Below are 128,577 nucleotides of genomic sequence, written 5' to 3' on the forward strand. Positions count from 1 at the left end.
CAAATAACTAATTTATTACAAAAATCAGCAACCAGCTTCCCGGAACTGGCTTCAAACACTTTGAACCATCTGGAACCGCTCAGAAACCACTTGAACTGGCCCAAAAACCAAGTTGAACTAGTCAAACCGACTGAACCAGGTCAAACGGACTGGTCCAAACCGTCTGGACCGACTGGTCAATGAAGGCGTGGGCACGCGGGTCGTCGGATGGGTGCGCGGGTCGCGGGTGAACGATGCACGCGAGGCAGCTTTGAAGCGAGTCGTGGAGCGCGAGAAGGCAGACGGGCATGCGGGTCGCGCGAAGCGGAGCGGGTAGGCACTAATCGGATTTGGACGGGGCAAACGTGCGAGAAACTGGGCGACGAACTGGGTTAGGTCTAGTCTGGGAGCCTTCTCTCGGGTCTGTAAGGAAAAAACCTCCAATTTTGCTGCTATCTTCTCTCCCTGAATAAAGAAATTACAACTAATTTCAACTCTAATGACTCTAACAAATTTACAGACCCTTTTTCACACATTAATGCTCATAAACATGTGAACAATTACAAATTTCCACAAGAAATTTAAAGAAAAACAATGCCAAAATCATAATAAGTCCACTTTAGTCCATATTTCATTCAACACTTGAATAGAAAGGAAAAAACACCCACCAAAAGCAATTGAGCGTAATTAAAGCATTCTCTGATACCACATGATGGAGCACGAGACATACGCAGCGGAATAAGGATCTAATTACACTCTAATTGCTTTTAATTAAAAGGAAAATAGCATGCAAAAAGAAGGAAAAAGCAGTGAATTAAAAGGATAGGATACAACCTTTGAAGCTCCCGAAAACTGGTTTTCCTCGCTGAATCTCGATCTGAAATCTTCCGGACTACTACTAGAGTTGACCTACTATCCTCTGGATTCAGAACCGGGTTGTGGGACCTGATGGATGAAGAAACCCAAGAAAGAGAAAAGAGATGGAAAATAAGATGGAATCTTGGGTTAGGTTTGGGTTTTTTTTTCATTTTTCACAAAGTTGGGATTTTTCCAGCCCAAATTTAGAAAATAATTTTGGAAAAATGCCCAGAAGTCTTTAATCCAAATTCAAAGCCCAATTTATAGAAAAAAACCATGCAACATTTGCATGAAACAAATCCATAAAAATCCAAAACCTAGAATCCACTATCTAAGTGGACTTAATGTCTCCACTATAAGCCAACACCTAGCCCACTATTTTGTTAGTGGAATTATCCAATAAAAGTTTGGATTTTCCCACTAACTTTAGTCAAAGGGCAAAATAATCATTTGGTCAAAGTCAAACTTTGACCAAAAAGTCAACATTTTGACTTTTTATGATTTTTTTCCGTGCTGACTAATTTTGACCTCCCGAGCATGAATCCACATTCATTTTCTTGAAATTCAAATCACATTTGAATATAAGGTCGGTCAAAGTTTGACTTTTCAAAGTCAAAAGTCAACTCTTTGACTTTTTACATATTTGACCATTTCCATTATGTCCGAGCTTTCGAATATCAACGTATTGATATTCTTGATATTTAAATCACCATTTTAATATTTAAAGTTGTATCTCTAAAACTGAAAATTCGACCACTATATCACATATACTTGTCGGTTTCTCTCTCTTCACCTAATTCAAACAATTCGAATTATTCTATCATACTGTTCTAAGTTTATTCCATATAAGTCAGTAGAGGAACCTAACGATCCGAGATTAGCTGGCTAAACTCTTTAGACGGAGTTAATCAACATTCGTTAACTAACGGGTTATTTCCACTATAGTCTCGTAGTTGCATTCCCCTCACTATAGATATATTTATGTCCATTTGATATAACCATGATTAGTAAGTTAATTCCTTCACAGGTTGTTCGTAATCTCGGTTGGGTCATAAAAACTGTTTTACCCCCAAGACTTACATCTTGTTCCTTAAGTTCCACTGATCCTCTAATGAACAATTGGTTTAAGGTCCAACCTATAAACCGAACCCTTCTTGGGCCAAGGAGAGGGTGGGGCCCCTTGTTCAAGACCTGGATTCAGTACTAAAGGGAACAACCTATCTACTATCCCTATAACGGGTAGGAGTGAATTCCATCTTTCACCCTATGTTCCCTGTTATCCACCTGATCTTACCCCTGAAATAGGAGGCTTATTGGGCCAGTGATGATGAGCTGCCATCACCTATGCAAATCTAAGGATAATTCCGAGTGGACAGGAGTTCATAGTTAGCTCAGGATTAAGATTAAGTTACCTCGGTCATCAATTTAGAAAATAGTCAGTTTTATACATAAAAACGGTATTTAGAACGTAAAAAGTGAATATTTCATGGTTTAGTCTTATGCAAACTCATTGCATAGGATGCCCCCATTCACATTTCTCTATATGAACGATTCAGGATCACATCGTTTGTACTAACTACAAAGTGGGTCGCATCCATAGTGTCCCCAGAATAAGGCGTCTAACCTTATTCATATACTATAGACCATTTTGACTATATATTTGAACTTGATCCACATTTATGTCACTACATAAAGTTCAAACTACAATAAATAGCCTCAGGACCTTAGTTTATTGGATTCAAGATTATAGTTTCAATAATAACTTTATCGAAAAACAAAACAGAATATGTTTATTAATTTACAAACTACGAGTTTTAGGACATAAAATCCAACAGTACATTGACAGTGGGGCTACCAACCATGTCACTCCAGACTACAACAACATTAATAATCCAACCGAATATGGAGGTAATGAACTAATCACTGTAGGTAATGGTGAACAATTACACATATCTCACACTGGTCAATCTTGCTTATCTGATGGAAGGAATGAATTTATCTTGAATGATGTCCTTTGTGTGTGTCTAACATAGCAAAGAATCTGATTAGTATATCAAAGTTAACTCATGATAATGCTGTGATTGTTGAATTTAGGGGTGTTCAAAAAACCCGGTAACCCGACCAACCTGGACTACCCAACCCAAACCGCAAGGGTTGGGTTGGGTTAAAAATGTTAAAAAATATTAAATTCGGATTGGGTCAAGGGTTACCCCATTTCAGGGTTGGGTTGACCGGACCCAACACTAATATATATATAAAATAAATAAAGTAACGGAAAAAACAATCAAATTAAAAAAAAAACCGATGACCCAACCCGGCCCAATCCAAAAATTTTGGGTTGGGTTGGGTTGACCCTCCAAAAAAGAACTAATAAGGTTCATTATTAGCCAACCCGAATTTTTGGGTTGGTCCACAAAAATCTTCCAACCTGGCCCAACATGGACTATGTACACCCTAGTTGAATTTCACACTGACTGTTGTGTCATTAAGGAAAAGGATACGAGCAGAACATTGCTGAAGGGGGAGCTTGACAGAGGGTTATATAGACTTCAAGGGGCTGAAGTGATACAAGAAAATACCAAGGGCCAAGGATCTGCTCTGTACAAAGATAACAAGTCAACTGCCTTAATTCTATCAGGAGTTAGGATCAATGTAGTTGAATCAAGAGTTGTTTGGCATAAGAGACTAGGACATCCATCAATAAAAACTTTAGATTATGTGATTAGAGAATGTAAACTGCCAGTTAAATCAAATAAAGAAAATGAATTTTGTCATTCATGTCAATTGGGAAAGTTATCTGCCTTACCATTCCCTAACTCTCAATCTCGTGCTTCTAATACGTTTGAATTAATACATACTGATGTATGGAGACCTGCTCTTGTTGAATGTACTGATGGATACAGATATTACATATCATTCTTGGATGATCAAAGAAGATATGTATGGCTATACCCTCTGAAATAGAAACCCAATTCAACTCTTGAATAAAGAAACTACAATCAGATAATGGGAGAGAGTATGACAAAATACACCATCTCTGTGAATCAAAAGGCATTTTAGTCCGAAAGTCCTATCCCTATACCTAAGCACAAAATGACAGGGCCGAGCGCAAGCATCGACATATCATAGAAACAGGGCTTACGCTTCTTGCACAGGCATCCATGCCCTTGAGCTTTTGGTGGGATGTGTTCTCCACTGCTTCCTATCTCATTAATGGCATGCCTACCACAGTTTTGCAAGGTAAATCACCCGTTACCATATTGTTTGGTTCTAACCTTGATTTTCTTAATCTTAGGACATTCGGGTGTGCCTGCTACCATACGTACGACCATATCATAGCCAAAAATTCCAATTACACTCGGAGAAATGTGTGTATATTAGTCCCAGCTCAGACCACAGAGGGTACAGATGCCTCAATCCATCGGGTCGGATTTATACAAGCAAACATGTTAAGTTTGATGAAAGAGAATTTTCGTTTGCAAATCAATCGTGCACCATGATCGTCCAAACGACAGGGCCAACGATCGCTAAACAACCATCGTTTAGTATGATTGCCCAGACGTAGACCATGTAAAAGACACCACGATCGCTGAGAACAATCACACAGACGACAAACAATGCGATCGCTCAGCCTCCACACGATCGTCCAGACGAGACAGTGCGATCATTCAATCCCCATCGTTCATAACGATCACCCAGATGTTAGACGATACGATCGCTCAGTACCCATCATTCAGAACGATCGCTCAGACGACAGAAAAATACGATCATTCAGTCTCCATCTTTTAGAACGATCGTCCAACCAAAAGACAACACGATCGTTTAGAAATCATCGTATAAAATGATCAAACAGAAAAAATACAAAGCGATCGTCCAGTCCTCATCGTGTAGATCGATTGTGTAGGCCAAAGTAAAGACGATCGCAGTGAGTCCATCGATCGTGGACATTCCATCGTCCAACCCGATCGTCTAGGCGAAAACCACATGTGAAACCCAGATTTCCATTTTTCCTACTTAAGCAGGTGACTAAGGGATTAACTAGGAGAAAGTTAAATCCTATGTTGAAGTGAAGAAAAATTTCTAGGTGTTGAATAGATTTTCCTTGAGTAGTTTTGAGTTAAGCTTAAAGTGATGAAAAATTGACTAAATCTTGGACTAGACATTGCTATGCATTGGCCATAAGATCTTGGAGAGATTATTTGGGCCAAGGGAGAAGTTGAAGTGGGAGTGACGCATGCCTTGGAGGTTAGACCAACGCATTAAGTTGGATGGATGTGTTAGATGCGTTGGATGCATTGGATGATGGATGCGTTGGATTCCTTGGATGCCTTGGATGCCTTGGATGCGTTGGTGAATGAAGGAAAATGGAAGTGATGCATTGAACATCCAAAAGTTTATGGACGCATATGAAGGATGAACTCATGGAGGATGTCATCCGGACATGTGGCTTATTAGGAAGAATTCTTAAGACTTAAGTAAAAAAGGTGGTAGCATAAGAAGACATACAAAGGTAAGGGCCATACATTGGTGAAAGGAGAAAAAGACACATTGGGTTGTGCTGATGCAAGATTGCATTGATGGTGTAAGGAAGAGACACATGGTCATGCGGCCAAGTAGGAGGTGTCGACCATGGAGCAATCTTGGACGCCTATAAATAAGACCAAAGACTTCATTCTTCAGATCACAACTCAAAATACATTTAAGAAGAGTGGGAAAGTTAAGGAAACCTTGCGTTGGAGCCAAATCCATGCGTTAGTCATAGAGGACGCATTGGACAGTGAGGTTTAAAGAGGACGCATTAACTTGGGACAAGAAGTTCTCCCAATTTACTCGTGCGTTTGGAGTGATTCCAAAGATAGCTGAAAGCTCTGAAAGTCTAGTTTTCAGGGTAGGGATGTCAGAGGAAAAGCTCAAAGGAATCGGGCTGGAAACTGAGAAGAAGACAAAAGGGTCAGGCTGTCGGATCAAACCACGAAGAGTTCTGAGCTTAATTTTAGGGGGTGAAAAGGAAGCCCGAGGGAGCTACTAGAAAAGCTCCTAAGCAATCAAGGTGAGTGTTTACTTAGCTTTATGCTTTGATATGTGAATAAATGCATATGTAAGTGGAAAATACATGCTTATGATGTTATGATGATTGCCATGATATTGTTTGTGAAATTGTTGTGGAAACTGAGATTATACCCAGATTACATAGTTAGCATGCTTAACAAAAGGTGCTTGGCGGGAAAATATAGTCGGCCTCGGTCGGCGAGAAATAATAGTCGGTGACGACCTACAGGGAATATAGTCAAGTACCTAAGCATGACTAGCGGGATAAAGAATTGTCAGTGTGCACATTGGCGGGAGAAGTGGGTTATAGGAAAGTTTCCATAAAACGTTGTTGTGATTGATAATGTGTCCATGATATGAGCATGCCACGTTTAGCATGGAACTGGAGGTTGATAATTGAATGAATGTACATATGATCATGCATAAGTAATACTGGAATTATGATTATGTGATTGATTTCTAAAAAATATGATTTACAAAGTGATTATTATTCTAAAAGAACCACTCACTAGGCTTAGTAGCTCACACTTTTCCAATGATTTTCTTATACTCCCCCCCCAGGTAGCGGAAGGTTAGGAGTTCCAGGGTGCTGTTAAGGTCAAGGTCTGCACGTGCCACAGTTACACTTCCGGAGGGTTTTACAGTTGGTTGTTGTTGTAAACTTGTATTTAAGTCCTGGAGTTATAAGAACATCACATTGTTGTAATGAAATGGGCCTACTTCATCAATTGATTATTCAATTTGTACATTGGTATCAGAGTTATTTCCGCAAGAGTTATTAGGCAGTAAGTGTCAACTAAAGGGTTGATAACTGCTGCCAGTCACACCCTTCCTCAGGCTCGGAGGGTGGTCTGGGGCGAGGTGTGACACCCCACCTATACCTACTCCCTTCAATGAGTCATTAGTCCTGAGCCTTCAACCAATACTCAATACCCTGCCTCAATCGCCGTCTCTCCCTCAAGCAAAGTCAGCCTATCAACCAGACCACACCTTACGCACCACAAACCAGACATCTTAACAACAATATGCATCATACCAACACCCATCGAAGACCCTGCCTCAAACCTTCTCTGAAGAACATATCAGTCGAACTCTGCTTCACATATCACATCATGCCACTACCTCAACCTCTACAAGCTCATCACAGCCCACCATCACCACTCGCCCCCCACCTACTCTGACTCATCCAATTATCACCCGAGCAAAAGCTGGCATTTTTAAACCAAAAGCCTTGATAACGAGCAAAGCCACCGATTGGTCTCAAATAGAGCCCACCATAATTACAGTAGCACTTGCGACCCCTCAATGCAAAAAGGCAATGGATGAAGAATATATGGCGCTAATGATAAACAAGACCTGGACACTAGTTCCTCCATTTCCATCTCAGAATGTTGTTGGGAACAAATGGATATTTCGTCTCAAGCGAAACATGGATGGCACGATATAGAGGAATAAGGCCCGACTGGTAGCAAAGGGCTTCCATCAGCATCATGGAGTCGACTTCTTTCAAACATTCAGCTCAGTGGTGAAGTCATCAACGATCCGAGTAGTCATCAGTGCTACTATGTCACACGATTGGATGCTGAGGCAGCTTGATTTCAACAATGCATTCTTAAATGGAAGACTAACTGAGGAAGTGTATATGAGCTAACCACCAGGGTATGTCCAGCACTCAACATCCAAATCACGTTTGCAAGCTGGACAAAGCAATCTATGGTCTGAAACAAGCACCATAAGCCTGGAATACTACCCTCAGCTCAGTTCTCAAGCAGTGAGGATTCTATCAGTCAAGATCAGACACCTCTCTATTCATCTATTGCAAGGAAGGCTCGATCATATATCTCCTTGTCTATGTTGACGAGTCATTGTCATAGGTAATAACACTAAACTCACAGAACAACTCATACAGACACTGGACATACATTTTGCACTAAAAGACCTCGACCAACTTCGATACTTTCTGGGAATTCAAGTACACTCTCTTGACTCTGGTATTCTGATATATCAGTCAAAATATGTAGATGATTTACTACATAAGCTTAATATGTCTGATGTGAAACCGATGCTCTCGCCAACAGTCTAAGGAAGCAAACTGTCCAAGGCTGGTGGACAACCTCTCTCTGAACCGTTCATATATCGGAGTACTATAGGAGCCCTTCAGTACTTAATGCCTACACGGCCGAACATCACGTATGCTGTCAACCAACTAAGTCAGTTCCTTCAAACCCCAACTAATATCCATTGGCAAGCAGCAAAAAGGGTACTTCGATATATCAGTGGAACAAAGCACTATGGAATCTACTTTCAACCAAGCCCGAATCTACATATATTTGCCTACTCGAATGCTGACTGGGCCTACAATCTTGATGACAGGAAATCAGTGGCAGCCTATTGTACATTTGTGGGAAATAACATCGTCTCCTGGTCCTCAAGGAAGCAAGAAGTGGTAGCAAGTTCGAGCATCGAATCCGAATATAGAGCACTTGCTCATGCCACCTCTGAAGTCCTCTGGCTCCAACAACTACTAGGTGAGATAGGATTACAGTAAAACACAAAACCCACCATATGGTGCGACAATCTAGGAACAGAAACCTTATCTGCAAATCCGGTGTTTCATTCTCAAACCAAACATATTAAAATTGATCTTCACTTCATCCGAGACCATGTTCTAAAAGGATACATCAATATTCGCTATGTACCATCAACCGACCAACTTGCTGACTGTCTCATAAAGCCACTCAACAACACAAACTTCTATACATTACGAGCCAAACTAGAAGTACTTGAAGTACCCTCCAGTTTGAGGGGGGATGTTAAGAAGAAATTAGAAATGGGAAAGGTAAAGCAAGGGTGGAAGAAGAAGGAGGTGACTCACCAATTAGTTAAGAATTTGTTTTACCATTCACCTATCATGAAGTGCCACATGTATTATTCTTATTCTTTTGTATTATTACTATTGTAACAAACTAGGGCAAGCTTGTATAAAGGAAATAAGGCTATAGCATTAATCATTCATTGGAAATACAATACACAAGAGAAAAGGGAAGTCCAAAGGACAACGAAAATTCCCAACAATCCTTTATTTTCAACTCATCGTTCTACCCTTTAGGTGCTTGAAACCTATAAAATAATCAATGAAACACATAAAATATAGGAACAATCTCGAGTTAAGTGGAATATGATAGCACATTTTAAATGCTATCACTCATATTTTTCTGCTTTTCACATTTATGGAAGAATCCTATCTTTCCTTTAATCTCGATTCTCTAATTTTCACATTTGTAGAATAATTTGATATTCTTCTCTTGATTTGCTTTATACAATTATCGAAAAACTTCATCTTACAACTTTACACTCCAAATACAAACTTATTGACTCAAAATTTACAATATTAGCTTTAATTTATTCTTCCCTATTACTTTGCTCTTCTCCATTTTCCTTTTCTTCTTCTTCCTTCCTCTTCCTTGTCAATCTTCTCATCCCTCTCACTTACGATTTTCCCTTCTTTTTTTCTTTTTCGTGGGTTTGATAATCTTTGTTGCAAAAATAAGAGGAAAGAGAAATATGCATGCTGACATGTTTTGTTTTAGTAATTTCACCCAAATATGGCATTAACAAAAGATAAATGATTTCAAATGGTAAAACTGTTGAAAATATTTACAAGATATAGCAAAATTTTAGAACTATCAATGATAGACGTTGATAGACACTGATAAACTTCCATCAGTGTCTAACAATATCACTCTAATGGAAGCCTATCGGTGTCTATCAGCGTCTATTATCGATAGTTATAAAATTTTGCTATATTTTGTAAATATTTTGGTTTATTTTTCTATATTTAAAAACAACCCTTAACAAAATGTAAAATCCTCAATTTTAAGAAGTAAAACAAATTTCCTTTTTGCCCCCTAAATTTTGAGGTAGAAATTGTTAGAAATAGCCACAAAATAATTCTCATATTTCACAATTAGGACACTTTTCAAAACTTGTTCAAATAGTTTTTCTCAATGCTTCCTGACCGAGATCGAGACCGAGATTGAGTTAAAAACATAAAAATTTGAATTTTGCCACATGTTTGAATTCATTAATAAAATGTTGATTCTATTTTCATGCCCTCAAGTATTATATTATTTTTGTTGTAAAATTGAGGAGCACAACGAAACATAGATATGGAGAAAATATAATATAATAATAATTAATAAAATAATAAAAATAAATAAATAAACAAATAACACAAGTAAATAAAATAATAAAAGAAGAATTTCTCTAATTTCTCCGCTCTTTTTGGATTAATCACCAATATATGCGTATCTACAAAATCCACAAATGACCATTAATTTATAGGGATTTTTGGCAAGTAGGAAGTGACACATTTGGACACTATGTATAGGTAGTTGAATGACACATGGGCAACATATGTGATAATGGAAAAATGACATTTGGTATTGGACGCTAAGCATGGGTATCTAACACCTATTTATAATATATATAATACTCCCCCTTATATGTTTATTATATATATGAAATATGCCTCGTTAAAACCTTATCAGGAAAAAATCCAATGGAAAATAATCCTAGTAAAGGAAAAAGAGTACATATTTCATATAATCTAATAATCCTAAAAGAATATAATATACTCGCTCCCCTTCATGGAAACTTTGAGATCTCTGAATCGTCGCATTCCAATGTTGTGCACCAGTTTCTCAAAGGTTGCGATGGGTAATGACTTTGTAAATAAGTCTGTTAGGTTATCCTTTGAACAAATGTGTTGTACCGTGATGTCACCATTTTCTTCAAGATCATGAGTGTAGAAAAGCTTTAGTGAAATATGTTTTGTTCTATCTTCTTTAATATATTCTCCTTTGATTTGGGATATGCATGTTGTGTTGTCTTCGAATAATATTGTTGGAAGATTTTTATTAGAAGATGATGTGTTGATTTATAGTGCGATGATGTGTGTATGTGATGATGTGTGGAAGCGATGATCATACAAGTTTTCCTAACAAAGCCCAAGTATAAGTCTTCTTAGCTTCCTGGTAAGTCCAGGGTCGAACACAGGGACTACTAAATAGATATGCGATGGACTCTCTGATTCTATTGCGGTGGTGAAAAATAAGTAGATGGTGTTTTGATTTAGATTTTTCTATGTGATGGAGTTAAACGTGGAGTGATGTAAGCATAGAGTTATAACAAGTATGCGATGAAGGGGTTGAAAAGAGACTGACCTAACATTTCCCAAGCTTGAGTACAAGTTATGCAATCATGCTATACACAAATATTAGTACTACATTTCTCAATGCAAAATGCCACATTTCCTATTTCTAGGACGCATGTGATGTGTATGGAAAACAACAGATAGAACTTATTTCTAAGTTTCTACTCTTGCTTATGCGATCTAATCTGACTCTCTCAAGCCTAGATTCTATCTTTAGACTACTTTCTCAAGTACTTCCAAATGATGAATGACGCACACATAAGACAAGATGATCGCATAAAATACGTAGCTTAGGTTATACTAGCTAAGTACTTCTCAACCCATTCACAAATTTAGTTACTCATGCATGGTGTGGAGAGACTGAACATAAATCGAAATGAAGTTTCCATTTTCTACAAATAAAGTATTGAGTACAAAACAACAAAAGAATTTGAGAAATAAAGAGTCAGGTAAGCAATGTCTTGCATCTCGTGGCCTTTTACACTGCTCTTTATCACTTCAACTTTGATCTAGTTGCAGATTTTTACTCTCGCAAGGGTTGGACTTCTCTCCTTTGTATTGTTTTCCGGCAGTCTCTCGATCTGTCCGGGAGATTGATTAGATGGGTTCTCCTCCTCTAGGAATTCGATATGAAAATAATTGATCGTAAAGGGATGGAGAACCAAGTTGCAGATCATTTATCCAGATTAGAAAATCCAGAGGTTGACCGCAATTAGTCAGAAGTGAGCGCAACGTTCCCAGATGAGCAGCTATTTCAGATTGAAGAATTGTCATGGTATGCAGACGTGGTAAATTATCTGGTTTGAGAGAAATTTTCTGAAGATTACACCGACCACCAAAAGAGGCGGCTCAGACATGAATGCAGATCTTATTATTGGGATGAGCCAAATCTGTATAAAAGGGGGTCAGACCAGATTCTGTAACCTGTCTCTTATACACATCTAGATGTGTATAAGAGACAGGCTCAGACATGAATGCAGATCTTATTATTGGGATGAGCCAAATCTGTATAAGAGGGGGTCAGACCAGATTCTGCGTCTGTGTGTACCGGATGCTGCTCACCAACGCATATTATCACAATGTCATGACTCGCCTTATGGAGGGCACTTTGGAGGCCAGTGCACAGCAGCAAAAGTATTTCAAAATGGGTATTATTGGCCAACACTATTCCAGGACAAAAGAAACTACGTGATGAAATGTGACCGGTGCCAACGCACGGGTAATATTTCATGGAAACATGCGATGCCCATGAACATCATTTTAGAACTAGAGTTGTTCGACGTCTAGGGCATTGATTTCATGGGACTATTCCCACCATCGAATGGTCACAAATATATTTTGTTAGCCATCGACTATGTGTCCAAGTGGGTAGAAGCAGTAGCATGCGCTGCAAGCGATGCAGTGGCAATCTCCAAATTCCTGAAGAAAAATATTTTCACTCGTTTTGGCACTCCACGTGCCATAATAAGTGATGAAGGTACCCACTTTGTCAATTACACTGTCAAAGAATTGCTGCGCAAATATAATATCCTCCATAAAGTGGCCACCGCATACCATCCATAGACGAATAGTCAGGCTGAAGTGTCCAACCGAAAAATCAAGCTGATATTGGAGAAGGTGGTAAAGCCTTCGCGAAAAGATTGGGTAACAAAGCTGGACGATGCGCTGTTTGGTAATGCATGTCATTTGCCACTTGAACTAGAGCACAAAGTGTTGTGGGCAGTGAAAAAGCTTAACTTCGACTTAAAGGCAGCAGGGGAAGCAAGAAAACTCCAATTGGTCGAGCTGGATGAATGGAGAACGCATGCTTATGAGAATGCCAAAATTTACAAAGAACGAACAAAACATTGGCATGACAAACGATTATGCGGAAAAAATCTCCAAGTGGGGCAAAAGGTCTTACTATTTAATTCATGGCTACGACTCTTCCCTGGGAAATTAAAGTCACATTGGTCCGGACCCTTCATAGTCAGAGAGGTATTCCCGCATGGTGCGGTCGAGTTATCCAATGGCGACGGAACCAACATATTCAAAGTTAATGGACAACGAGTGAAAATATATCGCGGAGAAGACTGGCATCGCAAGGTCACATCCGTGAACCTAAGAAACTCTGAATGAAAAAGAAGTGGGCGGTCGCTGCACAATCATGCGATTCAAATTCATCAGGGACGCAAGTTCTGTGAAGTATCCGTTGAAATCTTGAATTCATGAACTTATCTCTATCACTTTTTAGTATTGTCATTTCGTTATCTATTGTTTAAAAAAAATGGCGTTTTGTTAACTTTGTTTTATTGTTATTTGAACCTCTCAATATTTTTTTGTAACGATCGAGGTGAACGATTGTAGAGGCGCTACAGAAAGACGCAACTACTTCATTCCATCACCACAATCGAAGAAAGCAGTTCGCGGCAAAGTAGGATGCGTTAAAAAATAATGGGGGCGACAACGCAAATTTGGGAGTTGTATCTTTCCTTGACTTTATTTATTCCAAATTTTGCACTATCACATCACATTTTAAATCTAAAGATTTTATCATCGCATCCTCTTTGGTCGACGCAATCATTTAACATTGGTTAATTTAGTAAGTCGCCGCATTATCTCTCTTTGCCAATTATGATTTCAATGATGAAACGCATGCCTTTATTTTTTCCTATATACTAGAGTCAACTTAATTTTAGGGCAGTCACGTCATGAAATATTTCTAGAAGTTAGTGGTTTTCTAGCTTTCTTTCACACTGACTTTTTACGAAACTTCTTAAGAGCATCGCATGACTTATTTCAATCTTTTAGCAATGAGTACATTGCCGCATTTTAAATTTAGAGGTGCGGTATTCATTTTTCGACCTTGCTATTTTTAGCCTCACAAAAAAAAATTCACAACATTACGATCGGATACTACTCGTAGTTGGATGTCCACATGACACACGTAGGGGCAAGCCAAAACGAAGGTAGGAATCGTGATCAACGTATAAATAAATGATCACAACTCCGCTGCCAAATAGGCATGAGTCTGGACTGAGAAAGAGCACCTTGCTCGTAGTTAGATGTCTACATGACACACGTGGGGGCAAGCCAAAACGAAAGCTGGGCACTTGGATCAGCGCAAGGTCATAAAAAAAAAGTCTAAAATACGCAAGGATAAAAAATCATTTGAAAATACCCCAGTGAAAAAGTTTTTTTTTATGAAATAAATGATGTGATGCCCTAGAATCTAGTAAAGTCTTTTTGAAGGTTAAACTTGCGGTTCCTAAATTTTAGAAATATTTTAAGAATAGACCTAGATAAGAATTAAGGAAATTTTTGTGTATAGGATTTGAATAAGGCATCATTGAGAAATCTAGGAAAGAGAAGGCGATCGGCTTTCTAAAGAAAATCTTTAGCTTATGCTTGAGGACAAACATTAATTTGGGGGTGTGATAATGGGCAGAAATGCACGTTATTATAGCACAAAGTTATAAAACAATGCAGGATTGCGATGATAAAAATATACAATATTACGTTCAAAAGCATTAAGTTTACAACATTGCGATCGCATGCGTCCATCGCATTAAAACAGCTAACTTACGTATTATTGTGCAGAAAATGCATTGACCGCAAGGCAGAAATGCGATCTAAAGAAATTAACGTCTGAGCGCATTAAGCGATTGCGTTGACGCAACGCTATGCGATCATTTGTGCTCGTGAATATCGCTAAAGAAGGTTGTCGTATAGAGCCGGCGCATCATGGTGGGCGCATCTGGTGAAAAGCGTAATAAATCACGAGAGGATAGAAAACTAATGACGGTTGATTCCGAATTAAGTTGACAAGCTGTTAACGACCTACTGTAGCAAGTACACTCAACTTTTCGGTGACAAATATTCAGTGCATCAGACAGAGAATTAATGACATTCTATCAGTGCATTCATAAGAGAGAAGAAGCCTTTTACCTCGAATCTCTATAAATACCGAAGGCCACCTTCAATAAAGAAGTTCGTTTAGTTAGTTAGTTCGCCCACTCTTAGAGTTTTTGTTCTTATGTTTTTTTATATACTTAGAAGGCAGAAGCGAGAGAAGGGTATAGACGCCGGAAGATCGTCCTGGTCAGCTCGAGAGAGAACCCAAGGGCGTGGAAAACAGAGAGAGAGCCGACTCTTGCGAGAGTAAGATTATCTTTTGAGCAGAGTAGATTAGAACAGTGTAAAAGCCTTGGGAAGCAAAAAATTGTTACCAAGCTATTTATTCTTATTCCGCATTATCATTTTATACTTCGATTATATACTTATAAAATGGAACTTGCTTATCTACATCTGTTCGCTCTCTTTAAAACATGCATGAGTAGCTTAATCTATCGAATGGGTTGAGAAGTACTTAGCTAACATGACCTAGGATTTTCATTGCATGCGATTATTTTGTCTTATGTTATGCCCAACACCCTTTAGAGCTACTCGAGAAAGAGTCTAAAGGAAGAACCTAAGACTAGAGAGAGCTAGGTTAGAATCTATACTCGAGAGAGCAAGATTCAATCTGCATAAGCAAGAGATAGGGACTAAGAGATGAGCTCTGTTTGCCAATATGCATCGCATGCACCCTAGAGATAGGTTATGGTAATATGCGGTCGCCTTGTATGTGTGTGTCATTCGTCATCGCATAGACAAGAATAGAGGCTTATGTGCAGGTCCTATAGACATCATCACATATATCGCATGCGTTTTAAAACTAGAAGCCGTAGCATTTGCATTGAGAGATGATTTTCTATTGTATGTGTGTAGCATGATCGCATAACATGAATGCAATCCTAGGAAGTGTTAGCTAAACCCCTTCTCAACCCGTTCCCCTGCATATTCATCGCATCTTCAGTAGTATTAAATCTTTTCTCAAATCCGCCGCATACATTTTATACTTTAAACAACAAACCAACCAAACCATTAATTTATTTGTTACTGCAAAGTGATCTAAAAGTTAGCACCACATATTGTTTTCCTTAGTCCCTGAGTTCGACCCTGAGCTTACCAGACAACTCAGTAGGATTTATACTTGGATCTTACTGAGAAAATTTGCATGGTCAATGCATTTTCCACCAACGCAATCCTTACCATTATTCCATCGCATAAAAGAATGCATCAAGCATTAACGATCGCAATTCCTTTTAGTTTGGCGCTTTCAGACATGATATTGCCTATTTTACTAATTTGAGCTGTATTAACTTGTATCTTTACCAATTATTAGAAGACGAACCACATGTTTCACGAATGTGCTGAGTCACTGAATCTTAGCCATACACATTCTCAACTGGCCTCGTGAATTGCAAGAATTTCAGTATAATTTGAGGAAGTGGCCATTATGGTCTGTTTCGCCAATTGCTATGGCAGTTACTCCACATGTGAATAGATAACCTATTTGAGATTTAGTTTTATGCGGATCAGATAAATATCCAAAATTTGCATCAACTAGATCAAAATTTGATTTATTTGAATAAAACAAACCCATGTCTATTGTTCCTCAGAGATAATGGAGTATACGTTTAATTTCGTTCCAATGTCTTTTTGTTGGAGAAGAACTATATCTTGCTAATAAATTTACTGAAAATACAATATTTGGTCTTGTATTATTAGCAAGATACATAAGTGCACAATTGCACGAAGATATGGTACTTCGGACCAAGAAGTTCTTCATTACCATCTTGACGTCGAAATATATCTTTCTTCACATCTAGTGAACGAACTTCCATTGAATGTTTAATGGTTATACTTTGTCCATGCAAATTCTTTTTAAAACTTTTCCTATATAAGTTGATTGATGAACAAATATTTCATCTGTTAAATGCTCAAATTACAAGTCGAGGCAAAATTTTGTTTTTCCGAGATCTTTCATCTCAAATTCTTTCTTAAGATATTCTATTGCCTTTGAAAGCTCTTCAAAAGTCCCAATTATACCTAAATCATCAACATATACAGTTATAATAGCAAATCTTGACTGTGATTTCTTTATAAAAACACATTGACATATTAGATTGTTTTGATATATTTCTTCAACAAATATCCACTCAAGTGATTGTACCACATTCGTCTTGATTTTGAAAACTATTGTCTACCACACTTCTGGCGTATTTCAGACTTATTAGTGACAACTTGCTATGTTGGGATATCAATTTTCGATGGAACATTTGTTGTTGGTATATATGACTTAGTTATTTTCTTTGCTTCTGTAAATGCATCTGGTAACTGATTTGCTTTTGAACTTCAAGTTCACATTGATCAGTACGAGGATGTAAATGAGACAATAACAATGCATTCTATGTAATTTTTTTTCCAACTTATTAATTCCTCCCCCTAATATTGAAAAATTTGTCTTATTAAAATGACAATTACCCGTCAGAGGTTCAAGATATTTGATAATTGCTAGGAAATCATATCCAATATATATTCCTAACATCCTTTGAGGACCCATTTTAGTACGTTATGGTGGAGTAATTGGAACATATATTGCACATCTAACTCTCAGATAGGAAACATTTGGCTCATGGCCATAAGCTAATTGTAATGGTGAGTACTCATAATAAGATACTGACCTAATGTGTACAAGTGACGCCACATGCACAATAGCATGTCCTCATATAGATGTAGAAAGCTTTGCTCTCATAAGCAATGGTCTAGAAATTAACTGCAAACGTTTTATGAATGATTTTGTTATATCATTTTGTGTATGAACATGAGCTATAGAATGTTCAACACCTATCCCAATTGACATACAATAATTATCAAAAGCTTGGGATGTAAATTCACCAGCAATATCAAGACGAATGATCTTAATGGTATAATTAGGAAATCGTGCTCTTAACTTAAATATTTGAGCAAGTAATCTTGCAAATGCAAGATTTCAACTTGATAATAAGTATACTGTGACCATCTGCTGAATGCATTTATTAATATCATAAAATATCTAAATGGTCTACTTGGTGAGTTAATAGGTCTACATATATCACCATGAATTTGTTTTTAAAATGTAGGTGATTCAGTCCCCACTTTGACTGGTGATGGTTTGATGATTAATTTTCCTTGAGAGTAAGCAAATTGTAAATATGTTTGGATTCATGAACTTCAGATTCATTGTTGCTTATGTTTCAATTACTCGTATATGAGTGTAATATAATCTAGAAGATAAAGTACGCAACTCTTCCAATATATGTTTTCCATATGAAACAGTAGATATGATATAAAGATACTCCATATTATTCTTTCTATCAGTCTCAATATGATAACCATTGCAACATATATCTTTAAAACTAAGTAGATTTCTCTTTGATTGACCAGAGAACAATGCATTATCAATTGTAAATTTTGTTCCACTAGGCAAAATAGTAATTACTTTTCCAAACCCTTCAATTAGGTTTGCAAAACCTGATATTCTATTGACTTTTGCTTTGGTAGTTTGGAAAAATATTTTATACTTATAAGTATTATATGTGTAGTTACACTGTTTGCTAGACCTAAATTTTCTTTACTCATTTTTTAGTTGCTCAACATATGAAAATGATCTGGGTTTCTTCATTAAAAGAAAATAATTACAATAAGAAAAATAAATTTTGGAATATACAAAGAACATCTACTAAAAGGAAAACAACATGGAGATGAATAAAAAAAATAACATTAAGTTTAAATATTTTCAAAGTCAAATGAACCATCAATCCTGTCGGTTTTCTCTTCAAGAGATTAAAAAAAATTCGCCACATCCAAATTTGTTATATGGGATAGGTCAAATATGTCGTTATCCTAGTATGCAAAATTTGCTTCCAGGTTTTTCTCTTTTTTCTTCAGGGAGGCTTCATAAAGATCGACTATGAGTTTTGACGTATAATAGGTACGTGACCAATGCCCAGTCATTTTGCATTGGAAGCATTTATTTTCAACAATTTTTTAATTCTTATCTTGTGGAGCTTTTCTTTTGTGACCATCATTTTGCACGATTCTTTTGAAATTTGAATAATTAGAATTATCACCATAAAAATAATAATTATTTCTTCATCTGTCACGTTCACGATCTCGACCACGATTATTATCATTCACAATGTAACGACCCGACCCCCCAGGACTCAAGTTAGGCCGTTACTAAACACATGCATGCATGGAACTTAAAACGAAACCTTTTTATAGTGTAATAAATGCTAAATAAATATGGTAAATTCAAAAGACCTTCATTAAATTCAAATATTAAAAACAAACAATAGGGTACCCATAAATCATAAATGATAATAAATAGGTCTGGAAACAAATCTTAATAGTAAGTTTCAAACATCAAAACTGAAAGTTGAAAAACATGAAAAGAAATCTAAATATCATGAGCGGAAGCATAAAAACTAGTCCTAGTGGCTCGATCACAGATTTCGCTTGTCAATCGTTGGTGCATCTCTACCTCTACTAGAAAAAACATGAGAAAGGATGAGTATAAAATACTCAGTAAGTAACCCCACTGCTGGGGTCAGACTAGGCACCTATGTCCTCTAGATGCCTACCTCTGGTGGAACATATAAACTTTTCTAATTCTCATGGGACATATACATGAAGAACTGGTTTTTTATCCTACTATAGTTAAGTATGCCCACTACCTCTAATAAGTCCCGTAGGACTCACAACCTCTGGTGAATCTCGAAGGAAACACAATCTCTGGTGGATCCCGAAGGAAACACAACCTCTGGTGGATCCCGAAGGAAACCACTACCTCTGGTGGATCCCGAAGGAACCACCATCTCTGGTGGATCTCGAAGGAACCACCATCTCTGGTGGATCCCGAAGGAACCACCACCTCTGGTGAATCACGAAGGAAACACCACCTCTGGTGAATCCCGAAGGAAACATAACCTCTGGTGAATCCCGAAGGAAACACAATCTCTGGTGAATTCCGAAGGAAACACAACCTCTGGTGAATCCCGAAGGAAATACAACATTTAGTGGACATCTAACTAATCAGTGAGGACACTATCACAATCTTAACATCACAAGTATCACAACATGGTTCTATAACATACATATACATCTCAACATCATAGTTCTACGACATACATATACATCTCAACATCATGGCTCTACAACATATATATACGTCTCAACATTCTTAATTAAATACAACCTCATGGAATCAAATATCATCTCATGCTAGCATTCAAGTGTCTATGTGCACGATTAATCCTTCAGATCCTCATACAAGAACATACATCGGTTATACTATACTATCAGTCTATCATGCTATTGTTCTGTTATAAAATCCATTTATCATGCTAGCATACATCTAGTGCCTGGCCCGTGGGCAGTTTCCCGTAGTAAGATTACTTACCTCAAATTTGGTCACAAATTAATCCAAGTAATTAACCTTCTTACAACTCTTGGAAGACTTTGAATTCATCCTATAACATACATTACAAATATTAATTTAGCACCCCTAGTCCAAAAATAATAAATCCAAAGTTTTAAAGTCATCTTTGGGGTCTAAATCCAATTAACCAAATTAAACCAAATGTTCCCAAATTTAACTTACGAAGTCCTGGCTTAGTTCGAAGTCAGTTACAAAGTTCAATTTATTTGTCCAAAATGAACCTAAATCAAAACCAAAGTTTATAACTAAATTTTCAAGAATTACAAAAGAAAACCAAACCAACTACTCACCCAAAACTTACCAAAATTGACGAAACTCATAACTTTACGGTAGCACCCATAAGACTTTAAAATCCCTCCAAACTTTGTATCTAAAATCCAAAATCACAATTAATCCAGTAATTAGGCCCATAGTTGGTTGGATATTCAAAACTTGAACAACAAATCGTCAAATTCCCAACAAAACTCACCCAAACTAATAGATCCGGCGAGTGGCGATGACATTCTGCTTGGCGGCGGTGTCGAAGTGAAGTCGCACAACCTAGGTAGCAACGACTCGCAATCGAAGGCGGCAAGCTATAGATTCGTGGGTCAGTGAGAGAGAGAGGCAGGCGTTTGAAGCTCGCCGTCGAGCGGCGAGCGGCTGGTGGGAGTTGGATCCATTCGACTGAAGGAGGGGCGATGCCGGGTCGCGAACGGCGAGGCGACACTTCAGATCTGGCTTTTCCGGCGGATTCGACACAGAGGACGAGAGCGAGCGGCTGGATCTACGTCTGAGACAGTTAGGACGTGCGTCTCAGATCTGTGACTCGGCGTTGACTTCAGCGGTTGGGAGGAAGCAATGGCGCGACGAGCGGCATGAAGGAGGGCGAGCGGCGCGAAGGCTGGGTCGGTGGTGGACGACGCGGAGAAGAAAGGTTGGGTGGGTTGCTTTGCATGAGAAGAAGGGGAAAACGAAAAAAACGAAAAAAACAAGAAGAAAAAATAATAAATAAGGAAATAAACATTATATCTTATCTTACCTTATTTTATTCTCTTTCTTCCAACTTTTAAATCCCTTGTTCCCTCAAAATTTTCAATTAAAAAAGAATTTAACCAATCACTCCCAAATGAAATTAATTCTTAACATCAATTTCAAATTAAATTTGTGTATCATAAAAAGTTCAATTTCCACAATTTTTCTTTGATTAAACAATTAAGACGAATCACCTCTTTCTTTGCGATCAAATCACAATAATTACACTTAAATTTTCAAAATTCCAAAGATGCCCTTTAATATTAGAAAAATACTGAAATTTCATTTAGAACAAAAAAAATTCGAGGTGTTACACACAACATTCACTTTAAGGAATGATATTGTTTCAGTTGGTCAAGATTCGTGGTTTTTCACCAATAACCATTATTTTGTTTGGCCACGAGAAGACATGAGATTAACTGAGAATATTGTTAAAATCTTTCTATATTGCTGCTATAGGAGCATATTCGAAACATGAAATTTAGAAAATGTCTTCTCTAATATATCAACATCGTAATTTTCTCTTCGCATAACAACAATTTCGAACTGATTTTAAATAATGTGTAATTGTAATCACTTACTAATTTAAAATCTTATGGCCTTAAAGGCATCCACTCATAACAAACTTTAGAAAGAATAACTATTTTTTTATGATCATATATTTCTTTCAAATTTTTTCGTAAGATACGGTGGAGATGATGACGAAAGAAAATTATAGTTTTTGCTTTGTTCGGATTAGATGGCGTATTTCTTTTTTAATAGTCTCTCCAAGATTCATAGCATCCAAATAGATTTCGACATCAAGCATCCATGACAAATAAATGGTTAATATCAAGGACAACAAATCCTAATTTTGTGAGGATTCATCATGACAACACTATCATAAAATATTATATTTATATTAGAAATTTAATAGATATTAAATATATAAAATAACATTAAATTTATTCTCCAATTTCTCCACTCTTTTTGGATTAATCACCAATGTATGTATATCCACAAAATCCACAAATAACTACTAATTTATGGGAATTTTTGAGAAGTAGAAAGTGGCACACTTGAACATTATGCATAGGTAGTTGAATGACACATAGACAACATATGTGATAATGGAAAAATGATATTTGGCATTGGACACTAAGCATGAACATATAATACCTATTTATAATATTTATAATGATTTTAATATTATTAGATCAATGTTTTAGAAACCTACATATCGGCTTGTTCAACAAGCTTAGTCTCTCAAAATATACTGATTCTCACATTTTAGGATTCCTTCTCTTTTGAAGAAATCTATTTACACAAAATAACAAAAACAAAGGTATATATCTCGATCTTCTCTTTATTAAAAATGCTCGGCTTCTAATATGCATGTTGGCCCCAAAAAATGTGTTTCGCACCATCGTTTACGTAATCTCAGTCCAAGAAAACACAAATCACAGCTGAGACTCATTTTCCCGAAATTGTCTAAATGAATTAAATCTCGGACGAGACCTTGACATTTAAAAATAGGTACCTAACAAATATATGTTAAGGAAAGACCGGTAACTAAGATTATAATTAAAAGACAGAAAAATATAATGCTACCTATGAGATAGAGAGAGCATGTCAGGAACAGAAAGTGGGAACTTAAACATAGACTTTTCTTTTCTTAATTCACTTACAACCATTACAAGTTACAACCATTTCAGAAAGTCCAATTCAGAGAGTGAAATACAAACTTATCAAACTACTCTTAAAATATGAAAAACCAACACAACATAACCCAAACTCACTTCAGGATGAGGATTCAAATATTCAAACACTAGCAAGTCATTTAGCGGGCCAGTAGAAACTACAAAGAAAAACTAGGTACCTAAAAGCTAAATCTGTCTGATGTGGAACACAAAATTTGCATATACAGCAGGGGTTTAGTTGTACAACAGGAAATTCGACGCATAAGAGGGCGATCTACTTCTTAAGGCACAAGCTCAACTATGCTTACCGTTGCCTTTGGGTTCCATCTCTTCTGCATCCTCAAAACGCTGATCATTGATTTGAAGCTAAATATTATGTAACAAAGGCAGTCAGAAAAAGGCCAAAAACAAAAGAAATAGAATATGTGTTCATCGAGTTAGCTGATGAAATGGTTTACGAGATAAAATATGCGTTCATGATAATACCTGAAGCACTGTGCGAGCTAGCTGATCATGATCTCCATTTGAGTGGCCAATTGAGTTAACTGGAACAGCGGAGAATTGTTCTTCGTCATCTCCTGCTACCGAAAGTCCTAAATATTACAGAAGATGAATTTTGTATCATCTCTAACAAGTGGTTCTGTAAAAGAATTGCACAATCTATTTGACTCCATACCTGGCATCCCTTCCAACTGATCGGCACTAAAAAACCAGTTGTGCTCTTCTTCTTCATCTGAAGGAAGCAGGTAGTTCATACCAAAAAACCGACTACTTGTATGAAAATAGAAACTGACGTCCGTTATGGAAGTGAACTAACCTCCAGTTGGTTCAGGATTAAGCTCAGCACATTGACAGAATACCTCGAACAGAGTTTTTACTATAGCAAAAAGTAAAATAAAAAATTAAAAGTATTATTCTACATTCCAAAAACATTTCACAATCAAACAAAAAAGAGGAGAGAAATACATTCGTTAGGATTTGAAGGTACAAGCCTCATCTCTCTAACTGCAGCTAAGTCTAAATTCTCAGACTCTTCACCATGACATTCTGAATCTGAAATCTCCAACTCTTCATCATCTCCAGTATCAATCTTCAAACACAATCAACAAAAGAAACGTTGGGAGAAATAAAAGATTTTTGTAAATGTCATTTTAAAAAATACGGACCAGATAAAAGAAATCTTATCAAATGTTTCCATTGGATTTCTTGAAGTTGGCATGTATACAAGCAAATATGAGAAGCCAAATATCTGCTTTTCTCGAGGCAAATGTCAAAGCAAATGTCTGCATGATATCTGCTTTTCTCAAAGCAAATGTGTGGATGTGTGTGTGATATATGCTTTTCTCAAAGCAAGTGTGGGAGTAGAGTAGATGTGAGTGTGACTAGATATGGAGCCTATGAATTCCTTGTAATGTCATTCAGACTAATCTATACTAAGGAAGGCAGCTCTTAGTCCCTAGTCAGAGGGGCTAAGAAATGAGTTGATGCATATCTGCATGACCCTCAATGGGTCGGACACTTGAGGGTGGAATGGATGCATGCTTTGCTATTGTGTTCCACCTCGTCTCGTTTACACAAGAGAGAGTGAGTGTTTGAAGAATTGGATGCTTCCACATGTTGGAGTTCTCCCACACTTATATAGTACACGATACAACTAAAGTCTCCACTCTTCAAGGAAGACAAGTCCCACACTCCTATAATTAAGAAAGCAGCCTTCCTAAACTGCGGGACCAAGTTTTACCTGGTTAATTGTAGAAGGTTGTCCAAGTCTCCTCCCACCTTCAAGGAGATATTTTGACTTGGAACCTTGCTCCCTAATCTAAGTGTTTACACCTGTCTCCCGAGTAAACTCAATCCCAAAAAACTAAAAGATTTCTTGCGTTCACTAATATTCAAAAAATAAAAATAAAGATCTCCAAATCTATCCAATTCCAAGTTAAATCCCAACAGCACACTAAACATATTGTTCTACCCTTGCTCCCTAATCTAAGTGTTTACACCTGTCTCCCGAGTAAACTCAATCCCAAACAACTAAAAGATTGCTTGCTTTCACTAATATTCAAAAAATAAAAATAAAGATCTCTAAATCTATCCAATTCCAACTTAAATCCCAACAGCACACTAAACATATTGTTCTACCACGAAACATAAAGGCAACCTAACCCCCCAAGTCCCAAATTCATTCACCAAGAAGGCTCCCACAATCCTACCCCATTGGCTTCCATTAACACAGCAAAATGGAAAAACCCCTACCACCTTAACAACCAGATTGGAAAATCTGAATATATTGGTTCCAATTTGTACTTAGATTTTAACAGTTTGCTCTTAAAAAATCCCACAGGTGGTATTTTAACTTTTCGTTGCTATCCAACCAGCCCTTGATAATTGCTCCAGTTGAAATTGGGTATCACTGTTAGGTATCTACATTCCGTGAACTCAGTAAAAACCTAACAAGAACTAGAGAAGGGAGGCACTTCCCTGTTGAAATATATTGATAATTCTGACCAAGACAAAGAAAGGGGACAAGTCACAATGTCTCAAGAGCAATTGAACTATAGGGAAAATATGAAGTACGGAAATAAACTACTCCCCAGCACATTCAAGAGTGTCTCCAAACCCCAGCCTTCAGCCTTCAGCCTTCAGCCTTCAGCCAAACAGTTCACACCCTCCCTAGAGTCAAACCCCTACATAAACCCTTTCACTGGTCCCCACCTCCTTTGTAATGGAATGTACGATTCTCAGCTCAGGATCAAAGGTGAATTCCCTTTCCTACCCCTTCGTTCGTAGGTGTGAATAATAGGAGGCCACACAATCATAAACCTTATATTTCGCTTCAGTTATAGGCCTACACACTCACGACCCACATTTTTTCTTTGAGTTGGTCAAAGTCTCAAAATTCTTCAGTTTTGACCAACACAATAGTTTTGAAATTCCACAGCTTGAGAGGCCCTAAGTGTGTAACCTTCAAACCTGTGTGAAATTTGCACCTGAAGAAGCTTTGCCTCCACCATGTCTTTGTCTCCAACCACATAACAAGCAACTGTCAACTGTATCTCTACAAAATTCAACCCTAATAGCCTCAAACATCATCTTTACCAGAAATAAATTACTTTGTTGCAAGGTTCTCAAATAGCATACATTAATTCCCTCTCTAAGATAAACGAGCCTTCTTAATTAGTAATTTCTATTTGATCGCCCAATGACCTGATTCCTTCTCTTCAATTTTTGCATCCCACTTCCAGATCCATAGGATCTTCTTTCTTCACTCATGTGAGCTTCTACACTCATCAACTAGTAGTCTTTAAGATGGGGATTCCATCTTTCTGCCTTTGCTCTTCAATTGGTGATTCTTCTTTAGAGTTTGGTTCTTGCATCTTCTTGGCAACATCACCCTCATGAAACTAATCTCCCTAGTCCCTAATATCCATAATTGTTCCCCATCAATATATGTGCAACTCTACCTCTACTAAGTCATAATTCTTATTACACTCTACCTCTACTAAGTCATAATTCTTATTACATAAGACACCTAATAACTTGAACTCAATCCATCCTCTTTTTTGCTAATGAATCCTCCTCATTAGACCTTTCCTCTAGAAATTTGGATAAGATATTCACATTGTGCCCTCCTGTTTTTTTCTTTTTCCACTGCTAAGTTCGATGGAAATTAACCTCAAACAAATAGTGGGAACTATTTAATAGGTGTAAATTGGACAATAAAAAATGTAGGAGCTAAAATGAAATAAGGATGGAAATTTTGGGGCTAAAATAGTATTTTAATCACCAATCTAAGTATACTTCAATTGGTTAAGGAATGTGCTCTTGACCAAAAGGTCAAAGGTTCAAATCTCCACCACTAGACGTTGTTGAACTCAAAAAATACCATTCTAACCTCACATTTATTTCATTGTTGTCATAACATATAATTTATAGCAATGATCTTTCTTCAGCAGCTAAAGTTATGCTACACAGAAAATCTTATGTCTCAAAGTTAACAAAACCACCAAATAGTTTCAGTAGGCTTTGTATAAGATGACGTGAGGATACTAACCAAAAGAAAACTAGAAGTTCAAACCAAAAACAATGACATCATGAGTCTGTTTAACTATACAACATTAATGAGCAATACTGTAAAACTGCACATGTTTTTTTTATAGGAAACGAAAATATAAATATGTAAAACTGCACAATTAAATACCTGAACATACAAACAAGGAGATGGATAGGCCTCTGGGTCTGTTGAAACTGCATGCAATGACATTGATAGAAAATCAACTGCATAACCTTTTTCCATGTCCACATCACTCAACCAAACCACTTGCCTACAAACATGTTCAATTTCTCACTGAGTCAAAAAGTTAGTCCATTAGATTTTTTTTTTTGTAGTACATGTTCATTTAAATAGTAGACATTAAGACATATATATAGTTAGAAACTGAGCTTTCATATTGGAGGAAGAAGAAGAAGAAAAAAAAAAAAAAAAAAAGAAGAAGAAGAAGAAGAAAGAAACCATCATGGGTTGGTCTAGTGGTAAATAAAGGGCATGGATTTGATAAGAGACTAAGAGGGAATAGGTTCAATCTATGGTAGCCACTTACCTAGGATTTAATATTCTACGAGTTTCCTTGACACCCAAATGTTATAGGGTCAAGTGAACTGTCTTGTGAGATTAGTTGAGATGCGCATAAACTAACCTGGACACTAATGTATATTAAAACAAAAAACAAAGGTCCAAGAACACACACACACACCCCTTCCTCTAAGATCTCTTCAGCCCTCTAACAATCGAAATGTTTCTCTCTAGCCAAATACTCTAGTCCCCACAAAGCATTTAAAAAAATAATTATTATAATTATCATCTAAAAAAAATAAAAAGATAAAATTTCCCTTATCCTCCAAGGGGAAAGGGAGAGCTGAAGGAAAGTTCTCAATCATAAGTTTACTATGAAATGAACATATAAGTTGTCTACACAATATACATATGATAAAAACAACCAAGAAACTTTCATGGAACTTCCATTTGATACAATAAGCATATGCAAATGCCCACTACAGAAGGAGAGAACCAGCAAACATGCATTTTATAGTAGGCACGATCTCAAGAAATACAAATTTCCCATGGAAAGAAATGCTGGGAACAATCAGCTTATCCGTCAAAAACAAAAGTATAACAAAACAAAAATAATAAGAAAAATGGTTCTTCAAATTATCCTTTCTTAAAAGGGACATAGTACAAGAAACAAAGAATCCAAAAGAGGGTCATAAGGAATTGGCAAAAAAGCCAATGAGGGTACAAAAAGTTCATTTAATTGGCTTTAACTTAAACATGGTATATGATAACTACAAAAGAGTTTACAGAGAACTCAAAGGTTCGAACACACATTGCAAAGAAGTATGGACAAACTCACAGATATCTTGTTCCCCTCTAGGCTCTAGCTACATTTTGTAGAGGTCCTTTCTATCTAATTTCCCAATTGCAAGCCTATATAGCAGCTAACTGCAAGCTCTAACATTAAATCTAAAGAAATAACCAAAAAATCATTGAAAAAGAAGACACTGTCATGTTGACTTATGAGGGAAAGCCACGTGTTGAAAATGAAGACCTCTCACTAAGAATGGAAGCATATAATACAGGTTAGATAAGCAATCATACTTTTCTGAGCCTTAAACGATGGCATCAAGGGAATGTACCTCTTTCCCCCCCGTTTCAACTGCAATCAACAATTTCCATGGCATTTACCCTTTTGGCAATTTTTTAATATTTATTCTTAATTTCCCCTTTTGTGTCAATTTTCTTTAGCTCAGGGGTTCTCCGAATCCTCTAAACTTTCTCATACTCCCATCATCAATCAAATTCTCACAAGCAATCATTTCAAAATTCAGTACGCTATTCACTTCATCCCAAGATTCAGAAACGGCCTTCATTTACAAAAGAAAAACACAATACACCCCTCCCCTCGCTTGACAGAAAATCAACTTAAAAATAAAATAAAATAAAATACAAGCTCCCCCCACACAAAAGAAGTCCCAATTCCCAAAATTTTCTTACAATTTCCCCCACGTATCAATGGATGAAACACTAAAACAGAGAGAGAGAAAAGAGAGAAGGTACCTGGAGGAGATGTAGAGAGTGCCAGGAAACTCGGGAGGCCGATTATCGAATACGATGCCGACGGCAGGCATTATGTGCATGAGAACCTCGCCTTGATTAACGTCGAAAGCTGGTAATCCCAAGCCATGACCCGTCCTCTCGGTGTAAGGCCTTAGTCCCATTGTCATTCTCTCTAAAACCCTAATTCTTCAACTCTCTCTATCTCTTGAACACTGAAATTAGGAGTTTGCGATTCTCTAAAACCCTCTTTACCCTTTCTACCAGACGCCTTTTTTCGATTAACCTTTTCCTTCCTTTCTTTTTTTACCCTATCTCAATTTTTTTTTTTAATTTAACTTTATACTTCCGTCAAAACACAGGAATTGTTTGGGTCTAACATGGGATGGTATATCCTCATATCTTATATCATCTTAGTGTTTAGAACTCATTATCCTATCACATCAATTTTAATTATTTATGGGTCTATTTTCGGAACATGTTTTGTATCTCACAGTCATTTTCCTTTCGTGTATCGTCATCTTAGTGTTTGAACATATTCAATCAGAACTCCTCAGACATCAAAACTCTCTGCATCCTATATCAGCACCCCAAATAGCTCCTAACGTTTTTAGTAACATCCCGTTAAAGGTACTTGTGAAAGGGTCATCAATAAAAAAATAATAATAAAAAAAAAAAAAAAAAAACTCCCATTTTCATGATATAAGATAAAATCTTAAAACTACATATAAATTTGTATGTACGATCCATTTTCAAGGGTCCAACTAAATCTGGCCCACTATTTGAAATCAAATGAAAAATAATCATTTCAGAAGTATATGAAATTACCAATTAGATCCAAAAACACGGTTGATGGCCTATCACTCGACAATTGGTCTTGTTCCTTCTTCTCGCCTCATGTTTCTTCCTCCGGTTCCTTGTCTAATACAACCCTTCCGACCAATTCTTTGCTAATTGATGTGTGTTGTACAAAATTTTAATCTAATGGAAACAAAAAAACAAAAACACAAAGTATACCATTCTTTCAAAATCAATTTAAAGAAAAGTGTTTTGCAAGCTAAGTCTCCTTAAGATGAAGAACACAATGTAAAATGGAAAATGAAAGATAAACACCTCATGTTCACCGTAAGTTATTTAAAAAAAAAAAATCATAACTAGTGAGTTGCAAAGTATCCAAAAAAATAAATAAATAAACAATGTAACGTTACAAAGGTTTTTGAATTATCATATACAAGCAGTTTCACACGTCAAGTAGGTAAATGTACACCTTCATTGTGTTTATTTCTTATTGGTTTACGTTGTATGAGATGTGTATCACATAACCAATATAAAACGGTGGTTTACGTGCGATGTGCTATTATATTCATGAGTGAGTAGCTTAGAGTGGCACGAGAGAGAGGCAAGAGGAAGAAATGATAGAAACATTAATAAGATTTTTGAGTATGAGATAGGATTAAGTGGCGAAAGGAAGAAACAAGAGCGGTATTTTTAATAGAATTGAAAATTTTTAACTGTGCTTTTTTTTGTATTATTTTTTTGAACGATGGACAAAAAAAAACAACTAATCATGCGATATGATGATTTGTGGGATGATAAGGAACAATGCCATGATGGAGGTTATTTGAGGGGTATCATAGTGTCAAGCACATTAAAGTATATTGAATCAAGAGATTGATTATATGAACTTACAAAAGTGACTTATTCGGAGTTCAACGTTATAATGAGGGTAAAATATAAATTGGATTATGAATCTCCTCCAGTATGCTAATCAACGATATTGGTGTTGAATTTCTCCTTTTAGAGCTGGATCATACTAGACCTTAGATATTCATAAGTGTCCAAGAAACATTATAACGAATATACTAAAATTTTAATGTCAACAAGAATACACGAACACAGAAACAAGAGACAAGAGAGAGAAACCTGACCCAAAATATATACTTTTTTTCGGTCTGACAATTAAAATTCATTTAAAATAGTCAAGTGTTATTAGACAAACATGACATGGATGACATGGATGACATGAATGAGCAAGAAGAAGGAATGGGAGGCGAGGAATGAAGGAGACTGATTGTCGAGTAACATGCCATCGAGCGTGTTTCACATCAATTGGTAATTTCAAAAGTTGTCTACGCAAGCAAAAAACCATTTTTCATTTGATTTCAAATCTTAGGTAAAAAATTTAACTGGGCCCCTCAAAATGGGCCATCCATACAAAATTTTCAAAAGTATCCTTGAATTTGTACTTGTTTAAAAAATATTTGGAACTTTTAAATGTTTCAATGATATATTTAGAAGTATTGGCTCGCCAACTTAATAAGTTGGTGTTAAACAACTCAACCTCAATAATAATCACCATTGAAGTTGGCACATTTATCGAACTTCATCTTCCCTTCTTTCTCTATTTTACATATTTATTGAGGAACTCCATCTTACAATGTTCCACTCCAAACATACTTCCTAACTACAACATATTAACTCTAGACTTTAAAACTCAACTCAATGCCTTAAACACTCCCTTAAACTTTTAAAAAGATTGTTAAAAAATACACTTGCCTTTAATCTTAAATGAAAATTGTTCGTAATGTATTTCAAAATAGATTTGAATGTTCAAACATGTCAACAATCCCTTAAATTTAGTAAAATATTGAAAAAAGAAATACTTCTATGGTTAGTATATGAATATAAAATGTCAATACTAGTTCCAAAATGATCTCCAATTTGAAAATTTGCATTATTACCCCGAATGTTTTTTTTTAAATAAAGATTAAAAATAATATTCTATCATTAACATATGAATGAAAACTATTTATCTACACCTCATTATCACATTGTCTTCTATTTCCTTTATTTCAGGTTTAACACTACTCTATTTCTCCCTCCCCTTTCTTTTATCTTTTTCAATACACACTTACTCTCATTCTTTTATGCTCCACTCTCGAAAATTATCGAGCATAAAAATTAGCAAGAATAAGGAGAATAATGAAACCATCAAAGGACCTTATAACTTAAATGTTTTAACGAGACTATACATTAGTAGTTGAATGTATGTTAATACGTTGTTTGAGTTTAATATACAAAAGGAGAGATAAGTTATTGAGAATTTGGATCATAATGACAACCAGTGGGAGGAGAAAGAAACAAAACACATGCATGGCCAAATTTGAAGCGATGAAGATTTTGTTGATCATTTTTGCAGTTCAAACTAGTCTATCTGTTGTGATTAATTAAGAAAGGTTATCCTTGATCTAAGATGATATTCTTTGGTTAGCTCTTTTAGTATTTGGTGATTCATCATGTTGTTGAGTTTCAAAAAGGGGATATATTGATTTGTGACATTGTGGGATTTAATGGGATTTTATGCTTTAACTTGATGTTTTGGTTTCTTTTTAGTTGCTAAAAAGTTGAGTGTAAGAATTGGACCCGTGGAGGTAAAGTGAGAGTATTTATATGAGAAAAAAAGTGAAAATTTTAATTTTAATTTTTACTTTGAAGGTTAAGAATAATAACACAACTTTTGAAGGTTCAAATATTTTTTAAACCAGATACTAGCATTTTCTGTCCATATACTAATGATATAAATGATCAAATGCTTGAAAAAAAAATAAAAAAGACAAAAATTTATTTGATAAAAATAAAAAGGTAAATAATGGTCCCTGGAGTTGGTCATCTAGGGTGGTCACTGATGAAGTTAGTGGTGGTGGCCAAAGTTGGTTTCCAGTAGTGGTTGTCGCAAGTAGGCGACAACGATAGTGACCAGAGTTGACTAGCACAATGGTCAGAGTTGGTCGATTGAGAGAAATAATAGCTACATGAAGAATTGAGGTATATGATTTTTGAGGGCATTTTGGTAACTTTTCATAATTATACAAATTGAGCAAAGATTAATCATTAAACATTTGAAAATCATTTTTATAAAAGTTGATTTCAAATGTTTGTCCTAAACCAACTTATTTCATAAACTCATTTTTTCAAAAACTATTTTGAGTGGTTGCCAAACACTCCAACTTTTCGAAAAAGACATTTTTTTTTAATTAAACACTTCAAAAGTTGATATGGAACGGACCTGATTTCCATAAATTATAGTTTTTTAAGTGTTAAATTTAAGTCTCGGTAACAATGAAGGTGTATTAAAGGACGGTGGTTGGAAGAGGGAGGTTAATAGGAGACTTTAATGCTTTATTTTGACTTTTATTTATCGTATTAAATAGATTAGAATTAGGCTATATAAAGCCTTCTATCTTTCATTTGCAAGAGAAACATAATCGAATTTTTTATGAATGAAAATTTGAAATCTCAAATTGAGAATTTTTCTTAGGATTCGCAATTCTTGTGATAGAATGCATGTGACTCATTCAATCTAACCTTTATCAAGTTCGGTTATGGAGTGACTCAATTTAGAACAAGATTTTGAATCTTGCTTCTATATCTTTGATCTAAGAGGCAATCTAATTTTAACATTTTCTCTTGGTTGATCTAAATTCATATAAGGAGGTACTAATTTATTGGATTCAAAGGTTCTTGCTTCACAATAGCTTGGATCTTTAGGCTGAGGATTAGAATTGTCCTATCATTTGATATCAGAGCATAGGTTGCATTTTTTTGGCCTGCTCCAAAATTGATTCTATATTTCTTTTTTTATTTTTTTGCATTTTAATTTTAGCTTTCAATTTCGTCCATTGATTTCGTTATTGCCTTTTCATCCATCGTTCTTCATCTTTTTACCTTATTTCCATCTTATTGATCAAATTTAGATCTTAAAAAAATGTGGGAAAAAAATTAGAATTTGTCTTGCAATTATTTATACAAATTGTATGTTTGATTTTTGATATTTGAATCAGTTTGGTACAGTTGAGTTATTATATTAAGTCTATCTATTTTCTGTCAATTCTAAAATTAATTGCATGTCCAAGAGTGTATTTTCAACTTCCTATCATTAATTGCTGAAAACTATTCAAATCTGAAAATTGTTGAGCTTTCTTTTTATCATTCGTTTTCTTTCTCAATGCAAATGACTGAATTTGATTACATGTCCTTCAACAAAAATTTATATCAACCTCTTATCTTAAATTGTTAAGAAGAGCATTTAGTCAAAGATCCCTTTATTTGCAATTCTACTTTTGTATTCAGTTTTATTTGAAAATTGCTTTGTGTCTTCCCTTATTTGTTTGAGCCTTTCATTGTTTTCTTGTTCTTTTTGTGGTATTTTCATAATTATCTTATCTTGCTTGTATTAATTAACTCTCTGTTTCAAGAATTTCTTGTTCCACTAAACCTATACAATACATAATTTAGTCACTTTCTCAGATAGCCTATTTTTTGTGTGCAAATAGAAGTATTCTTGAGTGAACAGTCTAGTGAATTGAGTGTTTGGAGGTCTATTTTTTTTTCATCTTATTATCTTGTTATGAATTTTTTTCGAAGACTTTTTGCAGTAGTTTGGTCAAGTTATGTCAAGTCGTTGATTACATATCTAAATTGACTCATGAGTTGAATTTGCGAGACCAAAATTTGAAAAAGGTTTGACTATCTATTGAAAGTACGCTTATTATTGTGGTAGAGAGTGATAAAGTTCAAGATGACATACTTTGTGAAAAATTCGTTGATTGTATTATAACACCTAATATTGAAGTTCATGTTGATGTGTTTGAATTAGAGGACAAGACAAAAAAGACCAAAATAAGAACATGTAGATTGATCGAAAAAGAATCTTCTAAAAAAAGAGTGAGAAAGAAAAGCATTTAGGATTTGGCCTGGAGAATAAAATGAGAGAAAAGTCGAAAAGGTGAGTTTATGTGAGGTTAAATCTATTTTGTAACACCCCAAATTTTAATGTAATTTTCATTGATAGGTATTAAAAATAACTATATTTTTCATGTTAAATCCCTCAATTTTATACTATTAATTTGCTTAATATGTCAATTTTATAGGTAAAATAGTCCCAGTAGCACTTTCGAGCAATTAGAAGAAGTTTGGAGTTAAAAGGAGCAAAAATGAGCCGAAAATCACCTAATTAGAAGAAGTCAAGATATTTACCATTTTACCATCACTGAGCAGCGTTGCAACACTAGAAAAATACAAATGTTCGGCTTTGCCTCGATGCTGAAAGATAGGGCAGCGTTGCAACGCTCTCCTTTAGCATTACAACATTACGAACATTGATGGAAAGATAAAAATTCGTGTGCGCACCTTTGTGCAAATGAGCGTCAGGCCAGTGTCACTCCAGGGTTGCAATGCTGCATCCAACATCTATTATAAACCAAATTTTCCAGAAATTAAGGGGAGACCATGTGACGCCACAAAGATTTGTACATTTTTTTAAAAGAAAGAAAAAGAAAAAAAATAGTTGTTGGTTAATTTAGGAAAAGGAAAAGGGAATTAGGGATATAAAGGTGATTTGGGGACCTCGGGTTACATGCAAAGGAAAAAAAAAAGAAAAAGATTTCTTTTTACTTTTCCTTTCTTCTTCCTCCTCTCGTCGACCACGCGTTGCCTAGCCAAAGCCGCCATCGATCGAACACCAGAAGGCATACAGATCTATTCATCTACCACGCGTTAGACCTCCAACCAGCCACGTCGTGCGCCGAGTCGCCAGTCGCTGGCCTAACCCAAGCGTTGTTCACCAGTTCTAATGCGGGCAGTGCCGATTGTTGTCGAATCATAGTTGGTTCCGCCTTATTCTTCTGTTCGGGGTAAGTTTCGGTTCCCTTTTAGCAACCCATTGTCTTTTGGGATTCTTAGGCCTAAGCTAACCTTCACCCATGGAATTTGTGATTTCAGGAACATGTGGCAATGAAGGAAGTTTCCAAGCGGAGTAAGAGTTTGTTTTGGGATAGTTTGTTATCCCGAGGTAAGTGGTTTACTGTCGGTTTTGCCCTAAGATTTGATAAGTCTGCTGAAAAATTCTTATGTCATGTATGAGTAAACTGTGATGAAATTTGAGATGGGTAATTGTGCTGAAGTTGACGTATGAGAATACTTTGTTAAGGTTGGATGTATGAGTAGACTGGGATACTGTGATAAGGTTTGATGCATGAGTAGACTGGGGATAATGTGCTAAGGTTGATATATGAGTAGACTATGATAAGGCTTGATGTATGAGTAAACTATGATAAAGTTGATGTATGAGTAACGGTGTTAAAGTTTGATGTTGATTCATGGCCTTGATTGCATGCTTATGTCTGAGATTTTAATGACTGTTAGTTCCAGGATTCATGATTGTATGCTTATGTCCATATGAGATTTTAGTGGCTGTTAATGTTACTATTGGGCTATGCACATCACATGTGTGAGCCTTCGGGCCCACACCCTATGCTTATGTATGATGTCCTTTTTGGGATCACCACTTGTGTTTATGCCTGTGACCTTTGTGTCACTACTTATGAAACCGTGCCTTCGGATTCACTCCTTATGCCTATGCCTATGTCTATGTCTATGATGTCCTTGTGCATTTTGGTCCAATGGAAAGACTAACAGATCACTGAGTGAGCTCAGTAGTGGGCTGCTTAATGAGTATATTTTTATACTCATCCTTTTCTTTCCCTATTTTTCAGGTAAGGGTAATGACAGACTGACACAGGACAAGAGAGATCCGTGACCTGGCCATTTAGGACGACTGACTGCTTCCGCACTTAATATCATGTTTTTTTTTTAGTCTAGTTTAAGAGTTAAGCATTTTAAACTCTCATGCAAAATTTATTAATTTTATTATTTGACTATTTTATTGTTTTCATTTTAAAGTTGGGTTTAGGGTACCCCGAACGGTAAATTTTTATTTTATTTTATTTTAGTTTATTTATTATTATTTAATTATTTTTTCTTATCTCTGCTCATTTGAGCACTATTAAATAAAATCCGACTCTTTTATTTGATGGTTTAAAAGAAAATGTACGGTTAAGCCTATGCATGCATGAAATAGCATCATAGAAATAAGTAGGAAACTAGGGTCGTTACAGAATATTTTTATGATTTTGAGATCAATTTTCAGGATTTTGAGAGAATTTTGTAATTTCTTCATTCTTGTATCATTTTCTTGCAAGATTCAATGGATTTCTTGAAGATTTTGCTACTTCATGAGTAGGTAAGTTTTCTTTCTTGGGGATTATGTTAGATTAATCAATTCTTGAGACTTCCTATTTGATTTTCTCTTGTAATTTGTTTTTTCTTGAATGTTCTTGCTCTTAATCTCAAAAAAATCTGTTAAGATGAATTGATAACTCAAATTTAATTGATTTGTATGCAAAATTACATGGCTCTATAGCATAATTGTAATTAGGTTACAAGAACTAGAAATCATAAATGAAAATATGAACCTTTTCCTATTTTCTTGAAAGTATGACTAGTTTAGAACATTCAAATTAATCATTCTTGATTCAACTCTATAGTATTTCAAGAATGTCATAGTTGAGAAAACCCAAGAATTGCATACAATTTAGGAATTAGATGTGGAATGTCTTTAGGAAACATCTTTGATCTAAATTAAGGTTAATTGACCAATTTAGGTTAATTGGTTGACTAGGGCATTAGGGCTTAACCTTAATGGACTATGGAACAAATAAGTTACATGAAATCGATTAAGTCTGTGAAAGAATTATGTTAATCTACATAAATCCCCAAGATCATTTTTCTATTGAAATTCTTACATAATTTCTTTCATACTCTCTGTCATTAATCTCATTACCAAAATTTCATATCAATTCTTGTTTTACTTTTACTTTGTTTCTTAAAAACCAACAATCCCTCCCCCCTCTCTCCCCCCTTTAATTTGGATTTCAAAACTCAATTTTGTCAATTAATAAAGGTTCTCTGTGGATTAGTTGTGCACTATTACTACATGTTAGTATTAGTAGTTGTGCGTGTTTTACAAATTTTATTTTTTTTGGGTTAAGTTGAACTAACGACATCATTTTTAGCCCGAACGTTCATTAAGTTACTTCAAATTGTATGGATGTTATTTTGTTTATCGGAGGCTAAGAGTGAATTTGGGTAGTAAGCTATTTAATTTAAATGATATTTAAAGAGATTTAGGAATATTGAAATTTATTTGAGGGAAATTGGATAAATGAATGTGGAATTTAAGAGGGAAAAGGGATTTGGAATTAAATGAGGAGAATGAAGGAAAATAATTATGTGTGTGTTAGGGTTAGGAGATTATGGGGAAAAAAAAAAGAGAGAAAAGAGAAAATTTAATTCCCTCTCTCTTCCTCGACTACGTGCACGGAAACCCTTCCCCTGAAGCTTTTCTTTTTCTTTTCTTTTTTTTTTTTTTTTTCTGTCTTGTGTAAAGAGTTGTTGTTGTCCTTCTTCTCTTTCGTTTGCGCTATGCACAACCCTAGCCAGCAGTCGTTGCTCGCCTTCCTTTCAGTCGCCAGTTGATCGCTAAGGAACCTGTTCGTGCGCATTGTGTGTTCCAACCACATTGCTTTCATTCTAGCTCGTTGATTTGAGTAATGTCAGCGGCTAAATTTTGCCCAACCTTGGTTTTATCATTGCCACCACTTGCCAGATCAATTGTTTAAGTGAGTTTTTGGGTGTTTTTTTTTTGTAGGAATCTGAATTATTTTGGTTACCCGTTGGGGATGAGTTTGAATTCATGGTTTTTTATGGTGATCTTAAAGGTTGGAGTTGAAGTTTTGAGACTAAAGGCGTGTTGTCCAGAAGGTACGAGACTGTTTCCGGCAAGAATTTTGGTAAGTTTGGTAGTCTTTGTGTTGATCCTTGGTCACCTACCGAATGTTGGGTTAAACGTCAACTTAATTTTTGATTGGAAGGTTTAAAGTGTTGTCTATTGGAAATTAAAAACTTATTTGATCAATTCGTGATTTGGTATATTGTTGGAGCATAGGTTGACTTGTAATTTTGGAGGTAGGATCTAAGCTTAGAATTTAATTTGATTATGGTGTTGAATGAGAAATTACGGTCAATTAAAATTTGCCACATCATTCCAATGAAAAACTCGGACCCATTGTGAAAATTATAAATTAGATTGGGCCGAGTAATTAAAGTTGCTTGGACCCAACCTAATTCAAGCCATGATAAAAATTTTGGACAAAATTGAATATTGGATTCAAGCCCAATATTGGGGCCCAACAACAATTGGGCCCAAGTCTATATAAAGTCCCATGAGAAACCTCTATAAATATAGGCCTTACCTCTTTATTGAGGGGAGGTTGGAAAATTGGCAAGAAAATGCTGAAGGTTTAGAGATCAAGACTAAAGCTTTAAAGTTCTGATTAATCTTGAGATTGTCGCCTTCTGAAGATTGAAGACTTGGAAGATTAAAATTTCTTTGAATTCTAGAAGATCGAAGCTCAAATTGATCTCAAGATCATAATCTTTTGAAGATTGAAGACGTAGAAGATTAAAACTTCCTTGAGTTTCAGAAGATTGAAGTTCAGAGTAACTCCTTGAAGATTGAAGATTTAGAAATTTTAAACTTTATCCCTTGTTAGAGAAGGCATCAGAGGATCAAACATTAGAGATTGTATCCACTTTACTATATCAAAATCAATACAAAATTCCATGAGTTAAATTTCTCCAAAAATCTCGTCGAATAGTTTGGCATGCCCAGTGGGACCATTTCTACCTTTCATTTCTTTCTCTACAACAAAATCTACTTAAAGAAGTCATGACATAAAAAAAACAACGCACCCAAAGCTTCAAGCGATGTCCATAAAAGACCAATTACTCGCAATCGCTCTAAGGGGATTCAACAATCTGAAAGAGCTACCACATTTTGAGATCGCGAGAAATATATAGGAATAAATGTAAAAAAAAAAACTGCAAGGTGGAATTGTCATTAAAGAAAGTCCTGCAGTCAATAAACATACTCTACCTTCTGAACAATCAAGTGAAGAACCATCACATCCAAATATAATGTTAGTCATGATGGCCGACGTGGGAACAAGTGAAGAAAGGATGGTTGAACTCAAAAAGAAAGTTAACATGCTAATAAAGGTAGTCGAAGAAAGGGGCTATGAAATTACATCCCTCGAGAATCGCATTGAGAGTGACACCGCTGAATCAAGTCATACACCTGTAGTCAGGAATGATGACAAGGGAAAGACTATTATGCAAGAAAGTCAACCACAAAATTCGACGTCAATTGCTTCGTTGTCTATCTAATAATTGCAAGAGATGATTGCCAACTCCATCAAAGCTCAATATGGTGAACATACTCAAAATTATCTCTTATATTCTAAATCATATATAAATAAGATTGAAAACCTAAGAATGCCAAATGGATACCAGCCACCAAAATTTCAACAGATTGACGGGAAGGGCAATCCAAAACAACATGTTGCTCATTTCATCAAAACATGTGAGAATACTGGTATGCGAGGAGATTTAATAGTCAAACAGTTCATTCGAACTCTGAAGGGAAATGCCTTTGACTGGTAAACTGACCTTGAACCTGAAACTATTGTAGTTAGGAGCAGCTTGAAAGAGAATTCCTCAACTTCTTTTATAGCATGAGGCGTGTTATCAGGATGATAGAGTTCACTGCCACCAAACAACGAAAAGAAGACCCAACAATTGCTGGAGAGCATTAAGCCTTGATTGCAAAGATAGATTAACTGAATTGAACTGTTAGGGGTGGAAATGTGCACTCAAGGAATGCACTAGGGACTTCTGTATATCCTGCAAAGGATAAAACCCCGCACCTTTGAAGAATTGGCAACCTGAGCTCATGATATGGAACTAAGCATTTTCAATAGAGGAAATAATGATTTTCTAGTCCTAGAAGTAAAGAAAGAAAAGAAAGAAGTAAATAGCATTTAGAAGGTATCGAAGGGTGCTACTAAAGAAGCTATGTCGTCAACACGACCTCTTTAAAGTTTATCTCTAAGGAGAAAAAGATTGAGATATGCCAAGATGGGGGCGAGAAAAGACGTCTGACTTTCAAAGAGAGACAAGAAAAAGTCTACTCTTTTCTAGATTCTGATATGCCTGATATGTTAGAGAATTGCTGGAAAAACAACTCATTGAACTTCTTGAATGTAAAGAACCTATAGAAATGAGGAGAGTAAATGATCCTAATTACTACAAGTATCATCGAATTGTCAGTCATCCAGGAGAAAAATGTTTCGTACTAAAGGAGTTAATTTTGAAGTTAGCTTGAGAAAAAAAGATTGAGCTAGACCTCGATGATGTGGTGCAGACAAATCACGCCGTAATAATGATCCATCCTAATATTCGACTATATGAAATAGGGAGTTTAATCCAATTTGGATCTCTTGAGCCGATTATTATATTTCCTCCAAAGGCCTCAGAAAAGGCAGACTTCCAAAACGTTGACTCCCAGAAAAAAGAATAGCAAGTGAAAGATGCAGATGAAGGATATGTTGGATCGGTAGCGGCACACAGCGGAAGAGAACAGGATCCATAAGCACTCTAATTCATTAATTTTGGCTGAAAAGAAACATACTAAAACAGAGTTTAATGAGTTTCAAGAACATACCTTGGCCGAACCATTGAAATCTTTATTTCCAGTTGCTAAATCCTCAAAATCTTTGTGCAGACCACCACAAGATCTTCCCTATATTCTCTTGGTGCTCTAGATTGAGTTGTGGAACTCAAGATAAGCTGGAATCAAAGGGAATATGGAGATAGCTCACTGCAACAACCCAAAATGAAGAACATCTTCTTCATCCGAATTTTTCAGAAAAAATTCATTCGATTGCATCGTCTTCACTTCACTCCAATCTCTTCAATATATTGCAGACTATCATGTAAAGAGATTTGTTGCATGGGATGCAGCTCATGCTTGGAGTAAATGAAGGAAGAGATGGGTTCGTTTGTGAGCTACTTTGAAGATGAACATGAAAACTCATTTTTCAATTTTGTGTAATTTTCTATTTCCAAAATCCATTTTGATTTTAAAATCACATTTTATTTCTAAATCAAATTATGAGAAGGGGCTGGAGAAAGCTTGAACCCAATTCCTACAGTGATGAATAGTTACGCAATTAAAATTCCTGAGGAGTGAGACATTTTTATTAATTGTACAAATTAATTTTTTAATAAAATTAATAAATAATTATTTAAACAATTTAAATAATTCAAATTAATTTAATATCCAATATTAAATTAATTTTTACACAAATTCATCTTCATATATTTAAATCATATTTAAATATATATTTTCTCCAATTCCGTTTGATCCTAATTTGAACGTTTCAAATTAACTTATCACGCTACTCTAGAGCTAATCCATTTCCGAGCTAGTAGGGGGACCTCGTGGACCTACAGATCACGGGCTCCAACGATTCGAGATTAATCGGCTAAACACATTAGACCAATCTAACCTCCATTCGTTAACTAATGGGTCACTCCACTAAAGTCCATAGTTAAATTCCCCTTACTGCAGATATATTATGTTTACTTGATATAACCATGATTAGTAAGTTAACCCTTCACGGGTTGTTCTTAATAATGGCTGAGTCAAATCTCTGTTTTACCCCCGAAATTACCTCTTGTTCCTTAAGTCCCCGCTGATCCCCTAATGAACAATTGTTTTGTGACCCAATCAACAAAATCGAGCCCCTCTCGGGCTAATGAGAGGGCGGGACCCTTTGTTCAAGACCCAAAATTAGCACTTAAGGGAACAACCTCTCTACTATCCCTAAAGCGGGTAGGAGTGAATTCCCTCTTGCACCCTATGTCCTCAGCTATCTATCCAGTCTTACCCCTAAAATGGCAGTCTTATTGAGCCAGCGTTGTTGAGCCAACCATTATCTATGCAAATCTAAAGGTAATCCCAAACAAACAAGAGTTCATAGTTAGCTCAGGATTAAGATCAAGTTACCTAGGTCATCTCTTTGAAATAGTCAGTCTTAAACAGTAAACAACGTTATAAAGTAAGAGTGACTCATTTCGTGGTCTGATTTGTACAAACCCTTTTGCACAAGGACACCCCCACTCTTCATGTCCAACATGAACGAATTAGAATCATTTCGTTTGAAGCACTTTACAACTCCTTGTAACAACTACAAAGCAGACCACATCCAATAGTGTTACCAGAATAAGGTACCTAACCTGATCCATATACTATAGATCATTTTGACTATTTACTCGAACCTGATCCACCTTTATATCTCCACATAAAGTTTAAGTATTCATCCAATAGTCAAGGGACTTTTAGGTTTATTAGATTTCTATTCAAGCAATAGATCTATTCAATAACACCTTTATTGAATTTTCAAAATAGATTCCGTTGTTTACATACCATGAGTTTTAGGACATAAAACCCAACAGGATAGACGTTGGTAACTCGTCAAAAGAGTAGTAAATAAAGTATTGTTCAGAAAGAACCCCGTTCATATCGAGACTATAAAAGGAAGAGTAAGTTACAAAGAAGAAAAACAAGAAAAAACACGATAAGACTTTGACCAATCATCGAAGAAAGAAAGGAACTTCCTCGACCTCGACAATCAATAACCTTGAAAAACTTCTTTCCAAAAAGTTGTCTGACTGAAACTGTTTCGCATCACGTCATCAACACGACTAAAGATAACGAAACTCCTTCAAGTTTTGCAGAAGCAACGACCAAATTGGTGGAACTCCTGAAGGAACCATTATAGGTCCTTGAGCGAAAAATGAGATCGGACCCAAAAAAACCCAAACTTACAAAATATGAACTTTACAGCAAACATACAGGGAAAAAAAATATGCATTTAATTAAAATACAACATGCTAAAGAAATTTAAAAAAATGGAAAAATGGATTTTAGAAACCCTTAAGAAATTTAAAAAAATGGAAAAATGGATTTTAGAAACCCTTACTTTTGAAGAACCGTTCTTTAAGAAAAATCCCTCAATCAAAAGGACACTACAACGAAATTTCCACTGTATTCTCTGGGTGAGAATCTAGAAGTTTTATGGACTCCAACTATTTTGGATGAGGGAATTTGAGAGAGTGGAGAGGAGGAAAAGATGAAATCTCAGATGTCTCATGTGATTCACTGTGTTTTGGTCTCTGTGAAAACCAGAAGGAGAAGATGAAAACTAACAACTCCCCCACTATCATGTTTTAGAGAAAAAGAGGGGGAGTCAACTCCCTCCCAAAAATGACTTTTTTTAAAAGATATATATAATTTGTTTTACATAAATCAATTACTATATATATTTATATGATAACAACCTTATCATATAATATATATATTAAACTATAATCATATAATATATATATTAGACTATATGTTATATCAAATATAACATATAATCTACAGTTTCCATATTGTATCAAATACAATATAATCTATAGTTTCAATTCTCTTTCACCAATGGCTTTTAATATAAATCACATTTATAATTAATTATATGAATCCAATTCACATAATTAATATTTGAATCATATCCAAATACTTATTTCCTTTCAAATAAACTTTATATTATAATGTATCAAATACATTATAGTAATTACCATATATAATTATATTAAGTTAATTATATCATATATAATTAATTTTCTAAATCAGTTTGAATAATTCAAATTAATCCAAAAATAGATTCTCATCAATTCTCGTTGAGCTACAGAGGGAACCTCATGGACCTGTAGCTTGAAGCTCCAACGGTACGTGAATAATTAATTAAACTCCTTTAATTAAATTATTATTCAACATTCGTTAATTGTCGAGCACTCCACTAAAGACCGACAACTGCACTATTCGTATTATAGATATATTTCTATGTCCATTGGATATAACCAGTACTATTATCTCTATGTCCATTGGATATAACCAGTCAATAGTACGATGACCTTTCACAAATTGCTCGCAAGTACATGGGCCAAAATTATCGTTTTGCTCCTGTAGTTACATCTAACTCCTTAAGTACCACTGATCCTTCTAATGAACAGTAAATCATAATCCAACTATGACTAAACTTCTCTTGGGTCAAGAGAGGGTGTGGCGCCACATTATTCAAGCCTCGGAATCAGTTCTTAAGGGAGAAATTTATTTACTTATCCCGATGTTGGGGAATGGGTGAATTTCTTCTTGTGTAGTTGTGTTCACAGCTCCCTAATCAGACGAATCCCCAAAAAGGTAGGCTTATTAAGTCGGCGATCTGACCACTCTCACACGTACAAATCAAAGGACCGCCTTCATAGGTAGGAGTTCATAACTCACTCAAGATTCAAGTCATGTTACCTATGGTCATTCTGGTGAAATGTAAGTCTCAATTATGTACAACGTTATATAATAAGACTAGTCATTTGGTGGTCCGGTCTTATACAAACTCATTTATATAGAATAACCTTGCTCATATGTCTCTACATGAATAATCAAGATCAAATCATTTGTATCACTTTACAACAATTGTAACATGTATAAAGCGGACCGTACTCGCAGAGTCACCAGGATAAGGTATCCAGTCATATTCATCTACTATAGACCATTTAAGTTATCACTTAAACATGATCCACCTGTATGTTTCTACATACATGTTTAAGTTACAAGATAAACTTGGATGATAGTTTATTAGTTTGTGGATTAATGCTACTAAATATCAAATAAAACATCACATATTTTATTATATAAATAAAATGTTTGTACAATACAATTATAAACTATAGATCCCTACGAGATTTAGGGAATCAACCTCAACAATCTCTCACTTGACCTAACGTTAATGGGGTGTACAATAAAAAAGTCAAACTAATATACAAAGTACAGAAAACAATAAACTAGGGCATAACACGCTCAATACAAATCTACACTTATCCTAGTCTAAACGTGACCTATTCCATAGACCCATACTTTGCAGGTGACCCTCAAACACCTTAGCCATGAGGGCCTTTGTAAATGGATCAACAACGTTGTACTCCAAAGCTATCTGCATGACGATCACGTCCCCCCGATGCATAATCACTCGGATGAGATGATAATTTCGCTCTATGTGCTTCCCGCGCTTGTGACTCCTACGCTCTCAAGAATTAGCCACAAAATCATTATTATCATAATAAAGAGTGATGGGCTTTGACGTGTTTGGAACCACTTCCAGATCAGTCAGGAATTTCCTAAGTCATACAACTTTCTTAGCAGTTTCACAAGTCGCTATGTACTCAGCCTCCATGGTGGAGTCAGCAATGCACCCTTGCTTGATACTCCTTCATATTACTGCCCCTCCTTTAAGAGTGAACACTGATCCTGATGTGGATTTCCTACAATCATTATCAGTTTGGAAATCAGATTCTATGTATCCTGTAAGGATCAAATCCTTAGAACCATACACGAGCATGTAGTCTCGTTTTCTCCGTATATACTTGAGGATATTCTTAACGGTGGTCTAATGATTAAATTTTGGTTTAGACTGATATCTATAGACTATCCCCACTGCATAGCAGATGTCAGGTTTAGTACATAATATCGCATGCATTAGGCTGCCAACAATCGATGTATAGGGGTCCATCTTATTTCCTCAATCTCTTGAGGTGTCTTAGGACATTGTTCCTTAGACAATATAACTCTATGTCTGAAATATAGTAAACCTCCCTTGAAGTTCTGCATCAAATACTTGACAAGCATTTTGTCAATGTACAATGCTTGAGACAGAGCTAGCGTTTTGTTCTTTTAATCTCTAAACATCTAAATTCTTAGAAAAAACCAAGGCTCTCCCAAATCTTTCATTTGGAATTGGGTCACGAGCCTAAATGGTAGACCTACATCATTCCCAATGAGTAGAATGTCGTCTATATACTGTTGGGAATATCCTAGAACACGCAGTTCGTGTTAAACATTTCTATGACTTGTTGGTTTTGCATTTTATTATGAAAATCCAATAAACGCATCCTTGGCTATAGTCTGAATTCTGTAACTTTATGTAGTGACATAAACAGGATCAAGTTGACAGTATATAGCCTAAATGGTCTAATAAGTATATGGATGAAATTGGGTATCTCATTTTAGTAACACTATTAGACGCGACCCACTCTGTAGTTGTTACAAAAAGTTGTAAGGTGCTACAAACGATGTGATCCACAAATCATTCATGTTGAGACATGAGAGTGGGGGAATCCTATGCAATTAGTTTGCATATAGACTGGACCATGAAAATAGTCACTTTTCTTTATAACGACCATTTACTATTAAAACTGATTATTTCATTTATTATATAACCTAGGTTACTCGATCTTAATCCTGAGCTAGCTATGAACTCCTGTTTGTTCGGGATTATCCTTTGATCTGCAAACGGTGAGAGTAGTTCAACAGCACTGCTCAATAAGCTTACCATTTTGGGGATAAGACCGGATGAATAGCTGGGGACACAGCCTTGCAAGATGGAATTCACTCCTACCCTATTTAGGGTTAGCAGATAGGTTGTTCTCTTAAGTACTAACTACAGGTCTTGAACAATCAAGGCCCCACCTTCTCATGATAGAGAAAGAATTTGATTCATAGAGATTATGAATCAGAATTGTTCATTAGAGGATTAGTAGGAACTTAAGGAACAAGATGTAGTCACAGGAGTAAAACGGTAATTTTGACCTAGCTGTGATTACGAACAACCTGTGAAGGATCGACTTACTGATTATGGTTATTAAGTGGACATAATATATCTACAGTGAGGAAAGTTCAACTATGGGCTATAGTGGAGTGCCCCATTAATTAACGAATAGGGGTTAGATCGGACTAATGAGTTTAGCCGATTAATCTCGAATCGTTGGAGCTCATGATCTGTAGGTCCGCGAGGTCCCCCTACTAGCTCGTAAATAGATAAGCTTTAGGGTAGCTTGAGAGATTAATTCGAAACGTTCAAATTAAACGGAACAAGAGAATAAATATTTAAATATGATTTAAATATATAAAGATAGTTATTGTGCAAAAATTAATTTAATATTTGATATTAAATTAATTATTATTTTAAATTAATTTATGAAAATCAAATTTTGAATTAAAATGATTTAATATCATTTTTGGTTTTAAAAATAAAATGAAAATCGTTTGCATGATTGCACAAAAATGGAAAATGGGTATTTTCCATTACCATAATCTTTATGCTCACACAAAATGCATTATCTTCTTGACCATGATTCTCCAAACATGAGCTGCAAGCCATGTACTCCATCACTTTGCATGTTCCTCTATTATATAAAGTAGAATGGAGTTATTGGAGAAGGTGATAATGAACAGAATTTCGAAAGAATTTTCTATGAAGAAGAAGTTGTCTTCTTCGGCTGTGCTGCTATGAGTTTCTCTGGTTTGTTCATTTCTTCAAGTTGTTCTTGAGTCCCACAACTCTGCCTAAAGCTCCAAGAGCATAGTAAGGAAGGTTTTGAGGTGGTTCACATTGATAACAAGGGTAGACGACAGCTGAACAAGCGTTATCTTGAAGAGTTTATCAAATGTATGTTCATAAAACCCATTTTTTTTAGAAGAGCATGCTTTAGTTTTTGCTAAAATTAGTGAATTAGAAAGCTTATGGATCCTTGATACTTCCGCTGCATGTTGTTTTACTCTTTCAATATATACAACATTAGGAAAAACTACTGAACTATTGATGATTTTCTTGTATACATAAGGCTTATCAACATTTTGATCAAAGCCATAAGATTTAATTGTAGTATCAAATCGTATGTTCCAAGATCGAGAAGCTTGTTTCAATCCATAAATGGACCGATTAAGCCTACAAACCTTTTGTTCTTGACCTTGGGATATGAATCCCTCAGGTTGCTCCATATAAATGGTTTCCTCAAGATTGCCATTCAAAAAAGCAGTCTTGACATCCATTTGCCAAATCTCATAATTATAATATGAGGCAATGGATAGGAGGATCCAGATAGACTTTAGCATGGCAACAGGTGAGAAAGTCTCCTCATAGTCAACCCCCTCAACTTGGGTATAACCCTTTGCCATAAGTCTAGCCTTGAAGGTTTGCACCTTCCCATTATCACCCCGTTTTCTCTTGTAGATCCATTTGCAACCTATAGGTTTTACCCTATCAGGTTGATCTACAAGATCCCAAACTAAACTGAAGTACATATGCTTCATCTCAAGATTTATAGTTTTGATCCACTCATTTTTGTCAACATCCTTCATTGCCTTATTATAAGACAATGGATCCTCAACATCTCCATCAACTACCATAGCTAGGATTTATGTTAAACTCATATAATGGACATGTGGGTTTGCAACCCTCTCACTACGTCGAGGCTCCTTCAACACTTGAGGTGGATTTGATCTACTAGATGATCTAACCAACAACTTTTGTTGAGGTGTTGAGTTCTTTAACTCTTGTTGAAATTTTAGTGGTTTCTTTGGAAATTTCATTCAACACTATTTTACTGCGGGGTATATGCTCCCTTATGTGGTTTTCTTCTAAAAAAGTAGTGTTCGTCAATACAAAGACTTAATTTTCCTTCGGATCGAAGAAGTAACCACCTTTTATTCCTTTGGGGTAGCCTACAAATAGGCACAGTTTTGAACGAGGTTCCAGTTTCTTAGAATTTGCCTCGTGCACATGTGCTAGGCAACCTCATACTTTGAAATGAAGTAAACTAGCTTTACGACCATTCCATAACTCAAGAAGTGTACTCATAACACTTTTGGATGAACACGGTTCAAAATATACGCTGCAGTCTATACTGCGAAATCTTAAAACGAATCAGGTAAGAAAGCGTAACTCATTATGACCAAATCACATATAACGTGGTTTGATTTCTCCTTTTTGATACACCATTCTGCTGAGATATACCAGGTGCTGAGAGTTGGGATACTATTCCATGCTCTATCAAATAGTTCTAGAATGTAAGATCCAAAAACTCTCCACTTCGATCGGATTGAATTGTCTTAAATTTTCAATTCAATGCATTTTCAACTTCGGCCTTAAACTCTTTGAACTTTTCAAAGGATTCAAACTTATGTTGCATTAAATAAACATACTCATATCTTGAATAATCATCAGTAAAGGTGATGAAATGTTTAAACCTTCATCTTACTTTTACATTCATCGAACCACAGAGGTCTGAATGTACAAGCTCTAAGGGTTCTTTGACCCTGTGACCTTTTCAGTAAACGATCTTTTAGTCATTTTTCCTTCAAGGCATGACTCACACACAGGTAAAGAATTTTCTTTTAACTCACTTAAAAGTCCATTCTTCACCAATCTCTCAATTCTATTGAGATTGATGTGTCCTAATCTCAGGTGCCAAAGTTGGGCATTTTGTTTAGAAGAAATTCTAAGTCTTTTATTTTGAGTTACCGTAGTTTTAAACATTTCAGTGTTAAGGAGGGATTTAGATGCTAATGATCTTAGCACATAAAGATTATCTTTGAGATTTGCAGAACAAATATATACACTATTTTTGTAAATAAATACTTTATTTACATTAAAAGAGATAGAATAACAGACATTTTACAGAAATAAGGTTCCTTTTCAATCTTGGAACCAAAAATATATTATTTAGTATAACATAAGATTTCTGTAAACAAAGTCGAAGTCCTCACATTGTTGTAGCTAAGACAACATGCCCAGTTCCAACTCGCATCGTCATCTCCCTAGCTTCCAGTTGCCTTTAGGAACTAATTCCCTGAAATGAAGAACAAACATGGTTAGTGGTACCTAAATCAGTTATCCAGGCCAAATCATCATTCTCCACTAAACAGGTTTCGAAAACAAGCAAATCATATTTTTCTTACTTGGCCTTCTTCATCTCTGCCAACTATTTGGGACAATTCTTCTTTCAATGTCCCTCTTGGTTAAAATAGAAACATATTCCATTTGCAACCTTGGCCTTCTTGCCCTTATGGGCAGCAACTGATGGGTTAACTTTCCTCTTTCCACCTTTATTCTTCTTCCACTTTTTGGTGTCGAATGAAGAAGGCATAGATTTCATCCGAAAGATCGAACCTCTAAAAAACTTCTTAAAGGATGAAGCAACATTTGTCTTACCCTTCTGTTCCTTAGTTTTCATCAAGGATTGAAAGTTCTGTAGCTCATTGAGCAAGGTGGTCAGGTTGTAGTCAATCTTGTTCATAACAACATTGCTACGGAACTGTAGGAAACTTTCAGGTAAAGTTTCAAGAATGAAGCTAACCTGACTGGCTTCATCAATGATGAATCCATTCATCTCCGCCACGTTGAAATGGACCATCATGTTGAGAACATGTTCTCTAATAGATGCTATTTCTTGCATATGGGCATTAAAGATGTATTTAAGAGTGTCATGCCTAAGCTGTGTGGACGGTTATCCGAAAATTCCTCTCAGGGATTCCATGATCTCAAGGGCTATGAGCAGGGCTCATGCTTCTTGGCCAAGACTTCAAAAAAGCTTACCAAAATATACGTTCGGGCCTTCTCGTTTGCTCTCGTGTCCATCGCTCATATGCTTCTCGAACATTTCATGCAACATTTAGAGCTGGAATGGGAGGACAATCCTCCATTAAGACAAACCGGAGGTCATCGATGATCAAGATAGTGCTGATTGTGTTTTTTAGTGCTAATTATGTTTTTTCAAGTTGTGTAATTATTGCCTTTTAGTTTGTCGGCGGCGAGTAAATTACGAGTCGCGGAAGTCATAATGAACAAATTTACTAAAACCATACAAATTATTTATATTAGTCTATTTGCATTAAACCATTAGGAAAAACCAATCAATTTTAGCCAAAAAAAAAAAAAAAAATCTAATGTATTCTAAGTGACATCTATTTTGCAATGATACTTTAGTGAGACAAGACACAAGCCATCGTAGGGTGATCAGGGGCCTCTTCATTGAAATGAGACTATCTCAATCAACAAACAGAACAACTCCTTGTTACTGTAACTATCAGTCACCATTGTTCGGTCTATAAATAGTTAAACTCGCTTAACATTTCTTGTAAGTGTATTCTCTCATTTTAGATTATAGAATTTCGCCCCAATGAGCCAACCGTAGGGAAAACCGATTGGGGCAAAAACTAAAGTAACCCTTATCCAATTTATTGAGTTTGAAAAAGCGTCATGCAAAAATGTCATCTGTATGGGGGATACTCAAGGTGCCACGAGACCATGCATGAGACTTTACTTCAAATTAATGAGAGAGATCGAGGGATATGTTGTCACACATCCATTTCCACTTACTATAAACATTCTCTCCATTCATCTTGAAATTGATCTATACAAACACCATCCGTAAGGGGACACTCAAGGTGCCTCGAGGTTGAGTATAGATCTCACAATGTGATTTTAGGGATAAACGTGAAGGATAAAATGAAGTATCATATACCCCATTTTCCTCCCATTAGGCGTTTTACTAGGGTTAATCAACTTATGAAAATCCAGCTACTGATTTTAATTAAGTGACTGTTTAGTTTGCCCAAAAACAATATTTGCTTTGGATAGTTAAACAATTTTGACCAAAGTTCATTAAACACTTTAACAAACGTTAACCAATAATTGCATGCTTGTAACCAATCTATCTAATTTACCTTTCCAGGTAAGTTCTCAGGTAGGGATATTACGTTTCCATCAACTTAAATACTCCAACCTAGACAAAACTAACCTTAAACAAAAGGTCCTTTATAGATATATTTGTTACAATGTTAATCTTTTAATTAAAACCAATTTAATCCTATTAAACCGACTAAAAGATTAAACTCAGTTTCTAATCTCATTAGAAATGTGATCTTGGGTCTATAAGATTCATATTTTAAAACTATTTTTAAAAAATGAATTTAATCTAAGGTTTACATATAATTCTGATTTATTGATTTTAATTTCTAATTTCATTTTGATATAACAATTATAAGCAAATGAAATAAATTAAAACCATAAATTGCATCCATTGACATACTTAGTAAATAATAACAATTATAAATTATTTAAAGTAATGTCATGCATCACGCAAATTCATTTCATTACTAACATCTATAACAATTATATACTAAAGTAATGAATTTATTAATAACATACTTTAAACATACATTCATAATATATATTATAACTCTTAAAATATAAATGATGCATGTATATGTTATTAATGCATACATACATATATTATAACATTTATACTATACGAGCATGAGCATGCTATAAAAATAAATCATGCAACTAAACATATATTATAACATTTATAATATAATATGATGCATGAAATTAAATGCATAACCTATGGTAGGATTCTATATGACATACATTATGGCATATAATAATAAAAATTTAAATCATACATCACAAGCATAATTTAAAGGCAATTAATGGACCACGATTGGACACTTGAAACAAAAAAATCTAACTATTACAAATTAATAGACATCCGGTTTCGAAATAGGTGAACCGGGCCTTGAACCGCTCGAACCAGACCACAAACTGGTCCAGAAGAACCCAAGAAACTTGAACCGGAGAATCCACAAACCGAAACGAACCAGTAGACCACGAACCACACGCAAACCGGAGTTGAACCACACGTCTTCTCTGTCTCCAAACGTTGTAGCCTAGCATCGCGATGCTACGAAGATGACTTTTGTCCACCACATCGCAGCGTCGCGATGCTACTATACAGTCACCTACTGTACAGTTTCAAACTCCTTCCAAACACTTCCGATTTTTGCCTCGTTTTCTCCAGAAATCGACCGGGAACAACACGAGCAACTCAAAACTTAAATATACAAGCTCAATAGAAATTTTATGCCCCAAAACATGGGCCCTTACAAAAAAAATTGTAAAAATAAAGCAATAATCTAAATGCCCAATCCCGAAAACCATCCATAATTGCAAAACCAAACACATTCACAAAGATCCATCAAATGAAAATTACAGAATGCTTAAATCCCACCAATATAAAAATATTCTAAAATTTTGGAAAATTTTGGGCCAAAACCCTCTGCTTTTATACCAATTGAAGGAACCATTAAAGGTTCTTGAACGAAAAATGGGATCGGACCCAAAAAAACCAGATTTCCAGAATATGAACTTTACAGCAAACATACAGAAAAATATGCATTTAATTAAGATACAACATGCTTAAGAATTTTTTTTTTTTTTAAAAAAAAGGTTTTAGAAACCCAGGACCTTTGAAGAACCTTTCTTCAAGAAAAATCCCTCGATCAAAAGGATTCTACCACAAAATTTTCACTGTATTCTCTGGGTGAGAAACCAAGAATTTTGTGGGCTTTGGCTATTTTGGATGAGGGAATTTGAGAGAGTAGAAATGAGGAGAAGGTCACGAAGAAATCTCAAAAGTCTCCTGTGATTCATTGTGTTCTAGTCTCTGTGAAAACCGGAGAGAGAAGATGAAAACTAACAACAACCCCCCCACTATCACGTTTTAGAGAGAAATAGGGGGGAGAAAGTTACAACTCCCTCCCAAAAATGATTTTTTTTTTAAAAAAAATATATTTCATTTTTAATAAATCAATTCATATATATATATTTATATGATAACTACCTTATCATATAATATATATATTAAACTATATGTTATATCAAATATAACATATAACCTATACTTTCTATATTATATTAAATACAATATAACCTATAGTTTCATTTCACTCTCACCAATGGCTTTTAGTATAAATCACATTTATATTTAATTACATGAATCTAATTCACATAATTAATATTTGAAACATATTAAAATATTTATTTCCTCACAAATAAACTTTATATTATAATATATCAAATACATTATAGTAATTATACCATATATAATTAGATTAAATTAATTATATCACATATAGTTCATTCCCTTAATCAATTTGAACAATTCAAATTAATCCAAAAATTGATTCTCATTAATTCCTGTTGAGCTACAAATAGGACCTCATGAACCTGTAACTTGAAGCTTCAGCGGTATGTGAATAATTAATTAAACTTCTTTAATTAATTTATTCACCATTCGTTAACTATTGGACACTCCACTAAAGACCGACAACTGCATTCTTCGAACTACAAATATATTTTTGTGTCCATTGAATATAACTAGTCAATAGTATGATGACCCTTCACAAATTGCTTGTAAGTACAGCTGGATCGAAATTACCATTTTGCCTCTGTAGTTACATCTGAATTCTTAAGTACCACTGATCCCTATAATGAACAATAAATCATAGTCCAACTATGACCAAAACCCTCTCGAACCAATAGGGGGTGTAGCGCCTCATTATTCAAGCCTCAGAATCAGCTCTTAAGGGAGCAATTTATTTACTTACCCCGATGTTGGGGAAGAAGTGAATTCCTTCTTGTGTAGATGTGTTCCCAGCTCCCCAATCAGACGAATCCCCAAAATGATAGCTTATTAAGTCGGTGATGTAGTCACTCTCACCCATAAAAATCAAAGGACTGCCTTTATAGGCAGGAGTTCACAATTCACTCAAGATTCAGGTCATGTTACCTATGATCATCATAGTGAAAGGTAAGTCTTAATTAGAATGACGTTATATAATAAGACTAGTCATTTTGTGGTCTGGTCTTATACATACTCCTTTGTATAGAATACCCTCACTCACATGTCTCCACATGAATGATCAGGATCAAATCATTGATAGCACTTTACAACAATTGTAAATCTACAAAGCGGACCGTACTCGTAGTGTCACCAGGATAAGGTATCCAGTCTTATCCATCTACTATAGACCATTTAAGTTATCATTTAAATGTAATCCACCCATATGTCTCTACATACATGTTTAAGTTACAAGATAACCTGGATGTTTGTTTATTGATTTATGGATTTAATGATACTAAATGTCAAATAAAACATCACATATTTTATTAAAATAATTTTTTTGTACAATACAATTATAAACTATAGGATCCTATGAGATTTAGGGCATCAACCTCAACACTACCTTCTTTCAGCATCAATGATTTGTTGTCACTCCCGCGGGAGACCAAGAATGCCCTGGCCGAAATATTAAAAGATGATGGGATTCCAACTATTTCTGCAACCCAAACAAGTACATGTGGTTCATGTTGTATATCAATATCATTCATTGATGAGGATTTGCTACTTGGGTCAAAGCTTCATAATAAACCCTTATTCGTGTTAGGGTATGTTAGAGAGAAAAAAACCAGTTGAATCCTCATCGATTATGCTCAACCGTCAACTCTGCCAAAATCAACCATGAATCAATTGGGCATTTCGATGGAGGAGCTGTCAGGTAGTAAATTGGTGATTCAAGGCTTTGATCGAGGAGCACAACGAGCAATGGGTATAATTTGTCAAGAAATCACCATAAGAAATTTGGAAGCGAGCACCATATTTCACGTGATTGATGCAAGAACCACCTACAGGCTGTTGTTAAGGCATCTCTGGATTCATGAGAACAAAGTAGTAGCCACCATGCTTTATCAATGTTTTAAATTCTATCAACAAGGCATCAAGAAAGTCAATGTTGATTCCAAGGCATTTTTAGAGGTTGAATCTCACTTTGCTGATACAAGGTTTTATCTAAAAAGTGATAATATCAGTGAAGTTATATAAAAAAAAGTTCCTGTGGCCAAAGGCACTTATAAGCCCGAGCAACAAACAATCGCAACAACGAAGACAAATGAAGTAGATGCTTTCAACAACCAAGAGAATGGTGAACCAACCACTCAAATCAAACCTGAGGTGTTAAAGAATGAAAAGACGATATGCCCCCAAGAAAAGGTCTCAAACCCTTTTGTCCTACGCTTTGTTCCTCTTTCTCGACACAAGAAAAGCAAATCACCATTTGCAGAATGCTAAAAAAATCTGACGATCAGAGACGTCAAATTTTTTTAAAAAAGCTTCACCACACCACTTATAAAGATGGATAAAGGAGAAGTAAAAAAGATTGAGAAAGAAGAAATGAAAGCAATTCTTCTAGACAAACGAACAAAAGTTGGGTTCGATCCAAAGACATATAATTTGTTGGCAATGGTAGGATATGACTTTACAACTAGCACCGAGCTTAAAATCCTAAAAATATTTGATGAAAGGCCTGGGCTTTCCCCGACGCAAAAGAAGCTTCAAGAACAAGGATATTCTATACCTAGCTCAAGATTTAGACTTGGATAAAAGTCCTCTTAGCCAATTTGCATAACTGGAAAAGGGAAAGCAAAAGATGCAGACACATGTCACATTACCATAGAGGAAAGCCATGATTCTTAAGAGAAGGAGAGAGGTGAAAGTCAGAGGACTTTTGTCTTCAGTCACATTACTTCTTTAGCAGCATGTTCTTCAGTTTTTCAAAGGCTAAGCACACTTGCAGTTGAAGATGAAAATCAACATCCAACTTCTAGCTCCACCAGACTTCCAGCCTTTCGAAGGCTAAATTTAAACTTGAATAAGATAAATAGTGTATGTTCAACTCCAGCCACACCAACATCTGCTTTCGAGAGATTGAGCGTGACCATAACAAAGGTGAAAAGTGAAGAAAAAATTCATAGTGTTATTCCCTCAATAATGAAAAGGACGCTGCTTATTTCCATAAATACAGAGGGCTCATTAAAAGTAAAGCAACACGATGTTGTTATCACTCAACCTAAAAAGAATGGCCCAGATGATGAAGAAGATGCGACAAATTGTTGCCATGTCACAATAGAAGAGGCATCAGATTCTGGCATGCATGAAGAAGACGCGGAAGAAGCCCTTTTATCACTTGAGGATGGTAGTGAACCAACAGTTGATGAGTTTAAGGAAGTCAACCTGGGCACGATAGAAGAGCCTCGTCCAACCTTCATAAGTGCACAACTTGCTGATAATGAAGAAAAGAAATATGTGAGCTTACTCACGACATGTAAAGATGTCTTTGATTGATCGTATAAAGAAATTCCTGGGCTTAATCCAAAAGTTGTTGTCCATCGACTAGCAATTAAATCAAAATATCAGCCAATCAAGCAAGCTCAATGATGCTTTCGGCCATAACTGATTTCTCAAATCGAATAGGAGGTTAACAAGTTAATAAAGGTTGGATTTATACGTGAAGTCAAGTACCCAACGTTGATAGCCAACATTATTTTCGTAAGAGAAAAGAATGGTCAATTACGTGTCTACGTGGATTTTTGTGACCTAAATAATACTTGCCCAAAAGATGACTTTCTCTTGTTTATCACATAAATTATGGTGGATGCCACCACCGGGCATGAAGCTCTATCTTTCATGAATGGGTCATCAAAATATAACCAAATTCGAATGGCTTTAAAATTTGGGGAGAAAATAGTGTTTCGAACTCCAAAAGGTATATACTAAGGTGATGCCTTTCAGATTAAAGAATGTAGGTGCCACATACCAACGTGCTATGCAGAAGATCTTCGATAATATGCTACATAAACACGTCGAGTGTTACGTCAATGACCTTGTAGTGAAGTCTAAGAAGCGATATAACTACCTAAAGGACCTAAAGCTTGTCTTTGACCGCCTGAAGAAATATCAATTAAGAATGAACCCTCTTAAATATGCGTTCGGTGTGACTTCAGGAAAGTTTCTCGGGTTTGTTGTAAGGCACCGCAGAATCGAAATCGATCAATCTAAAATCGATGTTTTCTAAAAAATTTCAAATTGAAGAAACCTGCATGAGTTAAGAAGTCTTCAAGATCGCTTGGCCTATATCAAAAGGTTTATATCTAACCTTGCAGGACGATGTCAACCATTTTAGAGATTGATGGGGAAGGATACAGTCTTTGAATGGGATCAAACCTGCTAAAATGCCTTTGATAGCATAAAGAAGTATTTGCTCGATTCTCTGGTCCTAAGCGCGGCTACAACTGGAAGACCATTGATATTATATATTGTTGCTCAAGAAATGTCTCTTGGAGCACTACTTGCACAAGAAAAGGAGAAGGGCAAGGATTCTAAAAGTACAAATCATCTCATCATTTTGTTTAAGAGTTGGCAAAATTTTAATAGCATAGACCAAAGTAAGCACTTTTTAAAAGTTCAGGAACTATAATAGATGTTTTTAAAAGTTTAAGACTCATTTGTAACTTTTTTTTTTTTTTTTTTGAAAATTAAGCTTATTTCATCCACATTTTTACAATGATTTGCATCATTCTTTAAGTACAACGATTGATTATTAGTCGAATTCCAAAAACAAAAATAACTTTTTGAAAGCTACTTCTTTTAGTTCTTAAAATTTGGTTTGATCTTTTAAACCATTAGTGTAAAGTAGATAACAAAAGAAGAAATTTGAATGTGGAAGTAGTGTTCATAGACTTAATTTTCAAAAATAAAAATAAAAATCAAAATGATTACCAAATAAAGCCTTAAAGACCAAAATAGAACAAGCTTCAAAGTTCGGAGACTAAAATAGAATTTAAACTTTTAAAAAACCAAGCCAAAATTTGAAAATGGGAAAAAGTAGCTTTTAAAAACTTATTTTTATTTTTGAAATTTGACTAAAAATTCAATCATTGTAGTTAAGGAAGATGCAAATTATTGGAAAAAATGAAGAGAAAATAAATTTAATTTTTAAAAATAAAAAACCAAAAACGAAATTATTATACAACAGGGTGTTAGTTCTTTGTTTTTGTTTTTTGTTATTTTGGTTTTTCTTGTTTTTTGTTGTTTTTTTTGCGAAAGAGAAAAAACCCTTCTAATTTGGCCCGATTTATCTATCAGTATTCGGGCCTCTAGTCCACTGATATTAATACCAAAACCCTAGCTTTCAATCTTCATCTTCTTCCAACCTAAATCCTCCAACTGAAATACCTAGCAGCGGTAGCCGCCTCTTGCTCCGGTAGTCTTCTTCACCACTTCCGTTCCCCTTTACATGGTGTTTGCCGTACTTTTTCTTACATCTGATCCTCTTAGTTTTAAAATTCTTGTTTTCAGGAAGTAAGCAAACATGGCGTATGCAGCGATGAAGCCTACGAAGCCTGGTTTGGAGGATGCACAAGAGCAGATCCACAAGATTAGGATCACTCTTTCGTCGAAGAACGTGAAGAACCTCGAAAAGGGTATCTCCTCATACCTTTGTTTAGAAGCAAGTCACCTCCGTTGTTTTCTAGTTCGCAAGTGGAAATTTTCATTTTTCTAATATTACATTTGAACTCATATGTCGTTTGTCTCTTGGTTTTGCGTTTTTGTAATGTGTTTCTGAAATGTATAGATTCTTCCACATTTGCTTTATGATTGTTGTTGCTGTTTGTAATTCGTTGGATTTTTCACTTTTCATGTTCGTCTTGATTTTTAACGTGTTAATTATTGGATTGTTATTTATGTCATGACCTTCGAAATTTATCTGCCGAATGAACTTCCGATGTTTACACATGAACTTCAGGGAGAATCATCCATGATTCACAAATGGGGGCTTTGACTTTACTCAACAAAGGGTTTTCTTTGCTCTAATTTCTATGTTTATACATATTACTGAAATTTTATTTCTTGATGTCTTCAGCTTTGTAAATGGTAGCGTAATCCTCATGGTTTACTTTGTTTTTTTAAAATCAACAGTTTGTGCTGATTTGGTTCGTGGTGCCAAAGACAAGAGACTGAGGGTTAAGGGACCCGTGAGGATGCCAACAAAAGTCCTGCACATCACCACCCGGAAATCTCCCTGCGGTGAAGGTACTTTTGATTCAATGCTTAATTGAAGAATAACAGCAAGCTTGGTTTTGGAATCCTCTGTCTGTTTATAGTAATTGTTACCCTGGATCAATACTCAACTGAATTTTCCCTTATACCTCTCTTTCCATCATCCATTTGTATTTATCTGGGATTGGCATTGGTGGTGTTAGTTAAGTATTCATGATATTTTGGTCTTCACACCTTGTGGTTTAGTGTTTTAATCCTGTTATCTCTTTATCCTTCCTCCATGTGTAAAGCCCTTAGACCCGTTCATTGTTTTTCATACTTGAGCTTTGGATGGGAGTTTTGGTGATTCTGCTGTATAAATTTGTCTACGAACACTGTTGAAACTGAATTGTTATATGACCCTGCAATTCTAGAAAATAAAACAGGAAATTTATGAGCGTGAGATCTGTAAGTCTTTGGAATTGTATTTTGATGGGTTTCTCTACGAATTTTTTAGTTTATTATTCTTTGTAAATATATTGTCTTCATATTGTATGTAAAACCGATATACGTAGTCAGTATCATAGATTCATAAATCACAATCAACTGTAAATAGTGTAGTTAGTCTGGCATTGTTCTATACTTATTCAGGGAATATTTGTTATTTTTGTATATGCCTTCTCGGGTGGCTTCATTTGTTGTTGACGTCTGCTCTAAGTTGCTGCTAAATAATTTTTTAGATCTATTCTGAAAATTGGTTAAGGATCTCTTACTTTTATTGCAGGTACCAACACATGGGACAGATTTGAGCTTCGTGTCCACAAGCGGGTCATCGACCTCTTTAGCTCTGCTGACGTTGTTAAGCAGATCACGTCTATCACCATTGAACCGGGTGTTGAGGTTGAAGTCACAATTGCTGATTGATGTGTTCCATATTTCTGAAGTTCTTAAATCCACTCGTAGTTATCTAGAGTTTTATGTACTGTGTGTGCCTGCCCTGTTTCAATCTCAAATGTTAAGGTTAATGCGTTATCCATTTTTGTCATGATTTTGAAGTTTATAACTTATTCTGGGAGCAAAATTTTTGTCTACTGTCATTTCGTTGATTTCTTTGGATTTTTTTTTACTTAGATGAAAAGTTAGAATATAATTCCATGAGCTGTATTCTGCTTTTACGTTCCTTATGTTTCAATGTTAACCGTTGGATTTATTTTGATAGCCAATATTATTAACACTAAATGAAGTTGCGGGTCCAAGTAAAGGCCAGATTTGTTATGGATGATTATTTTGAGCGTACTTGCTTTCTGTTAGTTTATCTATGTTCATGTGGGTAGACTTTATTGCTTTATCATGGTGACTTATAAGATAAGCTTGAAGCTAAATTGTATCTCAATTTATTTTCCATCGAAATCATTTTTTTTGAAAAAATTTCAATCGTAGTCTATTGATCGGTACTCTTCCATTTATTTTAATCTTTCACCTTTTGAAAAATTCCACAAAATGACCCAATAATAAAAAAGTTTTCTATCAATGATCTCTTTCAAGTTTAAAAAGCCTTCATGCTAAAGCCTTTCATCTTCTTCCTTCAACCATTTCTCAAGCATTCAATATGTATTCAATGTAACACAACATTCTACAAAACATTTATTTCCAACTAATATTCTACTAATAGCATTTTGTTACAACCCCAATATTATACACATATGAGAGAAGGGGTAGAAAGGACATTCCACAACTGAGGCTGATAGAAAAAAATGTACTCCATGATTAAGGCCTGCAAAGAATTCTTGCTATAAATAGATAAATCTAAGGAAAATAGTCTCTATGACTTGAGTGACCTCTTTTTGCTCTTATTTCTTTTCGAGTATTGGTTGGTTGAGTTTTGTAAGTTTTTCTTGTAGGTTGGATATCCAACAAATTGGTATCAGAGTCGTACAACACTCGGACGAATAAGAGCAATGGTATAGAAGTAATTAGAGGAATCGATGGAGTCAAATGAGAAAGAAATGATTGCGATGAAGGAGATGTTGTTGGGGTTATGTAAAAACATAGAAAAACTGGCAGAAGAGGTGAGGGAGAGCAACTCCACTTGAAAAATGGTAGAATCTAGCGTTCATAATGGGACGAGGCTCAAGCTCAAAGGAAAATTAGAAGAGGTGGACTCTATATGGCAACGCAATCAATTGGAGGAGTAGATAAAAGTAAGTATAAAAGGTTAGAGATGCCGATTTTTTCAGGTGAAAGCCCCAAGTCTTTGGTCTACCATGACGAGCACTACTTCGAAATACATGAACTCACAAATGCAGAGAAAGTCAAGGTAGTTGTGGTAAGTTTTGCCCCTGATGAAGTTGATTGGTTCAGGTGGAGCTACAACTGTAGAGCTATCACCTCTTGGGAAGAGCTTAAGAGAAGGATGTTTAAGCATTTCGACCCATGGGGGAGGGAAGCTTAGGAGCGAGGTTACTCAAGATTGAACAAGAAGGGACTTACCTGGAATACATAAAAGAATTTGTGAACTATTCAGCACCCTTGTCGGAGATGGCTAAAATTGTCTTGCGTGATGCATTCGTCAATGGATTGGAACCTACACTGCAGGCTGAAGTTGTAAGCAGATGACCTTGGAAGACTGTATAAGGGAAGCCCAATTGGTGAATGATAGAAATATAGCCTTACATTTGGTCCTCAACAACTTGGGAGTTTCTGGGCCATTTAGAAAGGAGACCCATCTTCTTAAAAAAGAAAATGCATGTGATAAAAGCACGACAAAGAAAGAAGAAGCCCTAAGTACACGACAGATCTCCATCCCTTTCAAAGTGCCGTTAGTGAAGAATGAGCCTTCAATGAAGAAGCTGTCCGACCATGAGTTCCGAGAACGACTGGGCAAGGGATTGTGCTTCCGTTGCAGCGACAAATATTCTCCAGGGCATCGTTGTAAAACCAGAGCAAGTTGGAACTAATGCTGTTCATTTTATACGAAGAAGAAGCGGGAGAGGCTGAAACTGTTGAAGAAGAAGTACAAACCGAGCTGAAGACCATGGAAGTCACGAACAACCCAGAAATAACGTTGATCAATGTTTAGATTCTCTTCTAAAGGGGCAATGAAGTTGAGAGGAGATTCAGGGTAAGGCAGTTATTGTGCCGATTGATTGTGGAGCCACCCACAACTTTCTTCATAGAAAAATCGTGAAAGAACTAAAGCTACTAGTATCGGTCATTGGAAATGGTATGGCAGTGTAAGGGAAAGGGAAGTGTAGGTCATGACGATCAAACTCCTCAAAATCGAGGTAACCTTTGACTACCTTGCCATTGATTTAGGAAAGATTGATGTTGTTCTTGGTATGCAGTGGCTGTGCACGACTAGTTTTATGGGGATACATTGGCCCTCATTGACGATGACGTTCATATCAAAAGGCTCTCCCATCATTTTGAAGGGAGATCCGTCCCTAACAAAAGTAGAAATATCCTTGAAAGCTCTGGTGAAAGTATGGGAAGAAGAAGAGCAAGGATTTTTAATCGAATTTAAGAATATGTAAACAGAGGAAAACAGAGAAATCGTATTCGAAGCTGAGAGGCAACAACCAGAAAAGTTACCCGTCATGATTCAAGCTCTGTTGGAAGAGTATGAGGATAGATTTGCTACACTAACAGGATTACCTCCCAAACGTGACATAGACCATAGAATCCTATTGACAGAAGGACAAAAACCTATCAATGTACGACCCTATAAGTATGGCCATGCCCAGAAGGAAGAGATCGAGAAGTTGGTGGAAGAAATGTTACAAGCAGGGATTATACGTCCAAGTCAGAGCCCTTATTCAAGCCCAATGCTTCTACTAAGAAAGAAGGATGGCAGTTGGCGATTTTGCGTGGATTACAGGGAGTTAAATCAAGCTACTATAGTGGACAAATTTCCCATTCCCGTAATTGAAGAACTGTTGGATGAACTCAGTGGTTCAATTGTGTATTCCAAGTTAGATCTCAAATCCGGCTATCACCAAATCAGAATGAGGGATTGTGATGTTGAGAAAACCGTTTTCAAAACGCACGAAGGACATTACGAGTTCTTGGTAATGCCCTTCAATTTAACCAACGCATCGACAACCTTTCAATCTCTGATGAACCAGGTATTTAGAGCCTTTCTCCACCGTTTTGTGTTGATTTTCTTTGACAATATTTTATTGTACAACCCTGATATTTCAACACACAAGACTCATCTGGGAGTGGTATTCAACATCCTACGTGACCACAAGCTCTACGCAAACCAAAAGAAGTGTGTGTTCTGCCAACCAAGAATACAATACCTAGGACATTGGATATCCTAACAAGGGGTGGAGGCAGATGGAAAAAAATTGCAGCAATGGCTAGATGGCCCCAGCCCAAGAACGTGTCAGAACTACGAGGATTTTTGGGACTGACTGGATACTATCAGAGGTTTGTGAGAAGGTATGGAAGCATCACAGCCTCATTGACAATTATTACAAAAGAATGCCTTCAACTGGGGAGAAGAAGCCACAAAAGCCTTCAAGGAACTTAAGGAGGCTATGATGATCATCTCTTTTTAGCATTGTCTGTTTTTTCTCTTCCTTTCGTAATTAAAACGGATGAATCTGGATATGGGTTGGGGGCAATTCTCTCTCAAAATGACGGACCTATACCGTACTTTAGTTAGAAGCTTTCTCCAAGAGAACAATCCAAGTCAATATATGAAAGGGAACTAATGGCCATAGTCCTATCAGTTCAAAAGTGGAGACACTACCTACTAGGGAATAAATTCACAGTTATCTCTGATGAAAAGGTGTTGAAATTCTTAATCGAGCAACGGGAAGTTCAACCTCAACACCAAAGATGGCTGACCCAACTCTTGGGTTACAACTTTGACATTTTGTATCAACCCGGACTACATAACAAAGCGGCGGATGCGCTTTCACGAGTGTCCACACCAACTGAGATTTATACGTTGACAGTCCCAAGTTTATTTGATATCCAAGCGAACATACATGTTCTCTTAAAATGATAATGGGTAATCATCGACAAGAAAAAAGTTGGATTATTGGACAGTTAATCAAGTCCAAATACGAACAAGTTGGTCGAACATACCCCGAGAGATATAATTGAAGATGTTCGACGAGATTATGGAGTGAACATAAGTTACGGACAGGCTTATCGCGCTAGAGAATATAGATTGGTGCTTGCACGATGGTTGCCAGAAGGATCATATGCTATTGTTAGGGCATATGGCGAGGCACTTAAGCTTGCAAATCCAGGTACGATCTTTGAGGTTAAAGTAGAGAACGTACAATACTTTAAGTACGTCTTCATAGCACTTGGTTCGTGTATTAGGGGTTTTTTGAATTGCATTTGTCCAGTAATCGTTGTTGATGGGACCCATTTGCACGAGAAATACAAAGGTGTGTTGTTAATAACAACGTGTATTGATGGCAATAATAACATATATCCTATCGCCTTCAATGGTATAGATGGTGAGAACGATGCATCATGGACTTGGTTCATGACTCATTTGAAGGCTTCGACAGGAGACATTCCAAATTTAGTAATTATATCAGATCGTCACATTTCAATTGCAAAGGTTGTTTCAAGTATATTCCTTGATGTATTTCATGCCCTATGTATATACCATATTCATAACAATTTGATGGATAGATTCAAGAATAAGGACATAATCCCACATTTCTACTTAGCGGCGGAAGCTTATAGAATGTCTGAGTTTCAAATGTCTTAGGCTAAGCTCCATCTGGGAAGCTCGGACCCGGTCAAGATCCGAACCACTACTAGACTAGACTAGTCGTTGAGTATATCCCGAGGGTGACAGCCTATCTTGAGGAGATTAGATTACAACGATTGGCTATTGGAGCATATCCATGAGTGACTACAAGGTTGGTTCTATTTCTGACGTACACATGTCATGGCATGCATAAACACCGTAACTGATTATGCAATGAGTATTCTTAAGGAATTGGAATTGATGTCTAGAACATATCGTGTTTCTCCGGTCGACATGCATGTAATTAATGTGGATGATGGATATTTGGGGAGGTTGGTTGATCTTCGTTCACGAACATATACTTGTATGGAGTTTAATTGCATTAAGGTACCATTCTCCCATGCAATATCTGTAGCGACCCTGAGAAACATTAATTTTCAAACATTATGTGCAAAATGGCTAAGCTGAGCGTGTGTTTGCTGCTTACGCTGAACCAATATTCCCAGTTGGACATAGACAAGAATAGAGTCGAAGACCAGATTTTGAAGACTTTGAAATTCTATCACCATGAAAGGTAGCAAGTGTCGATCGACGTCAAACCGTTAGGATACCTTCTACCGAAGAGGAGCCATGTCAAATACATAGGTGTACACGATGTGGTCAAAGAGGACATAACAACAAAATGTGCAGACAAACATTAATAACACTTAACACTGGCCTATCTAGGCTCAACGATATATAATTTCTATGCCCAACATAAAGTTATAAATGAGCGATCGTTTAGTTATTCATGGGCAATCAATTAGTTATTTATATACAGTCGCTTGGTTATTTGTGGGCGATTACTTAAATATTTATGGGCGATCGCTTAGTTATTTGTGGGCGATCGCTTAGTTATTATGTGCGATCATTTATTTCGATCTATGCGATAGCTTAGTTATTTCTATGTGATCGCTTTATTATTTGTATGCTATTGCTTTGTTATTTGTATGCGTTATTGTAGTTATTATGTTTGATCGTTTAGTTAGTTTTGGGTGATTGCTTAGTTAAATGTACAATGTAATTTGAATTCTATTACCATAAATATTTATTTGCCCACAACTGGGCAACATATTGTTTCCTATATAATGCCATATTAACCTATGTTAAGCTAGCCCTATCAACACCAGTTACACATTATTCTATAAATTTAACAAAAAAGATGCTACAGTCTAGAGACTTGGCCTCTTGGAAGGTCATCTTTATTCTCTTCACTTCCCATTTCCCATATTTGAACCTCCTACGTTGAATGTCAAATTGGATAGAAATAAATATCGAAGGTATTGCTCTGGCCACGGCTAAGATGGTTATCAACTATGTCGCTACCTATGTAGTTTGACATGGAGTAAAATACAAAGAATATGCACCTCTCAAGATCGATGGCAAGCATAAGCCAGTGTTGTTTGATGTTGATTGGCCCAATATGAAGTCAACATCTGTCAACGCTGGCTTGTATTCTTCATATTGTTCAAGCACATAGTTAGTGAAGAAGTGAGAGTCCGCCCAAAACCACATGTGTGCTTCATGATCCAACCAACTTGCCACATTGTCATCCTCCATTTCAAGACTTTCTGACTGGATCTTAGAAGCAATTCCTTCTGGCTCCATCAAAGCCCCTGGGAAAGGCAAGATGTAAATACACGGTTGAGTGAAGGGTAGTTTCAATAAATATGTGAAATTTCCTCACCGTAAAGCTCGAATCAACCACCATGAATCGGTACTTGCACATGTCAAGTTTTGAGTGCAACTTCTGATGCACGTGCATCAATAGGAGATCTATGATCTTGTCAAACAAAGAAAAATATAATTATAAATACTATAAATTCTAAATGATCATGTAAAATTATCTTAAAGATCGTGTATAAAAATACTCACATCTCCAAGCACCCAGTGTTTTGAAGAAATCCTTGGTCCTAAAGATATATACTACCCTCCACTCCTCATTTTTGGTTTTAGGATGACTTTTTCATTTTTTGTATGCATTCCACAGAACATTTGGGACTAGAAAGCATGAGAATAGGAACTAACAATCCTTATGAGGAAGTGTACAGGGACCAAGGGATTAGGATTGATAACACTAGTGGTCGGTTTCAATCCCACTACAGGTGATTGAGCTTCTTGAGATTGGGGTTGAGAAGATTTTGAAGGTGAATGAGGTGGTTGAGGATCACTTGAATGAGGGGGTTGAGGGTCACTAGAAACAAAATCTCCCCTTTGAAGTAAATCGGACACGAGGATTTCCATGAGCAGCGGAAGGATCTTTCCAAATTTCAATTGTATATGAACAACAACAATTATAGTCACAAACAGAAACATACGGTTATGCATAAATCGAAATTACAACATGCTTTTCTACAGATCAAGGGAAAGAGTTAACAAACCTTTGAAGACTCATCTTCAAGATCCTTGATCACGAACGCTTGATCACAACAACACAGCAACACACGAATGCTCGTCCAACACGACCGCCACACTACACGATCATAGCGAACTCGAACAAAGTGATCACCAAGGTCACGAATACCTCGAACACCACGAACAGCCTCCACAGAACCTCAACTATGTCGAGTTGAGTATGACACCACCAAAATGTTATCTTGATATTATCGGTGTGAGAATCCAGAGGGTGGGCTCTGTGTGGACTTGGTTAGAGGTGAGAATCTGGAGGAAGGGCAATCGTGCAAATGATCGAGCAAGTGGGAGAAGATAAAGTCTATCGTATAGGTCGATGCCCAATCATTTAACAAAAGCTATGCGATCGTCTAGCTGAGTGTCTATCGTGTAAGAACACTCCATGATTGTCTAGTCTCTCCAAGCTATCGTTTAGTAAATCTGATTTACTTGACAACTATTCTGTGAGTAATTTCTGAGATAGGAAATCTCAAAATCAAACCTACCAAAAATAGGAAAACATTTTTCCTTTTATCTCACGCCTACTATGAAACTACCAATAACCTCCCACTTAATTGGTTATTAAAGAAAAAAAGATAATTATCCAATAATTAATATTATTATAAATATAAATGATAACTAACTTACCATAATATATTTATAATCTATAGTTTTAATGTTTCATCTCATGAAACATACAAGCCATAACTCTTTTTCTATTTCATGGCACTTAATGTAAATCTCATTTACATTAATCCTCCATTTGATGTATCTCATACACCATATCTATCATATCATATATAATCGAACTACCTCTTGTTAATTTGAACATTTCAAATCAAACCCAATAACTGATCCTCAACTTGAATCCATTGAGCTACCAAGGGGACCTTATGGACCTGTAGCTCGAAGCTTCAACGGTACGTGAATAACTGACTAAACTCTTTAGTCAGGGGATCCACCATTTGTTAACTGCCAGACACTCCACTAAAGTCTGACAGTTGAACTCTCCTTACTACAGATATATTATGTGTTCATCTTAATCAATCAACAATGCGACAATCCTTCATAGATTGCTCGTAAGTACAGCTGGACCAATAACCGTTATGCCCCTGTAGTTACATCTAACTCCTTAAGTACCACTGATCCCTCTAATGAATATAAGTCATAGTCCTACTATGACTGAGTCCTCTCTTCCAAAGAGAAGTTGTGGCCACTATGTTTAAGCCCCGGAATCAGCCCTTAAGGGAGCAGTCTATCTACTTACCCTACTTCGGGGAAAGAGTGAATTCCATCTTGTGTAAGTGAGTTCCTAGCTCCAAAATCAGACAAGTCCCCAAAAAGGTAGGCATGTTGAGTTGGCAATATGACCACTCTCACCCATACTAATTAAAGGACCACCCTCAAAGGCAGGAGTTCTCAAAACACTCAAGATTGAGGTCATGTCACCTATAGTTGTTTAGGTGAGATGTAAGTCTCCAGTATTAACGGCGTTATATACAAAGCCTAGTCATCTCGTGGTTCGGTCTTATACAAACTCTTTGTATAGGACACCCTCGCTTGCATGTCTCCACATGAATGGTCAGAATCTACCATTTGTAGTAGTTTACAACACTTGCAAACCCCTACAAAGCGGGCCGTATCCGTAGTGTCACAAAGATTAGAAATCCCTCCTTAATCCTTATACTACAGACCTATTTAGGTTATCACTTAAAACATGATCCACTTGTATATCTCATATACATGCTTAAGTTTACATAAGATAACCATGAAACTTTGTTTATTGGATATGAGTAAATTCCAGAATGAAATAACAATTATTTTATTCATAAACAATATGTATAATTATAAACAACGAGACTCCGGGAGAATTAGGACACCAATCCTAACACCTTTTCCCTCTTTTCACATCCTTAAGAGTGAACTTGATTGGTTTTTTCCTTTTCCGGCGCTCCCGGTCATTTTTATCCTACATTTAAATTATAAGTCGGTGACAGTACGATGTTAAGATAACTAATTCATGCAATAGCTTTACTTTGACTTCAGTGGCCTCCTTTTGAGTTGAAGTCTCCACAACCTGGGCTGAATCCAAATCGAAATGGTCCCTAAGATTAAATGCTTGAGTGGGGAGTTCACGTATTTCATCAGCGGTCTGATGAACTGGCTATTCATTGACAGTTGGACCCTCCACCTGCAATTCATTGACATGTTCATGTGCATTGATCTGAGGGGGATCTTCTCCATGCTCTTTGTGGGTATTGTTACCATCATCATTATTATCATCACGAGAAATCCCCTCATTATTGTCCCTCTCATCATGATGAGTCCTTATATTATTACTATCCCGAACAAATCAAACGAAAATCCAAATGATCATTTAATAATCTTTAAGACTATGATTAGAAAATCCAAACGATCATTTAAGACTATCTACACGATCGTCTATATTTTCTAAACGATCATTTAAGAGTATGTGAATGATTTCCTAGAAAATATAAAAAATCGCTTAGATTATCTAAACGGTCATTTAATAATCCAAATAATCGTCTATATTTTCTAAATGATCATTTAAGAATATGTAAACGATCTTTTAGAAAAGGTAGGCAATCGTTTAGATTAATAATCCTAAGCGATCGTCTATATCTTTTAAACGATCATTTAAGAATATGTAAACGATCGCTTAGAAAATATAAGCGATCTAAACAATCGTTTAATAATTCTAAACGATCGTCTATATTTTCTAAACGATCATTTAAGAATATGTAGACGATCGTTTAGAAAATATAAGCGATCGTTTAGGTTATCTAAATGATCATTTAATAATCCTAAACGATCGTCTATATTTTCTAAACGATCATTTAAGAATATGTAAACGATCACTTAGAAAATATAAGCGATCATTTAGATTATCTAAACGATCGTCTATATTTTCTAGAAAATCATTTAAGAATATGTAAATGATCCTTTAGAGAGTGTAAACGATCGTTTATTAATCCTAAGCGATTGTCTATATTTTCTAAACGATCATTTAAGAATATGTAAACAATCACTTAGAAAATATAAGCGATCGCTTAGATTATCTAGATAATCGTTTAGATCATAAACGATTGTCTATATTTTCTAAACAATCATTTAAGAATATGTAAATGATCGTTTAGAAAATGTAAGCGATCGTTTAGATTATCTAAACGATCGTTTAATAATCCTAAACGATCTTCTATATTTTTTAAACGATCATTTAAGACTATCTAAATGATCGTTTAGAAAATATAAGTGACCAGATTATCTAAACAATCTTATAAGACTATGTAAACGATCGTTACCATTTGAGAATATCTAAATGACTATACAAAAATACATACCTCATTTAGACGATGGACTATCATCTTTGTTTTGTTCAATTATTGGCCCACTAGATGATGTTAGACAGTAAATGTATCTCCCATTTGACAGACCATGGTAGTCAAGTTCGCCAAATCTTTGCGAACTTCTTTAATTTCCTCCCTAAGGACCTTGTAGGATTTGGAATGACGATGTCTTGAGGACTTCTGCTGCCTCTTGCCCTTCAGGGGGTTAGTCTAAACTGGTATACGTGGTTCCGAATCTATACATTGCACATTTATAGGTGATCTACATTGGGTTCATGCTCTTTGTGCCTCCCAGAGGAATCATGAGTATCGATGGAGTATTCAACCCTTTCAATCCTTCTTTCTCCAACAATATAAACCACATTAAATCATTCCAGTCGGTCCTCCTTGTACCTTATCTCCTCTGCGCTAGGTACAAGTCTCGATACAACAATAGTCTGTACATAAACAACTGAGCAAGTTAAAATGCATGAAACTATAAACAAATGAGTAAGTCAGAAGCAATCGGTTACTTACTTTTTTCGGTTGGAAAACATTATTTCTCAATGATTGGTAAGATGGAGCACGAGAACAAATTCATCTAAGAATTCTAGGAATTGTAACTTTGTTGACTTTGGTGGCTATAAACTTACTTGATGTGGATAAAATTTCGTAAGCCCAAACCTATGATATGAGAACTTTGTTATAAGTATATAACACACAGGTTCAATATATATTAAAGTGAATTATAAACAAAAGTACATACCTGGAATGCAAGTGCGAATCCCTTTATACATATGAGGCACGGTGATCATTTTCTGATTTCTTTGAATCCTATGCCTCTTTCTTCCCATACATGATAGTCTTCATGCTATTTAATGTATGTTTATAAAAGAGAGAAGACCAGTTGTATATGTACACAGACTTCAAGGTCATCGACAATCACAAATATATTCACATCGAATTGAGTTTTCTTGTCTTTTCCAATCATCACCGTTTCAATGAATAGTGCCAATGCAACCTTGACAGCATTTTCATCATTAGTAAAATTGAACTTCTTGAATGCGGTCTCCACATCCTTGCAAGAACTATACTTTTCATTTGAGTCCTTCGGTCTAAGAATGAGTTCTTGCAACCTTTCACCACTTGTTTCTCTTTCTACTATTTATCTGACCGTCCATAACCTAATTATCAGGTTAAAATCGTCTTGGGAGAATGTTATCTTCTTCTTTAGAATGTTGAATGATATAACGTCTGGGTTTGCATTTGCTATCTCATTTAACAGAAAGTGGTGCAAAAGTTGTCCATTAAAAATAAGATCTATATCTAACAGTGGACAAAAGGCAGTTTTCCTATACAATCTCATTCATTCTTCTGTCAACTTATTCTTAATCACAGAGGCAGTTTTGTGGACTTGACAAGAGACTGTAGCAGGGAAATATTTCTTAGCAGTACATCCATCTTACCAATCTGACAAGTGTGTACACTACAACAATTAGTAAATAATCGCATAAAAAAAATTAAACATCGCATAACAGATATCTCAACGATTGCGTAACAGTTAGCTAAACAATCGCATAACAGATAGCTAAACAATTGCACGATATAAACCTAAACGATCACACAATAAATAACTAAACGATCGCGTAATAGTTAGCTAGACGATCACATAACAAATAGCTAAACAATCGCACGATATAAACCCAAACGTTCACACAATAAATATCTAAACGGTCGCGTAACAGATCTAAATGATCACACGATATAAACCCAAAACGATCGCACGATATAAACCTAAACGATTGCATAATAAATATCTAAACAATCACTTAGTATTCTCTATTCGATTGCGTAGTAATCTCTATCTGATCGCTTAGTAATCTCTATCTGATCGCTTAGTAATATCTAAACACTCGCTTAGTATTCTCTATCCGATCACTTAGTATTCTCTCAACGATCGATTATGAACGAATACGCGATTAAACCCTAAAAGATAGTCAAACCTCGAATATCAATATGCATTCTTCAAGGAGAAGAGTCTCATATCTTTCAGATCACGACGATGGTGGCAAGTGCGTAGATATGACCTGCGAAAAACCTGCGAAGAGTGCTAAACTAAAGTTCGAAGAGAAAGCATGAGCAAATTCGAGAGAAAATTCTTTGAAGAGAAATACTTTGAGAAGAAAATGAAGGAAATGACCTATCGTTGTAAAGTATTCGTAGAGGCACGCGGATACCAAACGGTCTGAAGGCTTTTTAAAATTGAGGGTAATTTTAGAATTTCACATGGACAAAAAGTAGTAGTAGAAAAGTTTTTAAGAAAAGGTCATTGATAGAAAAGTTTTTTTGTTTTTAGATCATTTTGTGAAATTTTTCTTATATTTTATATCTGTGAGTTCCAACTGAATCGATTTTTTAGTTTTTGTTTGTAAATTATTATTAATTATACATTTAAAAAAGCACGCAAAAACATCTATCACATCATTCTTCTCGAAAATTCCTCATTACAAATATAATCCTCTAAAAGTATCCTCAATTAAAATCTCAAATCAACGAATTGGTTTTTCCTACATAATAAAGTATAAAATCAATATAAGCTATATTAACTTTTAAAAACAAAATATTAGATAAATAAAAAAACACCTTTTTTTTTTAATTTTTTTAATTTTTAATTTTTTTTTAATTTTTATTTTTATAAAGGCATTGATTTGCTAAAAGCCACAAACAAACAACAAACGAATAAAGACAAAAATTCAAGAAAAAATATATAATTCGAAAGAGATCTCAAGACGAAGAGTCCTCTTAGATTTCCAAGAGAAGTCTCAAGTTACTTAGAAAAAAAATGTTACATGAATTCAAATTGTATTGAATTAGTATATGGATTATGTGAAGATAGAATTGGTATTGTAGAAAAAAACATTGTTTTAAGACACTTTTTATATAGAAAGAAAAAAGAAAAAGGAAAAAAAAAAAAAAAACTTAAGCTATCCAAATATTTCCTCTCTCAAAATCTTACTGAGGTATCAAATATAAATATGTTAGGATGCACTTGACTTTTCTAACATTTCTCTATAGTATTGCATTAGCTAAATGCATTTAAAGAAATCTTATACACATTTGTAGACTTAACATTATCAATATAAAACAAAACTTGTGGATTATGTATGATCAATTTTAAGATTTGAATTGACTAACCAAAATTTAATATTTCAACTAATACAATTATTAGTTTGAGAGCACACATTTTTTTGTTTTACTTATTCTTTTCATTAAATCCTTGATATCTTAGAACGTTAAAATTAACTAATAAAATGATAATCAATAGTCAAAATTTACTTAGTCAATTGAGTTGAGAATGTTCCAACATACATATTGCTTTTGGGTAAATAATATAAAGGGGGAAAAATAAACATTTGATCTCCAAACTCTGTAATTGGTGTCTATTTAATCTTTTAAGGTTTTTATACTTTACTTCATAAGGCCTAGAAAATAGTCCTAAATGACAATTGAGTTAACTTGTTAATTAACTAATGGAAAAATGACGACAATATGACATGTTGAGGTGACAAATTTCTAATTCCTATATTTTTAGATAACTTATATTTAGAAATCATAAACAAATTACATCTTATAAGAATACATTAATATAAACAAAAAATCACTCAAAAAATACTTCCATGACTCCCATGTTTACAATGGTTCATTAGGATAAAATTACAAAATACTACCAACCTTTGCTTTATTTTCAATTCTCACTACCCATTCACATAATATAGAATTCACTTCTTCTGGTAGCTCATCATGTGGGCAATGCCCTGAAATTTTGATCATATAAGAAACTGAAGTTAGAATAGGAAAAATAAATTTTACGAAAGCTCAACTGATTAATACGTATATACTCTCCACTAAAAGGTCAGAGATTTGAGTCATTCCATCTTGATTTATTGAACTAAAGTGAACAACTATTTTCTCAACTTACCAGCATCCAATTCCTTGATTATAACCCCAACACAATGCTCTTTAAACATGCCCAACAGAGACTTGGAGTTGTAGATAGGATCTTTCATTCCCTATGAAATGCACATTGCAAACTTTGTAAGTAGGGTTTCCTTATTCTACTACTTTTTCCCTCTTTTTTGGACTAAATTTAACTAGAGCTACAACCCATGCTCCTCCTCCTACACACCTTTTTCTATACATACCAAAAAAATTATTTTTTTTTTAAAATCAATTACCACGTGATAGTTTTTAATTGACTGCAGCAGAGGTTGCACAATATGTTGCACCCAAGTTTTTTTTTCATATAATCATGTAGTCAGAACTTCAATTTGTAACAATTTAACCTATGTATTCTTAAATTTATAACAATTTAGTCACCAAACTATAATATGTAACAACTTTTTTTTGATAAAAATAATATGTAACAATTTAATTCATAGTTTGAAAAATTCTATCAATATTAAGTGACACATTTTATTATGTAACAACTTGGACCTTTTTTTATTATTATTTGATAATTAATTTTATATTTCTTAAAGTAAAATTTGTTTTCTCACAATTCCTTTACCATAATTTTCATCTTTTTTTTTTTTAAAAAAAGACAGTAAATGATATTGAGAAGAAAGGTTAGATAAATGAAGGGGATGATTTTAGAGATTGGAAATGAAAGGAGAGTAAACGGTATTGAAGAAGAGAGGAAAAATAGAGAAGTATTAGACCATAGATTGAAACAAAGAAGAGGGAGGTGATGGAAGTAAATAAAAGATTTTTGTCTATATATATTAACGATAAAAACATTTCTTTAAATATTTTTTTGGAAGATTAAGAGTATTAAAGCAACTTTTGAAAGTGTAAAGATATTTTTGAATGAAGTACAAATAGTTCCTATCCATATAATAGCATTAAGTGTATTTTTTAACTTTTCTTTGAAAGTTTGAGGATATTGTTGAATCATTTGAAAGTTGAAGGGTATTTTTGAAACAAAGTACTAACATTTTTTATCCAAAACAACAATGATGATATTTTTAAAATTTTTAGGGTATTGTTGACACTTTTGAAAATTTAAGGATATTTTTGAAACATAGTACAAAGATAAGAGGTATTTCTATAATTTTTTTTTTTTTTTAAAGAATTTTAAATCAAGTTTGAAAGTTAAACGACATGCGAGGTTGGTGGAATTTAAACCTCTAACTTCTCGCTGAAGTATATATTTAAACCAATTGAATAATACTCAGGTTGACTTTTAAATCAAGCTATAACGATTATAGAAGGAAGAATTTTCATCAGCAAAATAGTAATGGTATGTCAAAATATTGTTGATTGGGTTGGAGATACTATATGTTTTTTATCCAAAAAAAAGACATGCACACCAAAAACATTGAAAACTTACCCGCTTCATATTACCTAGAACATATCAGTCTTACCCGACCAAAAATAGTTATTTTTAAGTACAACAGATGTGAGTATAAAAATTTGAACATTCAATCTCAAGACGAGTACATGTCAATTATCTCCAAGTCATGCTCATGTTAGTCTGAAATAACTTGCGTCGAAAACTGGCTCAGAGATAATTTAGATCATAAAAATATTCTAATCAAAACATGACTCAATTGATTAAGACATATATAACAACACATAAAGATGAACATAAAATTTAAAAAGATGAGGGAAGAAAATGAAAAATTGCACAAACAATAAGATCTAAGCCATTGTTTTACCTGGATGACAAGAACCCTTTCTTCCAATCCTTCCAACAGATAATTCAGTGGAACTGAAAGATCAAAGCTGAAAATACTTTCTAGAAGCACCAGACCACCAGGATCTTTCGACTTTTTATAATCTGTTAAGGTGATATTTGATGGCAAAACTTACACAATATATGTAATGAAAAGTGAAACTGATATAATTTCTATAAATAATAACAAAAGCTTAGAGAAGAGGATACAGCTCTTAGCATCTCATTGATAAGCCAATCATCAGCTCGCTCTGTTCTCTGCACAGCAATATAATGATAGAAACTTCTCAAGTTCTATGACATAAAAGACAAGGAAATAGTAAGAAATTGGGACATAATTAAGTTCACAAACAGTAGGATAGCAATTCTTGAGTATGTCCTTAGTTTTCAGTCTTAAGTAAGATAGAAGGAGTCGAGCACCCAACCATGCAGCAACAGAAATCTGTCTCTCCTATATTGCAAATGCAACAATATGTGAAAGTCAGGATAATATTGGTTAAAAACCGTAAAAAAGGGAAAACAATGTTAAATCTCCTTTTACTTCTATATTTCTAAATTTTTAGGTTGAATTTATTTTCGGAAATTTATAGTGGAGAACAAAATTAGTTGTGACATTTTGTAAATTTGTTAATGTTAGAATGTCTTGAATAGGTTATCTGACACATTGAATGACCAAGCACGAGACTCTCGCTCTCAAACCTAAGTTGTATACCTATGTTATTTATAAGTATGACCTTAGGGTTTAGCCTAGAGGCGCCTCTGCAATCTATCCTATCAAAATATTTTTATTTAATAATAAACTGCTCTCTCACTCTGTCCGTGGACGAAGCTAACACACTATGAACCAAATAAATTCTTGTGTTGATCTTTATTGTTTATATTTTATCGCTTTTTCTATTTTTCAATTTCATAATAGTTACATAGAAAATTTCATTTGTACATGTGAATATATCATCAGTAGAATAAAGTAAATCAATGATATACCAGTATAGAGTGTATAAGTAATATATTGTCTTTGTATTATTGATAAAGTACATCAATTTTTTTAGCAAAATAGGGTGTGAAGAAATTCAAACTGTAGACATCTTAGTTGTTAACACATAAGATATACTAGTCAAACTATGCCCACTTTGTCAAATATGCCATTAGTTAATATATAATCAAGGTTGTCAAATCGAAATTCAATTTGTGTATCGTGCATCGCAACGTATCATGTATCATAAGTTTTAATTTGGTGTATATATATAAATATGGAAGCTTAAATTAGATAAATAAATAGTATTTATTAAATTAATTCAAAATAAATGAAAAGTCATTTTTATTCAAAAAAAAATTAAAAAAATAATAATGAAAAGCCTATGGACAAACCCATAGTCAGTAATTCATCAGAATGTTCCAATTCAAAACGATTCACACGATTCAGAAGATTGAATCGTGCGATACATGAAATTTGAAATTCACAATCACGAGTTGAATTGTTTTGCCTTCGTTCCGATACGTATCGTAGGATACGTATTTAACAACCTTGAATATAATACATATAGGGTCTTACATTTGTCATTTAGTACAACATATTTCATTATGAGAAAATTTTACTATAATTTAGGCCAACTTGGCCAAAAATCCTACATTATAACCTTCAAAACACGTCTATTTTAGCACCTATAGTTTTAAGAAATAAATAGGCACCTACAAGGACTGTGTGGGAGGGCATTGGATTCAAGTTATGGCCTCTTTTGCCTGATATTTCAAGAATGACCTAACTGTTATTAAAAAAGAAAAAAGAAAAGAAAAGCTTCTATTATATTAATAAAAGTTGATTCTACCCAACAAGAAAAACTTCAGAATTTTGTAAAGAATAATTTGTGTTTTACGTAAGAAAAATCAAGCAATAAGGGTTCAATTTATGTTTAATGCCCACTCACCCTGCTTATGTGGCCTTGACACACAATTGTATTAACATGCTAATTCACATATTCAGGGAGTTGGGTGAGGTAGAGTTACAAGTCTATTCCAGCCTTGTTCAACTCAAAAAATTGTTAAACTACAGGACTTACTAACTAGCAAAGCTGAAAAATAATAATGTTCACAAAACTCACCTTTTCGAAGGGCAAAAAAGAATATCCTGGAATTACACTGCCAGCACTATTGATGAGGACGATGGATTTGACCAAAGCGGGCCAAAGACAAGCGACAATAGCGACAATATAACCTGAAAAGCAAGCAAGCAAACTTCCACGAATGTGTTATATATAGGAAATAAGTTTTGAGAGTTTATACAAATAAATCCAGTAGGATTGTACATACCACCAATTGAATTTCCAACAAGATGTACTGGTCTACCCACAACTCCAACGATAAAATCTCTAAGAAATTCAGCCCACATTTGTTCACTATACACTATGTTTGGCTTTTCTGAACTCCCAAATCCCAACATTGTTACAGCCCAAACTTGATTTCCACCGTCAGCAAGGCCATGTATATTGTCTCGGAAATGTTCCAAAAAAGCACCAAAACCATGCACGAGAAGAATGGCAGGGCCGTCACATCCAACAACTGTGTACTGAAAAAGGGACCTATCTTGAGGGAAGTAGGCATTACACAAATTGCCAAAACTTTGTAGAGAATATACCAATCGAACAACTTATTTTTGTTTAAGAACAATCGAAAGCACAAAGTCTCGAGCAATCGAAAGTTAAAAGATAACAAAGATACTGGATTCTCATCAGCTTTTATCTTTTTTCTCATTTATGGAACCGACCTGTACAAGAAAGCCATTCCATCTCCAAGTCCGATAAGAATGACTTCCCAAACGTCTTCCTTTGCCCTTCAGACTCATAAGCCAATACCACTGCGTTGTGAAAATTAATGAGAAACTAAAGATACTTTTATATTTTAATTCATCTATAAATTTAAATTTTCATTCAGTAAGACCAACTTCTAGAACCAACCAATCAAACAGAAGTACATTTTCAAATTTTAAACAAAATAACGTACCTCTGAGGAGAGAACAGCATCGGCTGCTGCAGCAACAGTGCGTGCAGAGTACCCAAAAGGAGATAGAAACCCAGCATTTCTTTCCTTTTCGTATTTGATGGCTTCATAATGCACTTTCCTTTTAGAAATTATTCCCAGATGAATGGAAGGACCAAAGAGTTTGATAAATGAAGCTCCATCCCGGCTTTCAGAATTGCGTACCATTTCATGTAATCTGCATAAAACGTAAACAGACTTCAATGACCAATCTAATGAATAGTTGAAACAAATATGAATGCTTCAAGATATTCTTTTTCATCATAAAATGGAAATGAGAATAGAACAAGAATATGAATGCTTTGTGCTTCTGTTCTCAGTGATGAATAAGGTTTACAAATTTACAGATTGGTAGAAATAGCTGAAAAGGATATAAAAAATTACATGGCAAGATCATTAGAATCAATTGAGTGAAATGATGGGTGAACAAAAGATACCAATATGGAAAAGGAAACGAATAAAAGGGTTGCAAATCCCTTAGAACTTAGATGATAGTCTGAGCTTGAGTTCTCTCTGTTTTTTTTTTTTTTTTTTTGACCTTGTTTCCTAGAAGCATAGTGAATGAGAGTAAGAGAGAAATATGAACACCTACGCCTGCCAATCATCTCGAGATGTTCCCTCATTGTATCTTATGTATGCAGCTAAAGCATTCAACACATCTTCTGTACCTCCCCTCATGAGATTCTTCCCTCTTTCTGTAGAAAAAATCGATTTCCCCATTCCCTCTGTCCTGGGTTCTTTTGAACTCGGATTGTTTTCGTTGCTTCCTCTTTTAGAACATTTAGCCCGAAAAATATCTTCAGCTGTTGAATTCTTGATTGAATCCCAATCTTCACTTGGTTCGTACAATCGAGTACTATTCACAAATTCCTTCAAGGCATCAAATGTGGGCATGGTACCTAATGATTTTATCCCAACTTATCATACAAACGAAAGATTCTCTACCATGGATGCCACTCTCGTTCTCCAAAGGAAAAATTTATGCACAGAACGTACCCCAGTTCAATTCCAGTTCCAAGCAGGGTAATGTTGGAGAAGAATGCGGAGAAGTTACAGGAAGTTGAAGCTTTCTAAACTCGTCGTATGATTCAGGTAAGGCCTCTAAGCTCTGATAAATACAGCACCAATGTATAAAAAAACAACAAGTGAAAGCAGCAAAGTAAAGGAGATGATTAGAGTAAAATGGACAAACCTTTATATCGTAAAATGGCGTCCTCCAAATTGTTAGATTTGGACTCTGAATCAGAGTGGACAAAGTCTGAGATACATCATCCATCAACACACATAACTCGTGTTCTACTTCTTCCTCAGCAAATACATGGGTAGCTTTAACCTGTTCAAAACCTTGAAATTGAATTCAAAAACACAAGAAAAAACGAATTACACGAATGGTTCTTGAGAAATTAAGCCCCAAATAACACTTATGAACCCTAGAAAAATAAATCGTCACCTCACCTGAACTACAAGCTCACGGAGTACAGATTCCGCATCCCCAAACTTGATTAATAAATCCAAACCCCGATCCCTGAGTGAATACCTGAGGGATTCCAATGCAAGAAGAATAATCTCAAGCATTTCATCAGAAAACCCTGCACATACATTTATTAAAGTTGATTCATCATGTAATGAACATTTGTATCCACACTGCGATTAAATCAATCAATAATCTGAATAGAGACACATAGAGAGAGAGAGAGAGAGAGAGATTACGTGAAAGAATGCGGGAATCAAAGATGTAGAGAGGGATGAGAGCGGGGAAGTGGGAGGCGGCGGCATGGAGAGCAGGATGATCGTGGATTCGGAGGTCATGTTTGAACCAAAGAACGGCGAGTTGTCCGGTGTTGGGATTTGCAGAAGATTGGGTTGTGGCCGGAAATGCAGAAGAACGACGGCGAGGAGGTGGAGGAGAGAAGAAATGAAAAGAAGTAGAAGGGGAGAAGTTGAAGATGGACATGGAAATGGAGTTTGTGGAAGGGGAAGCTAAGGCTGGTTGGGATTTTTCCGTTGAAAATTGTGGCGCGGATTCATTCTGTTTTTTATTAAGAGCAAAACTGCTGCACCATCGTTTTCCAGCCAGCCACGTGGCCCAATCAAATGATGCCACTTCAAACTTTTTAATTTTTTTTTTTAAAAAGTATATTTGTTTTAGCAATAAAATGTTCACGTCTCAATTTGAAGGAAATATTAATTAAAATATCAAGGATAAATATGAATTTATACCCAAGGTTTTTATTAATTTAAATCCTAAAATAATAATTGCATCTATTTAAACTCTTAAATATTAGGGATGTATCAATTTAAATTGTAAACTTTTATAAGTGTATCAATTTAATTACTGAACTTTCATAATTGTATCAATTTAAACCATTTATTTTGTTTATTTGGATACGCTTCTTAAAGTTTGTGGTTTAAATGGACACAATTATGAAAGTTCGGTGTATAAATTGATACACTTATGAAAGTTTCAGGTTTAAATTGATACAATTATTAGTTTAAGTTTTAAATTGATATAACTCCCAAAGTTCAAGGTTTAAATTAATATAATTATTAGTTTATGGTTTAAATTGATATAGTTGGTATAGATTGATATTTGCCCAAATATTTCAATAAATGGGTTTTGTTGACTAATATTTTTGGAAGAATTATAAAAACAAAAACTATGAAAAAAAAATTAAATTGATAAATAAATATTTTTATTATTTAATTATATTTACATTAATGACTTATTATTGTTTATTTTATGTTTTGTAGACTTATTTACAATATATTGGAAATATCAATTTACCTCTCACAACTCATATATGTGTGTAAATATTGATGAAAATGTCGACATGTCAAACGAAAATTTAATATCATGTCTAAGATGTTCACATCTTTGTGTATCCCATCAAAACCACAAAATAAAAATAATAAAAATAAAAACTTATAGTAAAATATTTTGAAAATTAATTTAAAAGAATTTGTCATGTGCTAAATTATGATTGGATAATTGAATGGAATGTACAAAAAAATGAATGTAACTTAGGATTCATGTGAATATATTTTTTTTTTGGGCAAATACCAATTAATACCCCAAAACTTTGGAGGTTGCATCAATTTAAACTCTAAACTAAAAATTGTATCAATTAAACTGAACTTTAGAGGTTGTATCAATTTGATCTAAAACTAATAATTATATTGATTAAAAACTTGAACCTTAAACTTTCATAAGTATATCAATTTAAACCTTAAACTTTCATAAGTATATCAGTTTAAACCTTGAACTTTCATAAGTATATCTAAATAAAACATAATGGAGTTTGAACTGATATATGTAATCAATATCAAGAGTTAATAGACTTGACATTTTACTAGTGTCAAGTTCGTTATCATTCTTGACACGGAACATATATCAAGAAAATAGAAATATGTGACTTGATGTTTTTTCGTGATCAAATTATTCCAGTATTTTTGATAGTGGATCACTTGACATTTTTAAAAATGTCGAGACTATTGATATTTGACATTTTAGAAATGTCAAGTAACCTAATTTTTGTAGTAGCGTATTCATGTGGTATGAGATCAATCAATAAATTATAAATTATATGGTTGTGGTCTTTATCTTTTTGTTTCTACTAGTAATTGTTTGCATATTTATTTGTAATTAAGTTCATATATGATATATCATACAATATATGTATATTGATTATATTTATACTTTTTGTTTATCAATAATTATTTACATGTTAATATATAATAAGTTTAAATACTATTATATATTCATTTTGGTACATCTACTTTTAAAATGTTTATTTTTGGTCCATATACTTTCAACTTTGGTTCATTTTGGTCATTAAATTTTTTAAAAAGTGACCATTTTTATTCTTTAACTTGCCAATTTCAAAGCCTCTTGAACAATTTTCTTGAAGATGTCATTGATGAAACTATTCATAATGCCCACTGCCTTGTTGGAGATTCCTATGTTAGGATGAACTTGCTTGAAAACCTTGAAAATTTCTCATTGTGATTCTCTAATTCTCTCCTCAAGTTTACTAAATTTATTAACTTCTCTATCAGATTGCCATGTGATTGTTATCTGATTTCTATATAGTTGTCATGTAATTTTTATTATATATTAAGTACTTTATGATTTCTATTTGATTGATTGTTATGTGATTGCTGATTGCTATCTGATTGTCATGTGATTTTCATTAGATATAAGTACTTTGTAATTTTTATTTGATTGTCATATGATTTTCTTGTGATTGATATATGATTGCTATCTAATTGCTAGTTGATTGCCATGTGATTTTCATTAGATTTTACGTACTTTTTGATTTCTATTTGATAGCTATCTGATTATTTACTATTTGTATTGTAGGGATGAATGATAATATATTGCCTCTTATTGTTTAATAAAGTGTCAATTGGTGAATTGGCAAAAAGCAATATAATCGTTGTAAACGTGTGGGTCATAGTAAAAAAAATGTAAATTTGCGATCGTTTGAACAATCATGTGAATATCAAAGATATTTTTATTATTTTTTTATGTGAGTACAACAATGTACTTTTTAGTAGTTTATTAGTATATTAGTGGACCGATCTAATAATTTTTTTTGAATATATCTATGATGTATCAACACTAGAAAAACACTAATCACAAATATTTCCTTTGTAGCTTTTTGAACCAACTAATGCCTTTAATTTCATGGTCTATATCATGATCTCCCCTCACAAACTACTTGGAATCATTGTGATAGGTTGTTAAGTGATATCCAATAAATAATTATTAAGTGATATTATACCCAATAAGTCAACCAGATGACAATCAAATAATCAAATAATATAGTAGAAATTTATATAGAAATCAAATGACAATCAAAAGATAATTAGGTGATAATATTAGAAATTACTAAGTATATGACAAAAAATTAGAGATAATTAGATGTCAATGAAATGATAATATCGAAAACTACTAAATGTGAAATAAAAAAAAAATATAATCAGATGACAATCAAAAGGAAATTAAATAAAAATATTGTGAACTACTAATTCATTGAAAAAAAAACAAAGTAATAAAAAGAGGAAAAAGTGTAAAAGTAAAAGAGAAAAACTATTGTTCAAGTAATTGAAAGTGAAATAAAAATAAGATAATAATCGATATAATCAACCGTTAGTATTAAATAGTAATCAAATAGATAACAATTTGAATCATTAACAATCTTATAGCAATCAATATCAAATAAAAATAAGATAATAATCAAATAACAATCAAATTTCATACAATTAGTGAGGGTATTTTTGACTTTTTAGTTTCAATACCTAATTTAAATTAGGCTAGGCTGACCAGTTTTGATGTTTTTGTAAAATTTATTATAAGGATATAGGCCTAATTTTTATAACTTATTTTGACATGCTTCAATTGGCCTTATTTTAATGGGAGAAAATGAAGTATGGACAATAATGAACTTTTATTTTCAGATTGCGATAGTTAACATGCTTATCAATATTGCGAAGTAATTAACGATATAAACATAACAATACTTTTTTTATCGATTGACAAGGGAGGATAGTGAAGGCTATTGCACTTTTCGAGGATATGGAGGTAGATACTCTTATGGTTGGCAACAGGGTAAATTAAAAGTTAGGATAGGGGATGGACACTTTAATTGAGTTTAGATTGTGCTAAATTAAAAGTTAAGTTAAATGTAAAAAGTTAAATACCATATATAGAAAAATATATTTAAAAATCTAATTGGGACGGGGTCAGGATAGGGGATGGGAGTGGGGATGAGGGACCCTAAATAAAGAGGTCCCCAATTTGACCCCATCCCTAGTCAAACTGGGGATTCCCTGCCTTGATCAGGATGGGCCCCATGGGACTCGATCTCACGAGAAATTTTGCCAACCCTAATTGCTCTGGATGATGAGGCTTTGGCCTTATTAAATGGGTTGAAATTAGCTATTGAGATGGAATTGATTAATACTTGGGTTGAATTTGATTCCCAAATGTTAGTTAATGCTATCCTAAATAATGTATTACCACTTTCTTTGATTGAGGTTATTTTAGATGAAATTAAAGTTTTGATGGATAGTGCATGTTTTAGAAATCTAAATTTTATTCATCATTCACGTAATAGAGTCGATCATTGTTTGGCTTGGCGGGCTTATTCTAATAGAAAAATAGGTGACTGGTCTGGTTTTGTGCCTTTGTGGCTGAGGCCAACCATTGAGTTGGATGCTCATTGTTAAAACCCGCTAACTATGATGGCAAGGGGGTAGGACAGGGTCGGGGATGCATTCCTCATTTCTGTCCCTGTGGGAATTTTTAATTTTCATCCCTGCCCATTCCCAATTTAGGGGAGCCGAGGAATCCCTATTCGAGGATTCGAGTCCCTACAAGAAAAAATCCCTACCTTTTATTTTATTATTTTCATTATTTAAAATAATTAAAATTTAGTTTTTATATTAAAATTGTAAATATTTATGTAAGAGGTTAGTATTATTATTATATATATTTGTTTAAATGAATAATAAAAAAAATATTTTAGTGCCTTTTATTATAAAGTTAATAAAAAAAATTAAACTTATTATATTTTAAAATTAGAAAAAAATTTAACTAAAACAGTAACTGATAGCTTGTAGAAATATAAGCTATTGCAACCTTTTATTTAGAATTATGAAGGTTGATGAGCAGAATATACGTTAACTTTGCTAAGAATTCATGTGGAATAATGAGCTTGCGTTGATCAGCAATGAGAATCCCCGCTAACTTTATATCATGTGTTATTTTGCGTCAAAATGTCTATTTTGTAGTTCTCGCAGGAATCAGTCGCATGTGTTGATCCCAAACCATTGCAAAGTTGATCGCATGCGTTGATCTTAATGAAGACAAGTCGGTCGCATGAAATGCCACAACTACAGTGATAACTATGATAGAAGGATGATCACAAAGTGAGTAGAATGCGTTGATACTTCAGAAGAAATAATCATGAACGCATACCTTGTGAGTATCAAATAGATAAGATCATGATGACATTTCATCTACCGTGACAAAATGACAATGATTCAGAGTGGGATTACCAAAGCTGTCGGCATTTGAGCTCTATAAATAGAGCCTTAAAGCCCAGACACTGCCTTGGGCAGATTCTTGTGGCCACAGACGAGAGCATGAGCATAAATTCTTTGAGAGTACCTCATTTTCACAACTTCCTCCGATTGATGACCGGAGCTTCGCCAGAGATAGAGCTCAAGAGAGAATCTCCACCACCCATCCATTGCACTACCGGTAGCCTTGACACATATCTGATGGAAGTAAAAGATTACCTACATCTAACCTTCTACCTCTCTTCTCACCTTTGTATTGTATTACATTTTGGCTTAAAACATTAATACATTTTGTAATCAATACATCTCTTTAATTCCTTCAACATCATTTTCATCATCACTTCTACTTTATCATCTTTTCCTTCCGCCGCAATGAGTTAAGTGCAGATTGCAAGAGTTATCGCATACTCAATTATGCGACATAAAGATATGAGACATGTAGCAAACCACGAGAGGTGTGTGTTGCGTGAGTATAGTGAATCAATCATATTTGTTTAGTGCGAGACTATCACAATGCTTGTCTATGAGCGAAGTAGCTATAACCAACTGCCCGAGAGGGTAAGTAGTGAAACTTACTAAGCAAAGTAAGCAGTATTCTTAGAGATAGGAATAACCTTATGCTCAATGCAACCATGCGTTATAGAGATATAAAGCATGTGGCTGACCACCGAGAGGTATGCGATGCATTAGTGTGATGAGCTAGGATTACTTTTGCGACCAAACTTAAGGACTAGGTGATATATTCTTTACAACTCTATTTCTCCATGCTTCTCATTACGCGTTGACAGTTACCGCATCTCTACTGATTCTCATAGTCAAACTTTAATTATTCAGTCTGTTTAGCTTGGAGTAGGAGTAGCATATAATTAGTCAGCTTCTTTCTTTTTATTTTTATTCTCCGCCTTAAACACATTTACTTTACAATCATCTTTTAGTTGCACGTCCTCGGGTTCGACCTCGGATCATCCCAAGAAACTTGCAACGTCGTTATACTTGGCGAGAGAGAAAGAAAACTTGTGATAGGGATGCATGATCATCGCATACACGATTAACGCATTCTGCATATTCGTTAGACCAACGCATGATTATCGCATGACCATCAACGCATGACAATTAACGCATATCAGCATAACAATTTATCCTCAACAAGTTTTTGGCGTCGTTGCCGGGAACTTGACATCTAATGGTTTGTTTAAATTTTGTGTTTTCGCAGGCCCCCTTTTGATCTTAGGTGTATTGTAGCTTGTGCGATCAAGTTGCAAACGATATTTGAGTGAGGTGATACACTGGAATTCAATATTGACCCTGAGATTGAAAGGCTATTTGTCGCATGAGCTGGAAGTAGTCTTAGGAGCATGGCAACCGCCATGTGGCCAATGAATGTTAGAAGCTCTTGTGGTCGGGACAACGAGTTCCTTGACCTAAGCAGGCGAGTTCGATCCCTTGCATGGAAGAGTCCTTGTGGTGATTTCACTCCAATTTCTCCAGGGACGTCTTCTACTCTATCTTTACTTTGCCTTCCTAGTTAACTTTAGTTTATTTATTTGATTATTGTCATTTTAGATTTGCGGCTGCTTTTCTTGGATGTGGTGTTGCGATCGCTCCTTTTTGGCGTGATAATAATTTCCTCTCCGTGTGTTATTTTAAGAGAAGAATTTTCTCCCTCATTCAACGCATGACTATTTCTTTCGCATGAATTCTAAGTTATTAACGCAATCGACACTCTGCTTGCATCACTCTTTTCTTGTTATCTTTCATGCATTATCCTTTTGAGATTCTCTTTTGCCCGCTTGCCTTTTTTTGCGTTGATAAATTAGCATCCATGATGATACTTATGTAAATTCACTAAATCCACTGACTAAACCTTACATGACTCACCTCGCTTTAATAGCTTCTTCAAAGTTTGACAGTCTTAAGTTTTATTATGTGAAAACTTTTGCTTAAACCTCTTTTACCGCATTTTGGAACAATTTTGTCTTTAGCTTTTTGGCAAGGAACTTGCCACTCTCTAAATTTGGGGGTGGGATCGGTCCAAGCAAATGCGTTCAATATAAACATTACGATAACGCTTAAAAAAAATGATTATAGTAAGAACTCTGCTGTCAACGCAAAGGAAAAACCCAAGCTGATAAGAGTTAAGTTGTGAAAGGTACATACCCATAGTTGGATACTTCGTATGACACCCGTACAGGTAAGCCAAAATGAAAGTAGGTGACCAGAATCAATGCATAATAACAAAAAAACTAAATTTAGCTAAGATAAGAGTTGTATTGAACCGCATGATGAAGAAACTCTATTTACAGAGAACCTTTGAGCGGAAGTGGATCGTCCAAATTTCATTGTGATTGAACACATATATTTACAGTCATACAAAACATATTATGCATCAGAAACTCAATTACAACATGCTTTTGAAAAAAAAAAACAAAGGATTAAGAAATTATACATTTGAAGAACCATTCTCCAAGATAATCCCTCGAATGTACTCGTTCATGAACGTGTCAAACAAGTGACGAACACTCCTCGAACAATCAGCAAGTAAAAACTCGATCCTCGAACCAATCGGGACACTACCACTTGGTGACCTTGGTATTCTCGGCGTGAGAATCCAGGAGTAATGGGCTCTGGCTAATTTTGGTTAGAGGGGAGGTTTGGAGTTTGGAGGAGGAAGACGAGTAGGCACAAGGCCATCATATAGCAAAGACACTCTATCGTTTAGAGAAAATGAAACTATCGCATAGGCTCTCGACTTCAATCATGTAGTTACTCGATAGATAATTTTGATCACTTCTTCTATGGAATAAAATTAAAACCATTTTTCATTTTATCCCACTTTTGCCATAAAACTAAATAACTCCTCACTAAGGGTGGTTATGGAGAAAAAAGAGTTAATTATCAAATAATTAATAAATTATAAATAAATATGATAAATAACGTATCATATTATATTTATAACCTATAGTTTTAATATTGCATCATATACAATATATAAACCATAGTTCTTTTTCTCTATTTTATGACATTTATTATAAATCATATTTATATTAAATTTAATAACTATGAATCTTATTCATAGAAAATATATTTGAATCATATTCACATATCTGTTCCTTCAATTAAATAATGATGTATCAAATATATTATATCAATTATATCATATATAATTGAATTAATTTAATTATATCATATATAATCAAATTCCCTATTATTATTTTGAACATTTCAAATTAACCCAACAACTGATTCTCACCTTAAATCCATTGAGCTACCAAGGGGACCTCATGGACTTGTAGCTTGAAGCTCCAATGGTACGTGAATAACTAATTAAACTTTTTAATCACATTATTCACCATCTGTTAACTATCGGGCACTCCACTAAAGACCGATAGCTGCACTCTTCGCAGTACAGATATATTTCTGTGTCCAACAAATATAACCAATCAACAGTGTATGATGATCCTTCACAAATCGCTCGTAAATACAGTTGGGCCAAATTATCGTTTTGTCCCTGTGGTTACATTTAGCTCCTTAAGTACCACTGGTCCCTCTAATGAATAATAGATCATAGTCCCACTATGACTAAATCCCTCTCGGGCCAAGAAAGGCTGTGGCACCACATTGTTCAAAACTTGGAATGGAGCAATTTATCTACTTACCCCTACTTTGGGGAAGGAGTGAATTCCATCTTTTGTAGTTGAGTTCCCAACTTCCCAATCGGACAAATCCCCAAAATGGTAGGCTTGTTGAGTTGACAATCTAGCCACCCTCACCCATTTAAATCAAAGGACCACCTTCATAGGCAGAAGTTCACAATTCACTCAGGATTAAGGTCATGTTACCTATGGTCATCCAAGTGAAATGAAAGTCTCAATTATGAACGACGTTATATAACGAGACTAAACATTTTGTGGTCCGATCTTATACAAACTTCTTTATATAGAATATCCTCGCTCGTATGTTTAATACATGGTCGGGATCAAATCATTTGTAGCTCTTTACAATATTTGTAACACCTACAAAGCGGGCCATACTCGTAGCGTCACCAGAATAAGGTACCTAGCCTTATCCATATACTATAGACCATTTAGGTTATCACTTCAATACGATCCACTTGTATGTCTCTACATACATGTTTAAGTTACAACGATAACCATGGATCTTAGTTTATTGGTTTATGGTTAATGCAACTAAAATATCATATAATTCATAAACCGAAGTGAATAAAATATCATATATTATTAATCACTGAAATGTTTGTTTATACATGGTTTACAAACTACAAGACCCTACGAGATTTAGGGCATCAACCTCAACACATGACACTCGTGGGGGCAAGCCAAAACGAAGAGCGTAGCTAGGTTCAACGCCTTAATCTAATAATAAGTCGCAAAGCCGTGAATCATTTTGAGCGATCCATTGTGAAAAGCTAAAAGCAAAGTTGTTAGCGATGAGTAAACAGTTTTGAGCAGAGGCTTGCCAGATTAAAACTTAGAAAATATTTCTTAGAAGAAGTAGCTAAGTTTGAGGTGAAGAAACTCTAATGGGAGAATCTTGAGCAGAAACGGATCGATCAAATTCCATAATTCATTGAATATAAAATTTTACTGTAAACAAGCAACAAGATATGTATTTAAATCTAAATTACAGTATGCTTTAGTAAGGGATATAAGAAATCTCACCTTTGAAGACCTTTTCTTTACGTTTTCCCTCGAACAAATCATGAACACTTGAAGACCAAGGAGGACCTCATGGACCTGTAGCTTAAAGCTCCAATGGTACATGAATAATTAATTAAACTCTTTAATTACATTATTTACCATCCGTTAACTATCAGGCACTCTACTAAAGACCGATAGCTGCACTCTTCGCATACAAATATATTTTTGTGTCCACTGGATATAACCAATCAATAGTACGCTGACCCTTTACAAATTGATGTAAGTACAGCTAGGCCAAATTATTGTTTTGCTGTAAACCTTGAACCCTAATTTCCCTACTTGTGTATATTTACTACTGAGACCAGTATGGTGAGTAGGTTAATATAAGAACTAATGTCTAATTGTAGGGAAGTGGGTGAAGATTTTGAAGAAATGTTTAAGTTTGGAAGCTTGACTCTTGGGTGAAGCTAGAAATTGGCTAAGTGTTGTTAGTGTGTAGCCCATGAGCTGGCCTTGTGTTAGGCGTTGGAGGTGAGCCATGGGCGTTGACCTTACTTTTAAGGTTAGGCTCTTAAGGAAGCCAAGTCTGGTCGAGTGAAGAGAAGCCACGCGTTGGAATGTGCACGACAAGAGAAGCCATGTTGAATGCTTGTAATCAAGCTTGGCATGCGATGAGTAGGGCTTACGTTGGTTAGTCCTTGCAAAGTTGAAAGGGCTGGAGTTGCGATGATGATTGAAGGCAAGAGGAGGCCAAGGCACAAGGCACATGTGTTGAAGTTGGCTTGCGTGAGAACTATGATGTACGTTGAACCTAGTTGAAGACGTGTGTTGATAGTAGGTGAAGTAATCAGCCTAAAACTACCGATTAGGGGCACCATTTGTCCTAATCTTGTGAGTTAAGCCCACTTGAGGTGGAGGTGTCATGATAAGAATTCATGAAAGACAGTGGGTGGTAGTATAAAAGGGAGGATGAACTTCAAAAGGTTAGTTTAAACAATTCCTCCATGCAAATTAAGAGTGCTTGGCGTCATTTGAAAGCTATGTGAGCCTACTAGAAGAAAATCTCACCGAAATAAGGCCAGAGAAGGAAGAAAGTGACAAAAAGTTTAGTTCGCGGGTGAATCTAGGCCATCGATGAAGAATTGAGGCTCCAGGACAAACCACAAGGAATTTTAGGCTGGAATTTTAAGGTGCTTCCTAAGACAATTCTAAACAATTTTGTAGAAGGAAGTTTCTTGAGATAAGCTTTAGAATTTGAGTTACTAATGAAGTAGTCGAATCTAGAATTCTGTGAACAAGTAGGCAGCTGCTTGGGTTGAGTAAGCTGACAGCTCAAAATAGGCGCACAGGCAGCCAAAAGGCTGAGCACTCCCATGCATTTAAGCTTATGTTTGGGCTGAAAAGGCTTGCATGGAAGACTAGGACGCATAGATGCTTATNCGAGAGCTATGCGATACGCTATGTGCTACAGGATGAGCAACAACGAGATCGTTGGGTGATAAATGACAGCGAGAAATCATTAAATGATGGCTACACGATGGACGATGAGTTAAATGATTCAAGCATGCATTGATCAGTCTTAACCACTAATTAAGGGAAACAGTTGTCCTAAGCATCAGATTTAACTCCATTTAAGCTGAAGGTGTCGTGCTAGGCTTTAATGGCAAGCGATGGAAAGCAGTATAAAAAGGGAGACTGAATTTCAAAAGATCAGTTTGATCAATTTCTCCATGAAAATTGAGAGATATTGGTGTCGTTGGAAAGCTCTAAGAGTCTAATTTCAGAGGTGACACTACCGAAAGAAGTTCTCACTGGAATAAGGCCAGAGAAGGGAAAAAGTGACTAGAGGTTCTGTTCATGGGTGAATCCGGGCCGTCAATGAAGAATTGAAGCTTCAAGACAAATCACGAAGAGTTTGAAGCTGAAAGTTTAAGGAAAGCTTTCTGAGACAATTCTAAACAAGTTTGTAGAAGGAAAATTCTTAAGATGAGCTCTATAATTTTAGTTATTAATTCCGTAAAGTAAATTTGGAATTTCATGAAAAAGCAGGCAGCTGCTTGGGTTGAGTAAGCTTGCAGCTCGAAGTAAAAGCTCGGACAAACCAAGGGATGAGCACTCCGATGTGTTTGACCTACTCTATGGGCTGAGGAAAGCTTGCATTGAAGTCTAGGACACTTAGTAGCCTTTGTGGGCGACCATGTGCAGATGAAGGAACACTTAGAGCAAGTGTTGGTTGCATTGTGGGAATGCGTTGGTGAGGTGTGTTGCCCGCATAGCAATAACCTAAACCTCAATAAAATTTCTAAATGCTCAACCTATAGCCAGGTATGCGTTTGAGTGAAAGTCTTTTAGGGAAGGCTAAGCGCAAGCTTAATTAAGAGTTAGTCTCAAAAGGGAGACCATTGCTAGTAGCTAAATATATGTTGTTGTATCCATAGGATTGACACCATTGCTAGAAGCATATCAACCTTTAAGGAGTAGCCCTAAAGTTGTGAATGACTAAGAATTTGTAATGATTTTTATAGAATCCATGATTTTAAGAAAGATTATTCTCATGCTAGCTATTCTTACAATGTAGTTTTTCTAAGTAAACTATGAGTTCATGCTTTCAAAACGCATGCCATGGATGAAAGAATGTTGTAAAACAATTTATGTGTGTTCATATGCACAAAGAAGGCGTTAGAACCTTTAAAGACATGTTACTATGCGTTTAGATATACATGCATTAAAGAATAAGTCTTAGTATGACTAATGTTACTTCAAGCTTGATACTGAAGGACTTGGATAAAGTATCTGAGCTATAGTACCTAAGGTATGACGGAACTTAGTTATAACCACGTACACGTAGGTAATTTGACGTCGAGAGATCGAGCAAAAAGGTTCTCTCTTGACTAAGGTTTGACGTTGGGAATTAACCATATCAGGGTTACTCTCAACTAAGGTTCAACTTAATGACTTATGATGATAACAACTTCACATATTTAGTGCTTGAAAAGTTTACATTTCAATACAAGGTTACTATAAAGATTTATGTTTCAGTATAATCTCTTTATTGAGACTTAAGCATGAGAACCTATTTTTCTTTATTAAGTCACTCATTGGGCTAGTAGCTCACCCATTTTTAAAAGATTTATTTCCTCAGGTAGTGGTCATATCCCTTGAAGATAACTCTGCATCTGCTCTGCCACGTAAAGTCAAGGATTCTAGTAACCTATCAGCTAGGTGGTTACTGTAAATATTTGTACTCATGTTGTTATTGCATATAGGGACTAAGTTTGGAAGTTGGGACTCATGAGACTTATGTTGTAAATTTAGTAAATTGTTTTATGTTTAATGTTTGTTTGGCCATAGTGGTAGACCGCTGTGTTTGAAATTGTATGTTGTTATCAGATTTCTTAAATAGGATTAGTAGGCAGTAAGTGTCATAAAAGGGTTGATAATTGCTGCAGTCATGTCCTTGCCTAGGCTAAGAGAATAGTCTGGGAGAGAGGTGTGACATTTGCCCTTGTAGTTACATCTAGCTCCTTAAGTACCACTGATCCCTCTAATGAACAATAGATCATAGTTCCACTATGACTAAACCCCTCTCGGGCCAGGAGAGGGTGTGACGCCACATTGTTCAAGACTTGGAATCAGCACTTAAGGAAGCAATTATCTACTTACCCCTACCTTGAGGAATGAGTGAATTTCATCTTGTGTAGCTTTATTCCCAGCTCCCCAATTAGACGAATCTCCAAACTGGTAGGCTTGTTGAGTCGGCGATCTGACCACTCTCACTCATGCAAATCAAAGGACCACTCTCATAGGCAGGAGTTTACAACTCACTCAGGATTCAGGTCATGTTACCTATGGTCATTCTGGTGAAATGTAAGTCTCTATTATGAACAACATTATATAATGAGACTAAACATTTCATGGTCTCGTCTTATACAAACTCTTTTGTATAGAATATCCCCGCTCGCATGTCTATACATGAATGATCAGAATTAGATCATTTGTAGCACTTTACAATAATTGTAACGACTACAAAGCCGATTATACTCGTAGTGTCACTAGGATAAAGTAACCTTATCCATCTACTACAGATCATTTAGGTTATCACTTAAACATGATCCACCCGTATGTCTCTACATACATGTTAGTTTATTGATTTGTAGTTAATGCAACTAAAATATCATATATTTTATAGACTATGAATAAAATATCATATATTTTATTAAATACATAATGAGTTTGTTCAACAATGTTTACAAACTATAGGACCCTACGAGATTTAGGGCATCAACCCCAACATGAGAAGAGTGCTGCCACCCAGGCTATAAATGCAAGTGAATTATATTCTGAGAAGCTGGTCAACGCAAAGGAAGAGTCAGAGGGCAAGTTTTGAGTTTCCTTAATATAAGGCATGCTTGAGGACAAGCATGATTCTAAATTTGGGGGTGTGATAGCTTGTAGAAATATAAGCTATTGCAGCCTTTTATTTAGAATTATGAGGGTTGAGGAGCAGAATATGCGTTAACTTTGCTAAGAATTCATGTGGAATAATGAGGTAGCGTTGATCAGCACAGAGAATCCTCGCTAACCCTATATCATGCGTTATTTTGCGTCAAAATGTGTATTTTGTAGTTATCGCGGGAACCAGTCACATGCATTGATCCCAAACCATCACAAAGTTGATCGCATGCATTAATCTTAATGAAGATAAGTTGGTCGCATGAAATGTCGCAACTACAGTGATAACCATGATAGGAGGATGATTGCAAAGTGGGTAGAATGCGTTGGTACTTCAGAAGAAACAATCATGAACGCATACATTGGGAGTATCAAAGAGATAAGATCATAATGACATTTCACCTACCTCGACAGGTATGGCAGTGATTCAGAGTGGGATTACCAAAGCTGTCGGCATTTGAGCTCAATAAATAAAGCCTTGAAGCCCAAATTTAAAGCATTCTTGTGATCATAGACGACAACATGAGCATAAATTCTTTGAGAGTTCCTCATTTCCACAACTTCCTCCGATTGACGATCGGAGTTTCGCCGGAGATAGAGATTGAGAAAGACTACTCCACCACCCATCCATTGCACCACCGGCAGCCTGGGGACACATCAGATGGAAGCAAGAGATTGCCTAAATCTAGCCTTCTACCTCTCTTCTCACCTCTGTATTGTATTAGATTTTGGCTTAAGACATTAATACATTTTGTAGTCAATGCATCTATTTAATTCCTTCAACATCATTTTCATCATCTTCTTCTACTTTATCATTTTTTTCTTCCATCGCTTAGTTAAATGTAGATTACAAGAGTTATTGCATACTCAATCATGCAACATCAAGATATGACACATGTAGCAAACCACCGAAAAGTGTGCATTGCACGAGTATAGTGAATCAATCCTGTTCATTTAGTGCGAGGCTATCTCAATGCTTGTCTATGAGTGAAGTAGCTATAACCAACTGCCAGAGAGGGTAAGTAGTGAAACTCACTAAGCAAATTAAGCAGTGTTCCTAGAGATAGGAATAACCTGATACTCAATGCAACCATGCGTTATAGAGATATAAAGCATGTGACTGACCATTGAGAGGTATGCGATGCATTAGTGTAGCGAACTGGGATTGCACTTGCGACCAAACGTAAGGACTAGGTGATATCTCTTCCACAACTCTATTTCTCCATGCATTTCATTATGCATTAATAGTTGCCGCATTTCTACCGATTATTATAGTCAAACTTCAATTGTTTAGTCTGTTTAGCTAGGAGTAGGAGTAACAGATAGTTAATTAGCTAGGGGGTCGGGTTCGAGTTCAAGGTCGGGGGGATCCCTTCCCCGTCTCCAATCGAGGACTCGATTTAAATTCTTGGTTTGACCTCCATACCCGGTCAAATTGAGGATTCCCCATTCCGATCAAGTTGGAGACTTGACCTCGCAGGGAATTTTGTCATCCCTACCGTTAAGGAGTGTTTCTTGTTTTTTTTATCACAATGACCTTTTTTCTTAAAAAAAAAACTTTTTTCTTTTATCTAAACATAATAATAATAAATTAAAAAAGTTAGAAGGAAAAAGAAAGAGAAAATTGGATCTGATTCACCCATTTTTTTTCTTTAAAAGGAAACAACAAGTTATAGAATGAAAAATTTTGACCAATCATAAATCCTCATGCCATTTCTCAAAATAATGATGAAATTACAAATTATTATATTTGGAGCTAATTACAAGTTAACATGTTTCCCAAATTAAAATGGAAGGAAAAAAAAACTAATGGATCTTGATAAAGCCATGTGAATGATCATTGCAATGAATAAATTGACTTGGTTCAATTGGATCCTGATAGTTGGGCTCATGTTCAATTAAGGAAAAAAAAAGCTCTTATGACCTAAAGATCAACCAAACTCAAAATCCAATGGGTTGGGCACATAAAACATCCAAGTCTAAGCCCACATTGCCTCATGTAAGCTCTATGAATAAAGAAGTCTACCATTTATTTTGGAGTAGATAAATTAAAAGCTCCATAAAAAACTTAGAAAAGATTCATCAACCATCAAAACTCTTTAAGCTCAAACATTCTTTCAAGACTTCAATTTTAAGAACATTCACACATTTCATCTCCCAAATGAAGTGTACACACCCAATAGAGAGATCCAATGGATCAAATGTTAGAGATCATACCATATTTGTATAAATTTACATAAACTCAAGTTCAACTCTACGAACTATATTTTTGCTGAAGCCTCATGTGAACAAAAGTAATATAGCTCGATAGTACGATGGTGTTCGACAGGCAATGCCTTAGCAAGACAAAGAATATTTTTGAATTATTTTTTTTTAAAGGTTAAGAGTATTAATGCCACATTTAAATGTCATAGTAGCATTATTGAAATAAGGTACACAGTTCAAAAGTATTTTCTAAAATTTAACCTTAATATACTTCCTTACACGTTATAACAATTTTCATAGTTCATGAACGATTTTTACATTAGGAAAAAATTGATGATTTGATTGTATACCCTCATAAGTTTATAAGATTGATTATTTGTTATATTGAAAGTTCGAGCATGTGATTGTAACAACGATAGAGTTTGGAGCTAGTTTAGTTTATTTATTATTATTATTATTTTTTTTTTTTTGCAAAATTTGATTTTATTTATATATTTATTTAGAATGTGTGGGTGAAGAAGGCAACGGAAAAATCCAACCACACGCGGCTTTCCGTCACTTAGCGGAAGCACGTTTTAAACTGAAAAGCATTATTATTATTATTTTTTTTGAAAAAGCACACAAAATCTTAACCGAACTGATTCATCCTCCTCCACGTGTCTCAATCCTACGCCTTCTCCTTCCCGCGAAATTTCCTCTCTCTCTCCACACTCGATCACTCTCCTCTCGACAATTCCCCATTTCCTCAATCTTCAACAAACCGTCACCGCAAAACCCCCCTTCTCTCCGGCCACCACCTCCTCCCTCCTCCATGTCCGAATCACCTCCCTCCGATCATCATCCCTCTCCCTCCTCCGCCAAGCTCCGCAAGATCCCTCCCATTCCCGTTCGCCGCGATTCCATACCCATTGCCGGAGACTCTGATTCCGATCATGAACATCACCTTCCCGAGGATCGCCCTCTTCAACCTGACGATTCCTCTATCATTATGGCCTCCTCTCTTGGGTTGAACCACATTCGGACGCGCTCTGCTCCATTGCCGCTAAGGACCTCTGCTGTTGGCACGCCCTCCAATTTGGGAGATAATTCCAGAAATAATGTCACCGTGGGGAACGATTCCGAAAAAAATGTTTCCTCCACTGAACAAGGTATGTAGATTGTAGAATGTAGAATGTTAACGTATGCATGTTTTGTTTTCTCTTTAGGCTCTGTTTTGGTGCGTGGATATGTAAGTGTGAGGATTGTTATCATTTAGTCCATCAATGGCTATTTGTTTTGTAAAATTTATTCGGGTTTCGTTAGGGAAAAAAGTTCTGTGGAGTCAATCAAAATCGTTCAGATATCCGACAGCTCTGAATCCTGATTTTGAGGTAATGATCTACATTTGGTTTTGTTTTCGTCTTATTGTATCTGTATCTGATTTTGTGTGTCGTAAAATGTGTACGAATGATGAGGTAGATTAGGTACGGAATGTAGTTCATCGATGGGTTTATTGTTTAGGGTAATCATGTAGCGTTTGGAAAGGAAATTCAGTCTCCACGGTTCCGTGCCATACTGCGTGTTACTAGTGGAAGAAAGAAGAGAACCCCGGATATCAAAAGCTTCTCTCACGAGCTCAATTCCAAGGGAGTTCGCCCTTTTCCACTTTGGAAACCTAAGGCATTTGGACATTTGGAAGTATGCGCTTCCTTCTACATCTCCTTTGTGCTAATGGCTGCTCTCTCTCTCTCTCTCTCTCTCTCTCTCTCCCTCTCCATCCAGCTATGTTGAATGAACCTACCTCTTGCTTGCTTTACTTTTCAGGAGATCATGGTGGCTATCAGAGCAAAATTTGACAGATTGAAGGATGATGTTAATTACGAACTGGGCATTTTTGCTGGAGATCTCGTAGATATACTTGAAAAGACAGACCAGTCTCAGCCTGAACTAAAAGAGGGTTTGGAGGACGTATTGGTGGTTGCTCGGAAATGTGCCACAATGTCACCTACAGAATTCTGGACGAAAGGTGAAGGGATTGTCCAAAATCTAGATGATCGGCGGCAGGAGCTGTCATTAGGGATTCTTAAGCAAGCCCATACCCGCCTTCTCTTCATCTTGACACGATGTACTCGGCTTATTCAGTTCAGAAAGGAGAGTGGATATGAAGATGATCACATTTTGGGTCTTCATCAACTTAGTGATCTAGGAATTTATCCAGAGAAACTTAGGCAGCTCGAACAACTTGACTTTGGTGATCCATTGACTGTGAAAGAAGAGAGTGAGCAGCAGCTAAAGTTGGTTGGTAAGGATCAAGTCAGTTGCATGGTGAAGCAAGATTTAGGTCAAAGTTTTAGTAATAGTGCTGGAACTGTTGAGCTGGACTCTGCCTTAAGTGTTGCTTCATCTACAAGCATGTACAGGATGGCATCCTGGAAAAAGCTACCATCAGCAGCTGCGAAGAACCGGAAAGACTCTGACTCTACTGGAACACCTTCTAAGGATAAACTTGAACTATTGCATGTACATGAAGCTAAGACGGGGAGCAACAACCAATTAAATACCCCATCTAGTCATATTGAGCATTCAGAAGTACCTCCTAAAGAACAAAAGGTATCTTGGGGAATATGGGGTTATCATCAAAATGCCACTTTTGAGAATTTGATGATTTGTCGAATTTGTGAGGTTGAAATTCCAACCATTCATGTTGAGGAGCATTCTCGAATATGTACAATTGCCGATAGGTGTGATTTGAAAGGTTTAACCGTGAATGAGCGCCTTGTACGGGTTGCTACAGCTCTTGAAAAGATACTAGAGTCTTGGACGCCTAAAAGTACACCAAGAAGTAGTGATACTTCCTGTGGAAATTTTGATACTGTCAAGGTTTCTACATCAAGTATGCAAGAAGAGGTTTTTGAGCTGTCATCTAGAGGAATCAATTTGTCATGTCGAAACTCTGAAGATCTGCTTGATTCCCTCCCTGTTACTGGCAACTCCTCCTTCATGGAAAGTCAGGATGTTTTTCCTGATTCATCATACAATCGACCATTTATTTTCACACCAGATCACAGTACAAAATCAACGTCAGCTGGGACTCTAACACCAAGATCACCTCTTTTAACACCCAGATCCAGCCAGGTTGAATTGTTGTTGCATGGACGAAAAACAATATCTGAACTTGAAAATTATCAGCAGGTAGTGTTTTCCCTATATCATACTAATATCCAATTTTTCCTTCAATTTTATTGAGCTTTCAAGGTATTACTATGGAGGATTTTTGTCACTTTTTTAATTGGATGCACAAACTTCATAAATGCATGGTATAACTCTAACCTCTATACTAAGATTGTGCTATAAATTATGTTCGGTGAATTTTCTTATAAGTTTGGTATATGTAATGAATGACTCCCCTTGTCATTATCATTCCACCTTACCAATATGGAATTTCACATAAAAAATCCAGAACTACTTTTAGTCTTTCTTAGTTTGTAAAAAGAACTTTCCAAGAACTCTTTCATGTTAAATGTCTCAAATAATATGTATGTGGAATAACAGATTTACAAATTATTGGATATTGTTCGTTCCATTGCAAACGTTAACAACTCTGGATACGGTGCATTGGAGTCCATGCTTGATCGATTAGAGGACCTTAAATATGCAATCCAGGATAGGAAGGTGGATGCCCTTGTTGTGGAGACTTTTGGAAGGCGCATAGAGAAGCTCTTGCAGTGAGTTGACTTACTTGTTTCAAAATTCAACTGCTGTACAATACATTATTTCATGTAAAAATACAAATTGTCAGTAGGTTACCATTTTTACTTTATTCTTGCATTAATATGACCTACTCTGCATCTTTTTTCTTTGACCTTTAGTGATTGATATTACTCACAATAGTCACATCTATTTCTATGGTTACATCCTGATATTTCTGCATTTACAGGGAGAAATATGTGCATCTTTGTGGGCAAATTGAAGATGATAAAGTAGACTCTTCACATGGCATGGTTGATGAAGAGAGTTCGGTGGAAGATGATACTGTTCGTAGTTTGCGTGCAAGTCCTGTTAATACATGCTCAAAAGATCGAACATCTATTGAAGATTTTGAAATAATTAAACCAATTAGTAGAGGGGCATATGGCCGAGTTTTTCTTGCCAGAAAAAGAGCAACTGGAGACTTGTTTGCAATAAAGGTCAGTATTTTAACAACTGTTAGATGGATGATAAATGAAGAAAGGAATATGCACAACTTCCTCCAGAAGTTCTGTAACAAATATCACACCAACATGACTAACGTGGTGATTTACATGCTGATGTGCTATACTGGTTTCCATACTATGCCAGACTAGGCTTATTATGGGTAAAGTTTGAGTCATTTGTTTAGCCGTGCTTATGAAAATTGTTTTTCATAGCCATTGAAAGTGCTTTTCTGATGTTTTTTTTTTTAAACTGCTCCTAATTTTTTTTTTTACTTTACTTATCGTGACTTCAGTTGCATTTTATATGCAACAAGTTAAAAACACAGTACATTCACATCATTTTATATCTTAAAAAATAGTTAACTTAAACTTAAATAGTTGTGATGATTTTGTTTCAAGTATTTTACATTTTCTTACCTACTTATGATTGTTTTAGTCAGCATCTTGTTAAATGATTTATTTGAGTCTGCAAACTGCATTTTTTAAAAAAATGTTTTTATGTACCAAAAAAAAAAAAAAAAGAAAAAGAACTTTAATTCTTAAGAGCAGCTTCATACTAGTCAGTAATGAAACTATCTGTGCTGTCACCCTTTTTTGGCTTTTAAGACATTGATATTGATGTTTGATCATACATCTGACCTGATAGCATTTTTTTTCCTTGTGTTTATTTTGTCTCTTTGCACATGTTGAAATACATATTGAACCAGGTAAATATACAGTTAAAGTCCATGGGAAAAATATTTGTAGTATCAAAGTTAAAATTATCAAATTCATTAAATGGGGGGGGGGGGGGGGGGTGGGTGCGGCTTATTCTTTGCTGTACTTTAGAGTAAATAATCTGTCTGTGTATACTTCAGGTTTTAAAGAAGGCTGATATGATTCGCAAGAATGCAGTTGAAAGTATTTTGGCTGAGCGTAACATCCTTATCTCAGTTCGCAACCCTTTTGTGGTTAGTTGATTTTCAACAATTTATTTCCTTCCTAAAAAGAATTGTGTGTGAATGTTCATTTCTCATTTTTGTGAATGTGATTATGAACAGGTCCGCTTTTTCTACTCTTTCACATGTAGGGAAAATCTGTATCTGGTCATGGAATACTTAAATGGTGGTGATATTTATTCCTTACTGAGAAACCTAGGGTGCTTAGATGAAGATATGGCTCGTATTTATATCGCTGAAATTGTAAGAAAATGCTATTACTTTTTCTTTTCCCTTTCCTTTTCCTATACTAGAAATCTATCAAATCTTGCTTTAGAGAAACTGCTTTACCTTTTCCTATACTAGAAAATGCTATTACTTTTTCTTTTTTTAAATAAATAAATAAATTTACTACTACTACTATTATTATTATGATTATCATCATTATCGGAAAACCAACTAGTTAATGCATGGCTTTATACTTTTCAGGTTCTTGCTTTGGAGTATTTACACTCCTTAAATGTGATTCACAGAGACCTAAAGCCAGATAACTTATTGATTGGTCAAGATGGTCACATAAAGGTATGAAGGCTTCAGTTTTAATTTCTCTTTCAATATTTTCTAATTTTAGTCCTGTAGATATTATTATTTTTCTTATGGAAATATTCTGTATAAATTCATTATGTCCCTGCTGTTAGCTTTTATGGGAAGAGTGTCAAGAGCTAGCAGCATTTAACTTCTTATATTATGAAGTTGAATCTTAAGCAAGTAATTCTGTTTATGTTATAGACTTAAAATTATCCTCTTCAAAAATTTGGAATACGAGGCTGTTCAAATGTTCAAATTTTAGGAGGCATTCTTTTTCATGGGAAGGAAAAGCTTTCTCACTTATTCTATTGAGAATTTATTTCAGGATTTTAGGCGGGTGTGTAATGGGAAAAACCTCCCAAGAGCTCTCTCAATACAGCCATTTTAAAGACAGAGGGTACAAAGGTCACTTTCCTTGGTCTTTGTGAAGGAACCTTTGAAGGTCCTGACCGGAAACATGGATATTTCAATTTTTATTTTTATTTTTTATAAAATGAAAAATTACAGTACAAAAATTATACAAAAACTAAATTTACAACATGCCAACATAGAAAAGAAAATAGGAATTAGGGCTTAGAAACCCTTACCTTTGAAAATCTGATCTTCTTCACAAATTTCCTTCTCCAAATAAGTCACGAACAATCACGATCTCTGATGGCACGTACTGACACGAACTCGAAACCCTCGACTATGGACACCACCACAAGAAACCTTCTGTGTGCTCTTGGAATGAGAATCGCAGGAGTTGTGTGGGCTCTGTGAATTTTGGAAGAGAGGGAAAGTAATTTTTGAGAGGGAAAGAGTGGGAGATTTTTTGGGAAATTATAGAGAATCCTTCTAGGTCAATATCCGCGTCCTTTCTTTTGTAAAAAAGAAAACCACAGAAAAAATCTCATGTAACCTCCCACTAGTTATGTGAGGTGAGAGAGATCAGGAGAGAGAAGTTATTTCCCTCCCTAAAATTCAAAATTAATATAATTAATAAATTAATTTTAATTTAAAATCAAAACATTAATATACATATTTATAATAACTTATCATATATATATATATATATATATATAGATTATTTGTAACACTTTACAACACTTGTAACACCTACAAAGCGGGCCATATCCATAGTGTCACCAGAATAAGATACCAAACTTTATCCATCAACTACAGACCATTTAAGTTATCATTTAAACAAGATCCACCTGTATGTCTCTACATACTTGTTTAAATTACATGAAATAACCTCGAATCTTAATTTATTGGATTGAGTATATGCTTATAAAATAATACTTATTTTACTAATAACAATATGTTTATATAGAGTTTACAAACTACGAGATTACAAGGAGATATTGTAAAAAAAAAACAATTATATGTTATATATGATATAACATATAACTTATGGTTTAATATTGTATCATATATAATATAACCTATAGTTTTAGTTCTTTCATCAATGGTATTTAATATAAATCCCATTTATATTAAATACAATTACATCAATCCAATTCACATAATTAATATTTGAATTATATTCAAATACTTATTTTCTCTCAACTAAATTTTATATTATAATGTATTAAATACATTATAGTAATTATATAATATATACAAATTAAATTAATTATATCACATATAATTAATTCACTCACTTAATTTGAACAATTCAAATTAATCAAAAATTGATTTTCATTAAATTCCGGTTGAACTATAGAGGGGACCTCATGGACCTGTAGATTGAAGCTCCAATGGTACTTGAATAACTAATTAATTATTTAACATCCATTAACTATCGGTTATTCCACTAAAGACCGATAGTTGTGCTCTTCGCACTACAGATATATTTCTATGTTCATTGGATATAATTAGTCAATAGTGTGATGACCTTTTAGAAATTGCTCGTAAGTATAGTTAGACCAAAATTACTGTTTTGCTTCTATAGTTACATCTAATTCCTTAAGTACCACTGATCCCTTTAATAAACAATAAGTCATAATCCAACTATGGCTAAAACCCTCTCGGGTTAGGATAGGGTGTGATGCCATATTGTTCAAGTTCCAAAATCAGTCCTTAAGGGAGCAATTTTTTTACTTACCCGACGTCGGAGAAGAAGTGAATTTTGTCTTGGGTAGCTGTGTTCCTAGTTCCTTAATCAGACGAATCCTCAAAAGGGTAGGTTTATTGAGTCGGTGATCTGGTTACTCTCAACCATAAAAATCAAAGACCACCTTCATATGTAGGAGTTCACAAATCACTCAGGATTCATGTCATTTCATTTATGGTCATCATGGTGAAATGTAAATCTCTATTATGAACTACGTTATATAATGAGACTAGTCATTTCATGGTCTGATCTTATACAAACTCCTTTGTGTAGAATACCCGGCTCACATGTCTCTACCTATATGTCTCTATATATATGTTTAAGCTACAAATGATAACCTTAGATGTTAGTTTATTAGTTTGTGGGTTTAATGCTACTAAATGTCAAATAAAACATCTCATATTTTATTAAATAAATAAAATGTTTGTATAATACAATTACAAACTACAGGACATTTAGGACATCAACCTCAACAATCTCTTACTTAACCTGAAGCTAGTGGGGTGTATAATATACAAGTCATACTAATATACAAGTACAAAAAGTAATGAACTAGTATGCAATACAAAATCTCCCACTTGCCCTAGATTAAATATGGCTTGTCCTATGGATCCATACCTTGCAGATGACCCTCAAACACCTTAGCTGTGAGGGCCTTTGTAAATGGATCAACAACATTGTGCTCCGAAGCTATCTGTGTGTCGATCACATCCCCTCGATGCACAATCTCTTGGATGAGATAATATTTCCGCTTTATATACTTCCCACGTTTGTAACGATCACGTCCCTTCGATGCACAATCTCAGAAGCTATCTTTAAACTTCTGTTGCATTAAATAAACATACTCATATCTTGAATAATCATCAGTAAAAGTGATGTAGTACTTAAATTCTCCTCTTGTCTTAACATTCATTGGACCATAAAGGTCTGAATGTATTAGTTCCAAGGATTCTTTGGCCCTGTGACCTTTTCCAATAAAAGATCTTCTAGTCATTTTGCCTTCAAAATAGTCTCACACACAGGTAAATAACTTTCTTCTAACTCGCTTAGAAGTCAATTCTTAACCAATTTCTCAATTCTATTGAGATTGATGTGTCCTAACCTTAGTGCCAAAGACAGACATTTTCTTTAGGAGAAATTTTAAGTATTTTATTTTGAGTTACCACAGTTTTAAACATTTCAGTGTTCAAGAGGGCTTTAATTACTAATGGTCTTAGCATATAAAGATTATCTTCGAGACTAGTGAATCGAATCGTTCGAATCGAGCTGCCTAGTACCCGAATCGAACCAAAATGCTTGAACCAACCGAACCGGATGCGAACCAATCGAGTCATGAACCGAATCGGACGAGATCCAATTTTTTCTTTCCGTCTTGGAGTGTTGCAACGCTATGCCTAGCATTTCAATGCTACAGCAAGAACAAAGCATTCTTCCTCATCGTAGCGTTGCAACGCTGCGGTACAATTAACACTGTACAACTGCGATCTTCATCGGAAATTCACCGAATTGAGTCTTGTTTTCTTTAGAACTTCACCGGGAACATCATGAGCGACTCAACACAGACAAATACAGACTCGATCACAATTTATATGCCCAAAATACGGGCCCTTACAAACCAATTTTGTAAATTAAAGCTGTAAATCTAAATGACCAATCTCGAAACATCCAATAATTATAAACCATTTACATTCTATACACATTCATCATATGAGCACAGAATGAAAAACCCACCATTACTGTAATTCAATTCTGGAAATTAAAAAAAAAAAAAAATCGGGACCAAAATCACACTCTAATACCAATTGAAGGAACCTGTGAAGACCTTGAGCGGAAACATTGTCCCAATTTTTTTTTTTTTTTTTTTTTAAAGAATGCAAAATTATAGAACGAAAATTATACAAAAACTAAATTTACATCATGCCAACATAGAAAAGGAAATTGGAATTAGGGCTTAGAAACCCTTACCTTTGAAGATCTGATCTTCTTCACGAATTTTCTTCTCCAAATCAGTCACGAATAATCACGATATCTGATGGCCACGTACTGGCACGAACTCGAAACCCTCGAACTATGGACACCACCACAAGTAGAGATGTTCCCAAAAAATCTACGGATCAGGCCGTGGGGACCCGCCCTGAACGAGGCGGAATCCCCGAATGCACGGGAATGGGGAGCGAGTGGAGAATTTTTTTCCCCCATTACAATTCGGAGCTAGGGACGGGGAATATATTCCCCGTCTCCGATCTCGACCTCGACCCGCCCCATTTTCCTGTCCCGTCCCGGCTTTGTATAAATTATAAATTTTATATATATATATATATTATATATATATATAATATATATAATATTCATATAATATTGTAGACTTTATTAAGATAATTATAGATATTTTAATTATTAAGTTCAAGATTTTTATTATTTTAATTCTTTAGATGTTATAATATAGTTAGGATGCTCTAAATGTTAATTTGAATTTTTACAATTATGAGAATTTAGCATTTTAATTATATTTTTTAAATTGTATGTGCATTATTTTTTAATTAGTAAAAATTGATAATATTTCATTTAAATGAAAATTCCATTGAAATGTTTAAAGAATATTATAAAAAAAAATATATTTAATTGAAATTAAAAAAAAATGTTAGAGAAAAAATAAAGGCGAGAAATTTTTCCCCGCGGGGAACTCGATCCCTTTAGAATCCCCATGGAGAATCCCCCCACTATTCCCCAGGGAAATTCGCGGACGGGAATGGACTTAGTGATGATGGGCACGGTGGACGAGGAAGGCTTCCCCATCCCCGCCTCGTCCCGTGGACATCTCTAACCACAAGAAATCTTCTATATTTTATTATTTTTGAGAGGGAAAGAGTCTAGGAGATTTTTTTGGGAAATTACAGGGAATCCTTCTGGGTCAATCTATGTGTCCTTTATCCAGTAAAAAAGAAAACCACCAGAAAAATCTCATGTAACCTCCCACTAGTTACATGAGTTGAGAGAGATCAGGGAAAGGAAGTTATTTCACTCCCTAAAATTTAAAATTTAAAGTTAATATAATTAATAAATTAATTTTAATTTAAAACCAAAACCATTATATACATATATATAATAACTAACTTATTATATATATATATATATATAACATATAACATATGGTTTAATATTGTATCATATACAATATAACCTATAGTTTTAATTCTCTCATCAATGGTATTTAATATGAATCTCATTTATATTAAATTCAATTATATGAATCCAATTCACATGATTAATGTTTGAATCATATTCAAATATTTATTTCCTCTCAACTAAATTTTATATTATAATGTATCAAATACATTATAATAATTATATCATATATAATTAAATTATATAATTAATACCCTCACTTAATTTGATCAATTCAAATTAATCAAAATTTGATTCTCATTAAATCCCGGTTGAGCTACAGAGACGACCTCATGGACCTATAGATTGAAGCTCTAGTGATACTTGAATAATTAATTAAACTTCTTTAATTAAAATTTTCAATATCCATTTACTGTCGGACACTCTACTAAAGGCCGACAACTGCACTCTTCGCACTATAGATATATTACTGTGTCCACTGGATATAACTAGTCAACAAAGCGATGACCTTTCACAAATTGCTCGTAAGTACAACTAGGCCAAAATTACCGTTTTGCCCCTGTAGTTACATCTAACTCCTTAAATACCACCGATATCTTTAATGAACAATAAGTCAGTCCAACTATGATCAAACCCCTCTTGGGCTAGGAGAGAGTGTAACGCCACATTGTTCAAACCCCGAAATCAGTTCTTAAGGGAACAATTTATCTACTTACCCGAAGTCAGGGAAGGAGTGAATTCCGTCTTGTGTAGCTGGGTTTCTAGGACGAATCCCAAAATTGTAAGCTTATTGAGTCGGCGATCTGACCACTCTCACCCATTCAAATCAAAGGACCACCTTCATAGACAGAAAGTCACAATTCACTCAGGATTCAGGTCATGTCACATATGGTCATTCTGGTGAAATGTAAGTCTCTATTATGAACAGCGTTATATAATGAGACTAATCATTTTGTGGTCTGGTCTTATACAAACTCGTTTGTATAGAATACCTTTGCTCACATGTCTCCACATGAATGATCAGGATCAGATCATTTATAGTACTTTACAACAATTGTAATACCTACGAAGCGGGTTGTATTCGTAGTGTCACCAAGATAAGGTATCCAACCATCTACTACAAACCATTTAGGTTATCACTTAAACATGATCTCCCTATATGTTTAAGTTACAGATGATAACCTTGGATGTTAGTTTATTGGTTTGTGGGTTTAATGCTACTAAATGTCAAATAAAACATCTCATATTTTATTAAATAAATAAACGTTTGTATAATAAAATTATAAACTATAGGACTCTAAGAGATTTAGGCCATCAACCCCAACACTTTGGTCCTTAAGATATCAGTATATACCTCAGAAGATTCTACTAGAACTGTGCTTTCAGAGGTGCATTTTGTTGAAATCTAGCTTGTAGCTGCTGCAAAAACTTATTTATATATCCTTCAGATAAGCTGCCAGGAATCTTTTAAGAATAAGGTAAAGGTTGTTTATATGAATGTGGGGTTAAAGCCATCATACGAGTGCTGTGGGATGAGAGGAATAGTAGGATTTGTTTAGAGAATATATGGGAGTCTATATTTATTTTTGGCTTCCGCCGTATTTATCCCTTTTCTATTTAAGCTGATTAGAGTTACTTTTTATGTAAGCTACTACAGGTTTTGGGTGCATTGATGTATCGTTTCTCCCTATTTCTTTTCTAATTCTAATCCCCCAAGTAATATAGTTCTAGCACTAAAGCAGAAGAAGTTGGTATGAAGATGCCAAATATCGCCTGTGTAGATAAAAAAAAATTTAAATATTAAACAAAAGGTCTAATTTCGTACTTCTTTAAAATACTTTCCTTGCTTTTCTTGTTTGTTTGGTTCCTCGGATTATAATGTTGGGTTTGTATTTGTATTGTAAGGATCATTAATACAATGTAAAACTTTTTGGTATAGTTATTATTGGACTTGTAGATTATGAAGGAATGAGAAAGATCAGGAATCTCTTATTACTGTACGGTTAGTGCATTAAGAACATCACTGCTACAACGATCATCTTAAGGAATATGTGGAAGTGGAATGTTTGAATACTTATTTTGTTTGGTAGTCAAGGAAGAAACTGTTGATTCTTTAATAGGTTTTTATGTCGCATATTGAGTGAATTCTCTTTCCAAGGATGCTATTTCTAATGCCCCGCCTCCCTCCTCCACGTACACACATTTTTATAGTGTGTGTGTGTTTTTTTGTTTTTTGTTAATTTTTATTTTTTTTAATCTCGCTTCAAACTTCTTGAGAAACGTTGCAACTGTTTTTGCTTGTTACCTCTTAGAAACCTCTTCTCCTTTTTGTTACAGTTGACAGATTTTGGGCTCTCCAAGATTGGTCTTATCAATAGTACAGATGATTTCTCAGGTCCATCAATCAGTGGAACTGCTTCACTTGGAGACAGTGGACCAACATCTCAATCTTTGTCAAAAAGAGAACAGAGACAAAAGCACTCAGTAGTTGGTACTCCAGATTATTTGGCTCCTGAGATACTTCTGGGCATGGGACATGGTCTGTAACCAATAGGCGTAGTATCCTTCTTACAAGAACTATTGTGAATTATTCTCAATGAAGCCTTATTACGTAATTATTTTTGTCTTGTTTCCTGCAGGTGTAACTGCGGATTGGTGGTCTGTTGGAGTGATTCTTTTTGAGATGCTTGTAGGAATACCGCCGTTCAATGCAGAAAATCCACAGGTTGAATTTGCTACTAGTATTCTTAACTATGTAATGAATGACACATGCAGTGTACAAGGCTGACCATATTTTAGAATGCGTAATTTTTCTTCTAAGTTCAATTTAATTAGGAATGAATGCAGACAACCTAAACAATAGAAATGTTCTTCATTTCAATTGCAATTCTAAAAAAACATTAGTGAACATAACTTTAGTATTTTTATTACATACCTCAAGTTTTTTTTCCTATTTATTTTTATACCGACTCTGTCATTCTAACAGATCTTAAACACTAGCAATTAACATCTTGCCCCTTAATTTCATGTATAAATCTATTCTTATCTTTTTTCTTTTAAAAAAATAAAAAAAAGAATCAATTCTTATCTTGTTTGTGCTGAGAAAGTTCCTCTTGGACTGCAATTATAGCTTATTTCAGGAAGACGTAAGGTCTATTTTATATTATGATTACATGACAGTGCTTTAAAGGAAGAGTCAATTTTTTCCTATCTAATCAATGCTTCTAAGATATGTAGAAATAATGCACAAAATATTAAGTGCACTATTTGATAGCATATCTGGTTGGTGCAATTGGGATTTGAAAGTTTAATACAGGGCATTGTAGCTTTTGTTTCATTGGTATTGCATTGGATAACTGCCCAACATTGTGATTGACCAAGGGAGTTATTGACATTGCAGCAAATTTTTGATAATATCATTAACAGAGACATACCATGGCCCAAAGTGCCTGAGGAGATGAGTTATGAAGCCCAAGATTTGATTGACAAGTAAGATTCATTGAAACCTTTTCTGTTATAACACCATATCAAAAGAAACCTTTTCTGTTATAACACCATATCAAAAGAAACCTTTTCTGTTATAACACTATATCAAAATTTACCTCTTTCAGTTTATTTTCAGTCTCAAATGGTTGTTTGATTTTATCTCTTCTATTTTTATAACAAGAAACAAAAAAGAGAGAGTACAAGAATCCAAAATCTACAAATTGTAGACTAAGAAAGATAATATGAAAAAAAAGAAAAAGAAGAGGGCAAGCTAAAGATGGACATTAAGAATAAGCCCCACAATTACTCCGAATATCATTTTGATAATAGTTATAGAAAAGTTTAGATAAGGAATAATAATGGGAAGCTTTGATCTTGATGAATAAAAAATGATCTAAGAACTTATCTTAAAAAATTCTTTGATTTCTTTCCAACCAAATCTTTGAAAGAGTTGCTTTGGAAGTAATAATCGAATCTTCTTTTTCTGGGAAGAGACGGACACGAAGGAGATGGCGATTAATTGGCTTTTAATCCTCACCAATAACCCAGTTCATATTAAATTGATCGAGAAAAAGGTACTCCAGCAATGATATGAACATGGACAGTGAAAGAAAATATGAATCTGATCTTCTGGATTCGTGTGCATAAAGGACAAACTGAGGGAGATAATCCCGTCGAAGGAAGTTTGATGTCGCACATATTCAGACATAGGATAGTTTACTAGATCAATCCATCTTAGAACCCTCCTAGCAAATGTTGACCATGATATAAAATGCAATTTATTTATTTTATATCAAAACTAATTAAAGTCATATTTGTGAACCCCTTTTGTAATAAATTATTAGTTCTTTCGTTGTTAATATTTTGTGTCGACATATTGTAGTAGATATGAGCCAAGTTGTAGTCAACTCAACTCGTCTATCCTAGTCAACGTTCAACTAGGATTAAGTGGTCTTGAATCCACTGTCCTATTGATCCTCTAATATATATGTTTATATACATATATTTAATTTCTTTATAATATTGTTTTTGTACTATTAGCTAATGAGATAGATGGATGCCAATCAATTGGAACGTATCAGATTTGACCTTGGATAACTTAACACATTTGGACAATCAGTTATGGTAGTGTCAAGCCTGAATTTGGATAGATTGTAGTTGTTAATTAAGATTGAGGTGATTAACATAGAGTATCAACCTCCATTCGAACCAAGTACCACAATCTATCTACCGTTTTCTGCAATTGATGAAAGAAATTGAGTTTATGTCTATCTCAAGAATGATAAGAGTGCATAGATTATGTTTTCTATGAATGCTAATGCATTATGTTTCAGATTGCTGACTGAAAATTCAGTTCAAAGACTGGGAGCTACTGGAGCCAGAGAGGTAATTGTGTAATTTCTGGCAAAAAGCAGTAGTTTTGCTAGGTAATTATGATTTATGAAATGAAATGAAATATTGGAACCGTATTCTTCTGTCAGGTGAAGGAGCATCCTTTCTTTAAAGATATTAACTGGGAAACACTTGCAAGGCAGAAGGTATTCATCATTGTTGCACGAAACAATTGGTTGACGTAGTCATTTAAATTTATGAACCTGAAAGAAAGTTCTAATTTTTTACTACAGGCCATGTTTATACCATCAGCAGAGCCACAGGATACAAGTTATTTCATGAGCCGTTATATATGGAATCCAGAAGACGAGGATTTTAATGGTGGAAGTGACTTTGATGATCATGATTTGACCGATACTTGCAGCAGTAGTTCATTTAGTAACCTACAAGATGAAGACGTAAGCTTGCATATAATAGTTTGCCTGCCGTGAACGTATGCTTTTAATAAACTTAATCATTTCTGTTACCTTTTCTCTGGTATTTATCAATCGGATCCTCAATAAGAATTGCTACAATGTCAATAAAACATATGAGTAATTGTAATAGCATAGTTTAGGCTATCTATCGCCAATTAGATCTCATGATCTAAGAAAAAGAAAATCCCCATCTTTGTTTGGTGGCAACCAATGATCGTGTAATAAAATTGCATGGACGCACAGATGTCATATTTGACTAATGATACTTACCCATATTAAAATCCCTGGATCAACAGTTAAGAATAAAAAAAATGCACATCATTCATGGTTGTATGAATCTCTTAATCATATTCTTCTCCCCCTTTTCACCAGTCCACTTGGATTTAAAGTAAATAGAATTGAGAACTACCCTATCTATATTGAAACAAAAGCGGATGTTCATGGTGGAAAATATTCATCATAGAGGATCTAGTTCAGTATATGTCAACTGGCTGTTGTATGACGTGACTGTAGGTTTCAATTAAGCTTTTTGATATCGTGCACAAAGTACGGACAAATAGCTTTAAATCTACGAGGCATTGCAATGTTTAAATTGGAAGTGGATGCTCGTACTTTTTATTTTCTCTCCCTTTTAAATCTATATAAAGCCTTGGGACTTTGAGATTGTTATATCCTCCATTTTGATTGATTGGCTGTCAATGTGATACAGGGAGACGAATGTGGTAGTTTGGCTGACTTCTGTACATCAGCCCTTTCTGTGAAGTACTCGTTCAGCAATTTCTCTTTCAAGGTAAGGCGTGCTGGGACTAGAAATTCTCTTTTTTCCATGGAAGATATTTGCACGGTATATTTCATTCAAAGTAGTGAACAGAATAATTGTGATTTATAGAAAATCCAATATTCTCACTAATGTTGGAAATGTACTTACTCAAGGTATATAAACTTTTAGAATACTTTGTTAAAAACAATAATAGATGCATCTTTAGAATGCGAAGAAACAAATGAATCCAAATGGTCTCTTAGAAATTCAGCTGTTGTCATAGTTTATTTCCCTTCTAATTGACGTTTATAGAAATTCCACTTTTAAATTACTGTTGATAGAAATCCCTAATGTCTTGAATTCCTGATTTTACTGCGTTTTAAGTCGTTATGTAATAGGTTCATGAATGATATAGTATATTTTTTGTCTTTTAAGGTTTTTCTCACATATAAATCTAAAACTGAGGTTCTTGTTCGTTAGGTTAGTCCCTGTTTAGGCTTCATTTGAACTTTTGTTTTTGTTTTTTTGTTAAGTTGATCTTTCTTTTAATTCCTTTAAAAGTTTATATGCTTCTCTTGTCTTTGACTGTGTATGTGATAGTTAAATACTTGTGATCTCAAGGAAAAAACCTATTACCTTCTGTTATTTCAAGAGGGTATATGCCTTATTTTGTTGTGCAAACATCTTTAGATATTTCTTTGGGTTTTGGTAGTTATTAGTCTTTTAGAAAAAAAAAAAAAAAACACATTTTTGTAAATAGATTAGTAAGCAGAGAAAAATCAGTAAATAGGTATTAGATAAAAATAAGGAAAAAAATCCCGGACACGTCTTTCGTCATCAGTTTATTAAGAGGTTTTGGTTCAAACTACCCTTTAATAAACTTGATGTCTTTTGGATCTTTTTGAAACGAAGGCTTCAATTCTTTGCTTGTTTGGTGATTGGGTTCCCAAAAGTACAGAGCTTAGCTGCAAAATATATAAATGAATTGTACTGTTTCAAATATTTTTCAATCTTCGGAGTTGAAGAGAAATAAGAGAAATTTTAAAGTAAAAGTTGATAAGGTCGATGAATTTGGATAAAGGACAAGTTTTTAACTCATTTCTGGAATTTTATCATGGAGTTTTTAAATTCTTTTACTTGGTTAATAAGGTAGAGTTCTTTTTTTCTTTTGCTTTCTTTTTGTCAATAATTTTCCTTTACTATAGTTTTAGTTTTATAATCTACCACTTCTAAGTTCTTGTTCTTTCATTTATTTTTTATCTCAAGTTTTTACAGTGATTCAATTTCGTAAGTTAGTTTTCTTTTGAAGCAGCAAGAAATTGATGAGTTTTATTTTCAGTTTACCTCTTTATATCTAAAATCAAATGAGAAACTTCTATAAATTTTGATAACTATTTAGAAGCAAAGGTACTAACTTAAACAAGGACCAAAAGTCAAAGGATTACGAGTAGAAAAGAAAGAAGATAGAAATTTGGGTATAAATCTTACTTTCTATCATTATATTGTTATGATCCAGCAACAACTTTCATTGTTTTGCAGAATTTATCTCAACTGGCTTCCATCAATTATGATTTGGTTGTGAAGAGCAGTCAAAACTCACCAGATGTATCAAAACCATCCATTCCTTGAAGCTGATTTAATTACATGCCATCTTTGGCTGCTTCATCAACTGGTAACGATGAAGAAAGCTTGGCATAACTTTTAAACTTGTTTTGTTTTATTGCATAGCTCAGCTGTAGTGAGGCTTTTTAACCCTTATATTATTACTGTCAGGAGCCCACACATTTATGTAGCTATTTTTGTAAGAATGTACATTAAAATTATTATATTTCATTTTCAGAATTCTGTAAATATATGTATATATATATATGTTTTTTAGTTTAAAATTGGGGAGACGTGTATTTTCATGACTCAAGTGCAACTCTGAAGTGTATTTTCATGATGTTAGATGTTACATTTTCTTAATATGCTGTTTGAAGGATTTTATCCAATGGACTGTTGATAATCAATTTCTGGAATTGTGGTTAAGTGTTACACAATGTTTGAATGCAAGTCTATTATCTATACATACTCCAATGATGGTAGGTTCTCCAATTTCTCTTAACGACAGTGATCCGTTAGACAACCCGCCATCGGAATATCACAACCTTGTGGGTGCGTTATAATATTGCACCTCGACGAGGTTGGATATCGACAGAAATGAACTCTTCATTCCAGTACCGAAGCCTGTAGTTTATAAACGATTTAGAAACCATGTTGAGATTGACTTTGAATTTATTTAGAATTAAACTAAAAATAGAGGTTAAGCAAATAAAATAAAAACCCTATGATATAAATCTTTCTCAATATATGTTATAAAGGCTGTCATTCATTTATTGATTTTCCATCTATTATGCAACTGAAGTATGTACAATAATTAAAACAGAAAATCATGTTTTTTCTACGGAAGTTGCAACTGGTAAGATCAATGTTTAAGATGAGCAACTGATACACTAATGGGTAAACTTAATAAAAATATATAAAATAAAGTAACTACAATATATATATAAGAATGATGAAAGCTAAACGTATAAAAAGTAATTGAAACATGAAAATAGTTTTCAGTATACCTTAGAAAAGTAATCTCCAAATGGTTGACAACAATTAGACTCGAAAGATGAAAAAAAATATGTGTATAATTCGAAGGAAGTTTCTTTTAGATTCAAAACACTATGGTGTTGGGTACACAAAATTTAAAAGTGGTGAAGAACAATTTTAGAGAAGTTTAGATTTGGTAACCATCTTGTTTTTTATTTTTGTTTTAGAAAATTAAGTCTATGGACACTATTTCTATCTCCAAATTTCTTCATTTATTATTTACTTTTCGCCAATAGTTTAACAAATCAAGTAAAATTTTGGAAAAGAAATAGTTTTCAAAAAGTTGTTTTTGTTTTTTAAATTTGGCTAAGAATTCAACCATTGTATTTAAGAAAAAACAAATCATTATAAGAAACGTGGATGGAATAGGTGTAATTTTAAAAAACAAAAACAAAAAATCAAATAATTATCAAATGGATCTTAATTTTCAAATAATAATGATAAGGAATTATAGGGCTGGTTGACTACGCAAAAATTAAGGTTAAACCTAAAATAAAAATTTAAGGGAAAGACTCAATCTAAAAAGTAGACATTTAAGGATATTTTCTCTAATTTAGCCTTAAAAATAAAAGTTATAATCTTAGTCTGGTCCTAAACTAACCTTTATTTTATTTTAGTCCCAAACATTTAAAATATCAATTTTATTCTCTAAACTGTTTATCTTATTCCCTTAGCTTAAGGGAAACTATTTTGATAATTACTTTTATTTTAATTTTAACAAATTAATGATGTAACTTGGACCTTTAATATTAATATTGTTGTTTTCAAAAATTTATTAGAGAAATATTGTTGTTTTGAAACTTATTAGAGAAATATTGTTGTTTTGGGAGTTCGAGGCTAGAAGTCGAAGGTTGAGGATTCGATTAATGTAGAGGTCGAACGTTGAGAACTCGACAAACAAAGAAAAACTTGGAAACAATATGTATATTAGGGTTGTTGAGGGTTGAAGTTTCGACATACATAAGTCGAAACTTCAACCCTCGACAAGGAAAAGGAAATCTCGCTAATTTTGTGATGAGGATCTCGCTCTAGAAGGGAATCTCGCTAATTTTGTATATTAGGTTGTCGAAGGTTGAAGTTTTGACATATATAAGTCGAAACTTCAACCCTCGACAAGGAAGTTAAGTGGGTGAAGCTAACTTTGTGATGAGGATCTCGCTCTAGAAAGAAATCTCGCTAATTTTGTGATGGGGATCTCGCTCTAAAAGGGAATCTCGCTAGAAATGTGGGTTGAATCTCGTGAGCATCGCTACGAAGAAGACAGTTTGTTAAAGAAATGCTTGAGGATCTCGCTCTAGAAGAAAATCTCGCTAATTTTGTGATGGAGATCTCGCTCTAGAAGGAAATCTCGCTAGAAATGTGGGCTGAATCTAGTGAGCATCGCTAGGAAGACAGTTTGTTAAAAAATGCTTGAGGATCTCGCTCTAGAAGGAAATCTCGGTAAATTTTTTGGGGAAATAGATAGTTTTTTAAAATTAATTTTTGATCTAAAAATATCAAAAAAATTTGCTGGCCTTTTAAACCCATTCTTTAAAATTTGAAACTAAAAAGTCTATTTTAAAAGTTCAAAGATGAAACCACTTGGTGTCTTAAAAAATGAAAATTAAACGTAAAATAAAAAAGTCCTTTTCAAAAGTATTAGAGTAAGTGAGATATGTTTTAAGACTAAGATAAGTTGGAAAAAATTGCCTTTAATAAAATGTTTCTATAAATATGAACAGATTTCTACAAAGCAGCAAAATGCCTAAACCAACCTTTGTTTACAAAGAAAAAAAAAATCTAGAATTGTGAAATATTTTCCAAATGTATGGAAATATATACATCATGCTTGAAAAATGCAATGTGTCAACTCTTTCACTCTTTCTTTTTTCATCTGGTCAAAATTGACACATAATCAACTTGTCAATTTAGGGGTAAAAATGTCCCAAGCAAAAGTACATAATTTGTGACCCCTCAACCTCCTCTATAAAGAAAAAAATTGTGGGCATAAAAGTTGATGTAACATTAAGTTAATTAGGGTTAAATTACAAGTTTAAGGCTTGCAATCCAATTAATGAATGGTGGCTCACACGTTTACCTTTATGATTGTTTAGTCAATCCCATAAACATAAACTACTTGTGGGGCCCATGTGTGGCGATTACTTCCATCGCTACAATCATATTGATCCCACCTAAAGTGTTAATTTGATTACAATGGATTAACTACATGGGCTCCACCTAGTTTTGTACACAATTTGCCCTTCCCCTTAGTATGTACACCTTGGTTTGAGAGCTCTTCTTCTTGAAATTCCTACAATGTGTGTTGCCCTCTGTGCCCATCAGATAGTTTTCTCTCTAAGGAAGGAATATGATCCTCTTTTCACTAGGGCTATGTATCAAATGTGTCATCTTCAATCGTTGGTTTAGGAGAATGACATGAGTTGTGTTAATCAGATAAGAACGGACAGATATACATTCAATAAATTATGTATGATTCTTAGGGTTAGTGGAGAACTACGAGGTACAAAAAATGTAAGCGTAGAAGAATGGTTGCCATGTTCTTTTACATCTTAGCACACCATGTCAAAAATAGGGTTGTAGGCTTTTCTTTTAAGAGGTCTGGAAGAATTGTGAGTAAATGCTTCCATGCATGTTTAAAGACGATGTTTCTGTTAGGGTTGATGCCCTAAATCTCGTAGGGTCCTATAGTTTGTAAACCTTGTACTAAAAAACTTGTATGTGATTAATAATATATGATATTTTATTCATTTTGTCTTTGAAATATGTGATATTTTAGTTGCATTAACCACAAACCAATAAACTAACATCCAAGGTTATCGTTGTAACTTAAACATATATGTGGAGACATACAGGTGGATCATGTTTAAGTGATAACCTAAATGGTTTGTAGTATATGGATAAGGCTGGGTGCCTTATCCTGGTGACACTACGAATATGGCCGCTTTGTAGGTGTTACAAATGTTGTAAAGTGCTACAAATGATCTGATCCTGATCATTCATGTATTAGACATGCGAGCGGGGATATTCTATACAAAGGAGTTTGTATAAGACCGGACCACGAAATGTTTAGTCTCATTATATAACACCGTTCATAATAGAGACTTTCATTTCACTAGGATGACCATATGTAACATTACCTTAATCCTGAATGAGTTGTGAACTCTTGTCTATGAGGGCGGTCCTTTGATTTGTATGGGTGAGAGTGGCCAGATCGCCGACTCAACAAGCCTACAATTTTGAGGATTCATCTGATTAGGGAGCTGGGAACTTAGCTACAGAAGATAGAATTTACTCCTTCTCCGAAGTAGGGGTAAGTAGATAAATTGCTCCCTTAAGGTCTGATTCCAGGTCTTGAACAATGTGGCGCCACACTCTCTCCTGGCCCAGAGGGGTTTAGTTATAGTGGGACTATGATCTATTATTCATTAGAGGGATTAGTGGTACTTAAGGAGTTAGATGTAACTATAGGGGCAAAGCGGTAATTTGGCCCAGTTGTACTTATGAGCAATTTGTGAAGGGTCATCGTACTGTTGATTGGTTATATCCAATGGACACAAAAATATATATGTAGTGCGAAGAGTGCAGCTGTCGGCCTTTAGTGGAGTGCTCGACAGTTAACGGATGATGGATAATGTGATTAAAGAGTTTAATTAATTATTGGATATTTGTAATACATAGTAGAATAAGAGAAAAAAATCTAAAAATATATTACATCTTTAAAATATTTGTAAATATGGATGAGTTGACTAGTCAATCTTTGATTTTTTTTAATTTCCAATTTCACCCTTCCTTGTCTTATCTTGTTGTACACCTTTTTTTAGTCTTTTTATTTTCTTTCTCTTCTTCGATTTTTGCTTCTTCCCTTCCTTTTTTCATTTTCTTTTCTTTCTCAGTTTTTTTTTTTGCTATTTTTTTTTCTTTTCATTTTCTCAGTTTTTGCTTCTTCCTTTATCTTTTTTATTATTTTATTTTCTTTTTTTTCTCCGATTTTTTCGCTTCTTCCCTTTCTTTTTCTTTTCTTAGTTTTTCTTTCATTTTTCAGGTTTTTACTTCCTTTTTTTCTATTTAATTTTCTTTCCTTTTTTAAGTTTTTGCTTCTTCTTTTTCTCTTCTTTTTAAAATTTTTCTTTCCTTTATTTGAATTTTTTCTTCCTTTTTTTTCACAAGAATTATGAGGCTGAGTTCCGTACCCAGGACTTGAAAGTACTCAATTCATAAGTGACTTAAACCAACAAGCCAATCATCAAATTTGAATATTATAATAAATAATAAATATAAATAGCAAATGAAAGCCTATCAGTGATAGCCACTAATATTTTCTATCATGATAGCTTAATCTTTGATTATATTTTCATAGTTAATAGCCACTTATAGAAATCTATCATCGATAGCCAACTTAGTGAATTTAATTAATAAAGTTGAATCTCGAACTAAAATGTAAGTGGAATGCCTAGAAGTTATCATTAATAGCATGTTTATTAGTGATAGAAGCTATCATCGAAAAGAAAAGAGATTTATAAATGTTTGGGAAGGACAAGAAAGGGGCAAAAAAGTGTTCAGTGACTATGATTGATAGAAGCTACTACTAATAGCATGTTACCAGTGATAAAAGCTAATACTAATAGCATGTTATCGATAATAGAAGCTACCCGATAGCACGTTATCGGTGATAGAAGCTACCATTGATAGCACGTTATCGGTGATAGACTGATAGCATGATATCAGTGAGATATTGATAGCATCTTTTAGTGAGATCATTGATAGCATCTTATCAGTGATGTTATCAGTGAAAGAAGCTATCACTGATAACCACAATATGAGTGATGTTAGTGATATTGGTGATAAAACTTATGTGATATCTATATATCGAGTTTCTTTCAAAGGTGATAACCAGTTATAGAAGTCTATCATTGATAGCCTTAAGTGTTAATATTTCAAGGTTGATTCTAATTGACGAAAGTCCATCAGTGATAACGACTGATAGCTACTATCAGTGATAGCCATGATAAAAGATTATTATTGATAACTACTATGGTAATCAAAGTTGTTGGTCTTCTTTCAAAGTTGATCACTATTTATAAATCTATCATTGATAGCCACTGATATCCTTAAGTAGTAATATTTCAACGTTGATTCCAATTAATGAAAGTGAATCAATGATAGCTACTGATAATTGTTAGCAAATTAAAAGCTAATATTTCAAGATTGTATTAAATTTTCTCAAATTGAAAGCTATCGCTGATAGCAACTATCATCGATAACAATTGATAGAAGCTATCAACGATAGTAGCTGATAGCAGCTATCGGTGGTTATCACTAATAGCTGCTATCAGTGATAGTTTTTAATTTGAGAAAACCGAGAAGAAACGAACAAAATGGTGGCTAGGCATGGATTTTTTAGTCTTCTACCATTTTTTGATCTATATAAACAATTATTTTATCCTTGTACTACATATTCTATTATTTTGGGCTTGAATTCTATTTATGCAACTAGCCCTTAATTATTCACGTACCATTGGAGCTTCAAACTATAGATCCATAAGGTCTCCTTGGTAGTTCAAAAGAATTTAGTCAGGAATAGTTTTTGGGTTAATTTGAAATGTCCAAATTAATAAGAGGGAATTTAATTATATATGATATAATTAAATTGATTCAATTATATATGATATAATATATTTGATACATTATAGTTTAATTGAAGTAATATTTATTTGAATGAGATTCAAATAGTTGTTAAATTTAATATAAATATGATTTATATTAAATACCATAAAATAGAGAAAAAGAACTATAGTTTATATTGTATATGATGTAATATTAAAACTATAATTTATAAATATAATATGATAAGTTAATTATCATATTTATTCATATTATTAATTATTTGGATAATTAATCCATTTTTCTGTCTAACCACCTTAGTAGGAAGTTAGTTGGTTTTTATGGCAAAGTGGAATAAATAAAATATGATTTTGATTATTCCAAAACTAATCTACACGAATAGTGAGAGATTATACGATTTATTCAGAGGCTATACGATAACTCTTTAGAGACTACACGATTGAAGAATTCTCTATGCGATAGTGTTGTTCTTCCTCAATCGTCTTTCTCCACCAAACTCACAAACTTCCTCCAAACTAAAATAGCCAGTGCCTACCACTCATGGGTTCTTACCTTAAGAATACTAAGGATACCAAGTGGTAGTGTCTTCACCTTTTGGTTCGAGATTTGTTGCTGTTTGGAGAGTTCGTGACTGTTCAAGGAGTTCCTGATAGTTCGAGGGATTTACATGTAGAAGAGTTCTTCAAAGGTATAATCACTTGAACCCTTTTTCTAGTTTAAAAGCATGCTGTAATTTTTATTAAGATGCATAATCTGTATGTTTTACTGTAAACGTTTGTTTTCAATCAGAATGGGATTTGGACGATCCTCTTCTGCTCATAGGTTCTCTGTAAAACGAATTCCTTCAATTGGTATCAGAGCTAGGTTGTAGTTCTGATTCCAAATTCCATTTTCTGTATTGAAATCGTATACAATTTGGTGGGTTTTAATTTCTGCATTGTGTTTAATCGTTAAATGTATGTGGATGGTTGTTTAAGGATAGTTGTCTCTGTTTTTGCTTTTTGTTTAAACTACAAAAGTTAATTTGTAAGGACCCTTGCATTTTTGGGCATTAAACTTGCAATCGAGTCTGTATTCATTTTGTTTTGAGTCATTCGTGGAGCTTTAGACGTGAAGGTTGCAGTGCATTTCGATGGAGAAGACGAAACGGTGGTCGCATCGTGTAGCTAAAGCTAAACGATCGTTTAGATTTTGCTATGGGTTCTTGTAGAGTTTTTTGCACGATCGTGTAGCATTTGCTAAACGATTGCATAGCTAATGCTAGGCGATCGTGTAGAGTTTGCTACATGATCGTGTTGTGTTGGCTGCATGATCGCGTAGACGCTCGATGGGTAGACGATTGCGCAGTATATGATAGTCGTTGCTCGTTGCTCGACAATCAGGAGATTTGCTACACGATCAAGCTGCAAGGCTGGTTCAAGACCTGGTTCACTTGTTCCGAACCAGAGGACTTAACTTTTGTAATAGTTTAACTTTTTCTTTTTTGGTTTTGAGAATTACTTTCCCGGTCCATCAACTTTATTTAAATATACATGTGATGTATGTTTATTTTATATATCATAATGTATGTTATATAGTTTTAAAACCCACCATAGGTTATGTATTTATTTTCATTCATCATTTTATATTATAAGTGTTATAATATATTAGTATGCATGATTTAAATTACTTTAAACATGCTCATGCATCATATAATATAAGAGTTATAATATATGCATGCATTATAGCATCTCCATGCATCATTTATATTATAAATGTTATAATATAAGGTTGTATGTTTGTATGGATTGTGTGTTATAGCTTAATTCATTACTTGTTTATATAAAAGTTATATATTAGTAATGAATGAACATTGCATAAAACATGACATTACCTTAGGTTAATTTGTAATTGTTATAAATAACTTATGTATGTCTAGCTTGCAATGTAAATTGGTTTAATTGTTTCATTTCTTATAAGTGTTATAATTAATGAAATTAGAATTAAAATCAATAATAAAGAGTTGTAAGCAAACCTTAGGCTTTAATCATTTTTTTTAAAAGAGTTTTAAAATTTGATTGAGATAGACCTAAAATCACATTTATAATAAAATTAGAAATCTAAGTTTAATCTTTTAAATCGATTTAATAAGATTAAGATGATTCCTAATAAAAGATTAAATATGTAACAAATGTATCTATAAGGGACCTTTTGGCTAAGGCTGGTTTTGGCTAGGCTGGGGTATTTAAGTCAATGGAAACGTCGTACCCCTACCTAGGAACCTACCTGAAAAGGTGAATTAGATAGATGTGTTACATGCATGCAAATTTGATGAAAGTCTGTTAAAGAGTTTAATAAGACTTGAATCAAAGTTGTTTAATCATTAAAAGCAAGTGTTGTTTTTTAGCAAATTAAACAAATCACTTAGATAAAATTAGTAGCCAGATTTTCTAAGTTAATGAACCCTAGGTAGAAGATTCAGTGGGAGGTAAATGAGGTATATGATACTTCATTTTAACCTCTACACGTTTCTCCCTAAAAGTTCACACCGTGAGATCTATCCTCGGCCTCGAGGCACCAAAAGTGTCCCCCTACGGGTGGCATTTGGAAGAGAGAATGTTGAAAACAAATCAAACTAAATGGATCTACAAGCGCAAACGAGATGCTGATGGGAAGGTGCAACACTTCAAATCTCGACTTGTGGCAAAGGGTCTATACCAGGTGGAGGGAGTCGACTTAGGAGACTTCTCACCTTGTTGCCATGTTAAAATTTGATCACGCATGATAGTGCATCGACGTGACCTGATTGTAACGACGATCGACTTGAAGAAAAATGTTGCTCATTCGTTTACGAAGGCTCTCACGGCTACAGTGTTTAGAGAGTAACCTTCAGAGCATGTGGGTCTACAGGACACCCGCGACTGGACTAGGGAAAGTGGGAGATTTTTTTTGCACTGGGTTTTTATGCCTATTTATTGTTGTGCTGGTTTACTTTTCATCCTCAGTTACTTTAGGACAAATGGAGATTGTTGGGTGTTTGTGTCCAAAAGTCTCGGTGTCTAGTAGTTTGTAAAAAACTTTGTACGAACACTTATGATGTATGATTAAAATGATATTTACTCTACTACTTGATTTTGCACATTTAGAATTTTACCACAAACCAATAAACTAAAATCCCTGGTTATCTGTATGTGACTCAAGCATGTATGTGGTGAAATATAAGTGGATCATGTCTTGAGTGATAACCAAATGGTCTTGTAGTATATGGATATAGGGGCAAACTTTATCTTGGTAACACTACGTATGCGACCCGCTTTGTGGGAATGGTCACAAGTTTTGTGAACTTGTCACAATGGTCTGATCCTGATTCATTCGTGTAGGGGACATGCGAGTGGGGGTGTTCTATACAAAGAGTTTGTATAAGACCTGACCACGAAAGTGTTAACGTCTCGTTATTATAACACCGTACATAACTGAGACTTCACTTCACTAGGATGACCATAGGTAACATGACCTCAATCCTGAGTGAGTTGGAACTTTTGCTATGAGGCGGTCCTTTGATTTGTATGGGTGCGAGTGGCCAGAAGCGACTCAAACCTAACATTTTGAGATTCGTCTGATTGGGAGTTGGGAATTAGCTACACAAAGATAGATATACTCCATCCCCGAGTGGGGCAAGTAGATAGATAGCTCTCATAACGGTTGATTCCAGGCTTGAACAGATGTGGCGCCAACACCTTCTCTGGCCCGAAAGGTGTTCAGCAATAGTAGGACTATGTTGTATTGTTCATTAGAGGGATCAGTGGTACTTAAAGAGGAAGATGTAAATTAAAGGGGCAAAATGGTAAATTGGCCTACATAAATTACGAGCATCTATGAAGGGTCATCGTACTGATGATTGGTTTAATCCAATGGACATCAGAATATATATCTATGGCAAGAAGAGTTCAACTGTCGGTCTTTAGTGGAATGCCTGGGTAGTTAAACCGGATGGTGGTATCGTGACTAAGAGAGTTTAGATCAGTTATCAGCGTATCGTTGGAGCTTGGAGCTTATAGGTTCATAAGGGTCCT

At 34.8% G+C, this 128,577-nt stretch overlaps 4 protein-coding genes and 2 long non-coding RNA genes across 13 annotated transcripts; 3 read left to right on the plus strand and 3 right to left on the minus strand.

Annotated features, from left to right (window-relative positions):
- Positions 1–20,294: 20,294 nt before the first annotated feature.
- On the minus strand, positions 20,295–21,451 carry LOC120092900. The gene is made up of 3 exons (XR_005486215.1): positions 20,917–21,451; positions 20,749–20,817; positions 20,295–20,478 (listed from the first exon to the last, which is right to left on the minus strand). It is a non-coding gene; the product is annotated as an uncharacterized LOC120092900 (long non-coding RNA).
- Positions 21,452–23,072: 1,621 nt separating this feature from the next.
- Positions 23,073–29,487, minus strand: LOC120092554 (chloride conductance regulatory protein ICln). Its single transcript, XM_039050674.1, has 7 exons — positions 29,253–29,487; positions 27,339–27,462; positions 24,107–24,230; positions 23,958–24,017; positions 23,817–23,873; positions 23,627–23,733; positions 23,073–23,506 (listed from the first exon to the last, which is right to left on the minus strand). The coding sequence occupies exons 1-7, from the start codon at positions 29,417–29,419 to the stop codon at positions 23,435–23,437; spliced, it is 711 nt and encodes a 236-aa protein (XP_038906602.1). The 5' UTR covers positions 29,420–29,487; the 3' UTR covers positions 23,073–23,434.
- A 4,036-nt stretch (positions 29,488–33,523) lies between these two features.
- Positions 33,524–36,994, plus strand: LOC120068243. The gene is made up of 4 exons (XR_005479133.1): positions 33,524–35,034; positions 35,180–35,941; positions 36,030–36,099; positions 36,803–36,994. It is a non-coding gene; the product is annotated as an uncharacterized LOC120068243 (long non-coding RNA).
- Positions 36,995–59,709: 22,715 nt separating this feature from the next.
- On the plus strand, positions 59,710–61,919 carry LOC120092689 (40S ribosomal protein S20-2). 2 transcript variants are annotated; one of them, XM_039050838.1, is made up of 4 exons: positions 59,710–59,868; positions 59,964–60,088; positions 60,585–60,698; positions 61,429–61,862. In XM_039050838.1, the coding sequence occupies exons 2-4, from the start codon at positions 59,977–59,979 to the stop codon at positions 61,566–61,568; spliced, it is 366 nt and encodes a 121-aa protein (XP_038906766.1). In that variant the 5' UTR covers positions 59,710–59,868; positions 59,964–59,976; the 3' UTR covers positions 61,569–61,862. The 2 variants fall into 2 exon arrangements, with proteins under 2 accessions (XP_038906766.1, XP_038906767.1); XM_039050839.1 differs by having other exon boundaries at positions 59,725–59,868; positions 59,943–60,088; positions 61,429–61,919.
- Positions 61,920–75,706: 13,787 nt separating this feature from the next.
- LOC120067727 lies at positions 75,707–82,933 on the minus strand. Of its 7 annotated transcripts, XM_039019282.1 has the most exons (14): positions 82,621–82,932; positions 82,366–82,499; positions 82,103–82,243; positions 81,907–82,018; positions 81,503–81,809; positions 80,875–81,088; positions 80,639–80,728; positions 80,185–80,440; positions 79,977–80,089; positions 78,230–78,328; positions 78,088–78,135; positions 77,861–77,971; positions 76,123–76,213; positions 75,707–75,958 (listed from the first exon to the last, which is right to left on the minus strand). In XM_039019282.1, exons 1-14 carry the CDS (start codon positions 82,862–82,864, stop codon positions 75,858–75,860), a joined length of 2,061 nt encoding a protein of 686 aa, XP_038875210.1. In that variant the 5' UTR covers positions 82,865–82,932; the 3' UTR covers positions 75,707–75,857. The 7 variants fall into 7 exon arrangements, 4 of the variants coding, with proteins under 4 accessions (XP_038875210.1, XP_038875212.1, XP_038875211.1 ...); XM_039019284.1 differs by lacking the exon at positions 78,230–78,328 and having other exon boundaries at positions 82,621–82,933; XM_039019283.1 differs by lacking the exon at positions 78,230–78,328 and having other exon boundaries at positions 78,088–78,171; positions 82,621–82,933.
- Positions 82,934–100,072: 17,139 nt separating this feature from the next.
- On the plus strand, positions 100,073–118,193 carry LOC120068009 (probable serine/threonine protein kinase IRE). Its single transcript, XM_039019668.1, has 17 exons — positions 100,073–100,459; positions 100,614–100,681; positions 100,812–100,988; positions 101,115–102,482; positions 102,843–103,015; positions 103,228–103,477; positions 104,341–104,433; positions 104,524–104,664; positions 104,890–104,982; positions 112,550–112,751; positions 112,852–112,937; positions 113,613–113,701; positions 115,033–115,084; positions 115,180–115,236; positions 115,324–115,488; positions 116,216–116,296; positions 117,806–118,193. The coding sequence occupies exons 1-17, from the start codon at positions 100,123–100,125 to the stop codon at positions 117,893–117,895; spliced, it is 3,522 nt and encodes a 1,173-aa protein (XP_038875596.1). The 5' UTR covers positions 100,073–100,122; the 3' UTR covers positions 117,896–118,193.
- The last annotated feature ends 10,384 nt before the right edge of the window (positions 118,194–128,577 follow it).

The sequence above is a fragment of the Benincasa hispida genome, chromosome 12 (genome assembly GCF_009727055.1).
Source record: "Benincasa hispida cultivar B227 chromosome 12, ASM972705v1, whole genome shotgun sequence".
NCBI lineage: Eukaryota > Viridiplantae > Streptophyta > Magnoliopsida > Cucurbitales > Cucurbitaceae > Benincasa > Benincasa hispida.

Bases quoted from the DNA above. Each gene is read 5' to 3' on its own strand.
- LOC120092554 (XM_039050674.1), bottom strand. From the start codon at position 29,419: ATGACAATGGGACTAAGGCCTTACACCGAGAGGACGGGTCATGGCTTG. The intron at 23,874-23,957 runs GTTAGTTCACTT...TGCTTCCTTCAG, and splicing joins TAATCCTGAACCAACTGGAG to ATGAAGAAGAAGAGCACAAC. The intron at 23,507-23,626 runs GTATTATCATGA...CATAATATTTAG, and splicing joins TAGCTCGCACAGTGCTTCAG to CTTCAAATCAATGATCAGCG.
- LOC120092689 (XM_039050838.1), top strand. From the start codon at position 59,977: ATGGCGTATGCAGCGATGAAGCCTACGAAGCCTGGTTTGGAGGATGCA. The intron at 60,089-60,584 runs GTATCTCCTCAT...TAAAATCAACAG, and splicing joins CGTGAAGAACCTCGAAAAGG to TTTGTGCTGATTTGGTTCGT. The intron at 60,699-61,428 runs GTACTTTTGATT...CTTTTATTGCAG, and splicing joins GAAATCTCCCTGCGGTGAAG to GTACCAACACATGGGACAGA.
- LOC120067727 (XM_039019282.1), bottom strand. From the start codon at position 82,864: ATGTCCATCTTCAACTTCTCCCCTTCTACTTCTTTTCATTTCTTCTCT. The intron at 78,136-78,229 runs GTTTGTGAACTT...ATTGCTGTGCAG, and splicing joins TCAAGAATTGCTATCCTACT to AGAACAGAGCGAGCTGATGA. The intron at 76,214-77,860 runs GTAAAACAATGG...TGCATTTCATAG, and splicing joins AAAGGGTTCTTGTCATCCAG to GGAATGAAAGATCCTATCTA.
- LOC120068009 (XM_039019668.1), top strand. From the start codon at position 100,123: ATGTCCGAATCACCTCCCTCCGATCATCATCCCTCTCCCTCCTCCGCC. The intron at 104,665-104,889 runs GTAAGAAAATGC...TATACTTTTCAG, and splicing joins GTATTTATATCGCTGAAATT to GTTCTTGCTTTGGAGTATTT. The intron at 112,752-112,851 runs GTCTGTAACCAA...TGTTTCCTGCAG, and splicing joins ACTTCTGGGCATGGGACATG to GTGTAACTGCGGATTGGTGG.